General features: G+C 45.3%; 1 protein-coding gene across 1 annotated transcript; it reads right to left on the reverse strand.

Moving 5' to 3' along the window:
- Positions 1-20,159: 20,159 nt before the first annotated feature.
- PAX5 (paired box 5) lies at positions 20,160-101,272 on the reverse strand. The gene is made up of 6 exons (XM_066339294.1): positions 101,100-101,272; positions 81,416-81,472; positions 77,274-77,403; positions 50,491-50,592; positions 27,886-27,972; positions 20,160-20,628 (listed from the first exon to the last, which is right to left on the reverse strand). The coding sequence occupies exons 1-6, from the start codon at positions 101,208-101,210 to the stop codon at positions 20,552-20,554; spliced, it is 564 nt and encodes a 187-aa protein (XP_066195391.1). The 5' UTR covers positions 101,211-101,272; the 3' UTR covers positions 20,160-20,551.
- Positions 101,273-128,369: the final 27,097 nt, after the last annotated feature.

Genomic DNA, 128,369 nt, shown 5'->3' on the forward strand with positions numbered 1-128,369 from the left:
ATTTGTTTATTAGATTTGGGACCCAAAAGCTAACACATAATCCACTGCCCTTCAAGTAATGGTGGAGCACGTGTGTGCTGAAACCTCATTTAACCTCAGGAAACTTCCCTCCCCATCTGCCAAACATTTCTTTTTCCTTTATGACTCAAGGCTAAAAAAACCCCAAAACCAACTTCACTCAACATTCAGGCAGTAATTACAAGATTGTATTTTACAAATGGAACATAAATAAAATTACATAGCTAATTAAGATATATCATGAACTGAAGCTCATTTCTATGATACTAATTGCATATTTCACCTCCCTGTTAAATGGATTTGATGGTCTGAAAATAAGCCATTCATTTTATGCAGTGGGGGAGGTTTCCATGAGCAGCAACTGCTGGCTGTCCAGTGGGATGTTGGGTTTCCCTGGTTAGACCAAAGATTAACTGGGTGAATTGATAACCCTTTTTATGAGTCCTTTGAGGAGTGTGAATCGGGATGTGTTAAATACTTTTGCTGCCCTAGCCTCCTTTCTTTTGCAAAACATGCATGTCAAAAGAGTAAAATTAATTGGAAAAATGCAAGTTTTTAAAAAATACTTATTTACTCCTACTTTCCTGCACAGACTACCTTTACATAGCTACAGTCATCCATAGCATTTGTTGTTTTAACTTGACAATTAATTTAGCTTACTTAGTAAGTTAAAGTCCCAGCAAGTGAATAAGTTTTAATATTGTAATTGTTTACATTTCTGTACAACAGACAGAGAGCTGCCAGCACCACGTGGCACAAGTATTAATACACACATTAATACAAGAGTATTAATTAATGCTAACATAAGACCTGGAAAGTGTGATCTGAAGTCTTCACTCTGTAGAGGGTGTTCCTTATGGACTTGGCCAAGTCCTAGGATCTTCCCCTTCTTGTCTCACAGTAGGGATGCAGTTCTATACATGTACGTAAATGTATTTAATACTTCTAATACAGACATCGGTCTGGAATTTCTGAGGACTATCTTTCAAAAAAAAATCTGAAAATCACATATGAGGGATGAAATCCAGGATCTGAGAAAGAGAGGGACAGATGAATATTTTAAGATTGAATGCTTTAAATCCTGCATTGAGGGAGAACAGAGAGGCATTGTTGCAGGCAGGAGGTGCTTGGCAGGAGGATGCTCTGTGACCTCATGCCATTCTCTTCAGAGGTGCAGGAGAGTGGGATCTGCACTGGGCAGGTGACCCTCATTCCTCTCTTGGAAAGTGTTTCTCAGCTGTTAGCCACTCTGGAGAAGGGGCACAGGATCTGTGGAAGCTGAAGGACACCCGCAGGAAAAACAGCTACTTCTCTCCCAAAGGGCTGCTCATGTTTGAACATGAGGTCCAATTTCCTGTTAGTGATAGATAAAATGTCCATGATGTGGCTTTTCCATCAGGCAAGAGAAACAGTGCAGATGGAATTTTTGTACATCTGATGATTTGAGACAACTTTTGCTGTGGAAAGGATTATACATTTGGAGGATGAAGTGCTGTTCCAGTGAAATATGGGATATGTCTCTCAGCTGGCAGGTGGTGAAGAATGGTGGTATCAAGTGCTGGACCCAGCAGCCCAGGTGAGGTCCAACCAGAAGCAGCTTGAGCATGTGCTCCAAGGAGGTGTGTGCAGAGGCACACATATGTTCATGTATGTGAAGACAACCAGCCACACAGCTCAACACAGACTCATGGAGCACATACAGGAACACAGACAACACCAGTTCTTCTCTTGCTGAGTAGGGCAGAATCCATCAGTAAGAATATATATCAAGAATTCATATCCCTCCAGCAGCAGAGCACATATTTTGTCTTCTTGGTAGTTGCCCCTGTGCCCCTGAGCCTTCCCTGGGACAAACTTGCAAGGGTGCTGTATGGGATGTTCCTTCCAATTAATTCCTAATTTGGGCTCCCAACTGCTTCTATTCCTCTGTTCTCCCCTGGGCTTGTAGAAGTGGGTCTTGAATGGGCACCCTGGACTAGCCCACTGTTCCTTCTGACCCCCTGGTACTTACATGTATGTGAAGAGCAACACCAGATGACAGGGTTTGCACATTTTTTCAGAGATCAGTTTAGTCTGCATCTCATGTGCTCAGCTGTATCTTCAGATTTTCACAATTCTGGATTTCTCTTCTGGATTCAGAAAGTGCATAGGGTTTGTGACTGAAGTTATAGTTTGCCTTAATGAAAATTGACTCCATGAATAATTCCAAATGTTCATATTTACAGAAATCTGACCTCTCAGAAGAGGCCTGCAGAAGACAGAAGATCTGGGATATCTTATTTTGGCATCCTGATTCCCATTCACCTGACACTTCAGAATACCTTAGTTACAGGTTAGATATGGATAGAATAAACTGCAATAATCTCTACCATATTTAATGATTTTGTTGAACACTGTTTCCAAAGTGCACAAATACCATCAGGATCAGGGTGTAAACCAGCCCCAGGAGCACCACTTGTCCCTGGGAACATCACCTTGGCTCTGGGAATTCCCATCTGTTGTGGTTTAGGTTTGCTTATCCGAGTCACGGCACCATTTATGTGGTGGTTTTACATTTGCTGAACTTGTTTGCTAACTGAGAGATAGATTTGGGGAGAAAAAGGCAAAAGCAGGCTCAACTTAGAAGCAAACCCAATACCAGATAGATTTTATTAACATACAGTAAGAGAGAAAAAAATAAGAAAAGGAAAAATACCCCAACATAAATTAATACTAAAACCAGCCCTTTCTCTCATTACAAACTGTTCATTTTCTACAATGTAAACAATGTAAAGAGGCAAAACTCAGAACTCCAGGTCAGTACCACTTATAAAACAGTCTTTCATTCAGTCTTTGAGAGAGAGAAGTCACTCCTGTGGCTTGGTAACTTTCACACAAAAGCAGCCCGCCCAGAGAATCTGCATCTGTGGAAACTTCCCATATCACGTAGCCTTTCCTATGACTACCCATGGGCCGTGGATTTTACAAACTGGGGTGGCACCTTTCAAAAATGAGCTGTTTAAAAAAAAACCCAAAGGATCTTTTTCAACTCAGGGAACAGAGATGGTCTTCTTCACTGGCAGAGGGCTTCTTCTCATGTCTCTCTGTTCAACCTCTCATGAGGGCACAAAAATATTCACTCAGTTCATCACAGATTCCTTTGCTCAAACCCACAAATCATCTCCTCAATTTATATTGTCCATGACTTAAAAGAATTTCCAGTTACCAAAATCCATCGGAGATTTTCAGCCTAGAACCAAGGAAACTTATAATCTCTACCACTTAAAAGTCATTCTTTCTTTACTAACTTTGAGATCTCCATATTGTCCCTTTACATGTCTCCAATTTAACCTTTCATTTTATCTGCAAGAAGGGGTAGCGTTTTAAAGTCTCAATCTGTGTCAGGAAAGAATTAAAGCCTGTCCAGTCCTGCCGTGATCGGGTGATCCCTGCAGCCGCAAATGTTTCAAAGCGCTGCAAATGAAGGAGAGAGGGGCCGGTGGACACCTTGTCTTCCAGCCCTGGATCTGATGGCGCCAGCAGCTGGCAGCTGCTCTCTGTAAGGCCCAGAGTAGAGCAGGAGGAGAGAGGAATGCCTTGCTCCCACCGGGCCGGGGGCCGGCAGTCGGGGGCCCGGGGCAGGAGCTGCCAGGAGCTGCCCCGCTCCCGCCGCGGCCACAACACGGCGGCGCTGCGGACACTCTGGACACTGCGGACACTGCGGACACTCTGGACACTGCGGACACATTCCAGCCCTGCGGACACAGCCCGGCCCCGGACAGCCCGGGGGCAGCCAGGGTCTGAGCCGGGCTCTTCTCGGGTGCCACGTGTTACCTGCTCACAGGACGGGGGAGAGAGAGGCAATCTCCAACCCAGCTTCAGCTTTTTATAGGAGTATTTACCAAAAGTTCTGTTCTCTGAGTGATCAGAACTGCGTGTGAAATTCAAAACCTGGCCCCTCCCCTCATAGGTCCCTGTCTTTTCTATAAAACTGTAAGGTCCTAGCAGAGAGACACTGTTTCAACCCGTGACAGCATCCACTGGTATCCCCCTCTCCTCACTCTGGCCTCTGTGTCCTGCATGTTGGGTCATCCACGGAGAAGTGAGGATATCACCACAGAAGCAATCTCGTGGCTTGAAAAGCAGAAATTTTTCTTATTTGTCTTCCCCTTATTGTTCTCCACCTAGTGCCTGTCCTGTTCTGGGTGTGATTCTTGACCTGTTCCAAATAATCACACAAAGCAATGAAAACAGCAAATAATAATCAATGCTGTTTCTTACTGTTACAAAAGAGACATTATAAACTGAAAACACAAAGATAATTTTATCTTTACTAATGGTCTAATGTTCATATGAGAAAGGTATTTGACATTTTCTGCACTCCAAATCTTTTCTTCATGCATTACTGAGCAGGCTGCACCACAGTTCATCCATTTAAACCCACTTCAGAACTCAGTACATACACAGCAATAGGATTTCATGAAACAGTGGTACTTCCTAGCTGTGCTTTAAAAACAGCCATCTATTCCCTCAAAGTTTCCTGGTTGAGAAGTAAATTACTGCTAATAATGAAATTGAAATCAGACCTGACATTTAAAGTGAGGTAGACTGTTTCACTCCACTTCAGCAATTTATAGGCTTGTTGAATATCACCAGTACTTACTAGAAATGGCTTCATTTTGCTGTGTAGCAGAGGTTCCCCTGCCCAAAGCTCCTCGAAAGTTTTCTCTTAGCTGTTCCTTGTCAAATGCTGTCTTGCAATAAGCCCCTAATTTTTGCATTTCATTTCCTAGGTAAAATGTATTGCAAATAGATGGTGTGATTAGTGTTGCACACTGAACCCATGATAGGAAGGCTTCAAGGACGAATCAGCACTATAAGAAGTTGTTTCAGCAATCAGACTTCACTCATGTCCCACCTTGGTTTCATCTCTCTTTGGCGGCAACACAGTCCAGCTCCTGGCACCACAATAGGGTCCTTCCTCCTCTCCTCTCCATCACTGGCCTCTGTCCCCTCCATCACAGCCTCTCTCCCAGCTTCATACCACTCCCAGCTTTCTTCTTTTTGGGGCCCTTCTTTGCCCCACCTAGACAAGAAAAAACTTCACACATGTCAATGCTTTCCCCACCAGATGGAATGATCATGGGAAGATGGGGGTGAGCAGCTCACGGGGATGGACTCTGAAGGAGTGGACTCATGTCAGGCAAAGTGCACAGTGCCACCAAGGTCAGGGTTTATTCATTCCCATCCTTGACTTTCATTCTGCCAAGTGCCCAAATAAGCCTTTTGTCCCATTAAACATGGGCAGCCCACCTGCCCTTCAAGCAAGAGCAACCATGAGCCATTGAAGGCTGCGGGAAGCACCCAGTGGGCTGCAAGGTATCTCCAGTCCTTGTCTGCACAGAAGGTTGAACAGTTCTGTGCATTTATCTCTGAAAAGATGTCCCTTTCCTATGCCTCAACAGTTGGTCACCAGTGCAGTAGCAGTCCTGACACCCGAAGTCTATCTTGCAGAGAAGGTGAAGCACACCACACAGGTGGCCTTCTGTGTGAGCTTGCCCAAGCAGTCACTGGGTGGACTGGGTGGTCTGTGCTCATCCACAGACCGGAGGATGAGCCAGGAATTAATGTTTCAAATCAGCTGGACTTGTGATGTTCTCCCTTTTCCTGCTCCACATCTGAGGACCAATGGCACCTTCTGAGAGGTGTCAATGCCACTGTCACAGTGCTTGCTGCAGTACATATCAAGGGATCAAGTGTATGTGGAACATTTTCCCACCATTTTCCCTAGCTGCAGAATGTTTTCTGATCCTTAGTAGAAACCACCAATTTCCTGTGAGAGCCCTACCACTAACACAGCAGCTGCTGCACCAGGAACACAGGAGAAACCCTTCCTCCATTCTGGATTCTCAGTACATTTTGGGGTTCTTGTTTACTTGGATAGCAGTCTTATCATTTCCTAATAAAAAAAAGTATAAAATAACTTCTTTGTTTTCTGAAAGTTGTTATTCTATTCAGCAAAGAATAATCTCATGTCTTCATAACTTACACCATTACTCTTCTTGATTAACAACATAAACTGATGAGCTAGCCTTTCCAGGGCCCATAAGCAGAATCAGCCAAGCATAAAATATAAGAGAAGGGAAAACAATTAAAAGTTTTTTTAGTTACATCAGGGCTGAATGTTATTTTCACTTTTTTCCCCCATAGAGTAGGAAAATTTTTGCTGCACACACCTTTCTCAGTGATGGTATGTGGATATACAGTTTCATATTGGTCACATTAGTTATGGGTTAGTAAGCAACATGCATGTGATAGCTTTGAGCCTTCCTTTTATGACTGTGAAAGAAATAAACACAGTAGAGAATTATTATGTTAGCTGGGACTATAAGGTTTATGCAAGAAGTTTGTCCAGATTTTGGTCCTTGCTAGGCTCTAATGTGCATAGTGTGCTTCCATGTGAGAAGGAACAGGCAGGGAGCACCATGAGCTGATGGTAGTTTGCAGGTTGTAAAGGAAAGAGGACATCCTGATGTCCTCTAGATGTGGTGCAAATACAAGTTTCCACATGTCAGGGGAAAAGCTTGTTGTCCTTGCAGAGTCGTCTGTGGGAGAAGTAGCTGAAAAGCTTTCCATTTTGATTCTGACCAAAAGAGAGGCAGAATGTGGTGCTACATAGCACTGAGAAGGAAAGGGTATGACACAGGCATGCCTTGAATATGAAAATAGTATGAACCAGGTACAACTGTCTGTGACATAGCAAGGAGGGGAGTACAACTGGGGCAGCATTCATGCGATTCGTGAAATGCATGACATGAAACAGAAAGTTGTAGTCATAATTTCAAAAAACACACAAATGACAACAAATCGAAAAATTAGAAAGCATCTTGATATTATGCTGTGGTTGTGCCCTAAAATGCTTAATTTTACAGAATATGTTCCTAGGTATAATAGATTTTATAGAAGCCAAGCTCTTCTCATTTAAATTTTTATTGATTATATGAAAAGGTGAAAATATACTGAAAAATCACCCACACATTAGCACCTACTCACAACTAAGTAGGTGCTGAGGAAGAAACGCAGCAAAACCAACCAGCAGAGATTATGTGTGTGAGAGAGACAATATCCAAGCTAGGTCTGGAGATCTGAGTCCTGCAAGGATTTCCAGAAGCTGAATTTGATGAAACTTGGAGTCCCTTCCAACTAAGAATGTTTCTAGAACCTTCTATGATTCTCCAACCCTTCTGGATAACCCCAGAGGAAGGCTGTATAGATAAACCTACAATGATTTCCTGCAGGATTGGCATACAGACATCCAAAGATGTGAGACTGATGTGCCAAACTTCTCCCCTTTCTTACCATATAGACACTCTGAATTATGTTTTTCTCTGCTAAAGGAACATTTTAGTTATTATATGCTTGCATCAGCTGTATATAAATGAAAAATACCTTAATATGTTTGTTAATGAAAAAGTTAATAGTGGTATATAAAAGAAGAGTTTATTTAACTTCATTTAATTTAAAGGCCACTTAGTAGACTGAGCCTTAATGATCTACACTAACTCTATTCCTTCAAAGGATTTCTCCATTATTGGGTGTTCTTAGACAAGAGTCCACATTTCATATACAGGACTTAGATAAATTGCTGCTCTGGGTAACACAGTGCGATAAGGATACATTAATTCATGTTAAATTACAAAGAAATTCCTTCAGAGGAATTATTCTATCCCTATGAATATAAAAGTCAACCTCTCTATCTGAGCATTTCCTGGGAAGTCAAACATTCTGTGCATTATACCAAACTGCAGATGTATTCATTATAATAACATAAATCATGATGACTCCATTTGTCAGTTCCACCTTAATTAACCATTGCAGCCATAATGGACAATTTAAAGTGTTATAAGAGACTGTTTACAAGGGGGTTAATAGAGTTAGGAGTCAGAATTAAGTGACTCTAAGGTCTTCTATCAGGTGTGACTTTCCTGGTGCTGTGAGGTGGCAAAGGCTTAATAGGAATGCAGGACGGAGGAGATGACTGGAGCATCACCCTCAGCCTGATCTAAATGTGTTACCTGCTGGCTGGAATGTCCTGGTTTTGGCTGAAATAATTTTCTTTCCAGCACCTGGTGCAGTGTTATGTTTTGGATTCAGGATGAGAATAAAGTTGATTACACACAGATGCCTGGTTGGTGCTAGGTAGTGCTTATCTTAAATCAAAGAATTTTCTGTTGTCCACAAACAAATTGTTCAGTTTCCCAACAGAGAGGAGATGAGAAAGCAGCCAGGAGAAAGCATGGACAAGCAGCTGTCCCAAACTGCTCAAAGGGATATTCTACACAGTAGAATGTTGTTGCGGAGTTTCTTAGAGAGCGAGGACATGATTTATATTTGGATTGAGGGTTGAGCAACCCCAGACTGAGCCCTTTGGCCTACGTGGCCTGTGGGCCCCTGTGGCACAGGTGAAAATTCATGTTAAGGTATATCCAGGGAATAGTGGGTTTCAAGGTGTAGTGTTGTGGCATGAACAGCCACCTTAAGAATAAGATAAATAGTGTTTGTTTGCATTCTTTGTATGGCCTGTCATTGTAAACTATGCTAAGAATCTATATAACCCGTTGTCTAAGAGAGAATAAATGGAGAACCATGATAACCACATTGGTTCAACGTGTAGTTTTGCTCTCTGTCTGGCCTCCTATTATTTACAGCCTCTGTCAACAGAATGTCATGGCCAGCATATCAGTTAGGGGAGCCAGGAACCAGTCCTTCCTTCCACAGGGCTGTTGCAATTTTTAGCACCACTGTGTCTCTTTTCACATTCAGATGAGATTGTGATGCATGATGCATAAATTTGTACCTTTTGGAAGTTCTCTGTGGAACTCATTCCTATTCTTTTGATGCTTTTGCAAAACATGTCCTGATGCTAATTCCTAGCCTTAACTGGTATTGGAGCTTGCTGCAGTCTACCAAATTCTCCCTGTTTTGCTTTGGGTGGATCAGTTTTTCCTACGTAAGGTAACAAACCCTGGCTCTGCAGTTTTTGGTACATTTTCAATGCCTACTGCTCCTTTTGAAGCAAGGGCATGGGATCCAGTTTCAGGTGGGGCCAAAGCCTCTTGTCCACCAGGGCATTTGAAGGGTCAATTAGTGAGAGTTACTACCAATTTGTAGGCAGAAAGAAGTCCATTCAGCTGAGTGGCAGCTGGAGTGTGCTTCCCAGTTCATTATTCAGGTATGATCAGTAGCCACTGCTTTGGAAACACTGCTGTGAAAAGATGCTTCCTAGATGCTTCAAGAAAATGCATGTACACGTAAGGATTTTCTTTTCTCCCTGGGGCATTTCAAGTTTTGTGGGGGTTTTCAAGAATGAAAATAGGTCATGAAATCTTGAGACAGAAGCCGTAGGTCTTCACCAGCTGTCTGTGACATTATTTCCAGATGTTCCTGCTCACAGCCATCATGATCCACTGCAGGAATCCTGGCAAAGAAGCTGTCACTTTGATCTCTTTGTAGCAGCTCCTGTGTACCCACCATCTCTGCTCCTGACTTTCCTGGCTGGACTGCATATTGCCCTTGTCTGCAAAATCTGTTACAGTACAGAGACATTCCTTTGCTTAATCAAGGGTCTGCATTTCCTATTCATTAAAAGTATAAATGACAATTCCTGGGCATCTGAAACAATGGCCATTTGTAGGAAGGTTTGAGCTAAAACCATATTTGCATCCTTGAAGGGCATTCTCACTGAAGGAAGCAGTATGGGGCCTAACACCTGGAGAGACAGGAAGATTCCATGCCTCTCACCGCAATTTTGTCAGGTCTAATCCCACTGTTCTGCTACCAGCAGGCTGCCATGGCATTTCACATCCAGACGTGGAAGGGCTTAATGAGGAACGGGCACTGCCTGCCTGCTGCAGGACAGACGACTCATTCCTCTTTTAACCTAGCAAGGCTGAAAGACAGCAGAAGTACAAAAAGTATAAAAAACAGAGCAAGAAATGGCAGTCCCTGCTGTTGCAAACACCAGACAGCCACAACACAGCTCCTGGTTTTCTCCTGTACAGTCCCTTTGCTGCTAGGCCACAAATCTCCACTGAAAGCTGACCAGGCACTAGCACAGGCTCTGCAAGGAAAGATCAGTTTGGTTCATCCACTGACATCCTCAAGAAGTGCTGAGAGATGCCCTAAGAGACTCTTAGAACCATAGAAAGTTGGAGCTGGAAGGGACCTTGAAAGCTCATCTGGTTTCACGCCCTGCCATGGGAAGGGACATGTCCCAGTAGACCAGATCCAAACTCCAAGCCTTGTCCAAACTGGCCTTGAACACTTCCTGGAATGGCACAACCACAGCTGCTCTGGGCAGCCTGAAGGTCTGATAGCTTTCCTCCCTCCCCAGAAGTCATCACCACCTGTTACCTACAAGATGCTGAGTCTCCCAGGAGTCAGAGGGCAGTGCAAGGGATTCCTGCTCCATCTGGTGATACTGGGTTCCTCAGGGCACCAGTGCCTTTACAGTGCCCAGGGTGGCTGTGAGGAGCCAATTTCATTTTGATTTGCCTTAACAATGGTTGTAAGATGCATATGGGAGAGGGGTTGAACAAGTGCCACATCCAGGAGGCAGCTGGGACAAGACGGAGGAAAGCTTTGTCCCTGGGGGGACATTGCTTAGTTCACGTCTCACATGGGACAGGCAGTCAGCAGGAGAACACGAAAGACACTGTATCCCAGAGACATTCTCCAACCAGATGGCAAAAGTTCGCTACCAGTGGACTGCACTGGGACATTGGGCTGGGCTAACAGTCTTCTGCCAGCAGGCAGGTTTTGGCAGGGGCCAGGGGCATAAAAAGTAAAAGTAACTGTTTGAGAAGGTACCAGGCTGTGGAGACTTGGGGTGGTTTTGTTTGTTTGTTTGGGTTGGTTGTGGGGCTTTTTGTTTTGCTTTTGTTGGTGTGGGTTTTTTTGTGGTGGTTTGTTGGGGTTTTTTTTTGCCTTTTTTGGGGGGGGTGGGGGTGGCTTTTAAAATCTTCCTTTATGAGTGGAGAGGTTTTTTGAGAGTTGTGGTTTGGGAGCTTGCTTGAGACTTGCTTTTTGGCTTTGGGCTTTTTGAGTGTAGGTCTTTTGGGTCTTGTGCCTTTTGCTTTGGCTCCAGCTTGCTTGCTGGCTTGCTACTCCTTTGCCTTGGCCGTAGCCCGTGTTTTGTCCCTGTTGCCCTGGCCCTAGCCTACCTTTTGACTCTCCTGCCCTCACTGGCTCTTGCTCGCTTTGACGTCCGTCCTGCCTCCCTGTGTCCCTGACCACCGTCCTGTCTGCTGTATCTCTGCATCCCTGCCTGAGCCCCCTGCGTCCAACTCCACCCACCCCCGAGGCAGCCCGCCGCAGCAATCCTGCCGCGATCCTGTTCCGGGCTCTGGACCTCCTGCCCGAGCGCTCCTCACCTCGTGTCCGGTCACCCGCTGCCGCGGGAGCCGTCCACAGGCAGACAGCGTGCACAGCCCCCGCTCCGGGGACAGCGACGGCACTGCCCGACCTCCAGTGATAACGCTGCCTCTGCCTATCCCCTCTCCCCAACTCCTTTCCCATTTTCCTTCCTTCTTTTCTGTCTTTTCTACTCCTCTTTGGCTTGGGCAACCCCTTTGTCTTTTTGGGGTTTTTTTCACGATATTAAATGGTTCTCAGATTTGCCTCGTTTGGCTTAATTTTATTCCTGACCATCCATTTTTAAAAGAATTCCTTGCACTTTCCCACAGTGAAATATGACAGTGGCAAACACCAGCTCGCAGCAAAGAGGTGAACAGTGGCACTGGGAGGCTGTTGCTTCAGTCCACATAGGGTGGGGGATGTGAAGGGCTATTCCAAAAGCTGTGCATCCCAAAGAGCTGTAAGGTGCACATGGTGCAAGGAGAATACATCAGGACATCAGGAGAGGAGCAACAGGGGTGGAGCAAAATGCATCAAGTCCAGCCTGGCTGGACAAGAGCTGCTGGATGAACTTGGCAATTACAGAAGATTGCTTTTTGAATACTTGTTCTTAAGTGCACTCCATTATACTGCAGGCTTAAGTATAAGAATACCTGCTCCACTCTGAAATACAACTGCATGGAAGCATCTCTGCTTTATGCTGCCAGCACAGAGTGCAAGCTTCTTCCCAAAGTGGAGCCTGCTGGTCATTAGGTAAATACTGGATGTAGGCTGCTGGTTGACTTAATTCTGCCTCTCTCTGCCCTTTGTCTGTGAGCCAAATGACTGTGATTTTATTTATCTACAATTATTTACTGAATTATGAAAATTTCAGTGAGTTCTGCTTCTCAGGTTTAAAACTGAAACGTGTGGTACTGGGACACAGACTCATTGTCCTGAGGTTCCTGGAGAACTCTAACTGTCAAAATCAATGTCAATATTTTTTTTAAGGAGTGAATTGCTGTGGAGAATTTAACATGGCCAGCAGCTCAGTGTTCAGGTAGACTTTTGTTTAATCCTGCCACAACAGGTTGGGAGAGAAAGAAGGAAGAGTGGTAGTGAGAAAACTGAAGGATTGAGAAAAAAAGCATGTTACCCAAAGGATGAAGGAAAATAAAAACAAAGGTATCCACTCATGACCTCCCACAAATAGAATGATAGTGATAGCCAGTCCCTAAGCAACACCTGCTTTGGAAAAACTCCTCCCCAGTTTCTGCTGATGAGTATGGTATTGTATTGTACACATATCACTTTGGTCAGTTTGTGTCAGCCTTCCAGTTTCCCCCCTACAAGCTTTTTTCCTACCCAAGGCTCCTCTCTGACCCTTGATACTATGCTAGTTTGCTCAGTGAGAGACAATTTTTGGTGTCACCAGCCCTGTTTCAGCCACAAATCTGGAGCATGGCACCATACTGGCTGCTATGAAGGTAATTAACTCCATCCCAGCTAAATGGGGTACACACATCATCAGTAAATCATTAGGAATTCAGAAAGCTTGAGGGCGAAAGTTCTGGACCCCTTTATTATCATTCCTTTTTTGTCAATTACATGGGTTTGTTGGGACTTTGAGCAACATGGTCTAGTGGAACGTGTCCCTGCAGGAGGATGGAACAAGATGGTCTTAAAAGTGTCTTTCAATTCTGTGAATCTATTAATTAAAATTTGCAATCTCAATTGCTAGAATGGTGTTAAAACTCGCACAGGGAGTAATACAACAGCTCAGGTCAAGCACAAGCTGATGTCAAACAATTTGGGCATTTCCTTATCATTGTTTCATAAGCCCCATGCTTGGGCAAACTGTGGCAGAATTTGCCAGTGCACGCAAGACACCTGTGATGATGATCCAAGAATATTTCTCACACCTCAAGGCAACACAAAAGATTTGGCTGTGGCTGTACAGACCATACAGCAGTCCCAAGGGTATGCATGCCCTTAGAGGAGGACAGATGTGCTGCCACGAGATAGGCAGAGAGAAATGTGAGCTTGAAAAACATCAGAAGGAGCACAAAGAAACCCTCAAGTATGCCTATGCATCCAAAGGTAGGTACCTTTATATGTAAGTCATTGAGAATAGATGATTCATCAGTCATTAGCTATAGCTTCTTTTAAAAAGAGTGTTATATGGCAGTAGTGGTTAGCAAGGTTTTTCCCGTTACTAATATATATATACATGTCTATTCAGGCATTTCATGACACAGCCAGGATGGACTCTAGGGCAGGGACAAGGAGAGTTCTCCCACCCTCGAGGGCCCACAGTAACCCTGTTTCTGCTGGTGGCCAGCAGTTACATGGGCAGAAGCTGAGGCTCTTCCCATCTTACACTGGACAAGAGATTTTGGCTTGGAACAAAAAGGCTGCTGGGGTAAAATCTCCATGCCTAGGAGTCCCTTTCCCTCAGCAGCCAGAGGACACCCTCTCCCACAGAAGCACAGTACAGCAGAGCAGGGAAGGCCTCAGCCAAACTACTGTGGTCTTCAGACAGGAGAGATGCCTTCAGGTTCTTCTGCACAGGACCTCACTCCAGTCCCCACCAAACCATTCCATCTTGCATCCGTGGTTGTCTTGGAGGGTGCCTCTGCTTCATGGGGAGAACAACCTCCCAACAGGAACAAGGACACTTGAGGACCTGACACTCTTCACCAACACTGGCCTCATCATTTTGGGGTGGCTCTGCCCCAGCATGGAGAAGCTTTTTGGGTCCAACCACATTGCAACGGGGGAGAGTGTTGAGTGGCACTAGGCTGCAATGCCTGACCGTGTCTGACGGATGCTTTTTCATGAGGGCCTCCCCTTCAAATGCAGCTACCTAGTAATATTTTTTTTCTTAGAAAGGCAGGACACAAGGTGAGTATGAGAGTGAAAGCAGGCATTTTGAACTTAAAAAAATTACTTTTATTTTAGGAACCAATAAAATTATGGTAAATATTTACAAATAATTATCTCACATAAAGGTTACATAAAACCAAATGTCCACAAGTAACAGTCACTCTCATGAAAAGACACACAGATATTGAACTACGCCAATCTTATTGCATGTTTCTTCAACTAATCTAAAAATAAAAAGTGTTGCAGTCAACCATTTAACTTAGAATAAAATCACAAATTCCAGTATTGACAGGAAAAAGAATTTAAAAAAACCAACCAAACAAAAAACCAAAAAACCAAAAACCCAAAAAACCAAAACCCTTCAAACAGCCCCTCCTTTTTGACCCATGCCTTAGCACCCCTGGTACCCAGCCCACCTCCCTTTTTGCTACCCAAAACAAAACCCAAAACAAAATCCCCCAAAAAATGTTCGACGTCTTTGGCAAATTGGCACTGCTGTAATTACATTCAAATATTATAACACACAAAAGCAACACACAGCACTAAGGAAAAAACACCAAGATTTCAAGTTTGTTCTTTTCCTACTAGAAAAAAAGAATACAAAACATACACATTTTAAGAAGCATTTTTTCATCTGTTTTGCAACAGATGTTATCCCCTACTTTCAAAGGCAATTCAACAGTTATTTTTAGGATTTTTTGTAAGTTATTTTTTGTTTGTATGTACTTTTCAAGGTGAGGAGGCTTTTCTATTTCTCCCTCTCTTTCTTTTTCCTCTCTTTTTAAAGAAGTAAGGTTCAATGCAGGCATTGCAGACTTTGGTGGATACAATAAATATGTATTTCTTTGATGCCAGAAGTCCCTAATACAGTAGTTTGTCTGTAAGGAAAAAAAAGTTTGTTCCTTTTTTTATTCTTGGAAAGGAATTCCATTTGCAATGAAATGAGTTTCTGTAATTTCGGAATGTACAAAGGCCACTACACAAAGTGAAAAACCAGGACAAGATTTTTTCCCACAGGAGGCTGGGCAAAGGGAAAGGCAGGTCTAAATGCCCACTGGCCATTTTCCCCGCCTCATTTAGACAAGGCAGAGCCAGAGACCTTGGACACAGAGGTCTGGCTGGGTGGTATCTGGGGCTGATGCAGGACTAGGACCCACCTCTCCACAACCCCTGCAAGCTTCTGAGATACTCAAGTGTGCCTACACATACAAGTGTGTAGACAGCAATCCCTACATGCATGCCAGTCCACTCGGCAATGCTGCAGCTGTGTCCATCTCAGTCCTTTCAGTCTGGCTCCCATGCTGGAGCTCCTGCATCCTGTGAGCCTTTCACAGGACTGGTGAGTGAGGCCACTGCTGGAGCTGACACCTATGCCAGCTGTGATGCCAAGGTGAGCAATCCGGGCACCATTTTGACATGCTTTTCACTTAGTGTTTGCATGTCAAGTCTCATTAGCTCAACCAGAAAAAGAACAGTAACTGTTTTTGATCCTTTCAGATCCTTTTGTTTGTCATACTGCGGTAACACGTACCTGTGACAAGAGCAGGTCTGAGGAGCTACAGGGCTTCCTAGCTGGCATCCCCAGCCTTGTGTTGCTACTGAGCACTCTGCCTCCAGAGTGGAGCAGCAGTTGGCTGCAGCTCAGAATGTGTGCCCAGTGCCTCTGTCAGTGCAGGCTGCCTGACTGGCCCTGCCTAACAGCACCCACATATGACCATCACCTGGTTAGCCTTCAGGGCATGTTAGCCAAGAGCTGTTTGTCCTCTAACACTTCATCAATGCATCCAGAAGAAAAACCAAGTTTTTCCAGAGTTTGCTGGGACAGAGTCATGGGGTGGGTCAGCCTAGTGCTGTGCTACCTTTTGGGTCTCATGCTTCCCAGTGTCACATGGATGCAGAGAAGAGCATGGAACTGGGAGGGACACTTGGTTAGAGCCACGTTGCAGCCAGTGACAGCTACGCAACTTGACTCTGCTACAGGCCATAGCCCTTGAAGCTATAGGTACCCGCATCTGGAAATAAGCAAGACCGTAACATGGCTTCCTCTCTCCTCCATACTGAAGAATGTGTAAAATACCTAAATTAAAGAGAAAGAAAACCAGAAATATAACCTCATTATCTAAGACCAGCATGGCAAAGCATTTATCAATATCCGGTAACTGCTAAGACCTGTTACAGTGAGGTCATCACACCTCCCTCACCCACCATGCCACTCTCTCCCACTGCGCTGCCCTCACACTACAGCACCACGAGGACTTGGTCACAGGGCATCAAGGAGGGGCTACAGATTGTGAGCTCCATGTACCCTGGTGCTGTTTCTTTCCTCACCATCTCTTTCACAAGTGCCTCAAGCACCAGTGCTGTCCTAACACCTGCCAGTCCAATCAGAGAACTTCTCAGACATCTTGGAATGAACAGTCTCTCTCTGGCCCCATGATGCCAGAGCCCCAAGTGTTTTTCTAATTCAACAGTGATCAAACAAAACTTTTGATCTGTTAATCCAGTCCTGAGACATCCAGAACTCTGGAATCAGTAGAGCTGCCTAACAATAAAAACTGAACCTTCAGACACAGATGATAAACAAACTCAATGTCCACAACATTTTTTGTCTTCTTTATGGTCACAGTCTGACAGCATTTAACTGAAGGTTTCCTCTGCAAGTCAGTTCATGCAATCCTGGCTCCAGCCTCCACTGATTTAGTCTTACAGCAGCATTGTCCCTCTCCACCTCTCAGATTTAATTTCTTAGCCTGTGTCAGCAATACATTTGATAAAATTATTGCTGCAGTGTCAAGTACTGGAAAACCCTCCATCTAACAAGTGTATTACAGAGTTCAGTGCTGAAACTGCCTGAAGGCACTTTGTGGGGTTGATTTCCACAAGGGTTTAGTAATGATTCACTGCTTTGCAGGGCATCCCACCTGAGTAAAGGATTAGCAGAGCATCCCAAACCCCAGCTCTGGACTGGCTCTCTCCCCTCTTTGCAGCCCCTAAGGGTCATTTGCTTTTCATCTCCACCTCACCCAGTAGTCCCTTCCCTATGAAACAGTGAGGCCACAGAGGACAGATGGAGGCAGACAATCCTCCATCATCCCCAGATCACCATCTTCTACCAATAGTGCCTTTCAAAGATGCTCCCCAATGAGGAGGATTCCCACAATGAAGACTATGGACAGAAAGTCTTCCTGAGAAAAGCAGTTTGTAAATCTCAGGTAAAATATTCCTAAAACCAGAAAGTACTGTCAAGAAGTGCCTTTTCCAGCAGCATGGCATGAATACTCCATGGTCTAACTTGTACTGGCTATTTGTGACAGAAAGATGTCCCAGCAGATGTGAGTGAGGCATGGCTGCCATGTTTTGGGAGATGGGTCAGGCACAAGTCCCTGCTTCACATGTGTAAAGGTAGGAGTTTTGGGTCCCCTCAGGAGCTTTCTGTGCATCCACAGAGTCCCTGGGATGGAGCCCACCACCAGACTGGCAGGCCAAGGGCTGCCCTCACTGGAAGCCTTGAGTTCAGTCAGGCCTGAGCACTTTGGGTCACTTCAGCCAGTGGCATCCACAAATCCATCTTTTGGAGGAAACACCCCTGTCATGTATTTTGTAAGTCCCCAGCCCAACTAGATGCATTTCTGGCATAAGTATGATAACATGCTGATCTCATGTTTGGTCTTCTCAACACTATCTGAATTAATGTATGTCACACAATCCTTGCTGCTGAGGAAACAAGTAAAAGTGATGTGATTGCAGGAGACTAGGCAAGAGTGGGTGAAGAACCCACATGCCAATGAGCTGCAGTTCCCTCACTGGGCACACAGACTTGTTTTAGCAAGCCTGATGGTGTCCCCAGAGCTGGTGTAATTCAACACACCTCTGCTCCAGATACATCACCAGCACCCACAGTCAAAACCTTGTTTCTCATCTTTACAGCAAATATACTGGACAGACACATCCCTTCCTGGGCTCACAGAGAAGGTGCATACGCTCAGAGTGGAGACAATGCACACCCCTTGGCCAGGCTCTTGCATGTGGTCCCAGAGACAGAAATGCCCTTTCCAGTATTGTCCAAGGAGTGCAAGCAATCAGGGTGTGCAGATAGGATTGAACCCAAAGCAGGGCTTCAGGAGGTTTCTTGTGTAAATTTTCCATACTGTTATTTGTCTTTTGTTAAAAACAGGTGTGTATCAGTAATAAATTGCTGAAAGATTAGAAGTGGCACTCATCTCACTGATAAGCTTGTCACAAAACTTATTTCTGGATTAGTTTAAAAGACTGACTAAAATCCCTGATGGGGTCTGTGAACATCACACTGAAATGTCACTGAGCTGGTGGGACCTGGATGTCTCCATAGCTGCTGAGGTTTGGAACACATCTGCCCTGGAAACTTGGAAGTGATGGCTGCATTTCCATACCATGAGAAGATGCCACTGGAGTGGGAGAGGGAATTTCTCAGCAGATCAGTTGCCACTACAGATACCAGATATGCAGCACAAGTGATGAGGTGGGAAGGGAGGAGAGAGGATAGTGTTAACTCAGGTGCTGCCAGAGAAATGTTTGTACAGCTGGAACCTGGTGAATACCTGCTAGAATGTTTCTCCACAGGAGTGCATCTCAAGTTTGACACCAACAACCTTTCTTCTGCAGGCAAGCACCATCAGGATCCCTCAGCAGAGCCCAGGCAGCTCTGGGTGGAGGAGGATGGTTGGGTCAGGAGTAAGGAGACTACAGCTAGATCTTCATCTCAACAGGATCAGGAAGCTTCTCCACTGCCCTCAGGAGGGAAAGGATGGGGTCATGCCCGTCATCCTTATGTGGCTGAGGTTGTCTGTGCCTTGGTCTGGGGTAGTGGGAGGCTTCAAGGAGAGATCAGCAGTTGTCCTGGCTCCATGGAGAGGCAGTGATTGGTGTAGCTGCTTAGTGGTCACTTGTAGCTGCTCTGCTCTCTTAATTTAGCCCCCTAGAAGGTGTACACTGAAATGTGTGACTGTTAGTGCTTCCTATTCAAGTAGGAGGGAAGAAATTAGGAGTGGAATTAGCAGGGCAAAATTCCCCTCAGGCATGTCTGGGCTACAGTGCTGGAATCTGCAATGCCTTCACAGAAATGTACAGACACCCTGAAACAAGTACTTTCCCCTTGAGCTTGGCCTGGAAAGTGAGTGCGGCTGCCCTCATGCCTAGTAGACCCCCCGCTCAATACATGCACTGAACAGAAATCATAACCACAGTATTTCTCTGCCTTCCTCTCAGGGTTTTCATGACTGGGATTTAGCACACGATCTATAGAGATATATGTGAGGTGTCAACCGTTATTTAGGAATTCTTTCCTGGATGCTGCTTAACTTGAAACCAGTGAATTTGTTCCAGTGTTTAGTATGATGAAAAATGAACATAAATGAATATTAAGCAGTAAAGTATCACAAAATTGCCTATGTCTTTCAGTTGCCCATGTGTTTGATACCAGCGTATAGCATGATCACACACAACTGTCAAATAGTATGCTCTATATAGAAACAACATCAGCCCAAAATACAGCCACAATGAGTGTTGATCTGGTTCAAAGTTGCTTAAAGCTTACTGAGTTCTTTGAATCAGTGCACCAGTTTCAAAACACACTTTTGGATGTGTTTTGAGTTCATACTTGTACAATGTTGCTGTTTATGCTTAAGCTACTCTTACAGTAATACAAACAAGCAAATATTTACAGTGGTGTGCTTGCGTAAAATTGAGCAGACTGATTTTTTTCTTTGCCACACACACAAAAAAAAACCCAAACAAAACAAAACAAAACAAAACAAAAAAAAAAAAAAAGGGAAAAAAAAGAAAAAATAATTAAGGAAAAAAAGTTAAAAAGAAGAAGAAGAAGAAAAAAAGAAAATTGCCTTGAGTCTCACAGCCTGTTTCAGTGTGCAGCAAGAGGGAGCTGCCCCAAGGGGAGCTGCTCACATCTCTTCCTTATCCCCAGATACAGCCATGGCACCCGCAGGCGATTAAAGCAGTAGCCAGCCAGCTGCAAAGAACATGAAGCTACCACACATTTTTGACCACACAGAGCTTCAGGAGTACCACTTCCTCCTGTTTCTCTGTTTGATTCAGGACCTAACCATATTTAAGAATACAAGAATCAGTTCAACAAGCTTAAAGAGCAGAATTTCAATTATCATGTTCCTACTAGGTGCTTTCTCCTCTTTTGGAGTGGCTGGCATAGTGGCAGCAAGATGACTCGTCACAGTTGTCCCAGACGTGCATGCTGTCAGTGCCGATGCCCTGAGCTCCGGTGTCAGTGGCGGTCATAGGCAGCAGCAGCAGTTGGTGCGGCTGCTCCACGGGCTGTGGTGCTGTAGTAGTAGGGGGAGCCTGTGAGAGATGAGACCACTGTGAGGAAGACAAAGGTGGAAAGGTGCCAGCTTGCAGTGTTCTGACAATGGGTGTCAAAGAGCTCTCCAGGCAAAGCTTCAATAAAGGCTGGGTACATAGAATGAAAATTGCATTCATACATTCCACATGAGAAGGAGGCTACCATTGCTTTGCATTGCTGCTTGCTGTTTGATACCTTCTTCCATTCCGTTACTCAAAACATCAACTTCATTTACTTCATCAAAAAAGTTATTTACTTTTTGGAACAGAAAGTCAAGATATTCCAACCCCAATACACTACCATATTCTTTAATTCCTCCCCCAGCTTTTAAAAGGAGGAGGTTAAACCCCAAACCATGCGAAGTATTTCAATGAAAGCACTTGTTTACCAGGAAAAGGCCTGAAAAATATTGGTGAAAATTCTCTGTCCTGCAGGGTCAAGCACTGGTAGATAGGATGATTACCCAAGGATCACCAGGGACCTGGACTATCTGTTTGAATGAGGAAGAGGTTTTTGACTGGTATGCAGAGGGATACCAATCTGTCCAGCCAGCACTAGTTTTAAGAAACCTTCCAAGGGCACCTGCAATGAAACCAACTCCAATCCATCCTAAGAAGGGAGTTTTCTCTCTTCAAGATGCAACCAGTTTGGTCTGAAAGACACTGGTTTCACTGCATGGGATGTAAGGCACATCACAGTGTGGAAGAACCCCCCTGGAAGGACTCATACTCAGCGGCCGCCAGGGAGGTTTGGATGAGCAACAATGAGCCAATGCAATTACAGGTCTGGAGTACGGCTTTAGGGTTTGTTTTCATGTTTCCCTGTCTGAGACCTGCCTTCCATCCTAAGCTCCCTGCCTTCAACACATGGGACAGAAGTCTATCAGACATTGTCAAGGGTCTTCACAGCTCTGGATGTGACTTGCCACAGAGACAGTGACTTCTGCTGGTTCACTGACACAGAGGAGCTGGCCCCATCAGTAAAAGGTGATGCCACCAGAGCTCAGTGGGGACTGTGGACCCCTTAGGAAGGCATCAGTGGCAGTGAAGCCAGAGGTGCAATTTTTTGATTGTTCACTTCCCATCCCAGACATCCGTGAACACTGATCCTGCGGGTCCAATGGTTGCCCAGCCCTTGGGCATAGCCTGAGTGTGGCAGTGCCCCAATTGTTCCACCACCATGGTCCTGCACACCCTCTGCAGCTGGAAGGAGAACCCAGCTGGCATGCTGGTGCTGATGGTAACATGCTCTACACTGAGCCAAAACCGTTTTCCTCTGGGAGGCAGGAGAACCTCCTGCCGTCTCCTGTTACTGTACAGTCTCCAGATAAATGTTTTGCTATTCACTCCAAAATGACCGGAGTGATAACTTGAGGGAAAAGCCCAAGCACAGAGTAAGAATCACACAGCCAGACTCTTAAGAGGAAGCTCAGGGAAACCAAACTCGCTGTTAACCATTGGCAAAATGCAGGGCTACCTAACTTCTGTGGGTCCAACAGGATCAATCTGACAGGCAAGCCCAGCTGTTCCTTCTCGGCTGCATTTGTCCAGAGTGCCACATTAGGAGATCAGCTCAGGCTTCATCACCAGCATCCAGCTTTTCATTTCCAAGGCAGCACAAAGCTGATGCATCCAAAACACAGCACAGGCAGCATTTGCTCTCACCCAGTATGTACAATACACTGCTCAGCACAGCTGGTCAGAGAAGAAAACTTCATCATGATCAGTGTCCTACCACAGCATGTGGTACTCTGCTTCTGCAACCCTGAGGGGTTGGAAACAGAGGACTTCGGCTACTAGAATGTGTCTTCTGCACAGTGCTGTGCAAAACAGGAGCTAGTACACAGCTTGTGGGTCTGTGTTGTCCTCAGTTGTATCCTTAGTGACCCAGACATCGAAAATCAGATAAACCCACTGCAAAGGGCTGGGTTTAAACAAAATAAAGCAATCTTCAGGAGTGTGGTCCTAGCTAACTGGAAAGATAGTTTTACTGTACACAAAAATAATTCAAAAGAGTCCATGAAATCACTGGCCAGGTTAAATACTTGCAAAGAGGTCTGTATACAAATTCCTAGGCAGGAGCCAATCTGACCTAGGTTTATTTACTTAAAGTTAAAAAACGTTAAGCCATAAGTAATGGTGTTAAAGCAGATCCCTTCAGCAGGTCATCATTCCATTTATGTTTGAACAAATGTAGTCTTGTGTTATCTGCTGAGGGCACCACAACTGGCTGTCCTGGGCTGGACAGATAATCTTCCAAGTAATGACATCAGGTCAAGGAGCTCCAGCCTCAGGAACTGTATTTCCTGAAGAATACTGGGAAGCTTCAGAAGGACAGTGAAAACCATTCTCATGGGTAGCCTAAAATTAAATGCTATATACTTAGTATCCCAGCCAAACTTAAGGTATTGGAAGCACAGAAACCCTCCTGGTGAAATTTGCCATTCTTGAATAAGCAAAGGCGTAAGTTAACAGCTCATCAGACTTTGAAATGTGCTTGCCATGCCTAGCTGGGGTTTTGCGGATATTCTTTGGGGGCTGCCCTCTTGGGGATACCCAGCTTGCTGGCCCATGTCCCCTCATGGCCAATCCAGCTGCACAGATGTCCTTGGGGATAATGCCAGGCAGTATGTGGAGGTAAAACTGCTCACAGGCCACTGAAGAGCCAGGTAGAACTGCTGTTCTCACTCATCACACCACCTGCATCACAGGAGGCCAATGTGATGCAGGCAATGGTGGTGGTCAGCAGAGATCCCAGTTCTCAGAGGCATCTGCACTAGCACTAGCCATAGCAACTCAGCTCAGGCAGAGGGGTGAAAAAAACACAGGAGAGATCCAGCAGCGCCAAACAATTTCACCCTGACTCAGGAGCACTGTGTGAGTCTCACCACAGCTGGATGCAGTGCTTTCTGAGGTTTTGGGATAAATGGGTTCTTTCAGGGGTCAGAGCCTTTTTTTCCCACTCTCTCTTCCTCCACTGCTGTTCTGACTCAATGCAGCTACAAAAAGCCCAATATTTTTCCCATGCATTCCAAAGGCCTCACATTTCTCTCAAGTTAGATTTTGCCAGTTTGCCTTTCAGCTGTGCAATCAAAGAAGCTTGTATTTAAAGTGAAAAATGAAACCACTCACTCTTCCTGTCACCATGCCCCCATCCAGAACAGACTAGTCCATCCTTCTGTCATTTTTCCTTTCTAATTCATACTATCATCAATTTATTTCTTGACACAGTCATTTCTAGTGCCTACTTGTTCTCTAATCTTTCCACAGAATCCCACAGAGGAATTGAATCTAATCCTAATTGAGAGGCTTCAAGCCCTGCCCTGCATGATGCCTTGCCAGCACTGGCAGACGTGGCACTGAAATGGTGCAGCCAAACCCTAACAACCAGCGTACAGGGACCTCATCTGTGTGTGAGCAGGGACACTGCATCAAACTGAACCTACAGTGAGCAGGACTGAGCCAAATGCTACAAGCCACCACAAAACTGAATTGTTTTTCTTCATTATACAGTGTTGCTTTTATCTGCCCTTAGCATGCACATGTTGAACTGATCCTGTGCTGGTGTGCACCAGTATGTGCCAACAAGTAATGGCCTGAGCCCTAGACACGCATGTTTGCCTCCCATGCGCTCATGCAGGTGCTTCCATGTGCATCCCTCCACTGCACTGCTTGCAGGTCATTTGCAGGACAACGTGGGAGAAAAAAATAAAGGAAAAAGATGTTCCTTCCCTCAACTCTTTTGTCTGGCTTTGAGATGGAGACACCTACTTTAGCCACACAATTGCCCAGAGTTTATGTCCTCTTGCCAGCACATTCCTCCAGGAACTTGGGGTCAGTCCTCTTGCTGTGGTCATGGAGGGACTAAGTCATCCCCCACAGCAAACTCAGTCATGTCCCTGACACTAAGAGAGGTATGGGTGCCACCAGAGCTGATGCAGGATGCAAGAGCATGAAGATACTGCAAAGCTGCAGCAGATAACTGACTTCTGCCCCTGCTTCTGTTGACCATTCTGGAGAGCCATGGCTTGATCATCTGCTCTTCCCCAGGAGCCATGGGGCACAGCATTTGGGACTGCCTCAGAGAGAGGGGAGCACAGTCCCCCATCTGCACTGTTTCACAACAGCTGGGGCAGAAGAGGCTTGGTGCCTGGTGCAGAGAAGTGAGAAGCACCAAAGTAAGGGCAGCACAGACAGTAGGGTAATGGTGAATAGCTGGTGCTCCGCTGGGGCCAGACAACCAATTTCCAGTGTCTGCATGAGTATGGTTGTGCCTTCCCCTGAAGATGCCGCCTCACACCCCTCCCTGCTGCTCCACACATACAGGACAAAGACTGGGGACTAAAACCGAAAGCTTTCTCATCTCTCTCTCTTTACTCTCCCCCAAATATAATTTTTCAATCCAGGTATCCTTTCCTCCACTTGCAAATCATTGCATTTCTCCTTTTAGCTCCTCTTTCACAGGTCTCAGACTTGTGTGATTGCTGTGGTGCAATTCTTCCTTGCCAGCACAGGGAATTAATTGAATGTAGGTGCTGCTAAGTGCTTACAGTATTACACTTTCATCTCAGTGAAAGGAGCAGGACTTTGTAAAACAAACTGTGTCAGGCAATGTACCAGTCCTGATTAATTTTGTCAAGGTTTCTGCTCTGAGGCCGATACTGCCAGAGCTTGCTCTCAGGAGAGAATTACTAAATGCACTCACGTATACTCCTGAGAGGAGTGGAAGCATCCTGGATATAGTTCAAATTAACCTATTCTCCACTGCATGTGCCCAGACTCATCACACAGCACCTTCTGGGTGTGCGAGGAGACTTGGGGTGGGTTTTAAAGGCCCTGCCACAGACTCCTACTTGCCCTAAATTACCAGTGGGATTAGCAGGCACTAGGGAGAAGGGATTGCAGGTTCAGGCTTCCAGTGACAAAGGCAGAGCTGTGGATAAGAGGGATGTCTGCAAGGTACAAGAGAAATCAGACCCACAGACTGTGGCTGATTGCAGACACATTCTTGATCAGATCATACCACTGTAGTTGGACCTATCCGTGGTCAGACAAAGCAATTCTGTCTTCAGGAAACTCCAGTCCTCCCCACTTCTGTGACCAGACTGAACTGAAATGGTAAGTTCGTCTTTAGGGCTTGCTGCGGAATGAAAACTCACATGGGTTTTTGGTTTTTTGTGGGGTTTTTTTTGTTGGTTTTTTGGGGGGGGGGGGGCGGGGGGGGATGTTTGTTTGTTTGTTTTGGTATTTTGGGAGGAGATTTGGGGGTTTTTGGTTGGTTGGGTTTTTTAATGCTGAAACAGCTTATATTGAAGATGACAAAAATAAGGAAGCCAAGATTATATATTTTACATTTTCCAACAGAAAAAAAGAATCAGCATTGACATTATAGCATGAAACACTTCAATCTCAAGGAAGCTGCAGTTTCTGGGAAAATATTATAGCCTCTGATTCTTTTTGCCTTTGCCTCATTTACAAACATGTTCACAGCATGCTGCTGAGTAAATACTGCAGAAGAAATCCCCTCCAGCCTGAGAACAGGCTTTGCTGTGAGGAGCACGCTATCCCCATAACTGCACATACATTGAAGATGAGTCTTTGGGGGGAATTTGCCCCCCAAATGCATGATACAAAAAGGAAATGAGAAAAAGAGGATGAATGCAGAAAAAAGGGAACGACATAGGTAAAAGGTCCTGGCAGCAAACATTTGTCTTTGGTACAGGCCCATCATCTGGTGTAGGCCCATTACCTCAAATAAAGAGCTGAGCAGGCCATGGATACAACCTGCTGCTGACAGAATGGGAGCTCCATGGCCCACACTTGTGGGGCTGCTCAAGAATGGCTTTGGGATAGCTCCAGACAGTGTGCACCCTTCTCATGGGGGTGGATATCCACAGGTAGGAACACAGCAAACAGCCCAGGAGTCTCTCAAAAAGCCCTTTCTTCATGCAAAAGGGCAGGATGAGAGCTGGGTTGTCATTTTTAGTATCATGCCAATTTTTTTAACACTTTGGAAGGAAAATTTAAGAAGTTACACAAAAAGTGGCTTCCCAGGCCTAACCATGATGCAGAGCATTGCTGAAGCAGCTTTCCTGATTCAAAAGGAGTTGCAAAGTGAGAAATAAAGAAAGCATGGTGTGCGCTCTTGCCTCTGGCAAATACATCTTCCCCATGCTGCTCAACCAAAATTCTGCCAGCACCACTGGCTGTGGCCATGGAAACAGTAGGTTTGAGCATGGGGACTCCCCTGGCTTTGTGCAGCTATGCCCATCCATATTAGCTGAAGATCTGTCTGTTGATTTATGATGGAAGCGCTAACAAACCCTTAAATGTGGCACAGCAAATAACAGCATTATACCAGCACCATGGCATGAGAGGCAGAGGCTGTCTATTGCTCCCGAAGGATTTGTTTAAGGACAAGAACCATGATGAATACAGCTTGGGTGGTTCAATTACATGGGGACTCAATTACTTAAAACAAAGAAAGTGGATGAAAAAAGTACGACAAAAATTCAAAATTATTTCGCTGCTGGAGGTCACATATAACAGCCCTGTCATCCATAAATCTGGAAATCTCTAAGGCATGCTACTCCTGTGTTGAGAGATGACAATTAATTGGTATTTTACTTACCTCATCCATGCAAATTATGCAGGGAAAAATTCTAATTACTGCATGCTACATGTATATAAGGTCAAAGTGGGCCAGCTTTTGACGGGGTATAAAATGGATTATGTTTATCCTTCACATGAGGGCCATGATCCTGCAGGAGTTACAGGGCTTCTGTCTCCCATTGCTCATAGGGATCATGGTGGCATCAGTGAGGCTGTACCAGTGGTCCCTTGCTGAGGAGAGATGGAGTGGGCATATATACAACTGGGAAGCAAACACAACACTAGATCAGGGAGAAATGCAAAGCTGATGCACAAGCAAGCAGCAATGGCACAGAAAGGCTGTAAGCAAACTGGCACCAAAGTTTTGTCTGAACAAGGTCCCTTCCCCTCAATAAAATGGTGACTTTGCTTTCCAGCAATACCCTATGTGTCTGGAAGGATTTTTATCAGAAGCAGGAAGACAAGACGTTTAGGCCAGGTCTTTTTGTTGGGAAAGTGAACCAAGAGCAATCATGCTCTCCAGTGGACCTGCAGTCCCATTGTGGGTCTAAGCATGAGTGAGGACACATTCTGCCTACCCCAGAAGGACTGGATGAACACTGCACACCTTGCACTGATCTCTCACACAGGGACACAAACACTTACCCAGGAGTCCAGGGTTGGGAAACCTCCAGGAGTCGTTGTATGTTGAATATTGTGGGTGGCTGTATGGGCTCCCAGAAAACTCGCTCCCTAAGTTAAAGAGACAAAGACAGAATAAAAGGTCATTTGATTTGAGATGACAGTTACCATTCTGGGGTAAAGGGGCTCTCCACTGTGTGCTCTGCTCCACTGAGAGCCACAATAAAAGCACTGGTGGACACTCTGCTTTGAGGAAGGGGAATGTGAGTGGGTAAATTATTAAGTAAATGGGTGCAGACATCTTTTATGTGTCTTTTTTGTGCTGCAGGGATGGAGAACCCTCTGGGACACACTGATGGGGTTGGCCTTTGCCTCTCCAGCCCTACAGGACTGGTAAGAAGCATAATACAAGGACAGGGCTGTCCAGATACAGTCTCTGCTGCAGGAAGACATGAATCAGCCAATTTCTAGATATCGGATACATCGAGAACATGGTCACGGTCCCAGGTATTTCTCAAACACTGAAACCCAAGGAGAGGGATGTTTGCATCAGTTTCAGATGGGATTGAACCCTCCAGACAAAGGCACAAAAAAGGCTTGAAAAATTATGGCTATTTATCTGATCATCAACTCCCGTTCTTCCCATCTGCTTGTTCTCTTCACATGTCACCTGCTTCGTACTTCAGCTCCAAGCTCTTCAGAACAGAGCCTTACACCATAGGGCTTTGACCTGGCCCCTCCACCACAGAAATACCAACACTGCTGCTGTTTTATTAGGAAATGTTCCTTGATTTACAGATTTCCTCATCTCTCTCTTTTTTTCCTCCTTCCTTTCACCCTCTTCCACACGTAAATATATAAAAGCACAGCACAGCACATCACAGCAGGAGAAAGGGTATGTTTACTAAGACAAGACTTGAGGGATGACAGGCCACAGCAGATGCTTGCCATGACCTTTGCCTGCTTTGGTCCTTGGCACTGGAATAGCCACAACCCCATACCCAGGAGCTGCCATAACCCCAGCTAGGCAGTGGACCCCTGACACTGTGTCATGAGCACCTCAGGCTCAGCACCCCTGTCCCACACAATCCACAGACCCAACCTGGAGACCTCCAGACCCAATCTGGGTCCCCTGTCCAGTGAGTGACCATGGTTTAGGCCATTTGACGGCACACTGGCCCCAGGGAAGAGGGGATGATGTCACCAAAACACAGGGTAAGTCCAGGATGGCTTGATCTCCACATGATTCTGCTCCAGTGAAAACAAGCTGCCTCTCCACCTGCATTGCAAGATGAACAGACAGTGTGCTGACAGTAGGACCAGCCCATCACTAGTCTGCTACAGGAAGTGTCTGTTAGCATATCTTCCTTGTTTCTTTTCTGCAGCCCTTCGGACCCATGAGACCACGCCTACCAGGATCAACCTACTCTCTCCCCAACACAGCTTCCACAGAGAGAAGGTACGAAGTCTGCAGCATCAAGTGCTTCCAAACTCAGCACATCCTGCTGTGCCAAGAACAACTCTTCACAAGCTCAGAGTAGGTTTTCCTTATTGCCTCTAAGGAATGCCATTAATTCACCCTGAGCCAGGAAAAATTGAGCTGTTTCAAACTTTTCTTCCCAGGGAAGGTATAGGCTGGGAAGGTACACAGTATCTACACAATACACAGTACCTACAATTCTTCTCTGCTTCTATCTATGTGGATGACAGATGACTTCAATGCCTGAAGGTTACCTCTGTCAGAGTGCTCATTCTAAAAGAATAAGGCACAGCAAAGCTGACAATGCCCAAAGAGATACTAGGAGCCACTCGACATACTGTAGCCACTGGCAAGAGCATCCCCATTGTCTTCTACCAGTCAGGGATCCATCTGTCTCCTGCAGGACACAGCAGCTTCTCTCTGGTCTTTTCTGCCTCTGTATCACCACAACTGAGGCTATTGTCTCACCCAGAGTCCTTCCTGATTCTTTCCTGCTTCCACAGCCCCTGGTCTTCCAGCTCGTCTCTGGCCCAGACCTGTGTTTCTGGTGTTTGCTCAAACCTGCAAAGCACACAGGCAGCAGTCTGTTTGGGAACTTCACTTGTAAGAGTCACGATGTTTCCCAGTCCTGAAATCGTGGTGATATTCTCCTGCCTGTCTGTGGCACACAGAAATCCTTTCATTTTGTGTGTGCCTCTTCTACAAGAAGGCTATCAGACACCACCTTCCCCAGGGGTTGCATTTCTTCCTCTCCCCAGGGAAGTGAGATTTTCAAAGGTTTAGCCCTGGTTTAGTTGCACAAAACAGCTGTGTTGCCTGACTGACATGACACACAAAAGCAGATGGGACTGAGTCTTGCTGCTACATCCTCTCTGAGCGCCGTGTAGTGCATGGACACAGGGACAGAGTGGACAGGGCAGCAGGACAGACCTAGATCCCTGCTGTGGGCTGTTTGCATGGAGTCACAGAAGAGCTTGTTCTGTCCTTTGTGCACCAGGAGCACCCCAGCCTTGAAATAAAACTCATGGTGTGCTGCTGCATGCCTGCAAGAACTTCATCCCAAGGGGGAGCATTCTTCCCTTGGATGACACAATACCTCATTTTCCGCTGTCCCAGCACTCTCCTTCTCTTCCTCGATCTCTTCCTCCCTCCTTCCATTCCTCTCTCCCTCCCCTCTCCTAGTCTCCTGGAGCTGCACAGACCCAGTCCATTCCATGCTGACACTGTGCACACCATGGAGTGGGCAGCAGCACTTTCCAAACGTTTATCACTGCTGCAGCAGGGCTGTGGGTGGGAATGGGCTGACATTTCATTGTTTCATCCTCTCCTGTCTTGCCCTCCTCCCCCACCATCCCCACTGCCCTCCTCCCCACACTCACACACAGACACACATCGTGGACCCTCTCTGGGGGATGCTCCAGTGCCTGTCAGGCTGAGGCTTCCAATTCTCTGTTTTTTATGCCTCAGTGGTCAGGGTGTCAAGCTCCTGCAGTACAGACCAGCCAGAAGCTCGAGGAGTCACTGAGCACCATCAGCTCAGTGACAGTATTGCTTGCTTCTTAACATACTCTGCATATCCATCAGCCTTGCCGGGGGAGGGAGGGGGGAGGGGGGGGTGGAAAGAGAGAGAGAGGGAAGGAGGGCCAGTAGGAAAATCAGAGGAAAGAAACATGAAAGAAGGGAGGGGAAAAGGAGAAGTGGGGGAGAAAATCTCAAGCCCTGTTATTACCACTACAGGACTTGGGCAGACAAATGGTACAGCCAAAAGTGAAACTAAGCTAGATGAATGAACACTGCATGACTGCCTCACAAATTTCACCAGATATTCCAAGGTCCATCAACTACACTTCTTGACAGCACTTCTTAGCAGACAGCCCTCGCCCCATTCAAAAACAAACACCACGGATCAGCCATCCAAAGATGCACACACGCACAGCATGTCGTGCACACTGACTGCCGCAGCATGAGGAAAGGGTGGGAATCAGACACATCCCTCCTTCATGTGAAATAGTAAGCTTTCTCCTCAGTAGTTCTCATCTCGCTGAAACACAAAGACACAAAACAAAGGACTCCTGCCAGAGTTAGTTCACCTCTTTGCCACAAACCTGACTCTTCACTCCACATAAGGTTGTAGCCCAAAAGGGGTCAGACCCTTCCATCAACCCCCTAGAAGCAGAGGTAAGGAGGGGAAAGAACAAAGACTGATTCCCAATAACACTGCTGCTACAAGCCAGTGGCAAGCCCTGGGAGATGCATTCCACCTGAGACAGTGGGACAGAGATAGACAGTCTGATGTTGGTGGACGGATCTTCTGAGGCTGCAAAACAGTACTGTCCACTCTGCAGTATTTTTTCTCTGGAGACTGTCAACTTGTGTTTACCAATGTTCTTGGTTTTTAGGTAAGCTTCCTGAAAATTTTTTCTGATTTGTAGAGAAGCTGAAAAGTGTGAGTGTAAAAATCTCAAGAAAGAAGAGACGAATGAAAAAATATCACCATGTTTTTCACACCACTGTGGCTTTAGAGAACTGCTGCTGGAGGGAATGGGAAGGATGCAGGCACATCCATGTACCAGTACGGGGCAGGAGGATAATAGAAAACTTCCTGCCCTGCAGAAAGGCAGAAGGATGTCAAAGCATGGCTAGCTCTTACAGAGGCCATATTCAGCCAAGGTGTAGAAACTTGCCAGGATGGAAAAAGCCTGACCACTGTCATTGCACTACACCATTCAACAGAGTGGCTGCAGCCCTATGAAGCACAGCAGTCATGAGTCTTGGGACTGTGTGACAACACCAGCAGAAAACAACAGATTAGTCGAACATTATTGTCCAGCTGCTGGTACTTTTGGACTGAAATGCAGAATCTGAGCAAATAATCTGCAAGGGAGTTTCATATGCTGCTTCTAAGTATAACACTGAAGCCTCAAAAGACCTCATGAATGAGAAGCTCCAGAGCTAGTACAGCTCAACAAGAATGCCTGAGGTTAAGATTTTTCCTTTTTTTTTTTTTTTCTTTCTCTCAGGCAATTTTCTCCCTTTTGTTGCCTCGGAGATGATAACTACGATACTTAAGAGACAAAAGATGTGGCTGGGAGGAGGAGGACAGGGAAGTGTGCAGTTTGCTACTATCTCTTAGCTGGGGGGCTTTCTCTTGGGAAGTGCACAGATACTGCAAGATTTAGGCTTTGGGAGGAGGGTCTGGGCCTTAGCTCGCTCGCTCACTGGGAGGATCAGAGGGGGGACGGTTGTGGTCTTGGTGCTGGACTACTGCTGTGGAGAGAATTGGCCATCACCACAGAGTTCTGTCCTTCACTGCTTCTCCTTGCCTTTGGTAAGCCTTTGCTTGTAGGAGCGACTGTTGAACTGGGACATTTTCAACACTGGAAACGACCCTCACTATCTGCAGGTGCCGCAGGGGAAAATCTGGGACTCCAGAGGGAGCGTCTTTCGGCTGCTTGTGGGAGTCCGGCTGCCACTGCCCAGCCCCATTGTTTTCTGCTTCAGGCTTCTTGCTACACTTTACCCAACAGCCTGTGTCTGCCCAGACCCCCACAGCTCCTGGTATGGCTTTGAAGATTTTGCTACCCCAGATGTGTTTTGCCAGCCTTTCCTGAAGGCTCTTTTTCTCACTCCCCCACCGGCCCGCCCGCCACCACCCACGAGCTCGCGCCACAGCGCCCCTGCAGGCACGGGGGAATCATCACACTGCCCTGCGCGGCCCAGAGCCAGCAGCGCCCCTGCTGGCTGAGCCCGGAACTGCAGCCAAGGGAAAAGGGCCTGTGGCCGAGAGAAGATTGTGGTTGGGTTTCTGGGTTTGCCTGTTTGTTGGTGCTGCTGTTGTTGTTTGTTTGCCTTGTTATACCTATCTATCTATCTATCTATCTATCTATCTATCTATCTATCTATCTATCATCTATCTATCTGTCTGTCTGTCTTTTAGTAAAGAACTGTTATTCCTTTTTTCTGTATCTTTTTGCCTGAGAGCCTGCCATTTCAAAGTTAAAATAATTTGCAGAGTAGGAGGTCATATTCTCAATTCCAAGGGAGGTTCCCACCTTCCTTGGCGGGCACCCGTCTTGAAAATCAAGACAAAGAGCCAGCTACATGCAGACATGTCCACAGGTTTGGACACTTTTTGATGAGTTTTCTCAGACACCAGGTTTTCGCACAAGCATTTGGGACACGGACAAGCCATCAGGAACATGGGAGTAGATGCCTGTAGCAGTTACTAGTAACACAACATGCAGGTGATGGATCTGCAGGTGATATAATACGCAGGTGGTGCTTCCTCTCTGCCACAGCCATGTGGCAGCTCCCAGCTATCACCCAACGAGGAGAGTCACCGTCACCTGGCAGCCGTGCCATCCCTCCTTCTAGAGTTGTTGCAGCTACTGGTTTCTCCACTAGTGTCCACTGCTAGGCCTTTTTGTTAACCAAGCTCTGCATTTAGGACAATGTGTTACTCAGCCCTTCCATTTGGCAAAACAAACCATGGTTAAAACAAACCATGAAAAATGGTATTCAATAAACACAACAGCTTAAGATACAAGAGCAGAAGATCAGAGGACAAAATGCAGAGTTAGGGCAGAGCAGCAACATCTTCAATGCTCCTTCTGGGGAGTTTAAGTAAGTTTGAAAACAATCTGCTGTATTTGTCCCTAGTTTCGTTTCCTGCAGACAAGCCCATCTCCCTGATAGTCCAAACTCCTGGTGCCTCTACCTTTCCCTTCTACTGAGGGATCTTACTGTAACTTTTTAAAATTAACATTCTCATGACTTTTATTTGTTTTCTATCGTTTTATTTTGAGGAAGTAATCACATGGATCATAAATTTCTTCAGTGAATTCCAATAACAATCATTACCCTGATAAGCAAAGACATGCTTGACTGCATGGGGAGCAGGCATAAGCACTGCACTGAGCCATGTGTTCACACCCACACATCACTGGCTGACTCTGTGAGGCAGCAGCTATCCAAACACAGCCTGGAAATCTGTTGTATCAGAGTTCTCCCTGCCACAGGGCCAGCCATTGCCTGAATGTGAGGATATAAATCAAAGCAGAAGCTTCTTGTCACCCTGGGCCAACACCACCCCAGAGACAGTTTCATGATCTAGCAGCTCAGGCAGCATCTCACATAATGTCAGAGCGACAAACAACTGTGGGGGACCCTAAGGGGCAGGAAAAAGGGTTTGGACTCTCACCAGAGACAAACAGCATGGTTTTACCTCAGTAAAATGAACTCTCCATACCAAGCGATTGGAGTGACTTAGTATGAGAGAGAATGAGGTTTGCAGTCCTGTCTGGGAAGTGTGCCTCTGAAGCTCACAGGACTGATTCCGTTAAAAGTTTTCCCCATGAAGAGGAGAGCTGGGACAAGTCTTTCAGTTGAAACTCCACATCACATGAAAAAAAATGTTTTACATTACTAACTTATTTTTGACAGTTTGTGACAATACAGACAAAACTCTTCTGTGAGAGTCATGGATTTGTGTAGGTCCTTTTTAAAAAAAAAAAAAATCTGTTATTTTCCAAACAAATTATTTCCTTTTAAATTCAGAGAAATACTAAATTTTCAAATCGAGTTCAGTGAGGCTAAAAGAAAGAAAACTTAGCCAAAAATCTCAATGGTAAACTAACCATAGCAAACAGCAGGAACAGATATATACATTGCTCTAATGTAAAAATATCAGCTGCATTTAACCTGGGGGAGTAGCAATCCAGGGCAAGCCACCAGCTAACCACCAGTCATCTGCCAGGTATTCTCTTGGTCCCTCACCTGCTCTTTGTGCAGAAGTCCCACAGGAGGAAGGAAATGGATCACTCTGCTTTCAGCTCTGCAGACCAAGTACACTTGGTTGCTAACTTGCCTCCTCTAGCCCAAGCAGTCTATATGCTACAGAAGTGCCAAAAAATGGGGGAAATTACCAAACTATAGCCCTACTGTAACAAAGCAGGTATTTCAGAAAGAGCTTCCCCCAGGGAAGAAGCTGAACAGGAAAATACACTGTATTTAGCAAAAGCCTTCTATGATCCACCCCATTTGTCTCAATGAAGACACTCAGGGTCATAACCAGCTAACATGCAGGACAAGCCAGTGGGATTCATAGATTAATCTTTAAAGGGCAGGCTTGGAGGATTTTCTCAAGATTGTGTTACCAGAAACTATGCCAGGATTAATGACACATCTAATGTGTGTCAATGGATGCTGCAGCCATATCCCCCTGGAAGGAAGGATCTGGCAGCCTGGGGGCCAATACAGCCCTTTCAGATGCCACACTTGTGCCCACTCCTGCAAGCAATGCATACACCACCCAAAGAGATGTATCTTCACTCTGAGCAGAGTGATGCATGAGCTCATATGGTACTTGCGCTAGCATGAGTTGTAGTGGGAAAAACATTTAATAAAAAGAAATGTTTTCCAAGAGGGCTGAAAAATGCAGCTTTGGAAAACCTCTTCACTAAGTAGTTTAAAAACAAGGAAGCTGCTTTTCAACACATACGAGGTCCTCTGCATCAAAATGGGGAGCTGCTCTACTCATTGAGCCTGCACTTACCTGGCATTGTATCCAGCAATCTATTTATTGCCATAGGAAATAAGTGAAAAAAAAAGATTAATAAAGGAAAAATGGAAATGCCTTCTGTACAATTAACATCCCATCCCCAGGCTTTTTTATTCTGATGATGAAATTTGAAAATAATAGATTTTAAAAGAACAGCCCTCAGAAATGTTTTTCAAGTAAAACTTTTTTTACCCAGAACAAAACCTTCACTTGTTGATCTTAAATGAAAGCAAACCCTGACAAACAGTAAGTCTTTAGAGCAGCAAGCCTTTTACCTATGTTCTTTCAACACAATATAACAAAACTACATCAAACTTTTCATCCACCTTTGGCCAAGACGGTGTCTGGAGCAGTGATGTGATGCAATGGGCAGGCAAACCCTGAGACACTGGCATTCACAGGTTCCTAGGTAGTGTCACTAATCTGTATTAATAATTAGACAGCATTCTGCCTGTAGGAAGAACTGCCAGAAAATGTGGCAATAACTGTTAATTATGGGGCCAGTGGTATAAGCCAGACTCTGCCTTGGCCACTGAGCACCTCCAGTGCCCTCCTTAAACAAATCTGAACAAACAGAGAAATACTTTTGTTTGTTAGAAATATTTTCACTTCTAACAGCAGGAGGAACAACCCACTTTTCTTCTTCCCCAAGAAGCTACAATATATACATTTATATAAATAAATATACAAAACTATGCACTTCACATTCATTTACCTACAGACACTATCACAGCAATTCAGCTGGATGCCACCTAGACAAATGCTGGGGGCAAAACCCAGGGTCTGCTCCCACAGCAGGTGGGGCATTGTATACAGAGCCACTGTCAAGGGGACCAGCCAGTCTTTTCCTGGGATGTCAGGGACTGCAGCAGCAAGGTGCACGTACAGAAACATAACCCACATATAAGGACAGACACACACACAGAGTAACAAAGACCTGCCAACATGGACACACAGATACGTGCATGCTCCTTACATATGCAGACTTGTAAACCACTGGCAAATCTGCTGTAAGTGGATCAATAGATCACTTATAATAATTTATGACCCCTCATACACTCAGCAAAAGCACATCCAGTCCATGTCTGTCCCATCTTGAAGTCACTGATTAACCCTTCAGTGAGCAGCTGAGGTGCAGCCATCTGCCAAATTTTCACACATGTGATTTCAAAATGAAATTAGCCCCTACTTTGGCTAATTGTTCCTGTACATCAGCCAAGAAGTTTATCGCAGTTGTGCTTGGAAGGCACTTGGTCATTTTCAGAGAGCATCTCTCCTAAGTTCCCACTCCCATCAGGACTGCCAATTAACTTCTAATGAAGGTTGTATATAATTCTATGATCACGCAGTTTGGCCAGTCTTTCTCCCTTATTTTATCCTTACATTAGCCAAGACTGGTCAAAGATGTAGCATTTTAATGGTTCTGAGTGGGCTGTCATATTGTAAGAAAACAGTAACATGCAGATTTTTGTAACACTACCACATTTCTGAGGCGCTACAAGGCACAGAAATCCCATCAATGACTAATGAGTTGTGGGTTAAGGTGGACGTACCTTGCTGAGAAGTCACTGTAGTATTCTCGACCCGTGCTGCCTGCCATAAAATTTTAATGCTGCTTCTGACATATTTATGAAATACCTCACCTAGTCTTTGCAGGATGACAAAAAGATTTACATCTGCAATTACTGCAAGCACATAGGTTTTAGCTATGCACTTTAAACTTTTGTACACAAAGGTATTTAACTTTAATACAACAAAGGTAGGTGGTGCCACAGAGCAACCATATTGGAACTGCATTAGGAGAGATTTATTTCTCTATAGCGGAGGACAATTGCCCAACTCATCTGAACATAAGATGGCATTGCAATTAATTGCAATGAGGGGTCTTCTCCTTCCCTCTCTCAGCTGCCCCTGTAGAGTAATCTCCTCTCTCCACCAACCACTGGCATGCGGACTCTTGGGATCCCAGGTGGACCTACCAGCAAGAAGCTGCACTGCCAACAGTGATATCAAAATCAGCAAGCCACACTTGGCCGTCTACAGAGCCTCAGTATGAGTGCTGCCAGATATGGGGCTGGGAACACTCTGCTGCTCTGTCCAGTTGCTGCAGCTGCCCATACCAGATTGTCTCTCTTTAAGCCCGGTCTGTGGGGCTGCTGCAACCCTCCCAAAGCTGCTTTTCACCCTGTACGAAGTAGAGGTGAGTGGCAAAAGGTGGGTGAAGGACACAGAGGGAATGCAGTGCACTGAGCACACAAGGAAGCAGGGTATATGAGGGTCATAGAGCAGACAAGGGACATGTGGCAGATGAGCAGCACAGAGTGGACAAGTGACACAGAGTGGACAATGGTCGTGAAGCAGACAAGCAGCACAGGGGATCCATCCATGCAGAATGTCACTCCACGCCTATGTGCCTAGGCACTCCTGACCTGCACTGAAGTAGCCCCATAGCACATCAGGGCAGGCATCATTTCACCTTCTTTGCTCCAGACTGACCAGCTTGGTAGTGCAGCTGGGATGAAAGGGTAAATAACTGACTCAGAAAAAGTAAGTTTTGCAATATGGTTTCATCCCAAATTGGTGTAAAAGCAGAAATATTGCACTTGGTTCAGGTGAAAACATTCTACTCCATGCTTCATTCTGATTCTAGCCTTTTCTGTAATTTCAGCCTTCATAATGACACTGCAATGTGTGGTTACTTCCAGGAAACAAATAATTTAGCTCATAGTAGAAGAAGAGATATGGTTACAAGCCCTAGTAACATAGACTGTAAATATTGTAAAGCCTGGAAATTAAGCATTTTGGTAGCTTGATACATGCACATTGGTGCTGATTTGGAGGCAGTCTTCAATTATATTTCAATGCAGGTGTGGGAACATGAGCAGGAAAGCATCTGCATAACTGAGGGAGCATCCTCTCACATCAGCACAGTCTCAGGCATTCCTCTGGTGCCCCAGTCCTTGGAGACCATGTCAGACTGCATCATGGACTGGCCGTAGCTCACCTGGCACTGGGACAGCAGCTCCTGGAGCTAGCCAAGTCCTGCCCTTTCTGCCAAAATGGCAGCAGTTTTGATAGATGGAAAAGTCTTTGTGCTCACCCCTCTGCATGGATGAGCTCTGCAAGCTGAGCCACATAGAATCACAGCATCTCAGCTATTCTGCATGACCAGGTTTCCAGCTGGACTGCAGGCTTTATCCACCCCTGGACTGGGGCTTTAGCACACCAGCAGGGTCTGTTTTCCCCACTTGTCATTGTGGGGACCTTGTGCAAGCTCTGAAATACAGACACACATCCCCAGAAGAGATGATGTCAGGTCTTCTTTCTGACACCAGAGATGATGCAAATGAATGTCTGAGTGACAGAAGACAGATAGTTTCTCACTTAATTTCCACCACCCGGTTTTGGTCCTACACCACATCCACATTGCAGTCATTCTTTAAATACACAAAACTTGTTGGCCAATCTCAGGCCTCTGGGAATGTGGCAGCTCAGTCCTCTGGCATAATGGATGGAATATTTTGCTGGCAAATGTTTTGTAGCCTAAGCCATTTCCAAATAATATCTGCAGCTGCTCAGCCTGACTTGATCCTGTTGAATCAGCAAAAAATGGTGCCGAGGAAGAGAAGACACAGGTGGAGAAAGGATGACAGACAGGGGAGTCTCCTCCCACAAACATGTTGATGCTTGAGGACATCATGGCTTGTCATGCAATGTGCCCCAGGGGACCCATGGCTCCCAACAACCAAGTGCACGCCTCACCTGGACCAGGCTCCTCATCGACTCCTAGCATTGTGTTTCCTGACTTTAGTAAATGTGGAAGAATCAAAGACAAGCTAGCCCAAGCTGAGAGGCTTTCTTCACCCTGAAAAAAGCTGGTAGGAGAAAAAGATGGGACTACACCAACACGCTGTGCCCACACCTTCAATACACAAAGCAAGCAGGCCTTCTCCCACCTGGGCACTGTTTGTCCCACCGTAGAGTCTGTGCACACCTCTCCACATGAGTAAAACATCCACGTTAAAGCAGCAGTTACTTGTGACAAACTGTTGGTGGAGTAAAGCACCCAAGACTGACAGGATTTAATGCATCTGCTGCTGTAAGGACATTAAGTCAGTACAAGAGTGCTAATTTTATTCTTTTTGTGTAGGAATTGAGGAGGTGACATTTAAACTTCCCAGCTTACTCTCCAGTCAGTGAAGAGTCTTATCCCAAACCTGCTGAGGTCATAAGAGACAGGTAACTTATTCTCCTCTGAAGTGCTCCGGTGCCATATTTGCTGACAGAAACAAATGAACACATACTTCTTTCTGGAGACTTCTCACTTCACCATGCAGACTATCCCTCTTCTCCTGGCCCAGAACATGCACCCCATGAGTTGGAGACATCCTCAAATTCCTAGCTCCTGCATCCCCTGTACAGGGGTTCAAATCTGCCTCACATAGCTGACCACACAATAGTTTTCCAACACAAACAGATGGATAGCCTCTGTTTTAAACTGTGTTTTCAGAGGAAAATTCTGCTGTGGAAAAGGGGCAGTTCTTGTGTCGAGATTGTGGGGGTCTTCATAGAAGACTCAAGAAGCTGAGCACCTTCCTTCATTTTTACTACAGTATGTAATTTTGATTAACAGTTCTCACTTAATTTTGCTTTCTTTCTGTTACCCCATTAAATTTCTTTTGCACTGATCACATTATATTGAATTGCACAGCACTGCAATCTATTGTACTGTCTAAGCATTTTCACTTGTTTTGATAAAGTCTCAAGGAATCTAGAAAATCTTGGGAAAAGAATACTTTATTATTGAAGTATTTCATGTCAATTTATGCCATAGGCATCAGTTCTGAGAACTGGAGTTTACCACAGGGCCAATGTTCTATATTCAGAAAGTCCTAACTCCAAGCAAACCTTCCCCATCAACAATCATAAAAAAGTCAAACCTACCATCTCAGAAAGTAAGTCCAGCAAGTAGCAAAAAGACTGAATTCACGAACAACAGCCTGCAGGAGAATGGCTGCAAAGTCCCCCAAAAACTCTACAGGGGTCATCCTCCCATGGCAGAAGGGAGTGCTCAGGGAGTTGGGGATGGTTGGGTTCAGGATCTAGTCTGAAGAATCCCCTTGGCCACAAAATGCTGGAAGCAGGAGACTTCCCTCTTACTACACGACAACTTCTTGACACCTTGAAGCTGGGCAGACACTGAACCCTGTCACCCTGAGCTAGGCACAACACTCAGGGCATACAGAAACTCTGGCTGTGCATGGCATATGAGAAGCCCTCTCTGAGACAAGAATCTCAGCAACAGGTGAGTTTCAGCAGGAGGTGGGCCAGCCAGGGTCTAATGCTCAGAAGTAAAGAAAATGCATCATGCCAACCCTCACCACGTGGAAGCACTGGACAGTTGGGCTGTCAAGCTCAGATGTGATAGGAACACAGACTTTACTCTCCCCATCAGTGTTATCAGCTGCCATGGAGTGTGGTATGGCAGCAAAAGAGCAGCCACTTCACACTCCTGCTCATGGACACATTGAGCCATGAAGTACTTTTCATTCTGCTTACTTTGGGGATCTTGGCATTTGTTCATTGTCAAACACAATTTGTCTGGAAACTACCTGATTGACTTGATAGCTGGTCTGGCTGCTCCACAGACCCTACACATAAGGTCATCTGATGCCTGAGCCAAGCTGGCAGCCCTGACAGATGCTGGGCACTTTGCAGGGCTTAAAGCTCCAACAACTTGCTGTTTTTAACCATGACACTTTTGTAATCTCCAATTTTTTTAAACTCTTTGTGCTGATGCAGCACAAGGAAGACACCAGCATGAAAAACAGAATGCTCAGAAATTATAATACCTGTGTTGTGTGCTCTCACATGGCTATTTCGCTCTTTTGAGAAACCCCACTATGTGCAAGGTGGTTGAGCTCAGCCCTGCAATTCCAGGTCAGCTCTAGCTGCTCCTTCCTTGCTTATAGGCAATGCTGTGTGAGGCTCAGAACACTGGGCAGTTGAATCATAGAACCACAGAACAACAGAATGGTTTGGGTTGGATGGAACCTCAAAGTCCATGTAGTCCCAACACCTGCCATGGGAATACAACATGCACTATACTATTCCACTATCCCAGGTTGCTCCAAGCCCCTCCAACCTGGCCTTGAGGACTTCCAGGGATGTGGCAGCCACAGCTTCTCTGGGCAACCTGTGCAATGTCTTGCCCCTCTCATAGCTCTGCTACACTAATCCAAACTGGAACTTTTCAAAATCAGAACTAATGTAGGTCTCATGGTTTTCTAATTACAGCTATCTTGTCCTTATTGAGTTCTCACCAAAGGACAGGTGTCTGTAATGAAGAAACAAGAGCAAACAGGAGTGCACCTATGAAATGCAGAGGATGCAGCAGTGTGCCTCACCCTTGGCATGTCACCTCTGGCTGGACACCAAGCTGTCACAGCCAGCACATTGTGGGTGCATCACCTGGGCAGCCATTGCCAGTACTGTCTTTGAAACTCAGCAGAAGAATGATCTACTAGCAAACTCTCTGTAAAGCTGTTCCTGCCTTTGCAAAGGGGGATTGCAGCCTCTACATACAGAGGGAATGTCCTTAGTGCTCAGAGGAGACCCTGGGAGCTGCCTGGGTAGGGGCCAATTGATCCTGCATATGGCAAACTCTTAAAATCAGACCCATGTGCTAGGTTCTACACAGCATATTACAGAGCTTTTAGCATATCATCTTTAAATTTCTGGTTCTAGATATTTTGGGGCAGCTTAGTGTAGCTGCCAGCACAAGGGGTTTCAAAATTACTGTACTTCAGAGGACAGAAAAATTTTTAGTAACATAACCCCCCTTAAAAAAAAAAAAAAAGAAACAAACCAGCAATAAAAGACTTATTAAATTCTCACTATTGCTTTTATAACTACTAATCTTGCTTAAAGGTGATTTTATCATTGGACCTGTAACACTAAGTGATCATTAACAGAGAACCATTCCCAGCTGCCACCAGGGTCTCCCTGTGGGTACCTTGGAGAGGGAATGGTCCCATGGTTCCCTTCCAGGGATGCAGGAAAGAGCCCTGTGCCACCACTGCATGTCCCTCTCTCTCTCTCTCTCTCTCCTCCCATCTTCAGGGACCATGGGCAGATAGGGTGCAGCAGCATCACATCACTACCCAGAGCAACATCCTCTGCAGTGATGCTCCATGAGTTTCATAGCCACAGACAACCTAGGAGTCTTGGCTAAGGCTCCAGAAGAAATTACCACAAGCCCCGGGTTCCGTCCCTCAATACCAAAAAACCCCAACCTCAACAGTCTTCGATCCAAAGAGCAGCTTAACTTGAACACTGGTATCTGAACAGAGCACTCCCCTATCCCAAGGGCAGCATCACGCAAGCTGCTGGAGCCCCAAACCCTGGCACCATCCTGGGGTGGGGAGGCGACAGTTTTGGCATGGAGGTCTGGTTGGAAGACGCACCCCGACCCACAGCCCCCAGTGTCACCACTGCTGGCTGACGAGATAGATGGATTTGACTGAAGGTAGCCAAACTGTCACTCAGGAGGTGCCCCCTCGGTACTCTTCTGGCTGGATCTACTGGAGGATGGGCTTGCCTGAGCCCCTCCTGTCAGGGATTTCAAAGGGAACAAGCAGCTGAATGCGGATCTGACAGCTCGGCCGAATTAGGGCTATTTGCATGCTAATTTCTACCGTGCTTAACTCACTGGCAGACCCAGAGCGAGAGGCAGCCTCTGCATGTTTGGAACAATGCTTGACTGATCTAGCTGCGTTAACGAGCAAATTATGGTAATTTTGTTATTACAAATGCATAGAAATTTCCAAAGAGTGGAGCAATACAATATGTTTTCTCTCCTCCTCCTCACTCCTAAATACAGACCTCTTTGTTTATACACACTTCACCTTGCTTACTTATGTTTAGATATGCACAATGTCTCACCTTGACAGGAGGAGGCAGAAATTACGGACAGAGCAGAGAGGGCCAGCAAAGCAGAGAGGTCTGCCTTTTCCACGCGTGGGACACTGCACACCACATCCTTAGCTGGAGTAAAGAGTGGAGGGCCTAACTGACCCCAGGTGAGGGGAAGGTGGATAAGTAGATCCAAAGGCTGTAGGCTTTCCAGTATTTCATCTTCCTGCCCTCTTTAGTATAATTTCTAAGTCAATTCAATGAAATAATATCTAACAACATAAATATTGAGAACAAGATAGATTTTATCTATATTCTATGAAAGCAAGGTAATTACATTCCTGACAGATGAGAACCAAAACATTTCTCTAGACTTCAAAGATTCTGGCAGACCCTCATTCAAAATGTACACAAGCAGAGGGTAAACATATACCATTTACCTAACTGCTTCATTATTAATTAAGGGAATAATTTGTCAGCTGGTTTGTAATTTGCCCCAAGATATATTTGATGGTGCATCACATACTCCATCACAGATGATGAAATTTCTCTGAGATTTGTCTTCTAAGACTATAAAAGGGTGGGGAGACACTTTCGTGGAACTGCCCCAGACTTGGGGAAAATGCAAAAAAATTTGCTTAACCAGAGAAGGCCATGTCAGGACTTCTGTCCTTTGGTAGCAGGTCTTCTGATGTGACACTGAAGCCTTGGATGTTTTTGTGTGCATCTTCAGGGTCTGAAGTTGTCTTTGGAGTGCACCAGGGGACATTTGGGTATGGGTTTGAGCTGCATGAGCTGTCAAAAGGGCACAGGTGCCTATAACCCAAACACATACCCATCTCAGCCACAACAGCAGCATGAAGCAGATAGAAATGTCAGTGTTCAAGTAACCAAGCAGTTCCACGATTATGCTGTACAACAGAGGAGGACCTGGTTCACTGATGCCCTCTGACATCCCTCACACTGCAATTTGGTTTCTTTGCCTCCGGTTTTAGGCATTTTATCTCTCAACTGCTTCTCATATATTTCCTAAATTTTGTCATGAGATTATAACCTGCTGTTGTAAAACTTTGGCAAAGGTAAAGGCAGAACAAAAAACAGTAACAAACCAAACCAACCAAACAAACAAAATCTATGAATAAAGTCTTCAGTGTGCCAGTTGATCCAAATTCCACCAGTGTCTACAGACTGGATCCTGGTAGTCCCACTCAACCAAATGTGTCCCTCCTAACCCCTACATGACGTAAGGCTGGCATTCTGGCTGCCTGACCCCTTTGCTGCAGGCTGAGTGCCAGTGGACTGAGGAAGGGTGCTATCCCTTGCAGACTCAGTGTGAGGAATAGAACCAACAGGAAGAAGTCACACAACCTTAACTGCTGCTCAGCATCAATACCTGCCAGCCATAATGAAAAAATGAATTTCAAAACCACATGTTTTGTTTGCAACATCATCTCCTTACGATTCACATGCTAGAACAAGCACCTTCTCCTATATAAAAGATTGCTAATGACAGTATTGCTATTTTTTATGCCTTTCTTTTCAAAGCCCAGTTTTGAATGTCAGTGTTTTCAGGTCCCTTTAGTCGGGTAATTGCACATAGACTTCTTATAAAGGAAATTCATTTGTTCAGGGTCACTGCATGGTTTTTCATTAAAAACAAATTACCGGTGTTCAGAAAGGACATCTGGGTTTCAAGAGTCCTATTAATGACTATATTCTCAGCTTCACTATTCTGGAGAGTCTACCCTTTCCTGTCACCCAGCATGCAGAGCCTGCCAGGAGAGGAGGGGATGGGGTGAACAGCAGCCCTGGGGAGGGGAAAAGGGCTCACAGAGCAGGAGCTTCAGGCCTGGAGATGGGAAGAAGGAATGGGGGGAGGGAACAGAAACAGAGGGGAAGCAGGGGCTGCTGTCCCAGCACTTCTAACATAAGAACTGGAATAAAGATTTAAGTGAGTTATCATGGCTACTTGCACATGACCTGTGTCCAGCTCAGCTGCAGCATCATAAGCATGATGGCAAGGGCACACATGCTGGTGGACACAGGTGTGGTTTGTCCAAACCCCTGCCTCAGCAATGAAATTGCTGCAAGTCCCTCTGCCCCAGCACTGTCAGGACTCAGATGGGAGACAGCTTCTGGGATGGGTTGCTTGGAGCAGGCACACATACTGTAGCTCTTGCACCACTCTTCATGTTTCCCCTCTGTCCCCTTGCTGATGCCCACCATCTGCCCCACACATGGGAAAACACTGACCTTCAGATACATCTTGGGAGCAGACCCATAGAGACAAGTAGTGATCTGTGAGAGACCTGAGCCAGGGCTGGAAACAGGCTGGTGGTTTATGAAGCTACAAAAAGATCAAGAAAAGACTCCAGGCAAACAGCACTGATTCCTGTCACCATGCCAGTCAGCAGGGCAGTAGAGCCTGTTAAGGAGGAGGAGGAATAGCACGGGAGAGAAGGCCCAGCTTTCCAGAGGTGAGGGAAATATGGCAATTGTATGGTTTCTGTGACCAGCAAACAGCTGCTTCAGAAGCTGCACTTCCATTCAAACACTTCTCTTCAGGAAAGGGCTCTGAGGCCTCCACACTGGCTACAGAGCAAAACCCCTGCAAATATTGCATTTCCCAATGTGCCTTTTGCTTTTCCTGAGCTACCAAAGCAAAGTGTGAGGCAGTAAAAGGAGTAGATGAGGCAGAAACTGTAAGCAGAAGACACATCATTTTTATCCAAAAAAGCAAACAGACCTGGGGCTACATCTCTGTAACAGAGCAAGCACAGCCAGGTGGCATGGGGCTTTGCATTGTGACTACACGATAGGGTGGAGAAGATGCAGTTTGCTCCTGCCTGCTCTTCCCCAGAGATTTTCCCCCAAAAAGGAAAGGCTGCTGGAGAAACAGTGCTCCACATTTTCAAAGCAACAGCACCTTACGGGCACAGTAAGTGTGAACAAATAGTAACAACAGTACCAAATTATTTGGGATGATTTCTGCATACAGCATCTCAGTAACCTGTGGGATCCTATGCCCTGAGATGATGCCGAAGCCATGAATCTAGTAGGAACCAACAATGGATTAAAGCCTTAAACAGATAATGAAAATATACAGAGAGCTGCAGTAGACAAAGTGAACATTTACAAGGAATATAAACTTCCACGCTTCAAGGCATCAGCCACCAGACAATGAGGTTTAAAGAGAAGTGTTCATTCTGTGCAAGCTGCTCCAGGCACTGTTATGTCCCCTTCCCCAGGTGAGGTTGATGGCTGCTCCTTGGATCCCACAACACATCACATGATAGAGTTATGTTGATGCCTGCTCCCAGAATGTTCAGGAATATTTACCAATAGTCACCAATCTTCTATCAGATCTGCTTGCCTTCCTCCTGCCATTAATAGTCTCCCAGAGGAAAAGGTGAGTCAGACATGGAGCACAGGCAAACAGGATACCAAGCCAGAGGCTGGATGAAGGTGCTACTGGACTGCTGCGGGTGAGCCCATGGTCACAGGATGGAAGAGGAATGTAGAAAGTGATTTTTCCTAGTCCCTGTGTAGACATTAGGATCTTCCCTATACAAAAAATATGTCTATAGGGCTCTCTCCAGCCTCAAAGTGGGATTGAGAGCTCAATCATTTAATGGCAACTGGGGTCTGTGTGGACTGCTGGGACCACTCCTTTACAAAGAGGGGCCTGATCTCCCTCTGTTAACAACTTCCTGACTCCATCCCTACTCACAGTATCAGGCAGAAGCACACGAATTTCTGCAGCACATTTCCAGCAGTGCCTCAGTTGAAACACTGAGTCATGGAAAGACCAGTCATTTCAGGATAGAAAAGTCTTCAGAGGGCCTCAAGACCCTTCTCAGTGCAGGATGAGCAATAAGGCCAGGGCAGAATACTCAGGGCTTCATCCATCATGGCCTTGAAAACCCTCAAGCATGGAGACTGCACAACCCTTAAACAACCTGTTGCACCACTGAGGCCATCTCTTGGGGGAAAAGTTTGGAGACTTATCATACCCTGTTGCATCTTGCTTGTTTTGACTTCTGCCAATTATTTCTTTGTGTTAAGGGGCCCCACACTAGTACTATTCCCATTGTGAGTCCATAAGTGAGGGGGAATAAGTTTTTCCCTCCAACTCATAACCAGGATGATGCTGACCATTCTCAAGATCAGTGCAGATGGCAGACTGATGCTCTCAGTCTGTCTCATCTCTGGAGCCCTCCAGGAACTAAACAGTCTTCAGCCCGTTTTGTTGCAAAGTGGTCCTTTTCCTGGTGCAGCAACTTTTGGTTTGCCCTCACTGGGTTTCATGCTCCTCCCCAGCCTGTCTGTGTGCCTCCACATCATTGCCCTGCTCTGGAGCCTACTGCTGGCATCATGCAGGTTGGCATACTCGGAACACCTGATAAGCTGGGCTCTCTTCTAGTTGTGGATGAAGTTGTGAACCAAGAGAGACCTCTAGCCATGCCCTGCAGCTCTGTGTATGGCACCAACATGCACCTGGAGTGTGACACTAGGCACCACCTCTGAGCCTGACCACCCAGCCAGGTGTTTTCCCACCTACCTACCCCATATGTGCCCACCGTGGCATTTCAGTTGTGCCCTGTGGCATCAGAGCACTGTGGGTGCTGGCACCTCAGCACAGCTCAGACAGCTCCCCTCCAGTCAATTCTACAGGTGACAGCCACCGAAAGGCAGGAGAAGCTTGCAGGGACAACAGCCTGCAGAAGAAACACATTCATGAGAGCCTCGAGCAATGCCAGCTGTCAGTCCCTAAAGCTCCAGACTGAAATCAAAGCATGTGCTTGCTTGTTTGGTTCTTTCAGAGAAAAGCATTTGAATAGTTTATTCTCTGCCATGGCAGACAAGACGCATAAAAATGGAAATTCACTGCTGATCTGCAAGCTCCTTGTTTTGCAGGAAAGAAAGGAAATGTGAAATTTTGAGCATGTGTTTGAACAAGTCATGGAGATGCAGCAGAGACAGGTTCCTGTGTACCTCCTTGCCTGTGGGAGAGATAAGGAAGAACCTGGGGCTGGAAGGAGGCAAAAGTGCACAGGATGAACAGTGGCAGGGTGGGCGCTGGAGAAAAGATAAGGACAGAATATGAAGCAGAATCCATGCATCTTGCAAATGCAAGGGATTGTGAATGTCTCCTGTGACCCATAGGCAAGCTACAAACCCCAGCAGGTGTGGGACAAACATCCACCCTGGTAAGGGATGGGTTTACTCACATCAGCAGGGACAATGGCAGTAGCAACAAGCATGCAACAAAACACTGCTTATGTGTTATCATGTATACATTTCTCCCATGTCTCTAACCTCTTAACTCACACAATTGCCTAATTACAAGCAGAAATTCATGGCTAATGATTAAAAATCTTATCAAGGAAGCACATTTCTACCAAAGGCTCCAAAAACTGGAACAAGGCAGAGGCAAGGTTGTGAGATGAATTCCTGAGTGCTGGCACAACAAACATGTGCCTGTGCTCAGGCATGACAATTTGGTCATTTTGAAACAAGCAGGGATGTGCCAATGGTAGCAGACTGGGTCTGTCACCTGCCTTGCTGTCAGCCCCTCAGGGACTCTGGTGCTTACCCTAGCAAGGCTCTAAAACTCATCCTGCAAAGGACAGGAGTCAAAGAAGGATTGAGAAGGCATTTTGGATGCTAGTTAGCAAATTCTCACTTAAATGAGACGGAGAACCTACAGGAATTGCAGCTGACCTTCACACTAGCTGGAGCAGAAGGTTGTTATTAAAGGAACCAGTGAGAGGAACAGTGCAGTTATTCAATATAATGGGTCACACAAGCCTATATGTAGTTAAAAATAAAATCTATTACCTGGGAAAATCAGTTCAGATGACTCTACATCACTGAACCTACACTGCGCCTCCTCTGGCTGAGCACCATTAAGCCCCACATCCTGCAGCTCTGCCAACCCACCCTAGCAGCTGCTCCCAAAGAACAGGTAACTCCCCAGTGCTGTGGCCCCACCACTCCTTTCTGCCAGCACCCAGCACAATTCTGTCCTACTCAGAATTGCCTGAGGATCTGCAGCCAACAGTGCTGAAGGCTGGCATCACTGTGGTGACATGCCTGCAGAACTTGCTCTGCCTGCACAAGAGCTGCTTGTGTTGCCACACAGGCAAGGAGTAGCCACCAGCTGGCTCACACCACCTGGCATTTCTGACTGTGAGGTTCCAAAATGGGAAGGAAATTACAGAAGTATAGTGTCCTGGGAACAACTTGGTGTCCCCATGAGTCAGGTTTGCATGAATGAAGTCTGAGGTCAAGACACGTCCAGTCCCCAGGGCCAATGACCTCACTGCTGAGGCAGCAGTGTTTGGGAGAAACCAGGTCAGTTAGAGCAAAAGCTGAGTCAGGTGAGTAGAGCCTGGCACGGCCCAATATGGAGCAATCTCCAGGCTCCAGAGAAGAGAGGCTGGGTGCTCCTTCAGCATTTCAGTGCCAACATTTTGCTTTGGCACTCTGCAGGTTATGCAGCCTCCTCTGCTGGGTAACCTGGTCCTACTTCACTCAGGATCACTCCACACCTACCCTTCAACACTGTGGCTTCTACCACAGCACAGAAAATTGGCAGCACACAGTGTTTCTCTCCTGAAACACCATTTATTTTCCTTTTATACTCTCTTTCCCCCTTACTCTGAAGACTCACCAGGCACCATTCCTGTCAGTGCTGGAGCGGAGTAGCTGCCCTGTCCGGCAGGAGGAACATGTGGAGGGTATCCTGGGAGGGTTGTACTTGCCAGCTCGCGACCTGAGGAATCAAACCAACAAATCACCATGTGAGCATTGCGACAAGCAGACATGGTTTTACATCTCCCCAAGCACCCAGAACACAGCCATGCATTTGTCATCACTGCTCTGTGAGGACCAGCATGGGATTTCCAGCCTGGCAGGGAGGGCAGGCACAGTTTTGTTTTCTCTATAAGCTGCCACAAAGCTCCAATGAAGTGCGAGACGGAAGGTGAAGAGCAGAGCTCTGCAGGGAGAGGAACACACCCGCCTGAACTCCAACTGCTTACCCCTATTCCCAAATTCCTCCAAAGCTTAGATTTGTAAAGTCAAAAGCAGTGAAATGGGAAATAACACAGATCTTAATGACAATTCACCAGAAAACTCCCTAGAAAATCACATGCACAGACTGAGACTGTTTGAGATCTAAATACAACGCAGGGCATTTGTTTTATCTCTTGTTAAAGCAGTAAAAAAAACCCCAAACAAACAAAAGGGAATAAACACAAGGCATTGAGACACAAAGGTGGTTTAAAATATAGTTTGTCACAGTGCCTGAAGAAGAGTCAGATTTGCAGACATAGCCTGAATCACTGCTCTTTCCTTAGCCACAGAAACATGGGTTTTAGTCAAGTATCCACAGGACTTCCACGGAAATAACCCCACAAAAGCAGGCAGTGGAAAGTCTTCCATCTCTCTCTGCCCCTGGACCAGTGGTCTGGGGTACCCTCTCTTCCTTCACCCTCTCCCAGACATCTCCTATCACTTTTGAGGACATTCCTGCTGGCAGTCTAAAGACAGGAGGTCAGACAACATGGCTCACACAGTGCTACAGAAGTATTTCCTCAGTCATGCATGGACCCTGCTCCAATGTGAAGGCTCTGGAATTGTCAACATCCCTTCAGGCTGGCACAGTAGGATTTTGGGTAAACCTCTGTCAGCTGTGGCTGCAAGAGACCCACCAGAAAAAAAGGCTGCTCCTGTGATCTCACCAGGCAGGATCCATTCCTCATCCCAGAGGAAATCCTGGAGCCCACTCATGGTCTTTTGGGCTCCAATGGCATCCTTGGGCAGAACACTTAGCCAAGGAGAAGTTGCTTTCAAGACACATACTGGTGCCCTGTGGCATTGACCCTGCAACACCATGGTCAGCAGCTGGATGTAGGCACTGCAATTCCTTCCCAATGTGAGTATCACACACACTACTCAGGCATCACTTTAGTTTGTGGACCTGCCCCTTAGACCCACCCCCTTGACTCTGCCAGCTGAGAGGCTCCTCCAAGGCCAGGGTACAATGAGGGGTCCATCAGATCTAAACCATAGCTCACAGGCAGTGGTAGTGCATGAGAGTTTAGCTCTGTAAAGCTGAGTAGGCACCTCGGTTAAGAGGAAGGGACTCTGGGCTGCATGAAGTGGAAGGGACTCTTGGCCCTTCCACTCTTCCTGTCCCTTCCTCTACAGGACAGGGACCACTCTGGCACCAGTCAGCTCCAAGATTCTGTTGGCCCAAAACACATCATTAGCAAAAATCAGGTTCCTTCCTTAAAAGGTAGCATGTTGGATTAACAAAAGTTATGTGACTTCATTGATTTTAACACCACTGACAAGAAAAAAATGCACAGATTCTATTTTTTCACTTTGTGTTCTGTAGGCAGTATTTTTAAGACAGTGAACTTTTTCAGGTCTCTAGAGCTTGGAGAGATTGAAACTGAACATTTTTTGAAAAACCCAAACCAATTTTTTTAAAGTTTTTTGTTTGGTAAAGGTTTTGAGCCCCAATTTCATTTTTAACTGATCTAAAAATAAATCTTTATACCTTCCTTTTTAAATATCTTTAAAGAAATGAGACTTCATCAGATGAGACAAGAGACAGGTACACAAGTAATTGAAAATTGTGGCTCACAATCTCTAAGTCACGGCCACAAAGGCTGTCTCGTCCTACCCTCAGATGAAGGGGTGCATGCCAAAACTCTAGCACTGCTGCAGTGATCTCTTAGCACGTGCCCCACTTTCCTCTGCATTCAGTGTCTGCAAATCAGGATGCAAGCTGTCCCTCTCAGGCCCTTCCTACAGAATATTTATGGTGCATTCACATCCTAAAAGAATTTAAGGTTCAAAACAATTGATTAATTTGCTCTCCAGTGCTAGGGAGAAGTCACATCCCTTACGGAAGGGCATAATGAATTCTAATTATTCAATGCAGGCAGAAAATGGTTATTTTAGATTAAAATGTTCTCCCCTCATCTCTGCCCTGCTTCCTTCTCTCCCACACAAAATTAAATGCTTTATGTCACCTCTACAGTCTGGAGAATACAAAAGTATCTGCAGTCTACATAAAGTCAGCCTTAGAAGCTAAGTTCACCCCCAGTGCTAGCAGGGACTCAGCTAACAGCTGTCCCTAATCCAGACGAACATTTCACAGGCTGACTACTGCCATCTAGGAGCCCTCCGGAGGGAGGGAAATCACGACTCCTCTCTTCCTTGGTTGTACAGTGTCACTACAGAATGGCCCAACACATCATGTCCCAAAGGCGCCTTGACCTGTGGGCAAGCTCACCCTCCCAAACTGCCCCACACTGACTACATCCCACTCTTCATTCTCCATAGCTATCATAAAACCTTGACATTTACTTCAGTATTTTGAAATACTACAAATTATTCACTTTCTCCAAAGCCACTGCCATACCCAGAATGATTAGGATCAAGGGTCAAGGGCACTGAGCAATGTAACCACCACGAACAACAGTATAATGACTAGGACCTCTGCTCCTCAGTCAATAAAGAAAACAGCACTCATGATCTATTCCACAGGTCTGCACTGGTTTCCACTACAACCCATTTCCAAATGAAATATTCTGTCATCTGTCAACAAAATGCCCTTTTAGGGTCCCCACATCCATGTCTCAGGCAGGGCCTGAGAGGAGGCTGAGGAGGCTGGCCAAAGGTTACCAAGGGCATAGCTGCCAGTCCTGCAATCCAACCTCATCCAGTCAATTCCATTCAATTTGCTTTCACCAAAAGAAAGACTGGAGCATCCTATTGTCTATGAAATTTTCCGCCAGTGCTGGCAAGCTTCAACTGCACTAAAGCAACTGATTTAAGAGGAAAAAATTAATCCACCTAGTACAAAGAGAGGTTAAGAAGCAGCCTCTGCTCAGAGTGTTCCTGCCTTACTTATACACACAAACACTCAAGAGGAAATGAACATGTACATTTTAGCACTGGGCCACACAGACATAGGAACCTATGTCCTTCAAGAAATATTTTTTCCTGAATGTCTTTGTCATGTGCTTTTTGAAGGTTATTTTAGACCCCTGAAGTTAGAGATGGGACAGAAGCAGCTGTGGCAGAGCTGCCTCCTTGCTTTGCTGGGCTGGTATTGTCACAGAGCAGTTCAGCTGCCAGCTCCTGCTTACAGAGACACTCAGCTAGAGCAGAACCTAGCAGGATTTTCCAAGGTAACCAACAATCTCTTTCTAACAACCTCTGCCAACAATTTTAAGTTGCAAGTACCAAAATATCTTTCTGAGTCTTTCCTACAGTGGCCTCCCCATGGAGAGGCTGGTAGCCCCAGCCGCATCAGTACCTTCAGTGATATCAGCTGACCTGAAACTGGCACACTTCCACGATAGGAGGAGCACACAGCAGCTCAAGTGCCCATTCAGCCTGGACCCTGGCATCTCCTTTATCCCATCACCTCCTCCAGACTGCTTCACCAAGCTCCTTCAGGTTCCTGGTGAACACTTCCAAGGTAGTGCTGACCCATCACTCATCTGGTTTCCAGAGGGGAAATGTCTTAGGGAGAGTGCCAGTGTTGTTGCTGTGGAGCAAACACATCTGCTACAGACACCCCTGTATATGTTAAAGGCTCTGCACACAGAAGATAGTAAATAAATGTCCATCTCTCCATTCACCAGCAGCTGGCAATGCTCACAATGAAAGCAAATTATTATTTTGCAAAGAAAGTGTAAACAAGTAATTTTCTTCCATAAAATAAATTTTGTCACTAGCTATAGAAGAGCTTAGGAGCAATCCCTGAACAGATGAGGCAAGCAGCGCTTGGGCATCAGCAAATGCCCCCGTTGCAGGACAAAATGGCCTGGGCAGAGAGCAGCCTGCAGCAGCAAAGGACTCTCCTGTCTCCAAACCACAGTGAAAAAAAGAGAGGGAGCAGTTCCGAAGCATTCCTCAATTCATCTACCTTCTTTAAAAAAAAAATCAAAAGGCAGTAAAGAGCATTTCCAAGTGTGCCTTTGTATACTACTGTGTGTAAACGTGAATCCAATTAACTTCAAATTTAACTACTAATGAAATTATCTCATTTTGCTATCAGCTCAGCTCTCATCCATGGCAGTAATTAACCACTGGGGGTTGTCACTCCCAGACACATGACACAAGGACTCCCCCAAGCTCAGGTGCTTCAAACCCGTGCAGAATTCATTACCCTGACAGTGTGAAAACCCTTCACTTTCAATACCACAGGGCACCAATGCATTTTTTTCCCTTTATCTAACAGATTGTCAGTAACAATATGAAAGAAATGAGCCCACTGGACACGTAATTAATTACACCAAAGGATACATCAGAAAATGTAGGGGGTTCAGGTGGTGGAAGGGGGCTCACAAAGTCCCTTTGCCACTGTCTCACAACCACCAGCAGAGCTGGTGATTTTCCTCTCTGGGATGCACCATGTGCACCGAGGGAAGCCAGGCCTTTGCCCCCTGCCCCATGCTCACAGCAGGTGTGTGATTGCCACTGGCTCAGGATCATGGTCAAGAATGAGGCAGTCCTCTGGGTTAATGGGGTAATGCCACCTCTCCAGAATCAGAGGTTCAACACCAATAGGTCAGCAATATTGAGAAAGCCAGTCCGACAGTGTCAATGAATCATCCTGCATTCCCACTCCCTTTGCAGGTATCACTACAAGACAACAGCCCATCTGAAATGGCCACCCAAGGTAGCCCACACCCCTTTCTGAAATTACACAAGGTACTACCCAGCACCAATGTGCTCCACAAAGAAGAGACCAGCATTGCCCTAGGCTCTACCTCAGGCACCCCTGCCCAAACCAGATCGCCCACTGACCTGTCCACCAGCACAGCCTCCCCCAGAGATCCACATAGAGGCTGCTACCTCATCTGACTCTTCATGTCTTTCCAGAAAACCACTTTTAAAAATGTAGGTTTGCACTAGGCAAAGTGGAGATGAAGAGACACTGCCCCACCAGCCCACAGAGCTGTGCAATGAGCTGTGCAGGTGCTTTCAAGCACCATCCTATTCAGTCTGGGCTTCTACAGCTCCTTGCCTGGTAGCCTCTGTGTGCAAGGAATCCTTATGCTGGTTTTGTGCAGGGATGCCACACAACAGCTGCAGCAGGGCACCAGCAGAATTGTTAAACAACTTCCAAAAGGCCTCCCAGATGGATGAACTTGGCTTTAGACTGTGCTCTCTTCAAAATAACCTTGCATAGTCTCTTAGACTCCTCATTGTGATGGGAGGAGGATGGCAGCCCTGCTGTGGTCATGTTCCTGGTCCTATCAAGTGCCTGCAAACATCGGTGGCTGAGGAAGGAACCTGCACTGGTGCTGTTCTGCTGCCAGGACCCCAGAGGACTTCTGGCCCTAGGAGCCTGCACATGTTGCCCTCTCTTTGGAGGGCTTTGGTAGCCATCCTCACATACTAGGCACCTGCTACCCCAGATATGAGGAAGCTGTGGTATCTTACAGGAAGAGATGCCTTTGCTTAACACCATAAAAAAAAAGAAATTGGCAGCGATACTTTCTGGGTGCTACTTCATCTCTGAGCAGCAAGCCCAAATTTCTAGCCTACTGGAGTGAAATTAGTTACCAACACTGACTTTTATTCTGGAAAATCTAGTTCTCACTTATAAAAGCTCTTTTTCTTCGCCCAGTGAAGAACTTGATCACGCTAACCTGGTTGTTTCAACTGTTATCCCAAAGAAAATGTTTTGGTCAAATGCACAACACTGTTATCAGGAAGAGACCTGATGAGTTCTATCAATTTGCTCTTGCTCCCATTGCCTGGGATGTGTGCGTATCACCCAGAGTGTGTCAGACAGCAGCATGGGGCAGTGGTGTACCCAAACAAGAGAAAAGCATGTCCTAAAAAAGCTATCTGGTTTTATCACATACAAAATACAGCTCCACAGCAGCAGCTCAGTCATTACTGCCTTCCACCGAGGATATATATGCCCCAACATTCAGTCCTGCCCCAAAGTTGCTAAGATTCTGTATCCCATGGATGCCTGCAGTACAGCATTTCATGCCATTCCACTGGGAAAGGAGATGTCACCAGCACAGGACTCCAACACACTGAATCGCTGCTGTTAATGAATAACTCCCCTCCTGTGCTCATCTTGCTCTATTTATGGACATCAAACCAGTGTGGTATGCTTACTGTGATGAGTTACCTCTCCTGCACCTAATTAGAGGCAGATAAAACAGTGGTAACATACAGATCACCTGTAATGATTTTGCTGACTCGATTATTCTTCTGACAATTAGCTCTGGCTGCCAAAGCCTCACAGGAATGTCAAAGTCTACTTCCTACAAAGCAGGTAATGTCACAGGTATGACCATGAAATCAATAATGAGGCACAGCTCTTGCAGAGGGCATTCAGGTCAGATGGAACAGCCCTTAAATTAAACATTGATAAGCAGAACACAATTATCCATCATGTTTAAGTGCCTGCGTGAAATTAGCAGCCAGGGAATGGGAGCAGTGGGGGAAAGATTAGTGGAGGAGGTATTGAAATGCACAGTGTCCACTGTGACTGGGGCTGCAAGGGCTCATGACAGTGGTACTGTAATCTGCTATCAGAGCCATAAAATTCAGATTAAGCAGACTGCACTGAAACAGGGGCTGCAGATGTGGGTCTGTTTTTCTCCTCAGCTGCAAAGCATCAGCAGATGTTTAGAGGACTCCAAAGCTGCCCTTCATAGCGGGTGTCTCTGCTACTCTTTCCACTGACACAATTGCACTTTTAAAAGAGAGCCAGGGCATAAAGCCAGGCATAACAGAAAGGAAGGAAGAGTGACACTTTCTGTCAGAGCAAAAAATGCAGTGAGAAAGTAGAGATGAATACCCCAGTATGCTTTCTCTGTGATTTCTAAGAAAGAGTCCTGGAGCTACAGAGTACTCTGTCCTCAGTCCTATCTCCTCTGGATAAGCTGTTTTGTGCTGCTGCATAAAACTCCTGTTCCTTCTTCTGTGCAGCCACAGAGCTCTTGCACCCTATAAACAACTCAATATTCCAGCTTGTCACATACTTTTTAGGGTTGCTAGGATGAGAAAGTTTTTTCTGCAGATCTGAGCTGAGCTGCACCATCATCCACCTTGATCTTCAAAGTCCACCTGGTTCTCTTGTCCCTCCTGTAACACATGCAAGGTTAGATGTCCACAAGTTGACCCCTTCATTCAACACACACTCACAATGTACTGGAGAGGACATCTATGTGGAAAATAGGGAAAAATAGCCCAGGTAGACAACATCTTTGCAAGAACTCACTCTTACCCTAATTCTTGTGTGACCAACAACTAGCCACACACTAAAATGTATCAACATAATTTAGCATTTCCCTGGCCCATGATAAATGACATCCTCAGGCCTTGCAAAGTTTCTCTTTATTGAGCCCAGCTGAGACTAGCAGGCCAACCAGTGGTTGAGGCAGGGCAAGGCACAGTCTGGGCCTCAGGTGCTCATAGCTCCATGCTTGGAGGGATGTGGGGAAGTGTGGGGATGCATGGCAGAATGATGAAGATGATCCAACCACATTACATATGCACACCACCACAGCTTTATCTATGACACTTCACCAATCAAGGGGACGCCAAAAGGAAGGGAGGGCACATGGAGGTGCAAGCAAGGATGACGTGATCTTGTGGGAGGACACGTAGTGGTCTGGATCCATTAAATTAATTTTCTGGGGTTCTTCCCCTCCCACTCCTGGCTGGAGAACAGCAGAGGAGCAGCAGGTCACAAGCAGCATGGAGCATCCTGCAGCAGCTGCAATGGCAACCTGCAGAAGAGAGTTCTTTGGAGGAGGCTGAGTCTGCCTGGCAAAGCCTGCAAATCCCACACAAGGCCATGTCCCTTGCACAGCTCCTGCATGCCTACCCTGGGAACTCCTCCCTCACTGAAGAGCACAGTCCCTCCCAAAGGAGGAGCCAAACAGACACTCAATGAGGAGGAGGAGGCAGACCACAGAAATCAGGTCATGTTTGCCTTTGTGCCAGTGCCAGACAAGACCTTTAATGATGAAGCCTTTATTATTAACAGACAGAAATGCACCAAGAACTTGAATTGTGTAAACCTGGAGTTTATGCAAGCAGAGAGCTGTTCACTTGGGCATTTTAACTGCAAGAAGTTAATAGGTGTGTATTGAAAAAGTTCTGAAAGTGCTAGAACATTTGATTTTGCTTTTTAAAAAGAAGTTAAATCTCATTTTCAAGTTTAAAATTACTTCGCTATGTAAAATTTAAGACACTGAGGACAGATACAAAAGGTGTCACAAACATAACCAAGATGTGCACACTGCTCTGCTTTTTATCTGATTTAGTACTTTCTGTTATGAAATTTTCTTCAGATCTGGAGCTCTTCAGGAGGTATTTTGTTTGTCTGTTTGTTGTAGGTTTGGCTTTGTTGGGATTTTTTAATATGAAATGGACCTGAACAAAGTAAAAATCTTTACTATTTTCACAGTTCCTGGATCTGCAGGACCCTGCCACAGCCAAAAGGAAGGACCTTGCATGTGCTCAGCAGAAGGCTTTCTGTGCCCCACAGAAAAGGCTACAGGGGCACAAGGACCCAACAGCCCAAGCTTGAGGAAACCACAGTGTCTCCTGGGCCAGGGGTCAGTCCCTCCACCAGTGTGGAGGAGAAGCACCTCCACAGATACCAAGTTTCAAGAGCAGGGGAAGGCAGCTCATTCTGGCCCTGACAGGATGGGATCTTCTGTTGTTTGAGATTTCAAAGATGAGACTCTGCTTACATAACACTGAAACTGATGCAGGTATTCAACTGAGTTTCAGGTCTGGTCAAAGCCTCACTGGAAAACTGCCTGAAATTGCTCCTCTTCCCTTTTTTATTTCCACGGCTCCCAGTACAAGGCAGGAAGGGTGAAAATTGCAGGCAATTAGGATGTGGGAACTGCTAAAGCAGCCTGACAAAAGCCAAGTGATTTTCCAGAGGTTCTGGAAAAGAAATTGAGCAGGGAATGCAGACTGGAAGCATGGATACACAAAGGTGTGTGTTGACAGGATGGAGACACACATGGGTTGTCCTCCTGCTCTGGTCATACGACTGGTGCCAACTATACTGCTCTGCAGTTTTCAGTGTTTCAGAAGAGATTCACTGCACACCAAGTGCTCTCCTCAGCAATTTGCATTAGTTTGAAAATGACATCAAGTGTTGCCTACAAAGGCAAAACCCCCCATGTGTCTACTTATCTGAAAGACCAGTTAGCCTCCTCCTGTCAAACTGACATGTTTAAAGGGGAGGGAAAATAAATCCCACATAAAAATAATGGGCTTACCACCATAGCATGTCTTAGCCTACAAAATTTTTTTTGGTCAATTGCTATTCATCATGCAGTGTAATTCACAAGCAGCAATTAAATAAAACTTTCAAATATAAATAATGAAACCAACTTTAAAGAGTTCAGAATTAAATAAATGCAAAAGAAACCAAAATCAAACCCAAAAATATAAAATAGCAGTTCCAAAATAAAACACCTCTTCCTGCTAAAATGTAGAAAGTGCTAGTTTGGCTGTTTTTCTGCTGTTGAGTAACATGCTTTTGCATATCATATCAACTCATATCTTAGGTCTGAACAGCCTTATACACCTCACAACCACTGCCAAATTAAAGAAGAGTTTTTTTGTTGCCTTATTTCTAAAACGTACTCTAGCCAGCATGCTACATGCAATGAATGGAAGAAATAGGAGAATTAAACCACGCAATGAAACAGCTTTCTGACGAATAAAGCTATGGAAATTTTAGGCTCCATTTACTCCTCAATCTAATTTTGCCCTCCAATGCACATTATGTCTGAAATGGGATCTCATGTGGTTTGATCAGTGCTCTTAACGCATGCAGAAGCAACATATTCCCTTTATTGTTGTTTTCCTTCTGCAGCACAGCAATACTTCTAGTAAGAGCAGCACAGCAGGCTTGGTGAGACTGTCTCCACAGTAATCACTGTGTTGCTGGAAAGATGTAGGATGACCAAGAGAATCAGCAGCTTCAGAAGTTTGTGGTCTGGGGGATCCCTGTTCGTATAAATGCACAGCTAGATGCTAAACACCCCACAAAAATCATGAGGGAGACTGAGTTATCATGAGATATTTAAATAAAACATTTTCCCTTTTCTTCTTTTGCACTGTTTGGAATTTTTGCAAATGCCCAGAAGGTGTTTTCTAGCTTCTCTTTGCAATCAAGAAGACTAGAAGGAAACTACCATCCGTTTGTCAAGAACTACGTACTCCTCTCACTGTAACAGGACTACAGACAACTCCTTGGAGCTACAAGGGAAAAACCAAGCAGTAGGACCTGTAGTATGAAAAGTAGCATTGTTAGCATTTTACTGTGTTGGCATGGATGCTCCCAAAAATTAAGGGATATGTATGGGGAGAGGTGGCTGGTCTCCAACCTCTGCCTCATAAAGAAATGGAAATCCAGACTTTTTCCAACCCACATGTTCAGCCCATTTAACAAATATTTAACAGTTATGAAAAGAGATATGCCAGCCCTGAGGAGTGGTCCTGCACATTATTGGGGTCCACAGCCTTGGCTCAGGCCAGTAGCTGTCCTGGGAAGAGAGACAGTATTCCCAAGGGAAGGCCTCCTTCAGCAGGGGTCAGATCTTCAGGATTCATTCCATAGACCTGGCTAAAAGACTTTGCTGTCCATAGACAACTCAGAGGGCTCATACCATGCAGTGTGAGGAAAAATGGAGATGGCCCCTGAACCACCAGCTGCCACCAGGGCCACTTCATGAAGGGCATCTAAGAATGTTGATGACCTGATACCCCATCCACCATGAGTGGGGTTGTCACTACCTGGAATATGCTGTGCTGTGACATGAACTGAACAGCCTTACACACTGCTGGTGTGTAAGGCCCTACTGGTACAGGTGTTACTCCAAAGCATATTGATATGATATGATACAATATGGTACAATATATTATGTCATATCAGGAGGAGCAGGGCAGCCCACCTCCTCTTCCTCCCAGCCTGGGGTGACATTGCCCCCAGGTCTGAGAACTACACAGGGTGGCCTGGAGAGGGTACTGGAATCCATGCAATCCTTCAGGCTGCTGAGCCCGGGTCCCTGCCATGTCCTGGCGGTCTGGGATGATCCCGAGTTTTGTGATTCCCAGTCATGTGTGGGAAAGCAAGTAAGCTGATCCAGCCAAGCAACCAGGCAAGTGGGGAGACCATGGCTTTCCAGGCACACTGCAAAGTACAGCAGTGACATCCAGAGGGCTTTTGGGAGCAGTGAGAACAGAAGGAGAAGCCCATGCACCATGCAAACCTGCCTGAGTGAGAATCCCCTTAGTCCCAAGCCAGACCCTTGCACTCCTTGCCAGCATCCAAGGATTGACAGTGCTCTGGCAGATGATGTCACTGGTCAGGGCCGTGGTGTGTCCAGCCAGGCTCAGTGCAGTACTGCTATGCTAAGAGCTGCCAATGTTCAGCCAGATGCCAGGAGACCCAGAGCTTCACTGTCCTACCTGCTCCCATGCAGACAGACACCTGCCCAAGCAGGGGAGCCCTGTCAATGCTGACAGGTGTGAACACAACCCAGCAGCCTGCTGGTGCATCAGCAACGGGAAGACATGAGTATATTGACAACTGGTTATTCAGCTTGCTACATAAGCACAAAGGAAAAGAAAATCCAACAGCTTTCACCAGTGTGTTTTGCAGTGACATTAAATCCATGCTGAAATTTTTACTCTCACAAAGATCAATATTTATGATCTGCATCTGGAATTAATATGAGATGGAGGCACTTCCAATCCAAGCATCATTGCTAATGTCATGAGTGGTTTTCTTCTCCTCACAGGAGAAATATTTACACCCTCAATTTTTACATCTTAATTAGGATTCAACAAAGTCCAAATCAACAACCTATATGCTATTTTTCTGCTATATAAGTAATGCTTTTTTAATTCCTGGAATAAGATAAAAAGCTGAAATCAGGCACTTTACCCAGATTCTGTGATGTAAACAGTGAAGCTATAGAAATGTTGACACACGGGGGTTTCAGTATTTTCCATCAAATATTCTCAGTTGTCAAGTTTGAAATGTTTTACTGTCTTTAGTTGAAGGAACCTGAAACATCTCATTTGAAACCACTTTGAGACAAAATTGCATTTTTCATCTGCCCCATCAGCAGAACCAAATTCACATTTCCAAGTCCCACCTCTTTCTGAGCTTTCTAGTGGGTAGATAGCATCTCGTAACATAGTGAGATATGTACCTCAGCTGATGCATCATGTAGTTTGAAAAATAACAAATGTGTGGATTACTTTATGCGAAGCATCCTTCAGTGAATTCAGACCAGAAAACAGAAGAGATTGTGGAAAGGGATCTTGCTCCAAGCCCCGTGTGATATTTCCCTTCTACCACATTCAAGCAGGACTGAAGCAACCCATGAGTGCTGGCCCCATGATGGGGGGATGCTGCAGTGATGCCCAGGGCCGTGGGGCATCTGCACCCATCCCAAGAGCTGGGGGCTGTGCAGCCTGCCTGGGTAAAACACTTGGGGCTTGCTTGATCCTCAGCCATTACCCTTCAAGTGGAAGCTCCCAGCTCACATTTTCCCCTGCCTGCTTCTCAGTTGAAGACAGCGACCACGGACAAAAGCAGGGCAGGAGAGTGGCCAGAGGGAGTCCCCGGCCAACAGTGGCCATCATGGTGTCAGGATTTATAACTGTATTAAATGGCATGACAGTTGGCCACAATAAATCAGCTTCCCTTCTTTCCAAATCGCAGACAATAAAAGGTTTGGCAGTGAAAGTCATTCATCATCATAAAGACTTGAGATGTTCAAGCTTTCAATTTTACTCACATCCTCAATACACCAGAGAGGAGTGCTGGAGTTTTAGGGGAGAAAAAAGAGAGGGAGAGAAGAAAGGGGAAAATAATTAAAAGAAAACATGAAGAAAGATTGTGCAGGAATAATTACAAAGGTCAGAGTAAGGAGTACATTCAGGACAGCACTTTTGATGATGTGGGCAGAGCTACTCTGTTCTCTGCAGGGTATGTGTGATGCTGAGCAAAGCCGATGGGTGCTCCTTACCACCCTTATGGACCCACGGGGAGGAGAGGCTGGGACAATGTCACACTCACTGCCCTCCTCTCCCAGTCCTGTGGTGCTACTGCTGATCCCTGCTGCCTACAACCTTTCATGCCATGTAGTGAGGACAGCGGAATGAAGGTGATGACAGCAGTTAGCACTGGTGGAGCACCATGCCCACAACCATGACAGTGCATTCCCATGAGGGCTACAATTCATTATGTATCCACCCAGCAGGAGGGACCTCCCTGCTGCACCAGATGGCCAGCTGCAGCCAGAAGACCTCAGAGCAGCCACTACAGAAAGGAAGAATTTTGCTGAGGGTCTGCAGTCTTGCAGAGAAAAGCACAGAAGTAACTCTGTAGTCTACAAACCCTTGGGTGACATGATGCACAGGAGCAGTGGCTTTCCATCTCTCTAAGGGGTCAGACACAGGGGATAGGCATCCCTGTCCACCACATGCTGGTCAGGGTAGGAAGGCAGTATCACACAGAACACCACAGAGCTGCTTTATCCATGTCACAGTACCAACGATATCCTAGTTGTATATTAAGAACTTAAGATCAAGTGTCATTAAAACCTGAGCTGATATCAAGACTTGAAGGTCGTGAAGACCCCACAAGAGATGGATAAAATCTGTCTCCTGAGTAGTGAGGATGCAGCAGTGCATCCCCAAACCTTTTAAGTGAACCCTTATACAATGGACAAGGTGTGCCTGGCTATGAGATGATAATCCCAACTCTGCGTGTCCCCAAAAGATCCAGTGTGACTTCTGCAGCCTTGTGCATCTTTACAGTGGGAGGCCACAGTAGCTGTCTGTACTTCTTTTGGTCAAACATTTGACTGCAGAATGAACACTGGTCACTCCAGATTGGACAAAGCCATCGGGATGCTCTGGGGCAGGACATGGGGATTCATGGAGCATCTCCTGGTATGGCCTCAGCAGCTGAGACAAAAACACACAAAGCAGAAGTGTGCTCTGCAACCCTGTACCCCATGTTTGTGCACCAGGTATGATGTATGTCGCATGTGTCCCTGTTACTGCCAGGGTTCCCTTGCTCCTGTGATGACCATCCCCAGTGCAGCCCCACAGGGACAGATGGGCAGTGCTCTCCAGAGAACTCAGGCCAGATGCAGCTCTGTTACCCAGGCTAGGCTGGGCAACAACCTGGCTCAGCAAGACTGGTTCACAGTTTGCCCTGATTCAGTGTCTATCCCAGACAGCTTGGCTGTCTCCACATCAGCATGGGAGTGAAGCTGGACCTGGATGCATTTGGGACTGCCTTTATTGGTTAGCATACAGGTCAGACAACACAGGACAAAATTCTCGTACAGTGTGAACACCTACCAGACCTGTTCAAGGCCACACCAACGCCTGGGAATAGTTTGTTTCCATATATGCCATAGTTACAGTGACATTAACAAGGATAGAAGGAGCAAAAACAAGGCCTCTGTTTAGCAATGAATCCCTTTCAATTAGTGCCGCTGTAGCAGCACCTGCTGCCTCCCCGCCACACTCTTCCACACACTGCATACTCTTGTAAACTTTAAATCCCAGTGCTCAAGGACCATCTTCCCCCAGGAGGATGCTCACACCTGGAGAGACCACAAGGTCTGCACCCACAACTGCCAGAGACAAAGCCAGCTAGGGAGGGGAAAACCCACATATCCCTCTTTAGAGGGATACTGCTGATACATGAGCCTTTTTCAGAAGTTAATGTTCAGAAAAGGTATAATGTCACCACAGAGCTGAGCTCAAGGATTTCAGATTGTTGCAATGAATGTACAATGAAAAGAAGGAAAACTCCAGAGGGATCCCAACACTCCTTTCACTCTTTTTACTGAATTTACTTTTGCGCCACATCTGTGTGAAAATCCCAAGCCAGGTGTCAAGTCTGTGGCAGCACAGGCAGTCCCCATCCCCACTGATTCTTGTGGGATTTCCACAAGTGATATTCCTCACTGCTGGTAGATGTGCCAATTCCATCAGGCAGCTCTAAGCCAGGCAACTTGTATTTTGATGAATTGCCAGTGACATTTATTTTTTTCTACTGCATTTTTTTTTATATTTTCTGTCACAGTTCAACGTTTTTAAGAGAAATTATGCAAAACCCAAGATTCACACATTTTTTGCCTTAATGTAACATGAAATCATGAAGAGACAATGGTTCATTACAACAAACAAACAACCAAACAAAACCCACACACACAAAAAAATAAAAACAACAAAAAAACCCCTACAGAAAACAACCAAACAAAAATCCCAAAGCAAACCCTAGGCTTATAAAATCTCTATTCTTGGCTAACACAGTGTTTTTCAGGGACAGAACTACAGGAAGAGCTCTTTCAAAGAATAGAGGATATAAGGAAGAACTTTCCTCAAAAAATACATAGCAGTATTATTAAAATATGACTTCAAACACTTTACACTTTGCAGTTTTTCTTTCTTGAGTCCTCTGAAGTTTCACCTAGATTTCTCCCAGATTTCTCCTAGATTAAAAAAATTAAATCGTGCTCCCATTTCTAATGAATGTCAGGAAGGTGTGAGCACACAGCAGACAGCAAGTGGCCTCCTGGCATGCCCTCCACTGCCCGACTCTTCACAAAGACCCAGAATTGTTTCTTTTACAATTTCCTCTACTCACTTTCCAAAACTGCTGGTGTGATAACTTACAGTCAATTCACTGCAAATATATAATCTCCCAACTGGTCAGGTATCATTAACTCCTATTAAGGAAATTAAGGCCCCATATTATTAATGCCAGAATAGTAGAATTGTTTAGGTCAGAAAAGCTCTCTAAGATCACTGAGTCCAGCCATTCTTCAGCAATTCTGATGCCACCAGTAGCCCATGTCCCCAGGTGCCACATCCACATGGCTTGTAAATCTTTCCAGGGATGGCAACTCCACCACTGTCCTGGGCAGCCTGTGCCAGGGTTGAACAGTACTTTCACTGTAGATATTTTCCCAATATCTGCTGTAAATCTTCCCCAGCATATCTTGAGACTATATCCTCTTGACCTGGTCTTGTTCCCTGGGAGCAGACCCCAACTCTGACCTGGCTCCACTGTCCTGTCAAGGGGTTGTACAGAAGATCCCCTCTGAGCCTCCTTTTCTCCAGTATGAGCCCCTCAGCTCCCTCACTGCACCTAATCTGATCCTTGTCTGCCAGATCCTTCGCCAGCTCCATTGATTGTTGTTGGACACATTTCTCCGTATCTTTCAGAGGTCTTCAACCATTGTCATAAAAACAATTACCTTGTCATAGAAACAACTTCTGCAGTCTGACTCAGATTACCACTAGACTTTATTTTTGTGGTGTTCAGATGCACAGATGCCAACGCATCCCTCTACTCACCTGGAAATATCATTTTGGTGGCTTGTACAGAAAATCTCAGATGTTTTGCTACTATTGTGGGCCAAAAAAAGAGAAAAGCAGTAAAGGAGGCATTTAAGCTATTTTGAATGCTTTCCTTTATTTCCTTTATTAAAATTATTATTATTTTTATTATTTCCAAACTGGAGATCTACAACAGATTTCAGCATTTATCTGGTAGTGAGAAATGCTACTTGTGGGGTGAACTGGCCATTGGTGCCCTAAAAGCTGCTAGCCAGCCCTGAGCATCTGAACCCCACAGCTGTGCCATGGCAATGGGTGGCACAGCTGCATGTGTGCCAGGACATGAGCATCCCCAGGACACAAACACCAGCACAAGATGCTGTGTGTGAAGCCCACAGAGCACTTTCCACTCACCAATGGGGAGCTGGTTTGACATCCTCTCTTTTCAGGGTGTTTCAGACCAGGGTGAGCACAAGACAAGGCTGCTCAGCATGTTTGCAGAACAAGCCCCAGGCCTGCCACAATCAGGACCACCACGAAGGCACCAGAACCCTCTTGTCTTAATCCTCCTGCTATAGCTGCTCAATTTAAAATTGTAGTTATTATCCATACCACACTGGTATTTGGGGCAGGGGGAAACAGATTTAATTAATTAGACATCACAAAATCCTTAAGTAAAAGATGCTATGTAAATGCAAATTGTTATTATACATGCTTTGCACCAAAATATGTTTACCATAGTTAAATTCAACATTTAAATCCACAGTCAAACTCCCAACAGAGTCAGGCTGTACATCATCAAAAGAGGCAGTTAATAGCCTGGGTCTTAGTGGGGTACAAGTGCCCTCATTTGCTTTCTCAAATGCACTTCTTCTTTAATGGCAAGATAAGAATTCATAAAAATGGAAAAACTCAACAGTGTCGCGGTTAGACTCTGTCTTCTCATTAAAAATGACACTTTTGTTTTTCAGATTGGCTGCTTTTCCACGGAGTTTATGTGGCCTTTTTCCAAATCTTTAGCATGGCAGATCCTATTGTGAGTGATGGATAGATTATTGGAAAATGCATTTCCACTTTTATCTATTGAATGTAGAAACTAAGCTGTAATTCTTAACATAATGCTTCACTATAAACCATTCATCTACCAACACCAATCTGCAGTTCAAAACAGTTCTGCAAAAGCTAAAATATAATTCTGTGATTATGTTCCATGTTTAAACACAGATCGACATCTCCAGGCTGGGGCAAGTTATGACCAAATATAGCCTAAGAAGAAGACTTTTCAGTTTTTGCTATTACAACTAGGCAACAACAACAACAACAAAACCAAAGCATTGTCCAGAAGAAAAATGTAATATTAATAAATCCAAGTATTTTCTTTACTTTCTTCACAACTGTGCTGATTGGAGGACAGAGATGAGAGGGGAGAAAAAAAGAGATGGAGAAGGAGTTGTGAAAAAGTTATATTATTGTTTTGTCAGAGAGCTGGAACAGGAAGTATAAATTAAAATAACTTTCCATTGAAAAAATGCAAATATTTTTAAAATTTTAAATCAAAATAACTGAAATCCTTTCAGTTAGCTGGTCAAAGCGCAGCAATAAAACTGCTGCTGACTATCAGCTGGATAACAATTCCCCTCAGGATCTTTGGGTGACCCTTCTTTCTCTTTCCAGGGCAGGTCTATCTCACCTATGCAGGTCCAGCTTAAACTAAGCACTCCTCATTCCCTCAACAGCCATTTTACAGAAACACACACATCTTGATCAATCAAGATCCCTAACCTTATATGCAGAAATTCTTTGGACAAGTCACCTTCTGCAGGTGTTTTCTCCCTTCTACCTGGAGATCTTGCTACTGGGATAACCATGGAACTCCTAAATGTTGAGACATGAGCAAACAGAGTCCAGGGCTGTGTCACTGTGAGAATCAAATATATGCAGGTAACCAAGGGAGCCAAAATCCACAGCTCACGTGTGAAGAGTAGATTTATTCCATCACCATGCTGGCACTACAGGCACAAATACACTGCTAGGCTTTCATCTTAGCAGCGGCAAGAAGTGTGTGGGTTGTTCCTAGCCTCACATATCAACTGCGCAATACTTCACAGTGCTGTGAATTTTCTCTGTGCTTTTATGGTCTCTGCTTTTACATCTCTTCCAAGACAGGTAGCTCAAGAATGTCTGAGGGAGGACCTCCAACTCTTCATAAACACCTATGATACTCTATGCAGAAATTCTACTTCTCAGAAAAGACAGAGGATAAAGGGCATAATTTATGTTTTCCTACCCTGTTATTCTCCAGGCCTTGGCATTTCCAGTTGCAAAGTCACTAAAACTATCATCCTCCTCACCAAATCTTCTTTTAACAAGACTTTCGTCCCAGTCACTCTTAAAGTACCAAGTAGTAAATGCTACTTGTTTAAGGAAAAAATAGTGTTTCCTAATGAAACCAGGTGTTTCATTGCGGTCAGAAAGATCTGGATTTAGACCCAAATTCATGACAATAACAACCTACAGCTGCTGAATCAGCTAGATAGGAGATTCTTGGGTTCATTCTTTTTACTACAGTAATATACAAATTAAAATAAAAATCCTCTTTCTTCCCCAGGATCTCCCACTAGTAGATTTCACAATGCTTTTCCCATCATTAAGGCACTTTTGAACTGGTTGTTAATGAAATACTAACCCTGTATCACATTTTTGCACCTCTAAAATAGTGTCTTCACTGTAAACATCAGGTGTGCATGAAAGAGAGAAAAGTCCTGTTTCATTATATATTCCTCAAAAGCAGCTATTGGGAGCTTTTTTGCCTCTAAATGTCACATTATTGTTTCAGTCAGACACAAAAAAATATTTAGGTGTCTCAAAGGACCATCAAAAATGTTCCATAAAAGGCAGATCAAATAAGGCTCAAGACAGAGGAAAAACATTCCTTCCTTGGCTCCTGCCAGCACTAGGTTCAGAGAGCAGAGTTAAACTTCAGTCTTAAGCACAGCACAACTAAAAATTAAAGAGAAGGTGGAACTTGGAAAGAGGTTGTGACTTTGTTCTGATGTGGGATGAATCCAGCCAAAACCTGGCACAGAAAGGCAGCCTTTCCTTCCTTCATGGGCCAAAGGGTTCAGTCTGTGACCACATTCCACTTCACCTATCCTCACTGGTTAAATATTCTACCTGGATGAACACACCTCACCACATATTATTAAGGCTGGACCCTTAATTTTTCTTGTGTACCCCCCTAAGACACCCAATGTTCAAAGCCATAAAAGAAATAGGCCAGATTCCAAGATGTTTACACAAGAAATATCCTCTCTTCTGCTTACACTCTCCCAGCCATTATCAGAGGAACAGAGCCCTTACAATCTTCATCAGAAATGTTCAGTCAGGTGAAGCATCCCAGAGAAAGAGTTTAAAGGCTGGTATCTTTTCCTGGTCACAAGAAAGCAACAGGACAAGATGAAAAGGCCTCAAGTTGTACCAGGAGAAGCTTAGATTGGACATCAGGGAAACTTTCTGCACTGAAAGGGCTGTCAGGCACTGAAACAGACTGTCCACAGCAGTGATGTCCCTGGAGGGATTTAAATGACATGTAGGCATTTGGAGACTTTGCTAATCATAGACTAGCCAGTGCTGGATTAGTGGTTGGACTTGATGACCTTGGAGACCTTTACCAGCCTAAATGGCTCTCTGACTGAAAAGTGGAAAAAGATACAAAGATGCAAAACAACTGCCCCCAAAAATAAATAAAGGAAAGCAAAATGTCCATATTTTCCTTCCATTTTTGTGGTATCTCTAAAATGTTCCCTTAAACTCATGTACAAAAAGCAAAATAAAGTGTGAGAAAGTATCCTTACCCGCCTACTCCATTTTCTTGCCCAGTCTGGTAAAGGCAGACCCTCAGAAGGCACCAATGGTCCCTGTAACATGGACTGCAGGCTGTCCTAGAGCCACCCTGGACACAACCCCACCAAAGAAACAATGATACACAGCTCCTTCCCAGAAGCATAGAAGCACAGAGCCGACCACAGAAACATAGGGCAGCAAAGGAAGCAATTCTGGAGTTCACCCTGCCCAGCTAACTTGGTTATGCAAAAATCAGATGTGGAGTCCAAATTCAATACCTAAGCTCTAGCCTATGGAGTCAGGAGGGTTTTCCCAGACCCTTCCAGCCAAAGGCTGGTTTCTGGGATTGCTCAGATGAATCTTTCGTCCACAGACTGAGAAAGATCTGTTACCACTCTTCTGGAAGTGATCTGCATCCTATTGCCACTTGTTTTCTTGTTAAAAAAACAGTAAGTCCTTTTGGATTACATTGAGCTAATTGCTGAAATATATAAGTGTTTAATCCCGGCAAGAGATCAGCATGGGATTTTAGAGTAGTGACTTCTTTCCTCCTGTTGAAGGCATCAGAAGTCATACTGGTGGAAAACTATTTGATTTTGGCACAGTGTCCAGTCCAATTACAGTTCCACCATCTCATGCATAGCTTCAGAAGGGACCAATAATACCTTCCATTCAACAAAACCTGGCAAAACAGTGGCTCACAAATTGCAGTTACATCATGATGGCACCAACAAAGTAGTATGAAGACTCAGGGAGGGGATGAGCAGTCCTAAGGAAAAACATGCTGAGAGGCCAACTGAGTACTGCATGTCACCACAGAACAGTACAAGAAATGTTTTGTCTTTTGGCCTGTATTTATCCCATTTTAGCAACTGTGTTTCCTAACTACAAAAACTGAACATTATTCCAGGAATATGGGTTGCTAAACATATTCCTATTACCTCCATTAGCCACATATCTGTGTGACCTACTAACTACCTGGCACAATATCCTACACCCAAGATGCTGGATACATTTACAGTAAATGAAAAGGTCAGGCTGATCTTCCCAGGGGTGGAAGAGTCTGCTCTGTGTTCAGTTCAGCTTCAGATCTGGGATCACCTATGTCTGGTGGCAGAGTCCAGCAATGCAAACCAGAGCAGGTAACTAAGATGACAGCCATTGAGAATGTCTCTTCTTTACCATCCCTCCAAATAATAAACTGACTCTGATCCTACTCTTTTTCTCTTTCCCTCATCTTTTGAAGTGCATACAAAATGGGCAGCAAAGACCATGGCTTTGGCTCTCCGGAACCATTGTCTACAAGGCTGATCACAAAAAGAAGCAAGGAGCATAACACTCGAAGCTGCAGCTGCAAGTTTAAATGCAGAGGGTAAGACATAATTTGTCCATACCTGGCAGAATCTTGGTCTCTCCCTGCACGTGAGGAAGAACAGGTGAGCCAAGGGTGATAAAGATGTCCCAGCAGGGAAGAAGACCCGGCTTCTCTACTCCAGCATTTGCTAGACAAAAAGCCCACTGACAAAACTTTGCTCTGTGACACTTCTTTTAATGGAGTGATCTGGAGTTCCCATCAAACCCCGGTCCAGTAAATGATGTTTCTCTGCCCCTGGGTGAGGTGAGGCTGGTTCACACCCACTTCTGGCTCTCTAAGAATCCACAGACTCTGCTGCTGGACACAGCCAGGCTGCTGCAGGTTCATCAATCTGCCCCCAGCACAGCACTGGAGAGCCACATAAAGATATCAGTTTAACATGGCTTTATCCTCTCAAAGTGACACCAACCACGCTGAAATCAGCAAGTCAAAGCAAGGAAAATGCATCTGGAGGTAATTAGTAACAATCACAGGCTGCTTGGGAACTGCTGACAACTGCAGCAATGTGCCAGGCACATGTCAGTGGCTTGTAAATGGAGAGAGCACTTACAGGATGTGGCAGCATGCGGTGATGGAAGAGGTTTTTTTAAACTTACTATTTAATGCAGCATAAAAACAATGCAAAGAAAGCAAGTGGTTCTCTAATCAGAGATTTTGCTGGTATCTACAACACAACAGATGTGGTGGATAAAGCAGCACTGAGAGCTGTGACTACATTCCTCCTTAGCAGCAAGTACTAGCATGAATGTCGATGTTTAAGCAATCCTTTAATTTTCAAGATCTATCATATATGTTTGGATGTGCCAACAGGAAAAGAGAGAGAAATATTACATTTTCTACCAACAACTGCCCAGAGGATCTTTGCCATCTTTAATCTTAACATTGCTTTGCCACCCACACCACAACCTGATAACAAGAGCAATGAAGAGCTGTAAAAATAGTTCTGTTCTCTATTTATTTCCATTAAATTCTTTTATAATCTTCCAGATTTAAGACTAACAACGTAAAATAGATTAAGTTCTCTTCACGTATGGTAGCCTAGACTATTCTGGAATTTCTTGTAAGTAATGATTAACCTAGAACAGCAGATACAGCTATAAAAAGAACACAAATGTTCCTGGCTCAAACTCTTAGTTTTCATATTTCAAGTTATTTACCCACTTTTCAACCTTACCAATAGCCCCATTCTGTGTTGAAACATCATGCAATTGTGTTCACAGCTCTACTCCACACACTCTTCTAGCAGGAACCGGGAGAGTTCCTGGTAGAAGAGATATTTCCCACCAATGCTGCTCTGGATAACGTAAGTCATTTGACAGTGCTTTAAGCAGCTCTTGGTCTCATGACACTGAAGCTGTTAAAAAATTGTTTATAATCTCTAATGTCAACACGTAAGTAAGATCGACCTCAAGGCACCAAACACAGACTTTGAACATTGGCTAGACTTTTTTTCAATTAACCCTCACTTTTACAGTGGAAAACACACTACCTAGCATGCTAAAATATGTTGTCCCCCACAGCTTTTAGCTTCACTCTCTGAGTCTGTTCACATACACCACTAGACAGCCTGCATGGAACAAGGAAGAGTGGAAACACTCAAAAAAAGTGAAGAAATTAAAAGCAGTGCAGCTTCCTGAATCTCAAGAGAAGACCAGAGGTAAGGCTAGCCATTCCTTCTCCAGTGAGGAGCAGTTCACATGGAAAACACCATCATGGATCTATGAGGCTTAGGCTCTTCTGAACTGAGGCCAAGGACCAGGAGGTTGTTCTGGCAGGATTTCTCTCATGAGTAAGAGCCTTACCACTGAAGCGGGGCTGGTCCAAAGCTGATCTTCTCCCAGGGATTGTTACGTTACTGATTGCCTATCACCCCCTGCCCATCCAACCATAGAACACTTAACCAAACACTGGATTTTACCACAGCTTTGGTAAGACCACAAAAAAAGCTCTGAGAAGGCAGAGTAGGTGGTGTGCTTGCAGACATTTACTGGACCTTGCTCATATAACCATCGTTATGCACCATTTCCCAGCTGCTGATTTTCAGCAATACCCACCACAGATGGAAGTCCCATGACAATATGCACCTCATGTTTACAAGAGAAATAAGGTCAATAAATGTGTCTCCTTTTCCAAATTCCCTGTCCCACCAAGCAATCGGGCTGGGGAAAGAGTTGTGACTGAAAAGATGACATATTTTGGGAGAAAATGGAGAAATCTGTTCAGAACTACAGTGAGAAATGCACCACCAAGTTTACTGTAACCACCAAACGTACTGGACATGCCTCGCACATTACAAAGTATAGCTTGCTACTGAATCCTTCTTCCTCTGACAACCTGCAAATCTCTTTCAGCTCCTCAGGAAGCCTCAGAGTAGGGAGCATGACTCAGGCATACAGTATGGGCTCAGATCGCAATGGGGATTTCTGTGCATTTCCAGAGCATGACCAGCACAAAACAATTCCCATGGTTATTTAAAAAGAATATGAAAATATAGCAGGTGGACAACTTCCTCCAAAAATATATTAAAAGGCGTGGGTTACAGAAGACTTCTGATATTCTCATGGAAATCTATGTTTTATGAATGCTGTTGATAAAAACCTCTACGCCACTGTCAAATAAAAGATATAAATACTCAGTATCTTGAAAAATGTGTTCTACTGTAGCTGTAACTACAATTTAAGACTAATGGCAGGTTTTTTTCTAGAACCTGCTTTTCATAAAGCCTGCTCCGTGTTTTTGAGGAGAACTAGCACATTTAACATTTGCAACTTTTGCTCAAGTGTTGCTCAGGGAGAACCTCTGTGAAATCCATATTGAACTCTGCAGCATCACCTCTGTAGTAGGTTTTACTCTAACAAATGTGATCAATCAGCTCACAAACTCTAAGGAAGTAGCAACATGAGATGTGAGAGTACTTAAACCAGTGTAAAAAAAGAAGTGCTACTGATATACCAGCCATAACAGCTCTTGACTGAACCCCATTTTGGTCAGATATAAATCCTGAATGAGCAGTCCCTTAGAAGAATGGCTGTAGTTAGGTCATCCCTAAAAGCTTTCTTTTCTCCAGCCTGAAAAATTCCAATTCTCTGAGCCTTTCCTCATAGCAGAATTGTTCCAGCCCTCTGATTGACTAGGATGCTTCCTCTGGCCTGGCTCCAGCGGCTCCAGCTCCTTCCTGTGCTGGGTACCTCAGGGCTGAGGCAGCTCTGCAGTGGGGTCTCACCTGAGCAGGGCAGAGGGGCAGAATCCCCCCTGCACTGCTGCCCACGCTGGGGGGTCAGGGTCCCCACAGGGGGTTTGGGGTCCCAGCACCCATGGCCAGGGCAGGGCCAGTACTCACCCACCAGCACCTGCAAAAGTCCTTCCCCCAGGACTGCTCTCAGCCTGTTTGTCCCCTGCTTGGATCAATACTGGGAGTAGCCCCCACCCAGGTGCAACATCAGCATCTGGCCTTTTCAAACCTCATGAGATTCCCATGGGCCACTTCTAGACCTTTTCCAAGTCCCTCTTGGATGGCCATACCTTTCAGAGGTGTTACTGCACTCTCAGATTGGTGTCAACTTCATATCTGCTGAGGGTGCCCATGATCCCTCTTGTGTCACTGATGAAAATATTAGATAGTACTAGATATATCTGTATCAATGTATCTCCTTACATCTTACAAGCCACACACCTCAAGAAGGCCCTCTTTCTGTCCATCCATCCACCCCTAAACACCTTTCCTATCTATGAGCCCGACACTCAAAACACCTATTCAGAACCAGACAATATTAAACTAAGTTGGTCTCTCCCCTCCCACTTCAAGGTACACATGTATTTCTTTAATGCTCCAATCTCTTCCGAATCCTCCTAAACTTCATCAAGAAAAGCTGAAGACTGATGCTGTACGGGGTTAAAACAACTTTGTGACAACACTTGTTTTCAAAGCTTCTCCTCTGCTAGATGAGCTTGTAAGGCTTTAAAGACATAGTAATACTTTACAAAAACCAGTATAATCTTCCATTGTAGCTAAAAAATAAAGTGTTACATCCAATCTTTGTCAAAACAGAGAAAATCCAATGAAATTTGCACCAATCAGACACAGCAGTAACACACAGACCTAACATTCATATAAAACACAGAGCCTTAAATTTTAAAAGGCCTCCTTTTTTTCTGATTTGCACAACTAATTTGTGACACAATTTAATAATTTCCTCATAATTTGGCCAATTTCCTTGCAAGCGATGGGGTCAGTCCCCTATAAATAGGTGACCAAACCATCACTCTACCTGTTCCTTAATTCTTGCTCTACGCCTGCTGAATAAATGCAAGTGATTTGGCATTCCTTGAGCAAAAAGCCTTTGCTTTTCATTTAAATGCTCAACTTTAGTGCACAGGTACAATTCAGAAACAGTATAAAATGGTCTTCCAAAATTCAGGCTAGTTTGAACTTTGAACTTTGTTTTAATTTTGTCATAAAAACTCCATCCAGTCAAATATACCATGTGCGTTTATGAAAAATGAGCACCAAAGCCCAAAAGCAGAGACAAACATTCTGCTTTTAAGTGATGTGGTGGTACTCAGGATGTACTTTTGGAGTGGAGAGGCACATCCTTTCCTGTAAAAGAGGAATGGATGCTCCATCTGCCAGCTACAAACAAACACAAACAATTTACACAAGCCATGCAGCTTTCAACAAGAGCTCATATGAAATCAGGTTCAAAAAGAGACTTTTTGAGCAAATGACTCCACATCTGACACAATTCTTCCATAAAGGACCTCGTCATGGAATTTGAAGGTACAGAGAATTCACACTACATCTCAGTGTTTGAAAAATCATTTACCTGTGACAATAGGATAGGACTGAGGCCCAGGAACACTTGCTCCTAAATCTGCAGAAGTAGGGCTGGTTATATTGGCCTTCATGTCATCTAATCCACCAGCTAGTGAGGCCATGGCTGAGTATTCAGTTGCCTGAAAAAAGAAACAAAAGACATTTCAGTGGCAATAAATTTACTAAACAAGAGCTTTTTTTCTGCATGTGCCAACAGAAAGTAGATGCAATACAGAACTCAAAAATCCTTTGTTCAGCCAGTGTTAAAGGCAATGACCATTTACACTGGGCTTTTCAACATTCAAACTGTTCAGCAAGTGGGTCTGGGCTTATCACCAATATTCATGAAGAACACCAAAATAGGTTTTCTTTCTAAAACCAAAGCCAAACTCATTAATATGTAACAAAGCTTTCCTGAAAAAGGAAAATTTGTAGATTACCTGCCAAGTGCAAGCTACTTTCTTGTTAGGGAAAAATGTTCATGCCTGTTAATCTCCATACTCTCCACATTTTAGTGTTGGCACTTGAGGGGACATGCACTAATGAGAATGGGGTAACAGGTTTTCCGGTTTCCCTTTTCTTGGGAATGTTCCATTTTTTTCATCATCTCATAGGAAATAATAGGTATGTATATATGGCTTTGCTTAATAGATGCATTTGTAGCTAACTGTTTCTAAATCCAAGTTATTTAAAAATAGATCACCTGACTGTGGTAAGGACATTTCCAAGTAATTTCTTAATCTCACTACCTGAAAGAAGCCATGGTAAGCAAGTACAGATCCTCAGAAATCAGAATATTTGTGTCTTATAACCCTGTTTAAGTCTCTGTAGCTAGAGCATTCTATACCTGATGAGGCCAAGGCATGCATCTAAAGGATGTAAATGTATGTGGCACAAACCTTATCTTCATTTGCCCTTTTTAATGATTTCTTATTGTCAGGATCATTCCCACAAATCTGGGAAGTTTTCTTTCAAGGTTCTCTGTTCCCTGCTATATGCCCTTTGAGTTTTAATCCTTTATTTGTGAGATAGGAGCCATGCCCATATCAACTGGAGATTGACTTCAAATAAAGAACTGCAATGGGAACAGGTAAACGGAAGAGCAGCCACTGTAGTGCCAATCCCTAATGAATTCCTGAAGATTAAGTCAATGCAGAAGCCATGCAGAGATAAAGGCAAATGATCCAGGATCACATGGAGGTTTTTGGAGCAACCAAAACAAAACTCAGAACAACACAGAATACCAAACTGGTTTGGACTGGAAGGTACCTTAAAGACCAACTTGCCCCCTACCATGGGCAGGGACACTGTCCACTAGACCAGGCTGTTCAAGGCCCCATCCAACCAGGTCTCGAACAGTTCCAGGGATGTGACATCAAAATAAGTAAAACTTTTTTTTTTTTTTTTTTTTTTTTTTTTTTTTTTTTTTTTAAGAAGGAAATAAAAGCTGAACTGAGTTAATACATCTTTCTTCTTCCTGCAAGTTTCTCTGAGAACCAAGCACATTATCTGGTGCTTGCCACTAAATCAGCACTTTGGCCAGGAATACATGCTGGTGTCTCTGTAGCTCAGGTCTCACTCAAACAGAAGTTAATTTACATGGATAATCCTGTATTAACAGTTCTGTGTAATAAACATGGTTTTTCTGCAGACACCACTTGCATAGGACAGAAGTATAGCCTCTCACCTTGAAGGATCTCCCATAAAAAACCTCTGGTAGATGAGCATGCAAAATACATTTTACCAGGGACCAGCTGCTGGCCACCCTTGTCCTACACCATGTCTTACATCTAGCCCATGCATCAGAGTCCTCTGACTTGTCTCCTAGGATCCTACATAACTTTTGCATTAAAGTTGTACTGTTCCCAAGTTCTTTCAGCTCATGCCTCCTCCAACACCTTCTCTGCCCTTTTTGCCTTGCTGTCATGCACTGAAGCCTTTTTGTCTGCCACCACTGCCTCAAAGACAGCCATACCACGTCCTGTGCCTCATCCCCTTCTGCTCCCAAGACAGGACAGCCCTGGGAACCTCCCTTCTCTGCAGAGGATGCCAATAATGGTCTCAGCCTTCCTCCTTCCTAGAAGTGTAATCAATGGACCTTCTCATTCGGCATCACACCACAATGCATTTCTCAGCCTTCCCACACAATTCCACGTTATCCTGAGTCTCCAACTCCACCTTTCCCCTATGCAGGGTACACGCACATATGGAGGCACTGTTAGATTTTTTCTTTCCCCAAAACCCTAATCTGACAAAACATCAGAGAAACAATAGCCCTGCAGAGACATCCCATGCAGCTGGTGATGCACAAGCATGGATGGGCTGGCAGCACAGCAGAGGAGAAACCTGTCCTTTGTGTGCTGCTGTTTGGTATTTCTGGTATCTCTGGAAGAGCACACACAAATAAATACCTGGGGAAGGATGCCTGATTTCACTCATGTTGGTCTATGAAAGCCATAACTGCACCATATCGAGACTAGAAAATCTCCTTGGATCTTCCCATGGGGTGCTGATCCACCAGCCCCAATAGGGAGACAGTGAATGTGGCTTCCCAATTAGAAAGTGAGAGCTCCAGATCTGTAGCTTGGGAGGAAGCATCCAGCTGGAATGGGACCCCTGCCATGGGCTGGATCACATAGCGGGACTGAGAAAGGAAGTGTGCATCCCAAACTACAAACCAAATTGGAACCAGCCTAAGCCCTCAACTGCAATTCTTACACATGGGAATATGTAACTCCATAGCCTGCTTTCCTTCAGGAAGCGAAGGAACTGACCCTGGGAAAAATAGGACCAGAGTTAAGACTTTTAACTGTAATGACCTGTAATGACCATGCCAATGAGTAGTGCTCTGGAGAAACTGACCCGTTCTAGCGTCAAGCAAGCAGCAACCAGAGTGTAGCATAACTTGGCAAGGGTCATGGCAGAGGTAGCCTGTGCTCCTCCATGTCACTGCACCATAGTGAGTTGATGCAATATGCAGTGACGCAGTCCCAAACCATGGAATGACATCTACAGACTGGAGGGCCAGGAAGCACTATGGTTGCTCAACACAGTGTGGATGGAGAGCTCACAGCCAAGCAGCGCCAGGGTAGGAATGACTTGAAGATGTGCAAAACAAGGATTTGGGGTTTTTCCCTGCTTTTGGTCCCAATAATTTCCTACAGGAAGCTCCATGTCTTTTGCAATGGCCCAGCAACTTTTCCCAGAGGTAAGAATAGCAGGATTTTAAGGGATTTTCCAGCTACTTTGCTGTGCCCAGATTCCTCCTTGGAAGCACCATCAGCTTAACACCAGGAGCCACATGGAGCAAGCACCGCATTGTTTCCAGCACTGAGGCAGAGCAAGTGCAAGCTGAGGGGCAGCCCTTCTGACTGCTGACTCCCTTTTCATCACATAGTCCCAATGGAGGAGGGACCCTCTCACATCACATCCACCTCTGCAGTTACAGTTTACACTGCAAAGCAGTGGAGCCAGGGCCAGGACTGTGCTGGCAAAGTGACAGCGACCAGCACTTGCCTGTGGGCAGAAAAGGAAACATAGCACTGTCAACAGCAAGGCACTGCACAGAGGTGATGGTCAGCAGAGGCATCTTCTGGCTCTCAAGGAGTGGGGCATCAGGGGTGCAGAGCAGAAGAGCCTTCACCCTAAAACCAGATCATGGGTACTCTCTGCAGCTCTCCTCACCCCCATGGAGAGGCCAGGAGCTTCTAGAACCACCTGAAGCAAAAGTCTCTCTCACAGTGGGCTCACAGCATTGGGTGTTGAACCACTCATGAAAGGTACAGTGGTGTCCTCTCTTCCCATTATCCCCCAGGCAGATCTCTTCCTTTCAGGCACTCCATCCAGAGAGGAATGGAAACCCCAGGGGAAAGCAGCACCCATGGAGCAGCCCCTCATGCCATGGCCCCACTGAGACCCTCCTGCTGAACATTCCTGCAACACTTTCCAAGAGCTTCTCCAGCTGACTGAGGTGAGAGCAGCAGAAGGGATGTCAGACTTGGCTCTGCACTGGTGAGCTGGCACCGCTGCTGGTGAGAAACAGCCCAGAATGACTGTCATGGCCAGGGGTCCCTCCTCGTGCAGCAGGAAGCCTAACCTTCTGCTTGGTAGGTGAAAAAGCAAGAGACGGGTGTTCATTACCCTAGAAATTACCTGAAAAATGACTGCCTGCGGCTGTACCACGCACTGTCTCATCAGCATGGAGCACCACTGCCATAGCATGGAGGAGAGAAAACACAGACATGTGAAACGAGGAATATATAAAAGAGAGACTGAGAAGGACAAACTGAAAGGAGGGGGTAGATCAGATCTCATGTATTCCCCTGCTCTATCCTATTCTGCTCTGGCTCGGCTCTCGCAGAGAGAGATGGGGGAGTGGCTGCAGTGGTGAGGAGTGGAGTAATCTCCGCGAGCCTATTAGCAGCAGCACAACTTCTCTTGCAGTAGGAGGGTCTGCACAGTCCCTTCCCATTGCACTTGTCTGCAAAGTGAAAGCGGGAAGGTTTCTGCTCTAGGTAAAGTTTTGAATCCACGTTCATTACAAAAGCTTTATTTCTAACTATTAATCCCCTTGGAGTGGTGGATGTGATAGGCAAAAGGAAAGAAAAGGGGTGCGGGAGGGTTTCATAATTGCTTTCAAGCCTGCTGCACTACAGCAAAGCAGAGAAGCAGACCACAACCAGCTTCACCCTGCACTTTTTCTGTAAAGATGTCTGAGTGAAATGCACCGAAAAGTCAACCCACCCTATCTGCAAAGAAATTGTCTCTTTGAGATTTACCTGGGATTTTATCCTAAAGTGTCAGGAAAAGATGGACACGCAGTAGGGAACACGGCCATGCTCTGAAACAGCCTGGTTCTTTCGCCAATGTGGGAATCTCAGGGAGCTAACAGAGGCTGGAATGAGCAGTGCAGCAGTGCTGTGACCCATGAGGTGTGAGACAAATGTATCTCCTTTCCTCCCCATCCCTTCACGGGGCACAGACCTCACAATGCTGCTGAAGAAACTGCACCAAGCAAAGACAGACAAGAGCTGTCTGCTGCAAAGGGCAAAAGGCCATTAAAATGAACCAGCTGGGGTCCACTGGGACATGCACATGTTGCTTTTTGCACCTACTATATTTTTCCAAATCAGAGCATCAGGCACACATGAAATAATACCTTCTGTGTTCTCCTGCCACTGGCAGAGCTGCCCCCTGGCCCATGACACTGCTCAGGATGCAGCAGCAGCAGCAGCTCAATAGGAGCTCAGACCATCAGTGCAAGGGGCCAGTTTGGGGCTTCAGGGCTTAGTCTGCCTCCTCACTGACTATATGCTCTGCCTTCCTTCCTTCCCTCCTGAGATGGTGCATCAAGAGCCTTCATTGCCAGAAAAACTATTGAAGTCCTGAAGGGCACAGTGTTGTCCTCCAGATCACATCCACCACATCCCCTGCTCACCCCTGATGACAGCAGCAAGCCAGACCTCACACCAAATATCTCCAAGTTATCACATCCTAATATTTTAAAATTAATTAATAAATAGAGGCAAAAGTGGCACACACCAGGCAGGCTGTCCACAGAAACGCACACCTCAGCCTGACAAAGGGAAAAAATTTGTAACATTAGACATGGTTCGAAGAGTTTAATCCAAAGCAGCTCTAATTAATCTCCCCAGGCTTTCACAAACCCGCACCGCTTGCAGCTGCACAGCCACCACTGCTGCTCTGCCTGGAATTTCACGGGAATGGAAAATCCAGCCTAATGCCCTCCTCCTCAGCCACCCATGATATGGGTGGGAAAGGCTCCCAGAAACCTATATATCAAAGTCTCACCACTGCTGCCTGCCAGCCACCACCCCATTTAATAATTTACATTATATTCCCTGCACTGGCCACTGCTGACACCAAAACAAATCCTACTTTGGAGCAAATAATATTTACACACCTAATTGGGGCCAAACCCTTGTTGCTCTTTGTTTTCAGCCACATTGGGCTCATTGCTGTCTCACAGAATGCAGAAGTTTGATTTCAGTGGTACAACCTTTTTCCCTCAGTTTAAACTGAGTGTTTCTGAACCTCCCTTTTACAATACATATAGGTTTATAAAAAGTTAACAGCTGTGCTTCATTTTAGCCCAAATCCAATTAGGATTGTACACATCCCCAGACATTCCTTTGAAGGCAGTGAGAATTAGCTCGTGCACCCTGCCATGAACACATTTACCCTCATACTTCAAAATAACTGACCTGTTTTTGACCCAATCTTCACATTATCTGCATATGGGAAATGATATACTACATTTTACATTTCCACAGTGCAATTCATAAGTGGGTGCAGCTATTCTCAGATTTTCCAAAGGGATACCTAAATCCAATCTAAATGCCTAGAATTTACCTGTTGTTTTTTCTTTTATACATATAAATAGCTGCATTTCCATTCACTCTTTGTTTCTCATTTTCATTTTGTTCTAATATCTGCATGTAAATGTCTGAAAATAGCATCTGTAATTGAAGATTATGAAGTATAGCCAGCTCCTGACAGGCTGCTAAGGAAGATGGATTATCCTCATTTTTCTGTAAATTTTGTCAATTTTGGAATTCATAAGCTATCAACACTGATCAAAATGTGACTGCACAGCTGTGTCAAAGCGGACGGCGCAGCATCGGCGGAGCTCTGAGGAGGACAGCTCTCCCCAGCCACTCGGCCAGGGGCACACACTGCAGGAATCCTTCCCGGCTGCTTGTGGTATCTACATCCCAATCACACTGCCCCCTCCACCCCTGAAAAAAAAACCAAACCAAACCAAAAAAAAAAACCCACCACCCAAATAAATAAGTAAATTGAAAGTACGCAAATTCTCTGGTGCGCCAATTCCGATCACAAAGCACAATTTATTGCGTGTTCTCTCTTTTTATTTATCCCTAAGTAGTAAACACGATTTCCATTCAGGGGGTTTGTTATGTTCCACTCCTACCAGACAATCACGGCACACTTGAGGCAATTGTTTAGCCTCTTCCTCTCAATTTTCCCATTACTGGGAGTAAGTACTGTTGGGACTCTTTAATAGCCCGACTGCAGCCCATATCAATAACAGATGAGGTTTAATCGTCCAACACAAAAATTATTTAGGCTCAGTAAGGACATTCAATGTCATTTGCATAATGGCATTTCTATCCTGAGCACCTAACCCATCGTGCATAAACAAGACCCTGGGACCATAAATAATAATAAATCATGACGTCCATGCTCCTCTTGCTGTAATAGGAGCCTCTCTATGTAGAAATTATTTCAGCAGGAAACGGGCACTATAATTTTAAAGACATGTGGAATTGCACAGGCCAGTAAATCACACCCATGCACACAGTCACGCACATGCACGTGCCAGTGAGGCTGCTCATAGTGAGCAGCAAAACCCCATGAAGCAGCAGCACAGAACACTGCCCATCCTGGCTGCTGGAAATGTTTTTAATATTGTTTCTTAGTCAGAGGTAGCAGGCTGAACAAAAGCAATGCCTGAGTAGTGTGTGCAGTGCCTGGGCATGTGCTCAATGGACCTGTCAGTCCTCCAAATCCCTGCTGGGCAATTCCTCATGCCTGCTGTCCTTGGATCTCTGGGAGGGTCTGATGGGAAGGGAGCAGAGATCTGCAGATGCTCAGATGGGTATTTTCCAAGCAAACCCTTCATGGACTATTGCAGCCCACAATGCCCAGCAGGGGCAGGAATGGCCAGTGGCCTCTCTCAGAATCATGAATCATTGAGGATGAAAAGCCCCCTAGGATCATTGAGTCCAACAGTTAACACTGCCAAGGCCACCACTAAACTATGTCCTCAAGAGCCTGTGGTTTTCAAAAAGAAGCCTCTACCAAAAATCATGTAAGGCCAGCCCAAGAGAGGCAAGCGTACACAATGAGCTGTGGTGGTTCTCTAGATTTCCAGGCCCACCTGGCTGCTAATGAGCCCCTGGATGAACAGAAACATCAACACCACCACAGTGACAAAGCCAACCTCTGTTTCCACCAGGATCTGCTAGTTTCAACATCACATATTTATCCTCAACAACTCTTGCATCTCTGTGGATAATACAAATGTTGCTCTATCTCCTGCAGGACACAAAAACGACAGGATGACTCGCCTGAGCCTCCACCCACTCTCATCAGCACTGCCCAATCCTGCAGAGGCTCGCCCTTCCTGTCTCCATGCCAGAGCCTCCCAGTTCGGTTTACTGACAAAAACAGAATCTCCAGAACAGATTTTGTAGGAGCCTGCTCCCGGTTCCAGTGTAGCAACATCAGTGCCTGCATCTGCCCTAACCCCCCTCCAATTTCTAGTCCTCCTCTCTCCAGCCTTCTGTCTCCTCCCAGGGCAGCCCGCTCCCACTTTCCCCACAGACTTACAGGGGACATTTCTTTTGTTTCCTGCCCTCTCCCCAGCACCTGCTCTCACCACAGCACTAACTGAATTCTCTCAGCTGCCTCTGCCATCTTACGTGCAATGCTAAAAAGGAGGCACCTAACCAAAGTAAAGCACAAGACGCACAACTGAAATAAAGCGTAGCACAACCCACACTGGTGAAAAAGCAGTTTACTTTTTGTAAACCCAGCACAAATTTTAGGCTTTTATGCCTCTACTTGCTACAAGATACTATTAAAATATGCTATTTCTCACGGCAGGAACTGGACACTTTCCCTCTCAACACTAACAATTTCAGACAGAGGAGGAGGGAAAAAGTACAATCCTCCATCACGATGGCTCCTCTGCTTCCACTGAAGCACTAAGCACGACTCCGTAGAGAAGAAAACACAACCCTCAGCACAGTCAAGTATTCCTTATGGAGAAATATGAATCAGAAATGTGAATGCACACTGAGAATGTGTGAGGCTGGCAGCAATATTGCCAGATATTCAATCCATCCCCCCAATGGCTCCTGATGCTTGAGAAGTCTTGTGCAAATTTTCAAGATCAGGTGGTATTTATGCATGCTTTCACATGAACTACCCAAAGGTGTTTCACAAATGCCATCTGAGATTCCTGTCGCAGCATTTTTTGTATCATATTAAGCATTGTGTACAATAAACTGGTCTCAAAGTGGTGTGATTACCAAAACAGCAGTTTACCAGGGTCCAAGCCTCACAAGTAGCCAAAGCCCCTGCAGTCGTGAACCTCCAAGGACACCAAACCTTTACGCAGTGGAAAGCTAATAGAGAAAGCAGCAGAGTTTCCTGTTTTGTGGCATGTTGCAAAGTCCAAGCTGAACAAATCCGTGTCACCTCATGAACTCCTGTATTTCAAAGCCAAACACCAAGTGGCACATATTCTTCATTTTCCAAAAGACTTTTGCTTTTCCTGTTGGTGACCCTTGGAGTCTGGTGATCCTGTGAAGGCCAAGAGCCTTCTGCCTTCCATTTTTGAGGTGGAAAAGTTCCCTGCAATGCTGAATTCTCCATCAAATCCCCAATATGGAACTGATTTTATTTTAAAAAGGAAAAAAAAAAAAAAAAAAAAAAAAAAAAAAAAAAAAAAAAAAAAAAGCGGGGGAGAGAAAAGAAAAAAAAAAAAAGAGGCAAAAACAAACTAAAAAAATCCCCACATTAAACAAAACCCCCATCATTTTCCAAAGCTTTTCTTTCACTTCTTCACCCGCACCTGAACCAGAATGGTAAAGGCCCAGAATAAAGGCCAGTTTTCACTACCGTATGTTTATGGAAAAGCCAGAAATCTTAAAGGGCTTTTCTAAACTGAATTATTGTATGGTTCTATGCCTAGCAAGGTAAGAAATATAGGAAAAGGTAAGATATTAGGAAAAAAAATATTACAGAAAGGTTTCTAAATCATTGGAATAGGCTGTGCAGGGAAGTGGTGGAGTCACCATCCCTGGAAGTGTTCAAAAAAACATGTGGATATGGGTGAGGACATGATTTAACGATGAAAATGTTGCTGGTGTTGAGATAACAGCTGGATTTGATCCCAAAGGTCTTTTCCAACCTTCTGTGATTCTGTAAGTACAAATATTGTTTTCAGAAGCACTATGCAGCACTTTGATTACATGTCTGTGGAGGCTTGGGATTAGAAAGGCAGCAGGAACTGAACAAACTCTGTGCACTGACAGCAGGCAAAGTGACTGACTTGGATATCTTTACCAGAGTGCTCTGTCCTGAAAACAAGAAGTGTCAGGATGGCTGCTGGCAATGTGGGGTGAGCGAGATGCTCCTTTCCCCTTCATGCATGCTTGCAGGCATGCCGCATGGAAATGGAGGCCCTGGGCAAGGGAACATCAGCGGAGTGATGCAGTGCTTACTCTGATGTGACATTCAGCAAGGATAAATAGGCACAGAACCCCACTCACCTTGTGGGGTAAATCTTGAGCTGGTTTTCTACTTTGCTAATTATCTGAGGCCCACTGACAACCAAATCTCACCAGCAACAGGTCTAGAACGTGAAAGCTCCAAGACAAGGTGCTGGAGATTGGGGAGGACAGCATTCCCCATCTCAGGGACACACGTTCTGTCTGCCCTACATGCCCTTGGGCAGGGAAATGGGCTCTTCACCTTCAGAAATATACCTACGAACCAGAAATTGTCTGCATATTGGTATAAAAAATTAAGCAAACAGAGACAAGATGATGGGTCAGGGTACCTACAGGGTGCTGGTTGCAAGTCAAGAGACTCTGATAACACACATAATCTGTTGTTGCTGGACATCCCGCTATCATGATAGGCTTTGGTGACAGACCTTCTGTACAGAAAAATCATCAAAGGCGACAGGTTTTGATGAAACATTTCAGGTTTTAGCACAACATTTTCTCTTGGAAAAACAGGTTCAGCCAGCCACACTGGTGTTGTAATAATCACTATTCTGCTGCTAAAACTGCAGAAGACACCTGGGCACCACACATGCACTGAAGCATCACCACAAGCAAAAAGCATTGGGCAACCAGAAGGCAACCCACCACTGGTATTTGTAGGGGGCATCTGTGGACAGCAGGGACAAAGGAACTCTGCAGACCTGAGATATTCTAGAAACACGTGGTTTTATTGCAAGGGTCGTGGGTAAAGAGGGCTGCTTCAGCTACCAGCCTCAGCTGAAGGGAAGCCCTTAAAGAGAGAGGGAGGGAGAGAGCAGGTATGAGGTAAGGGAGGTAAGAAGAGTGCCGGGGTCAGGGCAGTAGGAGAGAGGGAGGTAGAAGAAGCAGAGGGAGAGAGCGGGCAAGAGAAGGGGTGAAGAGGCAAGAGAAGTAATAGAGCACAGGGGAAAAAGTAGGGAAAAAGGAGAGTGGCAAGAGGGGAAGGAGCAAGAGGTAAGAGGAGAAGGTAAGAGCTAAGAGAGTAAGAGAGTAAGGACCTTGTTCCAACACATTATATCTCCTTTTGTGTTGAATATTCTAATTCACAGTGACCAACTGGCGCAAGATACAAAACCTACAAACTTTGCATCCAGCCTATGAGAACTACTAAACTACCATCTCATCCTACATTCTAAACTCTAAAGACTACTCTCCTTATCTACTTTTTCCTCGATGCCTTGGCAGGGTAGAGATGGACTGCATTCTTGAGTCCTTTTGTTTTCTGTCTTTCAACCTATCTCCAGTTAATCAGTCTTCCTGCCTGCCATGCCTACATCTCAAAGCTGGCCTTCATTTCTATTTCACTCACAGATTTTATATCTCCAGTATTTCTTACCAATCATATCCATAAGGCCTTCCTTTCCTGTCTTTCCCAACAGGTATTACCTAAGCACCTCTTCCACCCAAAAGCTATTCCAGTTCTTATGCCAGAGAGGTGTTTGGAGTTATATTTTCAAAATTTCATCTCCAGTCACAAGAACCAGAGAAGAACCAATTGCACAAAAACACAGACACAGGGGCTGTGCAATCAACAAAATCTCCTACTGTTTCCAAGCCTCAAAGTTTGACAATGCCTGAAAGCAATTCATCAGGTACGTGATCTGATGATAATTTCTTGTGTAACATAATTTAATTCATTACTTAATCCTGTGTTTCAATTATTTAGAGTGGTCCTAATAACCAGTGGAATACTCCAAGCCAACAGAGCATCTGACAAGTGCAGTTCTTATGCCTGGTTTCACTCCATAGCTCCTATTCCAGGAATCTACTCATCACCTCCAGGACTCTGTTTTCCCTCAGCCCTTTGTGCCTGACTTATCTGTACTGGCTTGGACCTCAGGTCAGCCCTAACCCTGAAGGGGATTTTATAAGAGAAGCCCTTGCCTCTCCAGTGTTGCCCTTATTTCATCCTGTTTTTGGGGGGAGAGGAACAAATCATGCCCCTACATGTTAATCTACTCTCTTAATGCAGGAGTTCTCTCCTTTCAGGTTTTGGGGTGTGTGTTTGTTTGTTTGTAAAATTCTGCTGCAAAAAAAATTAAGCAGCCACTATTCATATGAGCAGAGCAGAATTTTCAATCAGTCCCTTTTGTCTGAAAGTGGCTTAGCCCCACAATTGCTTTTTGTCATCATTCAGACACTGGTGGAGGTTGTTTTGTTCAGCCCCATACTATAAAAAGGCAACCCAAAACTATGGCATTCTTTTGAAAATCCAGCCTCTGCACTGAGCAAGCTTCTCAGACTCCTTGGTGCTGCATGCTAAACAACCCTCCATCTTGTCCTATACACTGGGTGAACCAGTGCTGCTCTTCCACACTAACCACACTTTTCATTGTAGCCACACAAAGGTTTTCCTTAAAGACATCATCACAACTGGAATGAATAAAGTGAATGAGCAGCAAGGTAGTGGTATGACCTGGGTTGGAAAGAAGTTTCAGAGATCCCTGAAAACAGGGCCAGCTATGGAGCCAGGCCATGCAGCTCAGGGGCTCACGTAGGTGGGTCTTAAAAATCACCACAGAGAGAGACTGCACAACTTCGGATCCTGCAGAGCCTCTCCTGTGTCAGTTCATGACCCTGTCTGTCATGTTTCACTGTGCACCTTCATGAAGAGTTTAGCCCCTTCTGAAAAGTTTTAGCACATCAAGTTCTTCAAGGGAGCATACTCCCATCTTTGTTGATTATAAGCTGATGGAGAGATTTAGAGAAAGCCCCCAGAATGGCAGTAAAACGACTGTGACTTCCAAACTGAGACAGGAAAATGTACTTGAAATTTGTCAGAGCCTGTGGGATCCAGACATTTACTGCTGACTAAGTAGAGAAGTCTTGTTCCATTCTTCAAATACTGGTGCAAGCCCTTCACCTTTAACACAATCTGAATGGGTCAAGCACTACTTAACCAACAGGTAGATGTGTTCACTCACAGTTGCCCTTCCTTCTCTTGTGTGGCTAATTTAGACTTAAGGAGGTTGGGCAATTTTGACATAACTGGCCAACTAGTGCTGTTACATGACATTGTCTGATATTGGTGAAGGGCCTTGTTTAACTCTCTAAACTAAAAAAGAAATTATTCATTGTGAAACACACAATAAAAAAAGAGACAGAATTACTCCGTGCCAGTTCCTAAATTTCAAAGAAATTGACAGAACACTTTTGTCAAGGTAACAAGTAGGGCAAGCTTTTCTTAGATTTCCTACCTCTCTGTCACACTTAGAAGCCATGGAAAATCTTCTGGAGATCACCCGCTGCCTTTGTAAGATGTTGTTTTCTATGCAGTCACTAAGCTCTGGCTGTAAAGTTGGTGGAAGGTACTGAAATGAAACTTGATGTCTGGAAAAACATCCCCTTTCAGCATTACTCAACAGGAATGGTGCTATGGCTGCAGTTTCCAAACATTTTCCTGAGGTGTTGTGGGTTGGGTTTTTTTCCTTTTGTTTCTTTCTTTCATGGAATTTTGTCCCAACTGTTGCTAAGAGAGAGTAAGACTGGTACTTAAGAGACAAAAAAATGGCCAAAGTGAGGGAAGGTGCAGCTGACGACTTTCTTACCTGGGGGGAGGTTTAGCTTCGGAAGGGCAGAGATAATGTGAGATTTTGGCAGGGGTGTGAGGGACTGGGCTCAGCTCCTCTTACTCCCTCACTCTGGACATTGGAAGGGGGAGAGGCTCTGGTCACTGTGGGGATAATTCACCATTACTGCGGGGTTCTGTCTCCTGCTGCCTTCTCCTACTGTGAGTGAGGTTCTGCTCATGGGAGTGGCCACTGGACTGGGCCCTTACTCACACCCGATCTCCCTTGGGTGAGATCCCTCACCATCCCCTCAGGTGTCCCAGGGAAACGCCGGGACCCCGAGCCCCTTTCCCCCCCTTTCCTCTCCCGGCCGTGTTTGGGAGCCTGGCTGTCACTGCCCAGCCCCGCCGTTCCTCTGCCCTGCTCCGGGTTTTTCACTGCGGTGTGACCCCACAGCCCTGCTGCCGGGACACTCCTGCGGCTCCTGCTACAGCTCAGGAGTTCCTGATACATTTCCTTTGCCACCCCAGGGTGTGCCCGTCTCTGCCGGCCCAGCTCCACTCGGAGGTTCCTGCTGCAGCCCATTTCGCCACCCAGAGGGGCAGTGACACCGGCTGTCCCTGGGGATTTGCAAAGGAAGCCGTGTCTCTCTCTCTCCCGCCGCCCGCCCGCCATTACCGCCTGAGGGAGACGCGGCCGCGCCACAGCGCCCCCTGGCGGCGCGGGGGACTCCCGGCAGGGCCCGGCCCGGAGCCAGCAGCGCCCCCTGCTGGCCGTGCCTGGAACTGCACCGCAGGGGAAGGTGCCGCAGCCCAGAGCGGGGTCCCGGGGTCTCTGGTGTTGTTTGTTGTTGCTGCCACTGTTGTTTGTTTGCCTTGTGATCCATATACATACTAGTAAAGAACTAGTAAAGAACTCCTTTTCCCTTATCTTTGCCTGAAAGCCTCTTAATTGCACAGTTATAGTAATTTGGAGGGAAGGAGGTCATATTTTTTCTGTTCAGAGGGAGGTTTCTGCCTTCCTTGCAAACACCTGTCTTTCAAACCAAGACATCAGGCTCTCAGGGAAAACACACAGCACTCTCCTCAGTAGCACCTTCGTCCCTGAGGAACTTCCAGAGCTGGGGAGAGCTGGTCTGCCTTTGCCAGCTGATGAGCATGCCACATGTCACCAACATTATCTTTGCACAAGCCTGTGCACAATGTGAAGAACCTGCCAGGGGGAAGACACCCCCCAGTTTATGCAGAGCAAAGAGAAAAGAGACAAGGACAAAGGAGATGTGGGAGCACAAGCCACAGTAAGGCTGGCCTCTCCTTTAACTTGTGAATTTGTATTTTTACATATATTCATATTTGAAAGCAGTCAGGAGGAAAAAAGGGGATGTTTAAAACCAGGAATACAATGCAATTCTCAAAGGAGCTGTTGGTATTCTGGGATTCCTCATCTTTGATGGGTCAAAGGGAGGAGGAGGTGACAGGGACTCCCCCGTGTAGGAAAATGACTCACACTTGGCCACCCTGGAGACAGAGATAGTCCCCAGACAGAGTTATGTGAGTTGGGGAGCATAGCCCAGCAATTCCAATGCTCAGACTAGGAGAGAAGCATCATTTGCATCAGCTCCAGCCATCACTGAGGCTTCCCTAACCCCCTAACAGGCACAAGGAGAGCTCCACTCTTTCAAAATCACCCTGAAATCCCTGAAATGAGTGTATTGTTACTCTTCCCCACAGTAACAGTACACCCCAAAGTACTCTTGGTCTCATTGCACTGACTGCAGAGTGTGTTCAGTGAAACCCCATCTCTCTCCTCTACCAGCAGCTTCTCTTCAGCATGGTCATGCTCCCAAGGTATTGCGGACTGCAGGAAATGCTCCCTGTCACCTTCTGGAAAAGTCTGCAGGAGAAATCCTGACCCTGGGTTGCCCATTACTTCTAGATAAAGCTGGTCTCCACCTGCTTCTACGAGGAGGGACCTCTTGGAAGGGCCACTGGGCATGGAGCTGCAGTGGGTATGCAGGGTGTCCCCATCTCTGTGCCAGACAGGAGAGTGGACCTGGATTATCCACCTGCCCTTCTTCCCACCTCTCTTCCTTGCTCAAAGACCAGCCACTTCAATTCCAGACTCCAGACGTCCTTAGCTGCCCCTGAAAGCTGCAGGGTTGCTTTTCAAAAGGATGATGTTGATGCAGGAAGATATTTGCTGGATACATGGCTCCTGTCATGCTCCTTCCCCAGAAAGCTCTACGCCTCCACAGCCCCACTGTCACACAGAGTATACACACAGGTGTCATACAACAAAACGTGCTGTGACTGTCACCACCCAACACAACATGACACAACAAGCTGGCACACACACAAAATTCTGTGTGTCTTCAGAAGCTCGTGCACAAAAAAAGGCTCTCAAGGAAGGGCAAAGGAGCGGGTATGCAAAGAGAAAGTACTGGCCAAAGGAGCTGTGCTTTCTACTGCTATTTTAAAAGAAAAGCCTCTCCACTCAAAACAAGAGTTGATTTTAGCAGGAAGAAGCACTATGGCAGATTTCTTTCTCCTTTTTCAATCTAAACCAGAGGAGAGCCAAAGGAGAAGATGCATCCCTCTTCATCCCCAGCAGTAACATGTAGGGACAGAGAGCTCAGAGACGACACTGTCCTGAGAAGGCTTCAGCCTCTACAGGAGCACAGGCGTCACATGAGAGCATCTGAGACAGATGGGGGAGCTCTCTCTATCAGACACTTCCGCAGACTAACCTGATGATGCTGAACTGGAAACAGGAGCTGACAGCATGGTCTTGAGACTCAAACTGCTTTGTGCATGGAGCAGCTCCAGATAAAAACACCTCATGCAAGAAGATGGGGGTAAGCACCACTGCCATCTCCCAGAGGTTGCTGCTCTGTCCCAGTGAAGCACTCCATGTTATAGCTGAGCACTGGTCCTCTCATCTTTTGTTTACCTGTTTAGTTTTTACTATTACTGAAAGGCTCTACTGGACAAGAAAAAATATTGCCAGCCTGAGATTTCCTTCTGAGTAATCTTTCAAAGGCACAACTGGCTGGCAGAGAGGGCTGCAGTAGGTGTGGGTACACTCCCACAGCACACACACGCACTACCCAGGTGGGAGCAGCTCATTCCCACACCACCCAACCCCCCTGACATGGCTACCATGAGGATGAGCAGCAAAGCCCAGCACTCAGGGAATCAACAACTGCAGCAAAGGGCCAGTTGCCACATCCTGCCGACCAGCAGGAGCACAGCTTTTTCCCCTACAGCCCCCACACAGGGCAGGGGTCATGGGTGCCTGTGCTCCCAGCTGCTGTCCCTCCGCCATCCTGCCTGCCTGGACCCCACGCCCTTTCCATTCGGTAGGGGTATTGATCTGCTGGCAGCAATGGGCTGGATAATTAGCCAGGAATTAGGGTTTCTATTACAGCCAGGAGGCTGCCCCAGCTGATTTATCACCTGAATAATTTACTGTGATTGAAAGGAAATTAAAATGAACTCCATTTGACAACTGTGCGCTTTTATGGGCTTTAGTGAAGACTCAAAAGCCAAATTAATAGCCTGGTGTTGTTTGATAGTCTACTGAGAGTAAATATGGGAAGGTTTTTTGTCTCCTGATGTGCTCTCCTAGGCTTGATTTTAGAGTTGGGATTTTCTTCCCCTCCCACCAGTAAGGCTATGGCCTGGAACAGGGGATATTTCGGCGGTAAAAGCCAGAAAACTGCCCTTCCTCCCTGCTCCTCTCTGCACTGCCAGCACCCACTCCCTCATTCTCTCATCTGTGGGTACAGAGGACCACAGGGTCAGCAGATTGAGGAACAGCAGGTAGTGCCCGCTGACAGCCCCTGGCCTAACCAGGCACCAGCAGCCAGGGCAGCCCATCCAGCTGCTGCTGCTGGGCATGGGCTGTCAGCAGGGTGGCCTGAGGGGAAGCACGGGGGCAACACAGCCACTCACAAAACCATCTTGCGTCCCATAACCCCTTATCAACAACTCTGACCGCCTCTGGCACAGCTGGGGGTGCATCTCACCATAGTTCAGGCTGCTCACCCTGCAACTCCATGTCCTCCTATCCGCTATTGCCTGGACTCATGCAGAGCTGGCAGAGCATTGCTAGGTTCTGCTTCACCTCTTCCTTTGTCCTTATTTTTTATCTGGTTTATATTTGTGTACATTTATTGAGCCACATATTATTGTTTCCTTTCCCTTTTTAACTTGTTTTTTAATTTACACCATGTAATGTAGCCATGGTTAAGAGCTTGCCTTGGAATGCTCAAATCTTTCCTGCAAGTGGCAGACTGAGAAAATATTTGGTTCTTCAAACTATCCATGAATAATTTTCATAATTTCCACTGTTTCTGGACAACATGAAATTTTGGGAAGACACAAACAAATATTAGCTCTGCATTTCTCAATAAAAGTGTCAGAGAATTTTCAGATGTTTGACAGCTTCTGTCTACCCAAATGTTTCCTAAGGAAAAATGTATTTCTCATACTCGGGGTACCAGGACCAAACATACAGTCCTGCAGTTCATAGAATCATTGCATGGTTTGGGTTGGGAGCGATCTTAAAGATCATCTCATTTCAACACCCCTGGCAGGGATGCCTTTTAGTAGAGTCATTCCTTCCTTCTGCTTCTCCAATAACTGTACTTTAAGAGGAGTGAGTCCTCTTAAAATCGAAATGGATTATACCTTCTGTCTTTACTGGAATTTTCCATTATTACCATAGATCAAACTCCAATACTGTAAGGGAAATATTGCGCGTCTTGCTCCTCTCAAAAGTTGCATTCCAGCTGCTCCTAGGAAAAAAACCCCAAGATTTGTCTTTCAAAGCTGGAGCATTCTTAGGCAGAAAGCAAAATCTGAAGATTTTGAAAAGAAGTTTATGCCTCTCACTTGGTCAATTCAGAGAACTCCTTTGGTGCAACTCTCTCGGCATCAGGTTTCAACTTCATGCAATTCTTCCACTTGTTCCAAATCATAAGTAGTTTTGGTGGGATTCCTTGGCTACCCAAATTCCATTAGCTACGTAAATTCCATCTGCCTGTGCCTATCTACAGATCCACATTTATTTGCATGTTTATTTGTGTCATGAATACCTGTGTTACTACATGTATACTGTTCTACATGAGCACAGAATATGTACATTTTATCCAGAAATCAATCTGAGAACAGACATTCTATTTAGTTCTAGGTTAAAGCAGTGGGAAAGCACCAGCACAGGCCTAGGAATTATGTCCTATTAGCAGCAAGCAGTTATCTTCTAAGCTGGTGACCTACATAGTGTTGAATCTGGTCACATCATGTTATGCTTCATTATGGCCCTGATCTGAAGTTTATTGAAGTCAATAGAAATATTCCTCTTGGCTTCAATGAGTATTCGATTAGACTCGTGTGAAACTGAAAGTACAAAAGATTCCATTTCTGTTGTGGACAGAAATCCAGCATGGATAATTCTTTACTTTATTCTGAGAAAATTAACGCACTGTCTCTCCCACTGAGCCAATCCAGCTGTATATCCTTCACCCTGCATTTTTCACCCATAGATGCATTAATCCTGCTCTCACAGCCTCCACAAGCACTTTGGTCCACAAGCAGTGGGCTTGCCCCTAGCCTGTTTCAGGGGGCCTTTCCTGCTCTTGTCCAGCCTCATATATCTGAAATCCACAGGTCTCCTTGACTTTCCTGAGTCGTGGTCTCCAAGAACATCTCCTGTCTTTGTCAGTGCTTTGACTCAAGAATTGCTTGAGTCAGCAGTTCACAAAACAGATGGCACAGGCTTGGCCAGTCAGGGGCAACTTCCCAAAGATGCTGTGGAGAGCTCCTACATCCTTCCGGCTGGAATCATAGGAAGGCACTGGAGGACATCCACCCTCACAGCCACACAGAAGGGTTTTCTGAGTACAACCAGTGCTTCCAGTTCCTCCAGGTCTTAATGGACAATAGACACTGGAAAATTTTGCCACTCAGTGTTGCAACTCTCTGCACAGGATGAGCACCAGTTTTGGATAAGTCTGAATTGTCACTGCAGTGACTGTGAATAACAGGGGGTTGCCTGTGGCAGAGGCCAGGCTGAAGTAGGCTGGTCTGACACCAATATAGGTGCACAACACAATTCCAGCGCAGGCAGGCAGGTACCAGCCACTCCTTGTGTCCTTTTGGTTTGTTCCAAGGGGATCTGGGGTGCTGGCAACACCAACAACCTTCCCTGTGAACAGGGAGGCTTCACTGCAGAGCCAACACACTGGGGAGCAGCAGGGACCATCCACACATAGAGCACAGAGAGAATGGAAGCTGCCATGAAGGCTTTCCTTTTCCAAGGTCTGGCATTACATGATTACAGGCATTTTCCTTCTGGATGGATAAGACACACAGAGCTGGTACAGAATGGCAGTGCAACACTGCTGTTGCAAACATACTATGTGCATTTCCTTACCTGTGCCCAGAAATAAGTAAAATCAGTTTTCCATGGACATTTGGAGACAGTGCAAATTAATCATGGGCTATTTACAGAAAATGAGCACAAAAGGGCACAAACATGCGAAGAATTTTCTTTATAGCATGGCTCTGTAAGGTGGGCCAAAGTGCTTCTGGGTACTGACTTTATGTCATGGTTTCTCCCCACAACATATAGACATGAAAGGACTTGATGCTGTTTGCACAGACAATCCTCAGCCCCTGGCTCCCTCTGCCAGTGCCTCTCTTTTCAATGCTCCACACATGCAGGAAACACATCTGTGCTGCGGAGCACACATGTGCATGTGCCCAGCTGCACCACTGTGTGTTAGGCTGCAAAACAAAGCAAGTAACAGCTGATGCCTTAATTCTGCCCCTTAATGCACAACATCTGACAGTCTTTAATGGTGGGAGCACACAGTGAGATCCCTGCCTCACCCAGCACTCACAATCATCACTGTTTCTCTCAAAGGACAGTCTGATGTTTTATTTCCCTGTTGCTGTCCAGTGGTTGCCTTCTCTCTCAACATGGTATGAGCCCTTCCCCAAAGACAAGTATCTGTTCCTCTATAGATGCCATAATTTACAGCAAATATGAAAGATGTGACAATAATATGATTATTGTCAACAGTACAGCACAGATTCACAGATTCACAGAATATTATGAATTGGAAGGGACCCACAAGGATCACTGACTCCAACTCATAAGTAAGGAACTGAACCCACAATCTTATTGTTATTATCATCATGTTCTAACCATGTCATATGATTATAAATAACTCCAGAGCCTCCATTTTATACAGGTTAACTGAGGGAAATATCAAGATGGGAAGTTGAAGGAAGCGGATCTGAAGTACTCAAAACTTACACAGTGGTGGGCAATCACTCCCACACAGCCCATCATCCCTTCTGCCTACATGGAGGGCAATGGACTCATAAAGGTAAGGACAAATTTTGTGCAGAAAATGCACCAGGAGGACTTTGGGCAGTATCTAAGAACAAAGCATTATGAGGCTGCAAATACTGTGCTGTGCAGGAGAGACTTCTTTCCCCCTCACCATTGCCAAGGGCCTGCCCTGAGCACAGAAGTAAGGAGGAAGACTTAGAGAGGAGCCACAAAACAGGAAGGAAAAGGGATCTACAGTGGCTATAGAGTAACAGTTACTCCAATGAAAAACCTGGAGCCCTTCTCATGTGATTAGTACTGGCCCATCAGTAAGCTTTTGTACTGAACCAGAATTAGTGATGTTCAGCTGGCTGCTGCTGGATCACATTTCTAATAAAATGGATAAACAGTGGGTCAGCAGCACACACCATTCTTCTTCCCACATCTTGTCTCCATGGGGTGGAGTACATTTTCCATGTTTTTCTCTACAAAAAGAGCTTAAAGCTCCATACCTCCACCACTGAGTTAGCTCCTAAAGCACCACTTGGACGGACAAATGTCACAAGCAGATATTGCTTTACTATAGCAACCTAATCCAGGGACAACTCTGGTTTTCCAAGGCACATCATTATTATCTTCAGTATTTGATATCTCATTGATTTCTTTGGCCTTACTAATAGATGCAGACAGCTTCTCCACTTTGGTTGAGCATCATGACAAAGCATCAAGCTTTGCTTGACTCACCAAGGAGGTGAGACAAGACTGTTTCTGTAAGGGCTGGGGTTCGTACAGCGTCTTTGTGAGCTGCAACAAGTCATACAGATCTCATCTGGTCATGTTGAAAGTTACCCTTCACATAGCATCAAAAAGCAGAGGCTGACCCCAAATATCTGCAAGCTCTTAACCATGGTCTGGCCTTCCAAAAGCAAAGACCATACTCCAAACTAAATGAAAACAAGCAGCTACAAATTTCTTTTGTAATTACATGTAAAAATGCCAGGCAATGCAGTTCTGCAGAGTACCTTTTGAACCTCATAATGCCAGATTTCCCAGCACTTTACATGACTTCCCAGAGCATGCAAGGAGTATCATGTTCATCAGATTAACAGCAGCATATCTCCAATTTTAATAATCTAGCTGCTTAGAGCCATTCTAGACATAACTCCTTATGTCGCCCTAGAATTTTCTTCATCAAGAGCAAAACATACCCGTATTTGATCATTGGGATAACACTTCAGCAATATCCTTATTCAAATGTCCCATTCTTCCTATAAAACCAGTAAAAGTTTATCTCTGAATAAATGTTCATTCATTGCTGGACTGTCCTCCATGAGCTAAAGCTGGCCATGACAAAGAGGCTCTGGAACACAAAACCAAATAAAAAGTCCCCTCCCATCACTGCTCCCTTTGCAGTGACTATTTTGGCCTGTAAAATTTTTGCAGGAACAGATCTAACAAGACACAACTCCTAAGTGACCAGTGCTGAAAAGGCTTGCCGTAGCCTTGGGCACGATGCCTGCCCTCTCCAGCATCACCCGTGTTTGGATGGGATAACCACCATCTAGTGGTACGTGAAGGCCACTTCACCTTCCAGAGACGGATGGTGTCACTTCCCATCTCTTCCCAGCTCGAGTTCAGATCTGCAGAGTTTTGCAGCACACACAAATCAGGGAAAACAAAAACAGCAAAAGGTGGTGAAAAGAAAATGTCTCTATGAACGAAACAACAAATAACAGATGACCTTAAAGGAATGAGGAATTCCTACTCTACTGTAGGATTTTCAGCCTAAGTAAGTCATTTTTAAAAAAAAGTATACACACTCCTTAACTGAAGCCACAATGGTAGCAGGCTGCTGTAAGAGAATCTCCTATGGCCCTCAAATGTATAGATTCCTCCAAGGGGAATCAGTGTTTAAAAAGTCCATCCACCTTGCTAAAAAGCATGTCTGATATTAAGAACACTGAAGATTAATGGCTGAATACATCATTAAGTAGCAAGCTAGACCAATATCGGTGCTGACAGCACTATATTAATTTCTACCTCCTTCTCAGCAGCTAAATTAAATACTGCCACCCAAGAAGAAGAACACAGAGAGACATAGCTCATCAGTTTTTTCAGGTGCTTCTATACTATGCCTGCAAAAATGGAAATTTTTCCGAAATATTTGTGCCAAGTCCTCTTCAAACACACTGCAGATCCATAGGTGTAATTAATTTACCTTCACATACTAATCAGGTGTTTCAGCAAATGGCCAGTTACATGTCTAATAAGCCATTTCTGGATACAAAAATCTGATTTGTGTCCACGATCATGCTCACTGTGAATCAAAATTAGGCATTGGGTTTTGCAAGTCTTCTCCTTGTTACCTGCACTGCCTTCTTTTGATCTAACAAAAACGTCAGAAGCTATGGTGCTCTTTAAAGATTCATTTGATGCAACTGCAAAGGTCCAGATCAGGTGTCATTTCATAGCCAAACACTTCTAATGTTTGCACAATGAGTGTTTTCCTTGATTTTTTAATAGGCTTTAATGGCTAACGTGGACTTGGCTGAAACAAGCTTGACAAGACATCTGTTTTCATGTTTGTCTGCTTTTGGTGATGTCCACCAAACAGATCTCTGCCAGTGGAAAGCACATCAGGAAAACATGAGGTATTTGCAACAGTACCTGCTCTGGTTTGATGGGCTCAGTTGTTGTGAAAATGTCAGAATAATGTTGTCTCTCAAAGACACGATCCAACACTTCTAGCTGCTGCTGGGTGAAAAGGTCTCCTCGCATCTGTTTCCGAAGAAAATCTCTGCTTGGGAGAGAATGGCCATTTGGTACTGGAGATTCCTGAATACCTTTCAGAGAGGAGAGAGAAGAGGAAAAATGAGTAGTCTCGGGTGTGACCTACAGCAGAGTGTTTTATTTTATCTCTTGAACAGACATAGGTACCACTACCTAAAGTCATGAAGACTGTTTGAGAGGCTACAATTCGCTGGAAAACACACTGTACAGTCTTGCATTACAGGCAACCCTTAACCCATCAACAACTTCACGCATCATTTAAAGGCAAGATACAGCATAACAGTCACATTTTTGCCTGCATCACTTTTACTGGGAAGAGGTCTGGTTCATGGTCTGTATACAGGAGAATACCTAGGGTAAGTAGATGGCCTGATGATGATAGTCACAGCTTGGGTCAACTCCAGCAGAATGCTTTGTCCAGTCGCCACCCACACACTCTCTCCTCTTCCTTTGCTACCTGCAAGTCCTTCTCAACTCCATCCCATGCTGAACTCTGAGCTCTGGCATGGACTCTCTGCGAAGCACTATCAGCAGCACTGGCCTGGTTACCCCAAACCACCAACACAGCTTGTGTTGTACTAAGGTGGGGAACACCTGGGCTGAGTTACCACTGCAACACCCTCAGCAAGACCCAGTCCAAGATGTACTCCTGACCCTCCAATTCACTTTGTATTTTTTCCAGCTTACTGCAGGACTCAAACCTGGGGTCCAAAGCACATTTTCCTCCTTCTCCCCTTTGGCAGAGATTTTTTAGCAAGTGACTGACTGTTGTAAGTGACTGACCGTGGCTGAAAAGCCATAAGATGAGTTTGAAAAATGTTTGATCGGCAGTCTGAAAAGACTCTTGCAATACAGGAACTTGCTTTGATTTGCTTTTTGCAGATTCACAGTGGCTTCCTACTTTTCCTTCACCTGTCAGTGCTGAAAATGTGTCTTTTATGCACTGAAAACAGATCTGCAGTATTCCCAGGACTCCAGGAGGTTGAACTCCAAGAACAACAGTAAATATCAGATTTCTTCTCCAGATGGCAACATTGAACTAGACAAAGGGAGGAAATGTTTTGAAAGTAGGATCTAGCTGCCAGAATAGTTCTGAGGAGCAGAATTCAAATGTATCCTTAACAGCAAGATTTCCATGAGTGCTGCAGCTGCTTACAGTCCAAGAAGTCAGCAGAGGAATAACATCACCTAGACCTCCTCTGGCAGGTTCTACATCAGGTTGTTTGATTGTAAGTATAGAGGTAATCTGATAGAGGTGATCTTCACAAAAACAGTCCTTTGCTATAGACATCAGTTGTGTCCACAAGCACATGCTGGCCATCAGTAATACAAGTCATGCTTGGTGGACACGATTTTTCACAAAGGATTATTGATTTAAGATCATCCTTTAGCATAGATGGATTTTGCAGAAAATGCTGTCTGTCCAGAAAACTGGGCCTCTTTAAGGCAGAGTTCTCAGACTGGGGGACCAACACAAGGAACTACCTCTTTCAATCTCAGTTGCTAACACTGAATTTAAGCAGAACTGTCCTTATACTGAACAGACATTTCATGTTAGCAGTTAATGCTGGAAACTTCCTTCTCAATTTGAGATCAGCGATTTCAGTGACAACAACTTTATATATACCCTTCTTAGGGAAAGTCATGCAACTTTATCAAGGGTAGATTTTGTTGGCTTTTGTAAAGTGCAAGGATCAGTTTATTCCACACAGGAAGGGAAACAAAAACCTAAACCTGTGGTCTGAGTAGGATGTTCAAGTGCAGAAAGGTACAGAGGGATACAAGAAAACAGTATATCTTTACATAGTTTGGTTTGTTGTTGTTTTGTTTTTGTTTTGTTGGGTTTTTGTTATTGTTGTTTGGTGGTTTTGGTTGTTTTTTGTTTTGTTTTGTTTTGTTTTACTATTCTAAATCAAATAATATCTGATACACCCTGTGCTGAGTTTAGTCAACCATGGCTCATAGAATTAAAATTCTGCTTGGTAGCTGTATGGTAGCAGAGGGCCAGGGAGACCCTGTCTCTGGAGCATGGAAATGCTGGCTTTAAATTTCAGGTAAAACTGTTATTCACAATTTGGCATCAAAGTTATAGTTTTATGCAGTTTCGGGATAAAGGGGATGACAAAAGTGAGTGAAATGACACAAGATAGGCATGTTCTTGGTGATTCCAGTACAGTCTGTGCACTGTTTGTGCACCCAGAGATTGGAAGTATAATGAGATCCCCTCGTGTTGAAGATGGAGCAGCAGTCCCACCTTTCACCAGCAGCACTTTTATTGTGAAGTGCAGCTCCAGATTTTTGGGAATGAACACCTTGCAGAAGAGGAGGCCAGTGAAAGGAAATGTGGGGACAGCAGCCTCAGACAGAGACAGGCACTGGGGCACCATAGTGCTGGGAAGGGTTTCCCACCCCACATACCAGAGTGAAGTCTAGGAATAAAGGCACCATCATGTACCTGTGCCATCACATCCATGCCTCTATCCCAGCTGCCCTTTGTCCAAGGGACAGGGAGGCAGCAAATGACCCTAAGGCACAGCCACCAAAGCACAAGGAAGAGAAGGGTATTTCTCTGTGCAAGGAAAGTATGAAATCATGAGGAGATGGCAGTGGGGCTCTGGAGAGGTTTGGTCTCAAGGTCAGCGTTTGGTATATTGCTGGAAGCACAACATATGCTGCCAGGCAGAATGGGCTGCCAACTCCCACCATTTGCACATCCCTGTTTGCCAGCACCTCCACATGCTGTCCTGAGGATATGAGATGGGATCAGTCTCCAAGAGACACTCTCCAGGGCAGTCAGGCTGTCCTGGGATGAGGAATAATGTGTGCAGCATTTGTGCCAGGGAGGGACCTGGGCAGGAGTCGGACAGGACCGGGACCACTCAGATGGCTGACGCTGCACAAAAGGAACCACCCAAGCTTCCCTCATTGTCATAATCACCTGCTCTCTGCATCCTGTGAGCAAAGGAACAGCTTGTACTTTTGCACTGTCTCCCAAATTCAGACTAATTGCCAGTTAGTTCTGAATTCTGCTGTAGAACTAAAGGACTTCCTGTACACTGTGTATGACACACAGGAGTTTGTGAAGGTCTTCAGGATATGTTTGGCTGTTAGACATTATATAAATAATACCATTAACGTTATACATGTTTAACTAGAATATCTTTGATAATTAAAATACTGTTGAAAGGCTTGAAGCAATTTTAATTATAAATAGGCTCCAGGGAGTGGTAAAACCATTTTTCATATATTCAGTGCATCGACATAGGGCTGCATCCACGTTTTATTAACAATAGCACTACATGTATACCTACCTATTCTGTAAAACAATTAGTTCCCAATTCAATGGCATCTTTCCAGAAATTCAAGTAAAAAGCAGAGATGTAACACTCTCCTTAATACAAAAGTTAATAATGTTTCTTCCCAAACAAGCATTCCTTTATCTCTCTAAGATTGTGCATATGGGATAAGATAATGCCATTACCCCCCAGTTTCCTGAACTGCTTCTGAGGAAATGCACCGAGATGTAATGCACTGAGACCTGTCACAATGCTGCAGGGAGAGCCTGCACATGCTGCTCCTCCAGCACTAGGGCTCCAGCACATGCCACAGCTGTTCAAACAGCCACCCTACCATCTGATTCCAAGGGATTCAAGTCCCTCCCAGGCATCCCACCCAACTCAGAACCCTGACTCAGTTTCCCATAAATGCACACTTCTTGGAGAGCAATCCCACCTTCAACCTGCAGCTGAAAGTCTTATCATGTTGCAGATAGGTCTGAACAACATCCTCCCTGGCTCCAAACTCACTGATAGGCATTTTCTTGGCAGGGAAAACGCAATCCTTTCTCACTCTGAAATGCATGGACACCTTCTGTTTATACCTTGCCCAGAAAAACTGAGCTGTAGTTTCACAACAAAAGCCAGACATGCTGCTAAAGAAGCTGGCCTGCCTTGGACATAATCTTGGTATCAAACACAAGCAAAGATTTTCTGTGGCTAGCCAAAGTCTGAGCAACCTATGAAAAGTCTGGGAAGAGTTAGGCACAGAAGAGGTCTTCTTCTGAGATAAGATACTACCCACAGTCTTTCCGGGAAAAGACTGCCCAAGTGGTATGGAAATCATCCAGAAAATATGGAATGACTGCATGGTTTGAGTTGGAAGGGACCTTACATACCATTAAGTACCAATCAGCTGCCATGGGCAGGGACACCTTCCTTAATTCAGGTCCGTAAAGTCCTTTCTGACCTGTCCTTGCACACTGCAACTAATACATCTTTGTTAATTAAGAGCAAGTTATTTTCTGAGGACCTAAGCAAATCGCAAGATCAGTTGAAAGAATTTGATAAATTGAGATCTCATTTTTCTAATGCACTTCTATGGTTAGATACTCATCCATGACATCCTTTCTGAAACAGCAGGAGAATATTTGAAATTGCTAAACACGAGGAAACCAGAATTTTAGCAATACTCATCACACAACCCACTTGATTTAAAATACTGTTTCTAAGACTACAGACCAAAATAGGAAGAACAGAAGACACTATCTTCACAAAACACAAAAGCATATTTAAAAGCCTTAAAGCTTTGTATGAAAACAAGGCAAAAAATAGAAATATCAGTGAAAAGCACTGAAATATAGAAATGGTTCAGCTCCACCATTTTTTCTTTTGATAAGGACAGCAGCACAATTTAATAGGTAGTGATAGGACAAGAGGGAAGCATTTTAAACTGAAAGAAGAGAGATTTAGATTAGGAAAAAATTCTTCTCTGTGAGGGTGCTGAGGCCCTGACACAGGATGCCCAGAGAAGCTGTGGCTGCCCCTGGATCCCTGGCACTGTCCAAGGGCAGGTTGGACACTGGGGCTTGGAGCAGCCTGGGACAGTGGAAGTGTCCCTGCCCATGGCAGGGGGTGGAACAAGGTGATCTTAAAGGTCTGTTCCACCACAAAGTGGTTTAAGATTCTATGATTCTATTTAAATACTGTATTACAGTGTGGGACAGACCTTGCCTTGGTGCAGTTCCACTAGAGAGTCTCACCAAGGTGACAACAGCTGAGAAACAGGTGCCAACCACAAATCCAGCTGGACTAATATTTCCAATGCTATTAATAATAAAGGTGCGCTGTAAACTGTGCACCTCCATGGTAGATTCATCTCATGCAGTGCTCTTCTGAAGGTAAAAGGAATCTACTGGTTTCAGATTTTCAGGTCGTTTGTTTTTTGGGGGTTTTTTTGAGCAATATGCTTCTACTGGGTGAATCAAGGAAATACATAGCTAGTGCCATGAACAGCCTACATCTGTAAAGGACATGATTTCTGCCTCTAATTTGTACTGTCCAACTTCATTACCTGTTATCATACCTAATTACTCCACCTTATAGGGAAATGTAGGCTAATTAGGGAGGATGTTATTCACCACATTTAAAACATTATGAAGCAAATGAAATATTACCAGGAGGCAAAAAGGTGATTTGTTTTCTTGTAGCATGCCTGTAAATTAGTCCAGAGAAGATAAAGACTCTGTTTAATTACCACATGGAAGGTTTTGTTTAAAATGTAAGCTGAATTTTTGTACCACCTCCTCAGGATTGTATACATTTGGCAGACAGCTGCCTCAGAATGCTCTTCCCAGCAAAGCATTAGTTTTGGGACCACATAGGTGGAGAGAGATCTTTGTATTTACACTATTCAAATTTTCTAAGCCCTGTTATTTCTTTTTCCAAAGGACAATATGACTTAAAAGGATCTTTTTATTTTGAAGTTTATATAGTTGATCACTGTGCAAATATTTTCAAGAGAAATCACTATATTTCACAAAGGTGGGTATGAGTTTTATTGTAGATCAAAGTGAGAAAGAAGGGGAAAAATGATAAATCATCAGAGATCCAAAAATACTTTTCATTTGGAGAAGATATCAGGCCATTTCAGTGGCACTGATAGAGTCTCTGCTCTGTCTCCATTACCCACTGAAGGCAGCCGGAGTCAGGAGCTGACTACGCTAGATTATATTCCCTATAAGATGGTCACCAATATATATATATATGATCTTCAACCTCTATTGATTGACCAATTTCACAAGCAAAGACTGGTGAAATGAAGCTGAAATGAACATCATGCTTTAACTCATTGAACCCATCAGGCCTGAGTTAATCTCACTGCCCACTGTCTCTGATAGAATTCAATTGATCAATCATGTTTCGGTGATAGTACCATTTCAGTGGCTTATTGCTTCTTCATTTCAAGCCTTGACCTGTTAGATATACTTGGACCAGCTCAGCTCCTTCTGGAGACACAGAGACTCATATCTGCCAACAGCAGTGTATTATCCTGCCTCCAAGCGCAGGAAAACTCAGGGAAACACTGGTGAATAGTCTCACCTTCACGTTCTGTTTTTACAGCTATTCTACCAACTTTGCAGTCAGGATGAGTGTGAGGACACGAGGAATCTGAATGGCCCAAGCCCACTGCCCTCTGGTCAGTGCTTGGACAAGCAGGGACAGTGAGAGTTTGGTGGCCATCTGGCTCCAGCCTTTGTGTCCAGCAAAAGCAGGGTAGAATACCAGTACACAGGCAGAGTGTCCCCAGAACAATCCCAGCTGGACACTGCCAGCACACCTGCACACCCCAGCAGCACAGGGCTGGCCAGGGTTCACCATGCTTGTGGTAGCCCTGGATGGCAAGGGGTCTTCAGAGATGTTTAATCTGCTATTTAAAGGCACAGCCAGCCTCAGTGTATCCCATTTGTCACTAGCCGAGCCTCCCTCCTTCCCTTTGCTCATGCAGAGTCCCTTGCACTGCTGCAGACAAGGGTCATTTGGTTTCCACTGCACCTTGCTCCCAGCCACCCTTACTCCAGCCAGCAGGAACTAGAGGGTCCCTGGCCCTTCCCAAGCCGCCTTCACCACATGCACAGTCTTGTAGACCAGGCTGCATCTCCGTAGCTCCCTGACATGAGCCCTCACCACACCACAATCCTTCCAGCAGCACCCATCTGTGCTGCAGAGCAAGTTCGGCCAGTCCCTGTACATCCAGCAGCAGATTTGCACTGGCTCTGGGGAATGGAAGAAACAGGAACAAAAGGAGCTATGTCATTGGCCTGTCAGTGCTGCTCTTCCTAAAATGCTAACCAGGACAGTGATTAGCATTTCTATCACCAACCAGACACCTCTGATCCTTCACTGTTGAGTGACGGAGCTCTTCTCCACCATGAGGACATTTGTCTCTTTTCTGTAAAGCAGCTGGAGTCCTCCCTCATGTACAAGCTATACTGGGAGTCAGACTATATTCCCACATATGAGCTGGAGCTGTGCCAGTACACCCTCGAGATGCCACCCCACAGCATCACTGCAAATCTGCACAATGAAGCTGGTTATGAGATTCACCAACAAACTGGGATTTATTTATTGAGCAGCTTTCCTGTGAGATTACAGCTGTCCTCCTCCAGTTATTTTAATCCCACTGTAGCCATATGTGGAAATGTTTTTATGTATCTCCAAGGAAAAACCTGCCATCTCTGCCATCCCACATTCAACAAAGATATGGTGGGACCTCACACCTCAGCAGCCCTAATGCTTGTGAATCTGACAGCGTATACATCTGAGTAAACATTTGTGCAAATAGTGCCACTGAGTGGAGCTGGATTGCTTGTGCACCTGCCCAGACTACCATCAGGATGGACTTTGCTCATGCCTCAAGCCTTGCACAACATACAGGACACAGTCCTGCAGCCTGCAGCGTCTGCACCTGGGGGCAAACAGTGGGCTGGGGGACTTCCCAAAGGTCAGAGCATCTGACTGCAAGCCTGTACTTGTTTTGCTGCCCAGGAGCTCCAGATGGGGCTGCAATGGTGGAGGAGAGCTGGTTGGACTGTCCCCTGCACTGCTCCAGGACCCCAGCACAGCTGGCTGAGCTGATGTGCCCACCCCCGTGGGAATCCAGAAACACAGTAGTCAGAAATCTGTGGAGCAGCATGTGCTGATGTGCTGACCATCCCCAGCCTGGCAGCTCAGCCTCCATGCAGCATCCTCAAGGAACCACAGTGACACCCATGGGCACCTGCCCCACAACGTGGCAGACTCTACAGTGTGAACAGTGAGCAGGAGAACAGTGGCTGGAGGGACTCATGAAACCACTGGAAGTTTTGTGACTGCTCTTCTGCTACAGTTTTATATTTAAACAACAGCAAAAATTATGTGGGTGATACCTCCCTGCATGGAGGGGAATTTAGAAGTGCAGAGATGAGGGTTGAAAGGAAGAGGCTGAGAAAACACAGAGCAGATGCCCCAAGCCTGAAACAGAGAGTGGGAACATGCACCCCACCGTGGTTCCTGGGCCACAGGAGATTGTGGGCACCTGGAAAAGCCTGTGGTTCATGGCACCCCTTAGCCAACTGCAGTATGATGTGGAAATATGCTTGTATTTCTCTGATTTCTGTAGTAACTAAGGTGAGCTGTTACTCCAGTAATTATACACAAACTGCCATGACAAGTTCCTTAAAAAATTATTGTGTGAAACTGATTCTTTTCCTAATCCATTTTTGTAAATTGTGTTCAGCTTTAGAGACATGCACTTTATATCATGTACTCCCAGCTCAAAGGGCACTTTTAAAAGGTTGCTAACAGCTTATTGAAGTAATTTTAACATAGTTTATACCTACTTCCATTTCATGTCATAACATGTCTTTTCATCACTTCTTTCAAAAAAGTATTTTCTATGTATGCATAGGTGACAAGGACTAATGCAGGCTGCAGATGAAACTGTGCTCTGTGTAGGTTTGGAAATGCTAAAATGGCCTCTTGTTTCAAACAAGAGAGAGGGGTTTACAGCTCTAAAAAGTACTAGGAGACAGAAATTTGACAACCAAAGGAAAAATGGTGGTAGGACAGGCAGTCCAATGAGATCTACACAAACAGTGACCAGCTCTGGCCCATGAGCTCTGCTGCATCCCATCAAATTCTGCCTGTGATGGGAAGCCTTCAAGCAAGGCAAAGCTTTGCTAAGAAATGTAGAGGAATCCCAAACAGTAATGCTACTTCTCCTAAAATGTGTATTCCTAGCAAAACATTGAAGCAGGACCACCAAGATATGAGGCTGCATTTACTAAAAGCAAAGGAGAGAAAAAGTCTGTGGAGGGTGCAGCTTGCCCTACCAGAGGCAGTGCTGTGAATTGTCTTACAAATGGAAGGTATCTGTCCACATTTCCTGGGTAATTGTCCACAAAGACCACTAATAAAGAGTTCTTAATACCTTCCGACTTTTCTTGTGCATAAATGAGATACCTCCTGATTTAAAAAATCACAGTGTTCTTCAAGTGTTGACCCAAAGAAGGAAACAATGTCATAGATGAAGCCACCATGATGGCTTGCAGCCATAATGCAATACACAGGAATAAAACACCATTATAAAATGTAGTATACAGCTACAGATTTTTACAAGTAATACTAAGTGCAAGTGTAATTATGTTTTTATATATTTTATCTGCATGTATTAGTTGGAAGAGATCATGCTTTAAATATCCTCCACAGCTGTGTAATGTGATTTTAACACATAAATTTCCGTGTACTTCTTACACCATCTACCCTTTGGGTTCATTTCCTGTCTCCCTGAACACAGACATGTTCTGCCATGGTGACCATAAGCTGGAGACTGCCCAAGTAACCACCATGCAGTTTGCTGTCTGGCAGCTCCCAAAGTCAGGGAGGTCACCAGCAGTGCCCAAGGGATTGGCACTGATGTGAGGTCCCCACAGCTGCATCCACCCTGTGCTGGGCAGCCTCTGGCATCCTCCAGCCTCAGCACCCACCTCCAGGAGGGAGGGTACAATGCTGCTGTCACCACTCCACCTCTCACCACTGCAATTTGGGGTTTCTTTTCAGCTGGCACAGGAGATGCTGCAAATGAATGGGGTGTGCAGAGCAAAATCTGATGGGGTGAGTGGTGGGCACTGTTTCTCGCAATGTCTTTGAGGTTTCTGACATGGTTTCCCACCACCTCCTCCTGGAGAAACTGATAGGATGAAAAAGTGGGCTTACAGTAGCCTTCTGAAATTCAGCAAAGACAAATGCAAAGTCTGGCACTTGGGAAAACATAATCCAGGAGTGCATCACAAGCTCGAATCAGCCTGTCTGGGGAGTAGGTATGTTGAAGGGACCCTGAGGGTGCTGGTGGACACAAAAGTCACGGAAAATGACCAGTGAGCTGCTGTGCCCCAGCAGGATGCTGGGCTCCATCAGCAAAGGTGTTGCAAACAAAGATAGAGAAGTCGTTGCTACACTGTTCTCAGTATCTGGAAATGCTGTGCTCAATTTTGGACACCACAGTGCCAAACAGATGTGGACAGGCTGGAGAGCCCAGAGAAGGGCCACAAAGACAAATCAAGGGCTGGATGGCTGCCATACAAGCATAGGCTGAGTTTGTTCAGCCTTAAGAAAAGAAGGCTTAGAAGAGACCTTATTGTCATGTTCCACTAATAAAAGTGTGCCTGCAAAGAAGATGGAAACTCCCTTTTTTTACGAGCAGTCACATGGAAAAGATATGGGGTAATGGGTACAAGTGGGTCCTGGGGAGATTGCAGTTGGACACACAGAGAAAATAATTAGCAGTGAGAACAAGCAGCCACTGGAATAACCTCTGCAGGGCAGAGCTGGATTCCTCAGTCCTGGGAGCTTCTAGGATTTGGCTGGGCAGGGTATTGGACTGTCTTATCTAGGCCCTGCTTTGCCAATAAAGGTTGGACCAGACTGTGCATGAGGCCCCTTCCAGCCTGATGTTATAGGATTCTATATGAAAAAGGTAGATAGTGACACAACAAAAATGTTGTGCTTCTGTATATGCTTGTATTTTGTGGTTCTGCCATAAAGGTTCTGACACAGTGGAAACTGAACCAAATTAAACAGCCAAGATTTTACTTTTAAGGAAAAACAGTGTAGCTCTTTTCTAATTGCTGTAAGTCATTAGTGTCATCTAAACATTAATTATTTATCCTGCAGCAAACTTAGCAATATACAGTACAACTCCCTTGATGCTGTGCTTATCACACAGAAACCCTTATTAAGCAAGTGTGGGTGAATCTCTCTGCATGTATTTGTGTTATTTCAAAACCTGATTTCATTCAGTGAGAGGTTGAGGGGATCACTTTTTGGGGCTCATCACAGAAATTCTTGCAAAGGTCTCTTGAGCTGGAGAGCCTGTTCCTGCAGCTTCAGTTGAGACAAGGACTTCAGGAACACCCTCACCACATCAGCAGGTGAGGCTGACCTCATGTCTGTGCCAGTTTTTCCAACCTCACTTATTTCCATTCCATCTAATGAGGTAACTGCTCCAGGAAAAGAATAATAATTAAATACATATATACATATTTTACTTATTTAATTTTATGTATCTGTCAATATGGGGGGGGGGGATAGAGAGAAATGGGTGGATCTTGACAAATAATTTTGGAAGACCACTGTATCCAATGTTTCCTTGTTTCCTCTTTGCTGCCAGTAGCCAGATATTGCAAACCAGTGGTTTCCATGACTCAGTGATGGTGGTCTGAGAGTGAATGCCTGGCATGGCAGATGCCATTTGCTTGGTGCCACGGAAGCCAAGGGCAAGGATGTGACTCTCACTGCACTGCAAAGCTGCAGAGATTGGGAAATTTTCAAGACTTTTTCTTCTATAGAAAAGCACTTAAACACTGAAACTGGATCTTGTTCACAGGCAGAGATCATTTCTGAAGAACTGTGTGACACAAAGCCCTACTGGGGAAAATGCTGAACATATGGATAGACTCCATCCTGAGACTTTAAAATTAAATTTATTTTAGTTTTCCAGTTCAAAATTATTTCAGTGCTTAAATAGAAATTAATCAGCTTATATGGAGCCATGGAATTACAAATTCAATTTCATTGGAAAAGTCTTCTAAGATTGTCAAGACCAGCAATTTACCCAGCTCTGCCAAGACCACCGTAATCCATGTTCCTAAGCAGCATGTCTACAGATATTTTAAATCTCACTAGGCATGGTGACTGCATCACTGTCCTGGATAGCCTTTTTCAATGTTTGACACCCATTTCAGTTAAGAATTTTTTTCCTAATATCCAATCTAAATTGGTCACAGCTGAAGGCTATTTCGTCTCACCCTGTCACAGAATCCCAGATTGGTTTGGGTGGGAAGGGACCTTAAAGCTCATATCATTCCACCTTCCACTGTCCCAGGTTCTCCCAGTCCCATCCAGCCTGGCCTTGGACACTTCAGGAATGGGGCAGCCACAGCTTCTCTGGGCACGCTGTGCCAGGGCCTCACCACGCTCACAGGGAAGAATTCTGTCCCAATGTCCCATGTAACCCTGCCCTCTGTGAGTCTGAAGACATCACCCCTTGTGCTATTATCTATCTATCTATTTATCTATCTATCTATCTATCTATCTATCTATCTATCTATCTATCTATCTATCTATCATCCACATTTAGAAGTATTTGAATGTAAGTAAGCTATCACTCCTCATGACTAACTAAGCCTAGGCGGGCACCAGTCTCTCCTTACCCACCAGGTACTTCTGTTATTTATGTTGAAGGCAAGAACTTTTCCTTTAAAAAGGTTTAAAGAATCTTTAGGAGAGGCTTGTTATCATCATTCATGGTTTCAATTCCCCATATCTTTTTGACTTTATTCCTCTTAGAAAGGAAGGAAACACACTGAGGATGCATGCTGCCTGAAATGTTTCTTCCTTACATACATACAGGTGTGTGTATACATAAACATTTACATGTAGCCATGAGTTCTTTACAGAACCTGCAGAGCACGTCCACTTCGCCCCACCCCGGTCAAAGGCACAGATGGCAAGACAAAAACAGTCAGGATTCATAAAAATTACTAGATTGCACTACTCTACTTTTAGGTTAAATCTCTGAAACAGATCATTTTTCAGCTAGAAAGAAAAATAAAAAAACTTGTAACATATGACTCTGCTACTGCTACAAAAGGAGGAGGCCAGGGACTTGGACAGGGAGGCCATTAACTCCCCCAGTAGCAACTGAGGAGTCCCTCCACTATCATCCATGCAAATTTTCCTCTCCCTGGAGGTTTTGTGGCAAGCAATGACTAAGGTTCTGCTCTGTTACCAACACTGGGATTAACTGGGAGCACACTGCTGGCACCCTACACTTGCATCATTCCCCAGATGCCCACCTGCTCCAGCCAAGTCCCTCAAGCACTGTTCAATCCCATCTGCTGTCATGCCCTGTACCCGACTCTAAGGAAGGCAGCCTGTGCCCAGCTACCCACCAGCTCCAGCACCTTCTTTTGCCACTGGAATGTGGGCACCAGTTGTTACCATAACACACTCAATTGTTCTCAGCAGTGCTCCAGCAAATAAAGCCATTAATTACAGCCTTTCCCTCAGCCACTGTTGGCTGGAGCAGCAATCAATGTGCAACCCCTCATTGCCTGCTCTCAGGGAGCAGAGACAGATGCCATAAAAATGATCCGCAGCCCGCACCGAGCCCTGCCGGCGGCTGTGCCCAGGAGCGGCCGCCACGCTGCTCTGACACGCGATACCATATTTATTTGGGCTGCCGCAGCCGTGGGGGAAGGCAGCCCATTAGCCGATTATTTTTATCTTATAACGTCAATTTACTTATACTGATTGGCTTCCTGCCGCCAAATATCAATTAAATTGCAAATGCCTGCTAAAGCTTATTTTATGTCTCTTTACCCTCATTTCCTTCCTTTCTTTCTTTCTCTTTCTTTCCTTTCTTTCTTTCCTTTCTTTCTTTTTCTTTCTTTCTTTCTTTTTCTTTCTTTCTCTTTCTCTCTTTTGCTCATTCTTTCTTTTCTCTTTCCTTTCCTTTCCTTCCTTCCTTCCTTTCTTTCTCTTTCTCTTTCTTTCTCTCTTACTCTCTCTCTTTCTCTCACTCTCTCTTTCTCTTTCTTTCTTTCTTTCTTTCTTTCTTTCTTTCCTCATTCCTTCCTTCCTTCCTTACATTCTTTCTCTTTCTTTCTTTCTTTCTTTCTTTCTTTCTTTCTTTCTTTCTTTCTTTCTTTCTTTCTTTCTTTCTTTCTTTCTTTCTTTCTTTCTTTCTTTCTTTCTTTTCTTTCTTTTTCTTCCCTCCCTTCCCTTTCTTCCTTCCCTTCCTTTCTTTATCTTTTCCCTTCTTAGAGAGAGAGAGAGGGAGGGAGGGAGGGAGAACCCTATGTTCAAACGTAATTTAGTTTATTTCCCTTTCCATATCTCAAAGGAAAATCTATATCTCTCCCTGGAAGGCCATTTGCCCTCTGTTATTGGGAGCTGAGGTATCACAGCAGTGGGCAATTTGTTTCAACCGACTACCACCAGCCCATCAGGACTCCTCAGGACCTCTGCCATCTCAATGCACTTGTATCTGGTATTTCCATTCATGATTTGTTTTTAACAGCTGCAGTACCCACTAGATGAATGGGTTTCAGATCTCACAGAGTGTGCCCACCCTTTCCTGCCACGGCCACCTCCTGTCCCAGGATGTTCATCATCTTGATGATGCAGATTTCTGCTTGTCCCACGGGCAGAGACCCTTGTTAGCTCAGGCTGCTGCCCCCCTGACAGCTGTCTTTCAGGAGGTCACAGGGTGCCCAGAGCTGCCAGAGACTGTAAGTTGTTCCCATGACAAAGAGCTGCACAAGTGGCCTTTGACACATGGAGAGCACTAGGAGCAGGAACCTATGCAGGGGCTGCAGGTGGGCTCACCTTACTTTGTCATGGGGATGGGGGCTGCACCTGTGCACACCCACTACCCGGGCAGCACTTGGTCTCCTCTGACCTGGGGAAAGTCTAACCAAGACATGGAACCTGCTGACACCTACACCAAAGCAATCTGTTAGACATCACCCCCATCACTGCTGCGACCTTCCAGAGCTGATGGAGACCTCTGGAACAAGACCCCACAGCACTACACTCCACAAGCAAATACACACCCATCACAGTATCCTCAGGCACATCTGCTCATGCCTGCAGGGAGAGAGAAAGAGAATGGGACCACGTTCCACTAATGGGGCTGGAGAGCTTGAGGTGAGCACCAGTGATCAAATCAAACATCTGTGGCAGCCAGAGACTGACAGCAGCACTGAGAATTGGAGGGGGACCAAGAAAGTAAAGCACAGCTGAAGTGCAATCAGCATGAAAAGGAGAATGCCAACCATCAGTGAAGAACCCTCTGGTGCAGACTACACCTGACTCAGCAGGACAGTAGTGGATTAAACCCCTCCAGCCCTGCCCACACTGCCTCTGGCTTCCCACAGAGTGTCTGGTTTCACCAAGGAAAAAAACAGAGACCAAAAGTCCAAGAAAAATCAGCTACAACCTCTCTAGATGCAGAGGTAGCCTTTATGCCTTTACCTCCATCACTCCACAGTGCTGTGCACACACACTGGGCCCTTGAATGGGTGCAGAGAAAGGGGCACGCAGGGGTGCAGTATGAGAGCAAACACCTTGCCACACATGCACCTTCATCCAGCCAAGCACTGAACAGTTTGTAATCTCCTATCAGCCAAGTCCTACATGTTACAACTGTCTGTAATGAGCCCAAAAATTCTTTGGCAATTTAGAAAAATGCAGGTGAGTTTATTCTGGGCTTGCCAGGTACCAGGGTGATTGTCACAGGATTGACAATTATCTTCCCATCAAGGTTTCAGACCTTTTTGTAAAGGTTTAGCAAGGTTTAAAAACCTGGGCCCATGTATTTGAACAGTGCAGTCAGAGAGCAAGAGAACAAACTATGAGGAATGCACCAGTGTGTGCACAAACACCTACAACTGTCTCTTCACTTAAAACATACATACACTGCATATATATACATGCAGAGTGACCATCTATGTACCATCTGTCCATCTATATAGCTATTACCTATGTAGAGATGTTGATAAAGAAAAAATCAAGGGTACTAGAAAAGACCTTTTCACCCTTGGCAACGTTGATTATTGACTGGTTCATTCAGTTCCTGATGGAGATAGTGTGATTGCCTGGGATGTAGCTTGCAGGTTTCTAAACTGAAGGCTCCAGAATCAATTTTGTGGTAACTGGATAGATGTGACCAGCTTACAAACACAGCATGGGTGTCAGGAAGCAAATCCAAGTAGCACCATTACTTTTTTTAAAATATCAGGGGTGAGGAAAGGCTCCTGGTTGAGCAAGTCACAGGACAGAGCAGTGACTAACAATTTTGATTCGTTTTCATCTCCAAGGTGACAAACAGGTACACAGCAGGTCATGGCTGGTGGTGCAAAATGATGCTGAAGCTCACAGCTTGCACAGGAAGATTTGTCACTCCTGAAGTGAGGATAGTGCCAACAGCTTCTGCTGGGTGAGACTGGCTTGCCTGGAGATCACCACTTCCTCCTCTGTCTGAGAGGGCCACTCTTCATGGTGGCTATGTGCTAATGGCAGCCCCCATCCTACGTCAGCTTCCTTCCGGGTCTGCCCAGAGAGGAGCAGGAAAGAGAATAGGAGTTTCTTGGAAAGCTTGGCAAGAACTTGTCTGTGGTGGCCAGAGGCTTCTGCCCCACGGGTGACCAGCGGAATTATGCATGAATACTGCTGCTGAATAAATTTTCCACTTCTCTGAGGGGTGAAGTAGCACCAGTTTCACACTCTGGAGTCAAATCATCAACTCAACAGAGCCATTTTCATCCATTACATCCTAAGAGAAAGCATTCTTTGGAATTTGCTGCAGCTGTGACAAGGATCTGGAAGTATGACTCAGCATTCAGAAATGAGACCAAGAGGTTCCAGAGGTTTACACTGACATGCCACACCAAACACTAACTTCACGTGGAAACAGGACAGATTCCAGCATCCCCATATCCTGACATCTTTCTTTAAAGTAAACTGACCCTGTAAGGTGCTGTGGTGGTGAAGCCATCAGGTACCAAATGCCACTGCAACAAGTAACATGCAGGTGTAAGAGATGGAGAGCAAGTAAACTAAACAGTTACACAAATTGAAAAATCAAAGGCACACACCTAAACTGTTCCAAAATAATATTCCTTGGATTCAGGCATGCCTACAATTATGCTCCCATCACTGAGCATGAATAACAGTTCTGGGCCAGTCCCCATTGCCATCCAAGGCCATGATAAATGGGGACTGTTCTTTGTCCCCTGACTGGTGCTAGGAAGAAAAAGACAGGCTCTGCTCTGCCAAAAAACCTCCCTCTTCCAGAAATGCCAACTCCTGTGTCCTCCTGCCTGGGAGAAAATCAGCGTGAGAATGGGGAGAGGATGGCTAGGTGCTCATTCTCAAGGAAGCAACTGGAAACCCAAGGAATCTGAGAAGAAAAAGACTGCTGCCTGACTATTTCTTATTAGTTGACGTACAGACAAAAAAAAGTCAGGCACTGTCAAGCATGAAATCTTATTGGGACAATAGAGATGGAATTGCCACTGCTGACAGCAATGTTTACAAGGGCATGATGTGTCGATGCTGCACAGCATGAAACCAGCAGCCCCGTCTAGCTCTGTGAATTGTAACAAGAGGCAAAATATCCCATTTGGGACAGATAGGAATTGTACCACCAAAAATAACCTCTCAGGTGTAAAATCCATTACAGGTGGATGGAAGGAAATGCAGAGGAGCCCAGTTGGCACAGCAGGAGGCTCCTGAGCTTTCTCCAGCCAAAGCACATAGCAAACATGGTCTCTGAGAGATGACTTGACAGTGGGTTTGAGGGCTCCCCTTCAACTCCAGCCAAGAAAAGGTGGAGTAAAGGGAGCAAGAATGTGCTCCTCACACTGTGGGGTCTGACATTCAGCCAGAAGGTATTGCTTAAGCATTTTCAGGCAACATGCAAAATATTGGACCATCTGCCTGCCTTCAGGCACTCTGAGCCCTGTTATCAGACTGCCAGGAAAACGGTACCACTTCCGAAAGATCTGAGCTTTTCAAAAGCCTCCACCACCAAATCTGTCTAACTCAAAGGAACTGTATACAGGACAGTCTGGCAGCTGAGTCCAACAAGCCTTAAAACTGCTAATTTTGAGACCTTCCACAGAATAATCTGACAGGTAAATGCCCAGAGACAGCAAGCAAAAAACTGTATCACAGAGAAAGTGAACACAGAAGAAGTACCTTGACTGCAAAGGTCAACAATAATTGGTGAGAATTTTAAGGGGAGAGGCTGAAGCATATTTAGCCAATATAAGACATTGTGGTGTCTTCACCTGAAATGCTCAGCCACCATGAAGCCTTTGATGTGCACACTTGTGCATCAACTGCTCACAGCTTCTCCCTTAGGGCTGTGCTTTCTCTCTCTTATGAAGCACTGAAATGCAAAAAGGGGATATGTATCCTGGCCATTAGATGTAGCAGCGTGGGGGTGAGCAGTGCCTGCTCCAGCAGAGCTATGTGACAGCTCATCAGGCAAAACCCAGCACCCCAGCAGTTACTGCAGCATCAAAGGGAAATGAGGCTCTGCTGTGTGAGATGGCCACCACTCAACCAAAGCTGTTCTTACAGATGTTTCCTCACTGTAAGTTTTCTTTCTTCATATTTTGTTGACTAAAAGTTGATATGACTCATGTAAACCACCTGAAAGAAGCACCTTGTGATGCCATCATTCCCACAAGAGCAGCATCCTATAGACCTTGTCCTGCTCTGCTAATCAGCCTCTCTGGAGTCCTGGTCTTGTGGAAGGTGTCCCTGCCCATGGCATGGGAGCTCAGACTAGATGCCCTTTAAAGGGCCCTTCCAAACCAAACCATACCATTCTGCAATTCTGTGATTCTATGTCCTATGAGGGACATCTTTTCTCTGCCTCTGTGCCATTTTGCAAGCTGTCAGAGAACCATAATGACAGGGCTGCAGGAAGTTTCTGAACAAATGAAGTGCTGATGGTGGAAGCACATCCCTCCTCAGTCTGTGACCAAAGAAAATCAGAGAGTAGGTGATGCAGTCTACAAATGTTTCATTGCAGCCAGCACCCCATTACAGAGCTACAGGGAAGCAGTTTTATGAAGATGGAGTGCCCATGTGATCAGAAAACCATCACATTTAACTGATGTTAGTACCTGACAGAATTCCAATATACTGACCTCCACTGTAGACATCTCTTTTGCCATGCTCAAATCAGCCAGATCAGTGCCTAGCTGATAGGAGATTTTAACTGGATTTCCTTTCAATATAAGACATCTCAGCCAAGAATCCCTGGTTCCTAACCACACTCCCTGCTGTAATATGGGTCTGAAGGAGCAAAGGAAAATCAGACTCCAGCTAGAGCTATAACCTTAGAGGAATTATTATGAGTATATGAGGGCTTATATATGTTGGTATATGTTGGCTGATATAAATGCCTCTTAGCGGAATCTCAGATGAGATAAGACATTGGCAAGCTCCACACCAACATCTTAAAGTCATCTGAAGAAAAGACACTGTTGCTTTTAGAAGACCAACTGCTCTTGCCATCTCTGAAGTCATGGGCACCATCATGTGGACAGTCACTGCCCCAGAAGCAACAACCCACAAGAACAAGGAAGAAGCTGTGGAGGCACCTCCTTAGCTAAGGCACGTGAAGAAAATGGAGAGAGCAAAGGTCATGGCTCTGAAACTAACTCCAAGCTCAAGCAAAGTTGCTCCAGCTTTATAGGTGGAGTGCAGTGGTGTGAGTGCATTCCTGTCATGACGGAAGAGCTGGAGTACAGAGAAACACACCTCAGACCATTTGGGGCAGATTACCCAGAAGTACACACAAAACACACAAAAGAAAAGGTCCAGCTGAATATCTAATTGAGTATCAGGTGTAGTTGAAGGTTCCTGCCCAGCCATTAGATAGCTTCTAAGGGTCCTTCCCACTCAAACCCTTCTGTGATTCTATGATTGTATGGATATGAAATGGGGAAATGAGTTGCAATCAGTCTTGCTGCCGAAGTTCAGTAAAACACTAGTGCAAATACTTCATCTATCAGACACTCCTAAGTCCTAGTGGAGCAGGTAGAGACACTCATCTCTAGATTTTCCCAATTAGGACTTCCTTTTCCATCTGTCAAGTCTTCTCGAGTTAAAAAAAAAAAAAAAAAAAAAAGGGATTTGGCTTTTTGCAGCATCTAGATGTACCCAAAATACAGCTTTTGGTGATTGCTGATGATGGCTGTTGCTGCTCTGCCTGGACTGCTGGATGTCTAGAACCCCAGACAGCTACTGGGAAGGCACAGGCACACAGCAGCCTCAGGAGGTGCAGGCCATACAGACAGCCTGAGCACCAAGGGCTGATAGCACATTCCCATGCTCTGCACATGCTGGCTACACTTGAGCATGTCTGCTGAGAAGCGTGTCTTCCCCTGTGTCCAACTGTAGTTCCATGGCAGAGCAAGCCCTGACCCCAGGATTGTGCTTCAGCGTAAGCCTCAGCAAGGAAACCCCCACCATTTGTAAGCACTACAGCTCTCTCCAAGCTCTACCATATCCTTATCACTATGCCATGACAGATTTGTAAAGGGGCTCTTCTCAAGTTCTGGCATGTCCAGGAAACACAGGCAGCCTGCAGGTGTGAATCCAATGCTTCTGCAGGCTCGGTATGACCGGCTATTTATGTAATTAGCCAAAAACCACACAAAGTGCAAAATGCAGTCACCAAGTCCAATGCAAATAATCCCCAATGGGACTATTCTGCAAATACCAGGAGAGGGCAAAACTGGCAGCATTCAACCAATAGTGCACAACCACCCCTAGCAATGAAAAGCCCTTAATGCAAAAAAGAAATGCAAAGGACATGGCAGACAAAAACTGAACTGGAGGATCCACCAGTCTCAGGACACCTCCATTTTCTGGGTCTCACTGATTTTGCTCTCTGCTCATGAGGAACTTCACAATCTGCAACAACAAGAAATTACAGCTTACAATATGAACTCCAGAGCTTCCCAAAGCACTAACAGAAAGGGTTTTGCACTATCATTCAGGATTTCAGGAGGCTCTCATTTCAATCAAGGAAATAATTCTGGTTTTAAAATCCCAGAAAGCTTGAATTGCTTGAACCAACTGAGACAGCAGCACATTTCAGTCCTTACATGATAATCCTGGTACTCGGGCTGCACTTTGTGCAGCCATGGAGAAGACAGCTGACCTGACATTACCTGCAGAACTGTTTACTTCTTCCCTAGGGGCAGGAGCACACTTGGGGGGAGTAGGGAGACACTGACCTAGCCACACCCTCACCCTGGCAGTGACCCCACTGTACAGATGGAACAAGGCAATGGAAAACCCATTACTGCTTCTGGGCCACAGAGAAAGCCTGACACAGAAAGACATGACACTTGAAGAGCTCTTGATATGACAGAGTTGCCAAATCATTTACTTAATGCCTTGGTGTTGGATCTTTTGTGTAGGAATATAGTCCCTGCCTTTTTCCAACCACCACCTGTGACTGGCCAAATCTCTCTTCCAGGGTAAACAAGGCTGAGCCCCTGCAGCTCCCCTAAGCTCCCCTCCCCTCAAACATGTTTGAAATTCAAGCATTTGTTGTAACAGTGCAGATGTATGCTGGCCCAAGAGACGCTGATGTACAAACAGGGAAAAAGGGGAAAATCCAGCACGACACATCATGATATGAGGTGTGTGTCACTCCTCTCACAGAAACACCTTGTTCAAGAGCAGTATATGAAGGAAACTAACCACTAAAAAAGCCAAACAATATTTTCTTGATTTTGTTCTTCAGACCTCTCAAAATCACTGTTATAATTTAAAATGTGGATAATAATTTGCTTTTATAATTAATTTCACTAATTGTGAAAGTTTGTGAATAATATAATTTATCCACTGTAAGACAAAACTTTTATCACTTCTCTCTGTATAAACATATATGTGATAGATGCATTAGAGACACATAGATACATGCTCTGTACAGGCACATAGGTACATACATGCATTGTGACTGCACCTCAGAATTTCCTTCTCTATGGATTCAAATGATTTCTTGATAAATCAGAATTATTCACCTTGCTCATGACTTTTCTACTTAATTTATATTAGCGTTTATAACAAACATCCACCAAAATTGACAAGTCCTGCTTTTCCACAAAACCACTGTTTCTTTCAAAAACGCATTCTACAAAAGAATCCTGGCCAGTCCCAGTACTGGCACCATCAGGATGATCTGACAAGTCACCTACCCCTAAACTGAATTTCAGCTAAATCTATATGAAGAGGTTATTCCTTGAAAAACATCTAGCAGTCGACAGCTCCTGATGAGAACAGCTGGAGCTTCAGCAGGGCTGTAAGGAGTAGTGGAAATCTGGGCTTTTCATTAACATAGCTCTGAGAAAATCCCTGCTCCGCTGAAGCCGGTGGCAAACTGGCAGGGCTTCACCTCCGAGCCAGAGGAGAGCTCTCTAGAAAACAGGGCCCCTGGGGACCACATTAGGAGAAAAGTGACAAACATGCTTGATGTGCACACAAGACAGCTGGTAACCTGCTTGCTCAGAAAGGGCAGCTGTGCTGGCAGGGAGTTTTCCTGTGCTGAGCTGTGAACAGGTGAGCGTCACTGATGGCCAGGGCAGAACCAGCCCATCCCTCAAACGCCTCAGACACAAGGCACGGGGACATCCTCATCTAGGGACAGCTGCCCAGCAGCCACTGCCATCCACCCAGCCATGGCCATGTCCACAGGGATCCCACAGAGATCATGAGCTGGCAGCAGAACCTCAGAGGGCAAGGATTTTTCAGGCAAAGCCAGGTATCCAGCATGCCAGCAGCTCAGGGCTTCACAAGGAGGCTGGGACTCACACTGACAGTGAAGAACATGGAATCCTCCACTGTCTGACAGAACTGAAGGTTGCACAAGGAGGATCTCAGCCCACAGGCTCTATCACCTGGCTGGGCAGAGCCTGGTCTTTCCCCCACCAGAATACTCTCCTGCTTGAGCACAGCTCAGGCAAACACTTCGCTCTCAAACATCAGAACAGCTCCATTTGGAGGCTGAAATGGCTTTTTGCTTCACTTCCGTGAATTTGGACATGCAAAACTTTCTCAGAAACTGAGACTACATTATTTTAATGCTCCTGTAGTGGAGATCTGAGCTGACCTATATTCATTCTTTTCTTCCCTAGAACTTCATAAGGAACAAAATTGCAAAGAGAAATCCTGTGCCAGGTGAGCTGCTCCTGTTAATGTGTGGGATGGCTCGATCAGCACCAATGAGCCCACAAGTGCAGGATGGAACACTCAAGAATTTAAATCTTATGCCCTTGGGCAGTGAAACTCCTCCTCCAGACATCCACAACAATCTCTGTGTGACACCATCACTGCTGGTGTCAATACATCATCCATAAGTTACATCATCGCTGCTGGTGTCAAATCATCAGCATGGCCAGAGCCTGCTGCCACATCAGCACAGTCAGGATGGACCATGCAAAAACTGAGGGAAAACTCCTTTCAGTGTTCACAGAAATTATGTCCAAGAACTGAAAAATGAGCTGCCAATGAAATGTTAAAAAAAAAAAAAAAAGAAAACCTCCACCAAAAGTAGATGCCTTTGGATACAGCACAGATGAAGCCATCATTGCATTGTAATAGCAAAGTCCACATCAAATCCTATTTAAAATTATAATGTCAGTGTCTGTGTGGTGAGGGAAAACCATGTCTTCTGAAGAGATAAAGAAATGATGGGACAAATAATCTCACCCACTGCGCAACCCTGGGAATGGAACCCTGAACACAAAGGACAGTCCACATCCACAAGAGAAATTCAGATCAGCACTTGCTGACCCTGCAAAACCTCATGCCCTTCAAAAGCTTCATCTCATTGTAGTCACTGGACTTATTCCTTCGATTAAAGACTCGAAGTAAGTTGTGCTTACAACTCCAGTAAGTAAGCACAGCTGAAGTGGAACAAGAAGTCATTCAAGTAAACTCCAGCACTTCCTGAGGACTCTGGGGGGTTTCTTTCTCTTTCACTTCTTTGTGGGCTTGGACATCTCCACTTGTTTAACCTGATTGACTGCAGTACAGAGTCAGTTTTCTGATTTTTATGCATTTTCCCACTGCCTCTTTTTAGCTATTGCTGGCTTGGCAGTGGGACCTCTGCATCCCAGGTGCTCCACGCATGCGTGTCTCCACAGTGCCATGGAGCCAGGGGACATCATCAGTCCCCTTCCCATTCACTTGGGGAAGTCTCTCTGTGTGTCTCTCCTTTCTACTCACCACTGCCCAGACAGACACTTAAGTCTTTTGACATAATAAACTCAAAGTGTCTGTTGGCAGATGATTCTTTTCTCTCCATAACCTCCAGTGTTCTTTCCCCTCACTGTTTTTCTGCTTTTAACTGTTTCCTTTGCAGTTATGATTCCCAAAGGGTTCAGTCCTTTGCACACCACTTGCATGGTGCAGAAGACTCCAAGAAAGTGCTGGAGAGGATACCATCAATCCCCAACACCATTAGGCTCCAGTGACTATCCGAAGTGAGCCAAGTAATAAGGACTTGTGTCAACACTGGATCTCATCAGTGTTAATTTATGAACTGAACTCCATCACCTGCTGGCTGCAACATGTGTTTTTCTCCTGCTGATGCTGAGAGTGTGGGCAAGCAGTACAAACAGCTCTGTGGGCTCTGTCACCATCCATATTCCTGGGCCAGCACCATGACCCATCATTCCGCAAGTCCTCCCTTAAGGGCATGCTCCAGCACCCCAAGTCAGAAGTGCCTAAATCGACTCAAGAAACCACAAAGAATAATCTTGAGTGGGTAGAGAGCCCACCCATTCTCAGGAGGGGACAGGGCTTTTACACCAGAGCAGATGTTCACTAGAGTTGACCTGGGATGAGCAGGACACTAAAAGCACACACAGAGCCAGCACTGACTGCCAGGAAGAGGGGCATCTGAGTGGACAGAGAAGTCCCACATTCTGGCCCTCAGACCAAAGATTCTGGTATTTTATGGAGTAGTATTTCTATTACCAGGCTACCTATGGTAAGATCTACTTTACCTTCATGAAAACTTGGGAAGCCATAGCTGGAAAGGGATGTTTACACACTCATGACTAACTTCATGGCTGGCAGGCCTCTCCATATAGCCCTGGGCTCTCCAGGGAGCTACAGACTGGCACAGCAGCTCTCACCACACAGAGCTCAGTGATGAGGTGGGAGCTCTCTGCTGTCACAAACAAGTCACTGGGACCAAGAGGGCAGAACATATATATGTTTGTCTCCACCATGAAGAGGCAGAGCAGTGGAATGCCCCGGGACACTATCCATCTGCCGTATGTATGCACTGCAAGTCATGGCACAACTTCAGATAGGCACAGAGATGCAGACATCACACCAGACTCTTCTGGGAAAAGCTTAGAACCAGCTGTGGTTCTGGTATTCTACTTTTAAAGAAGTGTACTTCAGACAAAAGCAGAAAAAATATTTTACAAGTCTTTCCAGCAGCCTCCTAGAGTTGATTGGCACATTGTCCCTTGACCACAAGAAGAGATGACAGAAGAACCTGGCAGCACTTACTCCATGTTTGGCTCCCTTTGGAGTCCACTGACCCTCTCATGCAGTCTCTAAGACCCATAGCCCTTCAAACCTCTGCCTATATGTGAGTGTAGTTTCTTTTTTCTGTCCCTCTGGGAAAACACAACTCATGGGCCGGTTATGGAGGAAAGACACAAAATACAAAAACACTCACTCATGCTGAGTGCTATGTTTTGCTTTTCTCTGTCTCTCTGCCCCCATACATGTCACTGACTTGGCGAGCTCTTGTCCACCTTTGTCACTGCCAAGCACGTCTCCAGCTGATCTCCACAGTGGCCATAGTTCTGGGTGTCATAGGAAATATCCCTGTCAGCTTCCACGCACAGATCAGCACTTGCCTAACCCAGGGCATCCCTTCAGGAAAACACAGTGACTATAAAATGGAATGGTTCTATAGGACATTGGATTGCACCCACCAATGTGTGCAGTCCTTCTCATTTCCTTCTCATTTCTGTTAGTGTCCTGGCCCCTCTTGGACCCTTATTGTCTCAGACAGAAGGCAAACGCCTGGGAACACACCATATTAAAGGCATTTCTCAAAGAGTTCAGGCAATGAAAGAAGGTACCAGCACTTACATCATCACACCAGATGCTGACAGCAATGTTGTATTATAGCTGGTGAGAATGGAAACAAAACAAAACAACTGATATGAGTAGAAGTTTCCTGCTGCACTGCTTTCAATTCCCCAAACTCCTCCACTGCTGAGAAGTCTGTTAAGATTGAATTTGAGATATGATCCCTGTAGCTCTCTGATGCACATATCTAAATCTGCCTAACCTCTCCTGCAGCAAGGAGGGGCAGGTGGGGAGCAGACACTTGCATACTGTGTGGCACTTGGTTGAGAACGTCCTGCTGAATTTGGGCAGACCAAGCCACAGTTTGCAATCAGGTGCTTATGGTTGCACATAGCCTTTTGCTCAAATCAGCTGCATCTATAAAAGGGAAGCACACAGGTCAACTGGTCTAGCACAGCCCATGTCCTTGCAAGGAAACAGATTATCCTCCCTGCCACCATGGCTGCACTTGAGAGGAGCAGTGACAAAATGCTCCTCTGTGCCAACCCCTGCATTAGCAGACACCAGCTAAAAGGGTCCCAGCCTGCACACTCTAACATTGTGCCAGGGCAGTGACAACCGTAGAGTGCGGTTTTGGGTTTGTGTTTCTTTTTTTCCACAGGTTGGACATTGGTGATTCTTGTGGGCCCATTTCAGCTCAGGATATTCTATGATTTCAGCCATAGCAGTATGGGCCACACGACATTTGACAGTCTCTATTTTAATAGCATACAAATAATGTTAGGGACACAGTAGGCATCCTGGACTCCCAGAGAAACTACTGTATGCAAACAGATTTCAGAATGACTTAGCTGCTGTTAATGTTTACCTGCTGCCCCTATTACCTGTTGGTATTAAAGATTTCTGCACTTTTCTGTGTCAGAAGTGAAGGCAGAAGCATAATTCTGGAAGCTCAGGCATTCACAACCCAACACAACCTGCAGTAATTGCTCCAAAAAGGCATTATTCCCTTGTGGGAAAATTATTAGTGTTTTGCATAAAGCAAGGAGGAGCCACAAGAATGGATATTCTTGAAGTCTTCCAACTCTGTTCATAAACCTGCCAGCAGCCAGTCTCATCTCTCTGCAAGAGTACAGGAACAAGATTCTCCCTCCAGCCCTGACAGTATCCAGAG

Source organism: Sylvia atricapilla, chromosome Z (genome assembly GCF_009819655.1).
Source record: "Sylvia atricapilla isolate bSylAtr1 chromosome Z, bSylAtr1.pri, whole genome shotgun sequence".
NCBI lineage: Eukaryota > Metazoa > Chordata > Aves > Passeriformes > Sylviidae > Sylvia > Sylvia atricapilla.

Excerpts from the sequence above, each read along its gene's own strand:
- PAX5 (XM_066339294.1), bottom strand. The coding sequence starts at position 101,210 with ATGCGAGGAGACCTTTTCACCCAGCAGCAGCTAGAAGTGTTGGATCGT. Across the intron at positions 81,473-101,099 it reads AGCCCATCAAACCAGAGCAG|TGGTGCTCCATGCTGATGAG; the intron begins GTACTGTTGCAA and ends ATGCTATGGCAG. Across the intron at positions 27,973-50,490 it reads ACTGACAGGAATGGTGCCTG|GGAGCGAGTTTTCTGGGAGC; the intron begins GTGAGTCTTCAG and ends TCTTTAACTTAG.